The sequence below is a fragment of the Carcharodon carcharias genome, chromosome 19 (assembly GCF_017639515.1).
Source record: "Carcharodon carcharias isolate sCarCar2 chromosome 19, sCarCar2.pri, whole genome shotgun sequence".
NCBI lineage: Eukaryota > Metazoa > Chordata > Chondrichthyes > Lamniformes > Lamnidae > Carcharodon > Carcharodon carcharias.
In genome coordinates, this window is record NC_054485.1 from 59,389,499 (window position 1) to 59,533,677 (window position 144,179).

A 144,179-nucleotide genomic window follows, 5' to 3' on the forward strand; every position below is an offset into this window, starting at 1 on the left:
CTCTGCCAATTTTAAACTGCCCACCAGGCCACCATTGGACCTGGCGCCAACAGGCCTCCACCCATGCCCGGCCCTTCCCGACCATTGGGAAGATACGTTTCACGCTGGGCAGGCCTTAATTAGATAGCCAGTGTGAAATTGCGGTCATGGGCTGATCGCATTCCCAACTGTTCCAGTTTCCCAACCACATCCGGACCTGCTGACCGTGTGTACGACAAGGGAAATATTCAGGTCAGTGTGTGTGTGTGTTTCTACGAGTATGTGAGTATCTGTATGAGTGTGCGTATCTGTATGAGTGTGTGTATCTGTACGAGTGTGTGTGTTTCTGTATGAGTGTGTGTATGTGTGTATCTGTACAAGTGTATGTGTATCTGTATGAGTGTGTGTGTATCTGTATTAGTGTGTGTATGTGTGCATCTGAATGAGAGTGTGTGTGCCTGTATTAGCGTGTGTATGTATGTGACTGTACGATTGTGTGTGTATCTGTATGAGTGTGTGTATGTGTGTATCTGTACGAGTGTGTGTGTATCTGTACGAGTATGTGTGTATCTGTACGAGTGTGTGTGTATCTGTATGAGTGTGTGTATGTGTGTATCTGTACAAATGTGTGTGTATCTGTATTAGTGTGTGTATGTGTGCATCTGAACAAGAGCATGTGTGTCTGTATTAGTGTGTGTATGTATGTGACTGTACGATTGTGTGTGTATCTGTAAGAGTGTGTGTATGTGTGTATCTGTACGAGTGTGTGTGTATCTGTACGAGTGTGTGTGTATCTGTACGAGTGTTTGTGTATCTGTATGAATGTGTGTATGTGTGTATCTGTACAAATGTGTGTGTATCTGTATGAGTATGTGTGTATCTGTATTAGTGTGTGTATGTGTGCATCTGAACGAGAGTGTGTGTGTCTGTATTAGCGTGTGTATGTATGTGACTGTACGATTGTGTGTGTATCTGTATAAGTGTGTGTATGTGTGTATCTGTATGAGTGTGTGTGTATCTGTATTAATGTGTGTATGTGTGTATCTGTACAAGTGTGTATGTATTTGTATAAGTGTGAGTATTTGTGTATCTGTACAAATGTGTGTGTATCTGTATGAGTGTGTGTGTATCTGTATTAGTATGTGTATGTGTGCATCTGAACGAGAGTGTGTGTGTCTGTATTAGCGTGTGTATGTCTGTGACTGTACGATTGTGTGTGTATCTGTATAAGTGTGTGTATGTGTGTATCTGTACGAGTTTGTGTGTATCTGTATGAGTGTGTGTACGTGTGTATCTGTACGAGTGTGTGTGTATCTGTATGAGTGTGTGTATGTGTGTATCTGTACAAATGTGTGTGTATCTGTACAAATGTGTGTGTATCTGTATGAGTGTGTGTGCATGTGTGCATCTGAACGAGAGTGTGTGTGTCTGTATTAGCGTGTGTATGTATGTGACTGTACGATTGTGTGTGTATCTGTGAGACTGTGTGTATGTGTGTATCTATACCAGTGTGTGTGTATCTGTACGAGTATGTGTGCATCTGTACGATTGTGTGTGTATCTGTATGAGTGTGTGTATGTGTGTATCTATACCAGTGTGTGTGTATCTGTACGAGTATGTGTGCATCTGTACGATTGTGTGTGTATCTGTATGAGTGTGTGTATGTGTGTATCTGTACGAGTGTGTGTGTATCTGTACGAGTATGTGTGTATCTATACGAGTGTGTGTGTATCTGTATGAGTGTGTGTACGTGTGTATCTGTACGAGTGTGTGTGTATCTGTATTAGTGTGTGTATGTGTGCATCTGAACGAGAGTGTGTGTGTCTGTATTAGCGTGTGTATGTATGTGGCTGCACGATTGTATATGTATCTGTATGAGTGTGTGTACATGTGTATCTGTACGAGTGTGTGTGTGTATCTGTATAAGGATGGAGAAGATAAAGTGGCAGGTATTATATCTCCTGTACTTGCATGGAAAGGTACTGTGGAAAGGGGAGGGTATTTTTTTAGATTTATTCTTTTTACAGGATGTGGGCATCGCTGGCTAGGCCAGTATTTATTGCTCATCCCTAAATGCTCCTGAGAAGGTGGTGGTGAGCTGCCTTCTTGAACCGCTGCAGTCCATGTGGTGTAGGTACACCCACAGTGCTGTTAGGGCAGGAGTTCCAGGATTTTGACCCAGCGACAGTGAAGGAACAGTGATATATTTCCAAGTCAGGATGGGGAGTGACTTGCAGAGGAACTTCCAGGTTATGGTATTTCCATGTTTCTGCTGCCCTCATCCTTCTTGATGTTAGCAGTCATGTACTTGAAAGGTGTTCAAGGAGCCTTGGAGAATTGCTGCAGTGCATCTTGTAGATGGTACACACTGCTGCCACTGTGCGCTGGTGGTGGAGGGAGAACATGTTTGTGGATGTGGTGCCTATCAAGCGGCTGCTTTGTCCTGGATGGTGTCAAGCTTCTTGAGTGTTGTTGCAGCAGCACTCATCCAGGCAAGTGGAGAGTATTCCATCACACTCCCGACTTGTGCCTTTTTGATGATGGACAGGATTTGGGGTGTCAGGAGGTGAGTTACTCGCCATAGGATTCTTAGTCTCTAACCTGCTCTTGTAGCAACAGTATTTATATGGCTAGTCCAGTTCAGTTTCTGGTCAATGGTAACCCCCAGGATGTTGATAGTGGGGGATTCAGTGACGGTAATGCCATTGAATGTCAAGGGGCGATGGTTGGATTCTCCCTCGTTGGAGATGGTCTTTGCCTTATGTGGTGCGAATGCTACTTGCCACTTGTCAGCCCAAGCTTGGATTTGTACAAGTCTTGCTGCATTTGGACATGGACTGCTTCAGTATCTAAGGAGTTGTGAATGGTGCTGAACATTGTGCAATCATCAGCGAATATCCCCATTTCTGACCTTATGATGGAAGGAAGGTCATTGATAAAGCTGAAGATGGTTGGGTCAAGGACACTACCTTGAGGAACTCCTGCAGCGATGTCCTGGAGCTCACATGACTGACCTCCAACAACCACAACCATCTTCCTTTATGCTAGGTATGACCCCAACCAGCGGAGAATTTCCCCCATGATTCCCATTGACTCCAGTTTTTCTAGGGCTCCTTGATGCCACACTCGGTCAAATGCAGACTTGATGTCAAGGGCAGTCGCTCTCACCTCACCTTGGGAGTTCAGCTCTTTTGTCCACGTTTGATCCAAGGCTGCAATGAGGTCAGGAGCTGAGTAGCCTTGACGGAACCCAAAATGGGCGTCAGTGAGAAGGTTATTGCTAAGCGAGTGCCGCTTGATAGCATTGCTGATGACCCCTTCCATTACTTTACTGGTGATCGAGAGTAGACTGATGGGGCAGTAATTGGCTGGGTTGGAGTTGCCCTGCTTTTTGTGCACAGGACTAACCTGGGGCAATTTTTCATATTGCCAGATAGATGCCAATGTTGTAGCTGTACTGGAACAGCTTGGCTAGGAGTGCGGCAATTCTGGAGCACAAGTCTTCAGTACTATTGCTGGAATATTGTCAGGGTCCATAGCCTTTGCAGTATCCAGTGTCTTCTGCCATTTCTTGATATCATATGGAGTGAATCAAATTGCCTGAAGACTGGTATTTGTGATGCTGGGGACCTCCGGAGGACGCCAAGATGGATCATCCACTCGGCATTTCTGGCTGAAGATTGTTGCGAATGCTTCAGCCTTATCTTCTGCACTGATATGCTGGGCTCCCCCATCACTGAGGATGGGAATATTTGTGGAGCCTCTTCTTCCTCCAGTGAGTTGTTTAATTGTCCACCACCATTCATGACTGGATGTGGCAGGACTGTAGAGCTTAGATCTGAATCATTGGTTCTGGAATTGCTCAGTTCTGTCCATCACTTGCTGCACATATTGTTTGGCACACAAGTAGTCCTGTGTTATAGCTTCACCAGGTTGACACCTCATTGTAGGTGTGCCTGGTCCTGTTCCTGGCGTGCCCTTCTGCACTCTTCATTGAACCAGGGTTGATCCCCTGGCTTGGTGTTAATGGTAAAGTCGGAGATAAGCTGGGCCATGATGTTATAGATTTTGTTCAAGCACAATTCTTCCACTGCTGATGGTCGACAGTGCCTCATGGATGCCCAGTCTTGAACTGCTATATCTGTTTGAAACTTATCCCATTTAGCATGGTAGTAGTGCCACACAACACATTGGAGGGTATTATCAGGAAGATATAATCCTCATCATGTTATTGGAATTTATTGTAAAATAGTGGTATCTGTGTCTGTATGTGTCTGTGTGTGTGTGTGTGTGTGTGTGTGTGACACTTTAATTAGATTAAAGGTGGCTGGTCTGAAGGCTTTGATGTAAACATGGTAAACATGGGGGATGTTTAGGATATAAGGCGTAAAAGGATATTTGCATTTTTAAATAAACCAGACTAGATTGTTTTCAAAGGAGGAGTGAAATGTGTCACCTAGCCACATGAAGTTTAGAAACAGTGTGTTCATTTTTCCCAAAGATTACTGGTAAAACTTAGCACTATGAGAGGTTTTAATTATCAGAAAGGTGAGGGCCAAAGACATAGTTTAACAATGGGAATTTGTATTCAAAGGGGAAAATATGTATAAAGGAGCGAAAGTTGTGTGTAAGGGTAGGCATTTTTAAGAGCTAACAAGTGTGAAGAGCTTTTAAGATGCTGTTTGCAAAGAATTAAGAAAACTCACTTTGAATTCAACTTGTTCAGTGTATTGTGTGTCACCTTGCATGTGTCTTTTAAAATCTATGTCATTTACTGTTGCCTTAACGAAAGTGTAGCTGGAAGTTAGATTAAGTAGGGGATTTAGAAATTATCATAGTAGTAAGTTGATGATCTACGCATGTATTCAAAATCATTTCTCCTATTAATAAATATTTAATCCGGTTTTATAAAAACCTATAAGACTTGATGGTCTTATTACTACTGAATTCAGGGCACGCATCTCAAAATTCAGACAAATTGCAAAGCAAGCTATGGCCGTTGTTTCAAGTTTCCCTCTGGGATTTGAACAACTCGGCATTTACCATCAGCTTCACCTCCACAATGACTGTGCAGTGGTCACTCCTAACCATATTGTCATGGACAGATGCATCTGGGGAGGGAGGTTGGTTAGGATGAGGTCAAGTATGTTTTTCTCTCTTCTTGGTTCCCTCACCACCTGCCGTAGACCCAGCCTAGCAGTTTTGTCTTTTAGGACTCGGCCAGCTCAGTCAGTAGTGATGCTACTGATCCGCTTTTGGTGATGGACATTGAAGTCCCCCACCCAGAGTACATTCTGTGCCCTTCCAACCCTCGATGTTTCCTCTAAGTGGTGTTCAACATGGAGGAGCACGGATTCATCAGCTGAGGGAGGGCGTTACGCGGTAATCAGCAGGAGGTTTCCTTGTCTATGTTTGACCTGATGCCATGAGACTTCATGGGGTCCAGAATCAATGTTCAGGACTCCCAGGGCAACTCCCTCCCGGCTGTATAACAATGTGCCACCACCTCTGCTGGGTCTGTCCTGCTGGTGGGACAGGACATGCCCAGGGATGTTGATGGTGGCGTCAGGGACATTAACTATAAGGTATGATTCCGTGAGGTTGACTATGTCAGGTTGTTGCTTGACTAGTCTGTGAGACAGCTTTCCCAATTTTGGCACTAGCTGCCAGATGTTAGTAAGGAGGACTTTGCAGGGTCAAAAGGGCTGAGTTTGCAATTGTCATTTCTGGTGACTAGGTCGATGCTGGGTGGTCAGTATGGTTTCATTCTGGAATAATTGAAGAGGCAACAAAGAGTGGTGGAGGAAACAGTACCTTTGGAATGGAAAAGAAGAGTGGAAACGTGATTGCTGTTGACATCATCCTGGAGGTGGCAGAAATGGCAAAGAATGAGTTATTGAATCCAGAGGATGGTAAGGTGGAAGGTGAGGACAAGGAGAACTCTATCATGGCTCTGGGAGTTAGGTGGGGAAGGGGTGAGAGGAGAATTGCAGCGAATGGAATGAACTCGGTCCACAGTGGAGGGAAATCCTCAGTTGAGGAAAAGGGAAGACATATTGGATGCATTGGCAGGCAAGGTGGCGTTATCAAAAAAGATTTTTATTTATTAATTTGTGTTATTGGCAAAGGCAGCATTTGTTGCCCAACCCTAATTACCCTTGAACTGAGTGGCTTGCTCAGCCATTTCAGAGCGCAGTTAAGAATTTACCAGTGGGTTTGGAATCACATGTAGGCAGACCAGGTAAGGCTGGCAAATTTCCTTCCTTAAAGGACACTAGTGAACAACAACATTACAACAATTGATGATAGCTTCATAGTCACTGTTTCTGAAACTAGGTTTTTAATTCCTGATTTTGTTAATTGAATTTACATTCCTGTAGCTACCATGGTGGGATTTGAACCCATATCCCAAAGCATTAGCCTGGTGCTTCTGGATTACTAGTTTGATGACATTACCACTATGTGACCATCTCTCCCCCTCAAAATACACTGGAAACAAAGAAACTAGAAGAAAGGAATTGAGTCCTTAAAGGAAATGGGACAGGAGGAAGTATAATCAACTTGCATGTTTGGTTGTCCCTTTAATTACTGGAATTGTGATCACATTGTGCATGTCTGGACTATATCCAATGCCATTGATTGAATTTGAAACCCGGAACAAAAATGCTAATGAGGTGGCTGAGTTAAAAAACCGTTATTAGATGTGCTTAACATATATCTGATTTTGCCATGTGCTATTAGTAACCCACTCCCAGTAATAAAATCCAGCCCAAAGACTCTGTAGTCTTGATGATGAAAACTTTGCCTTTAAACTCAAATAAATCCATTCCCAAATGCTGCCATGGTCTGAAGGAAAAGTGAAGGGATTCACTCATCTGTTGGCTATTCACTGCACACATTAGGCAATTCATTATTTAACTCAACAATGGAGTGACTGATGCCTGGCCACCAGACTGACTGCTGGGCTCATCCTCGGCAATTCGCTCTTCCCAAGTGACCTTGATGGATTTTCTGATGAATGTCGAATTGAAGTGATTGTCATTAAAAATCAAGAAATCATTCATGACTGTGGCTGGTTTTCTCTGTTTGAAGAATTGGTGAAGTACTGGGTTTTTAGGAGTGTAATCCAGCCATCCATTCTGGCAATACTCTTTTGTTTTGATGCACTTGTCATCTAGCTGTTGTGCTTGTTTAATTTCTTGTAATCTCTTCTCAGTGGCTATTATATATTTGGTAATTAGTGAAGTATATGCTTCCACTTCCTCGGTAAAATTTAAATCTTCCAGTTTGACTCCTTCTAGTGATATACTTGATAATGTATCCACTGTTGTCTGGTACTTCCCTTGAACATTCTCAGTAACTGAATCATATTTCATGATTCTCAGTTTAAAACATTAAATTCTAGGTGGCATTTTTGCAATTTCCTTGAGGTTAAGAAGAATAACCAAAGGTTTGTGATCATTTTCCATTTTAAACCTTAATCCCATGACACAATCAGAGAACTTCTCACAGGCCCATGTGGCTGCTAATGCTTCTTTCTCAATGGTTACATACCTCTCCTCTGTGTCCGTGAGAGATCTTGAGGTATAATAAACTGGTCTTCTTTGTCTATCTTTTTGAACTTGAAACAGCACAGCACCCAAGTCTGTAGATTATGCATCCGTTGCTACAATTGTTGGCAACTCTGGATCAGAGCACGCTTGAGTTTTTGGTGATATTGAAAGATTTCTGATTCTGACAAAAAGTATTTTGCTGGTCCATGTTCCAGCACCACTGTTGACCTTATCTCAACAGCTGTCATAATGGTTCATTGATTTCTGCCAATTTTGGAAGGAACTTACCTAGATAATTGACCCCCAAGGAATCTTTGTAAATCTGTGATGATTTTAGGCTTTGGGGAACTCTCTAATGACCTTGGTTTTCTACGGTTCAGCTGTAATTCCCAAAGCTTGCACAACATGGCCTAAGGATTTTATCAGGCTTTGCAAATTCACATTTGTACTTTAATGTCAAACCTGCCTCTTATCGGACTTCAAGGACAGATCTCACTCGATGGTCATGTTCTTCCTTTAATAATCAGAATGTTGGCCATATGGCATATTATTCCTTCCATGCCTTCGTTCTTTGGAATATCTCAAGTGCAGAAGCAATTCCAAATGGTAAACTGTTAAAACAACAACGACCAAATGGGGTGATAAAAGTAGTTAACAATCTGGATTCTTTGTCCAGAGACGACTGCTAAAAGCTACTCTTAGCATCCAATTTTGTGAAGAAGGTGTTTTTTGCTAATTTGGTGAGACTTTCATCTACTGATGCCATCAGGTGGATCTTGTGCTCTACTGGCTTGTTTAATTGAGTAAAGTCCATGCAGATTCTAATTGAAGCATTAGGCTTTGGTACTGTGATCATTCCAGAACACCACTTTGTCAGTAAGTTTACTGGTGAGATGACCTCTTGTTGTAACATGTGTTCAATCTCACTCTTGACTTTGTCTAAGAATGGGAGAGGGATCTTCCTCACCATGAAGAGACACAAAGCTTAGCATCCACCCTTAGGGTTATGTGATATCCTAAGCCTGAAAATAGGGTGGAAATTCATTTCTGAATACAATACTGGACTGTTCATTGGCAATTTTACCTCAGCTGCAAGCATGCTTTTCTGCTCAGTAATGATGTCTCCTGGTTCTGTATCACATACAGGGGTTCCACAATTTCTTTATCCGTCTATCTTAATCCTGCCAAGCTTTGGCCTGTTACTTTTACTGTCGTCTCTCCTGGATCTTGCAACTGGATGGAGCATAACTATAATGTGACATTTTGAAGCCATTTTACTTCATCAGATAATATTGAAACACCTGCCTCAGTATCTAGCTGAATTCTGTGGGTGACTGTGAACTTCTAATTTAATGCTCCAGTAACTATTTTCTATTTTGTTAACTTCTCTTAAGGTTATTTGTTCTTTCTGTGACGTTTCCACTTATTAATTTGACTTAGTTTTGTTGTTATCTTGTTCTTCCTATGACCTATAGGAACTTTGTATCTGCAGACTATTGTAAAATGGCCTAATTTCCCTCAACTCCCCCTGTGGGCATTCTTCCTGCTGGTGCTGGGTTTTTCCGCCACACCAAGAACACCTCAAGATGGCGGTTGGTGCACTTTTTCCCGATTTCATGGGACTTTACTTTACTACCCTTTCTCTTTTTTGTCTGACATATTAGACCATAAGACATAGGAGCAGAAATTAGGCCATTCGGCCCATCGGGTCTGCTCCGCCATTCAATCATGGCTGATAAGTTTCTCAACCCCATTTTCCTGCCTTCTCCCCGTAACCTTTGATCCCCTTACCAATCAAGAACCTATCTATCTCGGTCTTAAATACACTCAATGACCTGGCCTCCACAGCCTTCTGTGGCAATGAATTCCATAGATTCACCACTCTCTGGTTAAAGAAGTTTCTCATCTCTGTTCTAAAAGGTCTTCCCTTCTCCCCCTCCCGGATGTGCCGCAGTGTCCGAAGCTCAGACTCCAGCTCATCAATTCTGAGCCAGAGTTCCTCCAGCAACCAACACTTGCTGCATATATGGTCACTGCAGCTCGCAATGGGATCTGCCAGCCCCCAATTCATACAGCTACAACTCTTATTAAATTTTGGTCACTCAATGATCAAATTTTTTTGAACCCTGAAATATGAATCGAATGCTTGGAGGACTTCCTCATCTGAGCTCAAAGCCTCATCAATGCACTGTCTTGACATAACATTGTTTGCTATGGCCCCTACTATGCAGGGTAAAGTACTGACCTGTTCCTTCTGTTCCTTCTTATGCAAACCTGAAGCTGTTACGTATCTGGAGAACCTCTTCCACCAATTGTCCCAGTGTTGAGCCTGTTGTGAGTTGTCCACGCTTCGGAATGGTTCTGGAGTGGCAACGTAGGCCCCATGCTTACCCTAAGCTCTGGATCTGTTGCTAGTTCAGTAGTTTGGCTGTTTGACTGTGTCCTATACTCACTGCTGTCTGGACTCTGGGTCTGTGTGTCTGCTTGAATCTCCAGCACCTATGATGCCCCATTCTCAGGTGAGTCTTCAATCTTTTGACAAATAACACATGGCTTGCATTTCACTTAAGTGCTAGGTTGATGACCATCTCCAACAAGAAAAAGACTAACCATCTCCCAAACCTGGGGCATCCACCGCTTAGAAAAACTGCAGGAACATGTGAACAACATGGAAATATATCACAATTCCTTCACTGTTGCTGGGTCCTCCCTAACAGTACAATGGACCTACCATGACAACACAGACTGCACCAGTTCAAGAAGGCAGCTCACTGCCACCACCTTCTTGAGGGCAATTAGTGATGGGCAATTATTGCTGGCCTTGCCTGAGACTCCCACATCCCATGACAGAATAAAAAGAGAATCTCCTTTGACCTTAACTGGCCCCACCATTGCCACATTCACTACCATTAATATCTTTCTTCACAAGCACAGTCCTACAATGGAACAGGCTGCCAAAAGAAATAGTCACAGCCCCATCATTGGAAATCTTCATGGCCCACCCTCTCAACTATTTCCATTTAAAAGTTTTCATTATCAGAACTACCATTTCAGAGGTGGCTCTGAAGGAGGGTCATATGGACTCGAAACGTTAACTCTGTTTCTCTCTCCACAGATGTTGTCAGACCTGCTGAGTTTTTCCAGCACTTTCTGTTTTTATTTCAAATTTCCAGCATCGATAGTATTTCACTTTTATCTCAGAGGTCATGCGAGGGTCAGGTAGCACTATCCATATAAATGTTGGCAGAATACATATATTAGTCTGTGATGCCGACACAACAGAAGCAGAAGCTGCAGAAACATCCTGCTGGGCTCACTGCTGACCAGAGGTTTATCTGAATCAGCCACAATAACACTGCGGCTATAAGAGCAAGTCAGAATTTGGGTACCCTGAGGCAGGTAATTCACCCCTTGACCCCTCAAAGTCTCTCCACTATACAATTAACAATTGTTGAAAATTCAAGAAGCTTGGCACCATCCAGGTCACAGCAGTTTGCTTGTGTGCCTATTGCCACAGGACTCAAAATCCACCGCCTCTATCAATGCTATACTCTGGCTGTTTTATGAATAATCTACAGAACACATTGAAGCAATTCACCAAGTTCACTCCAACAACACTTATCCAAATGTCTCATGCCCCCATTTATAGCATCCACTTCTGCAGCCTTCCCTGGTAACTTATTCCATAACATTACATAAATAATGTTCTACCTGACTTGCCCTCTGACTCAAGATATCTGGGTACTTGGATGATAATTGACAATGTCTGTGTGACAAGTTCAATGACCTTTGGACTAAAAAGATCAACTTTGGAGTTAATTTATGAAAGCGCAAGTTGCTAAGCTTGTCAAAGCCCAGTCTGTGCTAAATCGAATAAATAGGAAGCTTTGGTAAAACTTGCAAGGAATGTAGTCAATGCTTTTGCTTTTGTTCTGATTGGAACTCATTGGAACTTTTGTTCCGATTGGAACTCATTGCTAAAATTCAGTTAGGAATTTTAGCTGCCAGGTCTAGCGAGCAGCTGGTCCGCCCAGGAGGAAGGAGTCCTGCTCCTCAGCCCCACAAAGGAAAGTTCTGAATTTACTGGAATTGTCTGGGGTTCCACCCAGGGTCTTGCTGTCAGACAGCCATGCAGACACCCCTCTGACTTCCTTGTTAAAATGATGTCATAGTCCTGATGAAATAACTGGACACCAATTTCATAAATGTATGAGGCTTTCGCCTGGCTCAGGTCATTCTTGAAGCCAGTCCCACAAACATTCAAGTAAAACTCCTGCAAAATAAATTACAATGGACTGAACACTGAGTCTGGTTGGCTGAAAAGTGTCTCCTCACTATACACCTCTTCCGAACCATCTGACGCTGGCTCAGTTGCGCCAGTCAGTGTTTGACAACAAAGACCTCCGCAAGTCAACACAAGTCTACGTGTATAGAGCAGTTGTTGTCACCACACTCCTGTACTGCAGTTAGACCTGTGGGATTGTAGAGGTCCACTCTTCATATTGGAAAGAACCGAGAATTAAAGTGATTCACATACATTGAATTACTTTAAACTGCTACATAGCATCCAATAGATTCATACCAAGATTCACAAACTATAATGTGATTGCTGGTCAGTCAGCCTGGGTATTTTTTTGGATGGTATTGGTTGAGGGTGAAATGTTGGCTAGGACACTGGGAGAACTTGATGCTCTACAAATAATGCCATGGGGTCTTTAATATCTTCCAGGGCATACAACTGTTTAGAATGTATCTTCTTGATGGATCAGCCCTCTTCTCTAATGGAATATTAGGATTAGGCTGCATGCCCAAACTGCTGGAGGGTGGACCTTCAAACTGGACCTTCAGATCCAAAGGTAAAAAAATCTACCAGTTGATCCAGTGGTGTTCCATAATGGCATGCCTCAAACAGAACTTTTCCAGGACTAAGCCATCCTATCAATGACAGCTAACAATAGTTTTCTTTAGTTGACTCTTAGGGAGGAATTGTGTGGCAGTGATGGGGGGTCTCAGAGATCTGGTGAGACCCCTGCAACGTTTCTTTTTGAGAAGGCTGCATCTTGTGCCACTCAGGCCACTTAACAGGCCATTAGTGGGCCTTGCTCCAGGATCAAGAACCCTTGGGCGGAAGTCACACTCACGGAGAAATGCCAGCCCGGAAGGGGTGGCTGCTGCCGGTACAACACCCTCCTGAGGCCTCGGATCAAGGAAGAAACCAGACACAGCTGAGTGATGGTGGAGGGGAGGGGCAGTCAAGGAACGGGGTCCCCGAGGAGGGGCTATCCGCATCAAGGGCAGGAGCATGGCTCTCAGCTTCCCGGCTCCCTTTCCCAAAGCAGTGTCCTTCAATCAGACACTGAGTGCCTTTGAACAAGGAACCCCTGGGTGCCCACATGCAATCCCTCACGGGTTTTGAATGTCATGGTCTATGCATGATAAGTTCCCCGCCCAATGCTGGATTAAATGACTTAATTGGGGTGGAGGTGGGAAGGTGGTGGGGTCCCCACTGGTCACTCTCTGCCCGATTAAATACCCTCTGCCACTAAACTTGCCAGGCGGAGGGCACAAGATGCTGCCATTGCAACAAGGTTTCATTGACTATAAAGTGCTTTGGAGAACCCTGGGGTTGTGAAAAGCACTATATAAATACAAACTTTTTTCCGATTACACCTAATCTATAGCTCAAAGAAGCTCTTCATCAATAACAAAGAACAGAAGTTTTGTTCACCAATTTTGTGGCAGTCTGGAGGTATCCGCCACCTTCTGAAGAGTTAGTAAGCCTGACACAAGCAGAATCTGATCAATAGTTTATTCTCTATTATCTCTATGAGGTGTTAACACTGTTAGTGCAAACACCCTCTTTTAAATCAATAAACCATTACAGGAAATTATCAACCAGCTTGCGTAATCCTTTGAGTGCAGTGATTAACTCATCTTAATGATTATATGATGGATCAACCATTTGCCTTTGCATTGAATTCATGAGTAGGAAACTAAAATCTGGGGAAACAACCTGATGGTGAACTCATTCACACTAAAGAATAAAGTGTGCATTTCATACTGAAAACATGCTATGTTACTCAGAAACCTTATGAACCAGGAACATGATTACATTGTAGAAGTTTCATTATCCCAATAGTGCAATGCTGAGATGGAGAAAAGAAAATTATGGAAGGGGAGATGAATTTTTTCATTTCCAATGTTTGTGATTGGAGGTGAACATGTCCTGATAATCATTAATGATGTAATTAAGTCTGAACAAATGAACAGTCCATGCTGATAAACTACAGAAATTCCCCTAAGCTGGGTAAAAGATAGTGTATACATGTTAAAGTTAGAAACATAGAAACAAAGAAAATAGAAACAGGAGTAGGTCATTCAGTCCTTTGAGCCTGCTCCGCCATTCACTGTGATCATGACTGATCCTCTATCTCAACGCCAGGCTCCCGCTGTCTCCCCATACCTCTTGATGCCTTTAGGGCCTAGAAATTTATCTATTTCCTTCTTAAATATATTCAGTAACTTGGCCTCCACAGCCCTCTGTGGTAGAGAATTCCACAGGTTCACCACCCTCTGAATGAAGAGGTTTCTCCTCATCTCAACCCTAAATGGCCTACCCCATATCCTGAGACTGTGACCCCTTGTTCTACATCCCCCAGCCAGAGGAAACATCATCCCTGCATCCAGTCTGTCCACCCCTGTCAGAATTTTATATGTTACAATGGGATCTCCTCTCATCCTTCTAAACTCCAGTAAATACTGGCCTAGTTGGCCCAATCTGTCCTCATACGACAATCCTGCCATCCCAGGAAGCAGTCTGGTGAACCTTCACTGCATTCCCTCATTGGTAAGTATATCCTTTCTTAGGTAAGGAGACCAAAACTGCACACAATACTGCAGGTGTGGTCTCACCGAGGCCCTATACAGCTGCAGTAAGACAGCCTTGCTCCTGTACCCGAGGCCTCTCGCAATGAAGACCAACATTCCATTTGCCTTCTTAACTGCTTGCTGCATCTGCATGCTTGCTTTTACTGATTGGTGTACCGGATACCCAGGTCCCTTTGTACATAAACATTTCCCAGTCTACCACCATTTAAATAATACTCTGCCATTCTGTTTTTGTACCAAAGCGGATAACTTCACACAACCATATTATACTGCATTTGCCATGTATTTGCCCACCACGCAACCTGTCTAAATCGCCTTGAAGCCTTTTAACATCCTCCTCACCACTCATATTCCCACCAAGTTTCATGTCATCAGCAAACTTGAAAATATTACGTTTGGATCCCTCATCCAAATCATTGATATATTGTGAAGAGCAGGGGCCCAAGCACTGATCCCTACGGTACCCCACTAGTCACCACCTGCCACTCTGAAAAAGACCCATTTATTCCTACTCTCTGTTTCCTGCCCAATTCTCAATCATGCCAATATATTGCCCCCAATCCCATGTACTTTAATTTTGCACACTAATTTCTTGTGTAGGACTTTATCAAAAGCTTTCTGAAAATCAAAATGCACCACATTCACTTATTCTCCCTTATCTGTTCTCAAAAAACTCGTCGGTTTTCCCTTTCATAAATCCATGTTGAATTTGTCTAATCCTGTTGATATTTTCTAAGTGACCTGTTATCATATCCTTTATAATGGACTCCAGCATTTTCCCTACTACTGATGTTAGGTTAACCGGTCTGTAATTCCCTGTTTTCTCCCTCCATCCTTTTTTAAATAGTGGAGTTACATTTACCACTGTTACTGCCAAAAATAAAGGTCATCATATTTACAGGAAGATAGGGAGGACAGGATTGTGAGAGAAGCTAGTGTCACAGACTCATTGTGTTACAGACTCATTGTGACACAGAAAGAGGTCATTTGGCCCATCAACTCCATGCAAGCTCTCTGTAGAGCAATTTGGGTAGTCCCATTCCACCCACCCCTCTATCCCTGTAGGCCTGAAAGTTTACTTCCCTCAAAAGTCCATCCAATTTCCTTTTGAAATTGCTGATCATCTCTGCTTCAACCACTCTAACAGGCAGCGAGTTCCAGGTTATTACCACTTGCTGCATAAACAAGTTCTTCCTCACATTCCCCTCTGTATCTCTTGCCCACAACCTTAAATCTGTGTCCCTCTGGTCCTTGTACCATTAGCTAACAACAGCTTTAATTTGTCTACCTTATGTCATCTATATATGCTGAGGACCTTTGGCCTGAAAGCAGTACAGTAAGGAAAATTTGTAATTTCTTTTAAAATATCTGTGGAATCTGTAATTGTTTAAGAATGTTTGAAAAGGACTTTTAAGGGTTTGTATCAATAGTTAAGACATCAATTGTAATTTGCTTGGATAATAAGAAATATTGGCCTATGTGCACTGACAACTCTTGACTTGTAACAACACCAACAGGAAGTTCAGACAGAAGCCATGTGGACTGACACAAAGGAAAACTGCATGCAGGAGAGCTGGAGGGTGAAGGCGATCAGCACACAGATGCAGACACAAAGAGAGAGCAGCTGGAGACAGAAAGAGGAAGATAGAATTTTTGTGAGAAGACAGCAAAGCCCTATGAAAAGATTGTTTTTTTGTTGGGCAATAAGAAGAAAAATATAATTGCAGAAACCCTTAGGGAAATGATGTACAGGTGAGCTAAAAGGGATTGAATTCTAAGAAGCAGGGTGAATATTTCAGGCAAAGGAGCTGAGAGTTGATATCTGAGGCCGAAGTTGTGAACTGGGTGTTGTAGGTTGGTTCAAAAGGAAATCTGGAAAGCTATGCCACCAAGACTGACATGACTTGAGTGAGAGAGGGTTAGTAGGCATGTGTCCTGTCACTGCTAATCGTATCCAGGGACCTCAGATGGAATACGCCTGCTGGTGAATGGGACTTGAAGGCCGAAATGATTAAATTGGAAAGACTACGAGATTGCACGTGATGCCATATTTGTGAGGGGACTAATGTGTGTGCTTGTGTAAGATGTATTTTTGTTGTATCGACTATTTAAGTGAAATTTACATTTTCATTTTAAGTATCATTTTCCTGTTAATTCACATTTAATTTGCATTGGTTCTGATTCGTATTAGAGTGCAAGTTACAAAAAGTGAAATCTTGTTGGTAATTTCTTCACTACTTGAATATTCATCACAGTTAAAAAAGGCGCAAGGCTTGATCATATTCCTTTTGTCTGAATTACCCGGGAGCTTGCGGAGCCTATACTTCCCTGTTGCTTTCTCCATGGCAATGCCTTAACCAATCAGAGTCGACTTGCCAATCAATGACATGATTAGGATCTGGAATGCACTGTCTGAGAATGTAGGAGAGGCATGTTCAATTACAGTTTCAAGAGGGTATTGGATCGTTATCTGAAAAGGAACAATGTCAAGGGCTACAGGGAAAAGGCAAGGTTTTGGCACTAGGTGTATTTCTGCTTCAGAGAGCAAGTGTAAACATGACAGGACGAATGGCCTCCTTCTATGCTGTAATGATTCTATGATTATTTAGAGTGAAGTATTCAGTGCTGTTTCCTATGGGTTAGTATTAGGCCCACTGATCTTTTTGATATATATTAATGCCCAAGACCAAAGTGCAGTTTTCAAAATTTGCAGATAACACAAAGCTTGGGAATGCAGTAAACAGTGAGATGAAGAATAGCAGACTCTAGCAGGACATAACACTGGTGAAATGGTTAGATACATGGTAAGTTAAGTTTAATGAAGAGAAAAATGAATTGATGAATTTTGGAAAAAAATGAGAGCCAACATAAGTTAAATGGTACATTTTTAAAGGGTATGCAGGAAGAGAGAGAGATCTATGAGTTCACATGTATAAATCTTCCAAGTTGCCATGACAAGTTGATAAGGCTCTTTAAAAAATATACAGGATCCTTAATTTTATAAATAGAGACATAGAGCACAAATGCAAGAAAGTTATTCTAAACCTTTATAAATCACTAATTAGACCTCAGCACGCATATTGTGTCTAATTCTTGCCTCAACACTTTAAGAAGGATGGCAAGGCCTTGAAGATGATGCAGAGGAGATTTTCCAGGGATTAGGTACTTCATCTATGTGGAGAAACTGTGGTTGCTGTCCTCAGAATAGAGAAGGTTAAGAAGGGATTTAAAACTTGAGGGGTTTGCTAGAGTGAATAGCGGAAAACTGTTTTCACTAGTAAAAGAAACAATAACCAGAGCACACAGATTTTTGGCAAAAAATCCAAATGGGTGATGAGAATTTTTTTACAGTGACTTCCCAGAAGGGAAAAACAGTTCAAAATTTTCAAATCCCAGTAAAAATCAGTTATGCCGGGGTTCCATATTAAGGTATACAAGACCAGTTCAGAATAGTTTTACTGGTTCTCTATTTCTGAGTTTTACTGTTTTTTTTCCTAATTGTTATGATTGGGAATGCACTGCTTGAAAGGGTGGTCGAAGCTAATGGCTCAGTGGTTGGTACTTTTGCATCTGCTTCAGAAGATTGTGGGGTTAAGTCCCATTCCAAAAATGTGAGCACATTATTTATGCTGACAATTTGATACATTGCTGATGGAGTGCTTGTTAGAGGTGCTGGGTTTAAAGATGAGCTGTTACACTGAGACTTGTCTGCCTAGATGTAAAAGATCCCAAGTCACTATTTCAAACAAAAAGCACAGAAGTTATCCCTGGTGTCCTGATCAATATTAATCCTTTAATCGTTACAACAACAGATTATCTGGCCATCACACTGCTGCTTCTGGGAGCTTGTTGTGCTTAAATTGACTGTTGTACTTGCTACAACCGTGACTAAACTTCAAAATCAAGTGTTCTGAGACTGTGAAAGGTGCGATATGAATTGAAGACTTCCATTTTTCAAATGGGAATTGGATATATCCATGAGCAAGAATCTTTGCAGGGCGATAGGAAAAGAGCAGCGTAGTGAATCGGATTGGTTTTTCAACGATCGCGATGGCCCGAATGGCTTCCTTTGTACTGAGATTCTACCAAAACTTGGCTTGGATCAGACATCCCTTTAAGAACTATTTAAATATTAGACGCCAAAAATTCAAAGCGGCCCCTTTAAGAAGCGAGAGTGAGCGCTGAACTCTCGCGAGATGTGTCTCTCCCTCTCTCCTCCGAGGAGCGGCGCGGGAGCCATCTTGTTTCCAAGCGGAATTTCCTCGCGGGGGGAGGGAAGCAAGTGGAGAAGAAGCGGAGCCGGTCGGGTAGCAGGAGACGAGACTGGGCGGCGCTTCGCAAACTGTTGGGTGAGTGTAGGGGTCCGAGCGGCGGCTGGGGAGCGGCCTGGGGCGGGGAGCGAGAGCGACGGCGCTGCGCTCAGCCGCCATCTTTTCGCCTTGGTCTCCCGCCGCTCTCATTGGTGGACACGGGTCAGAGGTTTGATTGGTTTGAAGGTTTCGGCCGCTATTGGTTCGCGGGCCCGGGCCTGTGAGCGGCCGCCGGTCACCCCGGGTCCCAGGTCGGACTCCCCCTTTACCCCGAGGGAGGCTTCTCCTCACCCCGGCGGCCGCCACTCAGCCCGCCCTTTTCCTCCAGGCCGACTTGGCGCCTTCGTTGAGAAGCCACCGCGCTGCGTCTCAACCGAACTTGACAGCCACTTAGATTGACAGCAGCCTCGGCCAATTCCCAGCTGCAGATTGTCTAATTGCTAGGGGAAGGCCCATCTTTCATCCAATCAGTACGCCCTGGAGGTAGGGCTGGTGCTCCAAGCAAGTTAGGTTGATTGCAGTCTGCCTCAATGTAAAGCAGCAGAAATAGTGATGCTGCAAAGTTTGTTGAGGATTAGTGCATGGGACTTGCGGGGGCATAGAGATCCTGGCTTGTTGGATGTATTGTGGCAGGATCCTGACTTACTGGATCAGGGAGGACACCTTGGATGTACTGGGCCGGGGGTTACTCTGGCTTATTAAATTACACTGGGCTGGACAGTACTATGGCTCACTGTTGTCGGGGGTGGGGGCTGGAAGTACATTGGCTATACTGGGCCCGCAGAGGTTAGGGGCTCACTGGATGCACTTGGGCTTTGTCGCGTGGGGGGGGCTCATTGGGTGCTCTGGACCAGGGACACACTGGCTCACGCAACGCCTTGGTGCACTAGGCTGGGGCTTCCAGTTCATTGGGTGCACTGGACCAGAGGAGAGTGCAGTTCTGATTAATCTCTGCTCTAAATCATAGCACCCTCTTTATCGGCTTCTCATTGTCACACGTGGCTGCTTCACAGGAAATAGGAGCAGGAGTAGACCATATGGTCTGTTTCACAGAATGAGCCTACTCTGCCATTCAATACAATCATGGGCTTCAGCTGCACTTTCCTGCCCACTCCTCGTATTGCTTGATTCCCTGAGAAATCAAAAATCAATCAATCCCAGCCTTAAATGTATTCAACGATAGAACATCCATAATCCTCTGGGGTGGAGAATTCCAAAGATTCATAACCCTTTGAAATAATTTCTCCTTATGTCAAATCTAAATGATCAACCCCTTCTCCTGAGACTTACCCCCCCCATTTCAAATTCCCTGATCAGTGGAAATCTCTCAGCATTTACCCATTCAAGTCCCCTCAGATTCATATATGTTTCAATAAGATCACCTGTCATTCTTCCAAACTTCAGAGAACATAGGCCCAATTTACTCAGCCTTCCATCATAGGACAACCCCCTCATCCCAGGTACCAATTTAGTGAATCTTCGCTGTACCAACTGCAATGCAAGTTTATCCTTCCTTAAATCTGGAGACCAAAACTGCACACAGTATTTCAAATGTGGTCTCATCGAAGCCCTGTACAATTGTACTAAAACTTCTTTATTCCTGTACTCCAATCCCTTTGCAATAAAAGCCAACATGCAATTTGCCTTCCTAATTGCTTGCTGTACTTGCAGGCTAACTTTCTGCATCCTTTGTGTGGGTACACCCAAGTCTCTTTGAACAGTGACTTTTACAAGTTTCACACCTTTTAAAAATTCTGGTTTTCTCTTATGCAAGGTGAATAACTTCACACTTCCCCACATTGTACTCCTCCATCTGCCCTCTTGTTGTCCACTCCCTTAACCTGTCTATACCTCTTTGCAGCCTTTCTGTCTGCTTCCCACAGCTTACCTTTCAACCAGCCTGGGATCATCAACAATCTTACTCTGTGGTACATTACTTTGTGCGCTTCATCTAAGTCATTCATATAGATAATAAATAGCTGAGACCCAGCACTGATCCTTGTGGCACTCCACTATTCACTGCCTGCCCACTTGAAAAGCTCTGTTTATGTGTACTCTCTGCTTTCTGTCATTAACCAGTACTCTATCTATGCTAATATATTACCCCCAAATTCATGAGCCCTTGCCCAGTAACCTTTTGTGTAGCACCTTATTGAATGCCTTTTGGGAATCCAGGTATACTACATTTACTGGTTCCCCTTTATCTACCCATTAATTAAATCCTTAAAAAAACCCTAAAAGATTTGTCAAACAGGATTTCTGTTGTGTAAAACCGTGTTGACTTGTTCTAATCATACAATACTTTTCTAAGTGCATTGTTAAAACTTTCTTAATAATAGATTCCAGCATTTTCACGATGTTAGGCTAAAAGGCCTGTAATTCACTGTTTTCCCTCTCCCTCCTTCCTTGAAAAGCTGTGTTATATTTGTCAACTTCCAATCTGATGGGACTGTTCCTGAATCTATGGAATTTTGGAAAATCTTAGCGAGTGCATCCACCATCTCTGCAGCTATCTCTTTTAGAATCCTGGGTTGTAGGCCATCAGGTCCCAGGGACTTATCGGATTTTAGTCCCTTAAGTTTCTCCAATACTTTTTCTCTGCTGATATTGATCTCCTCACTTTTTAGCCACTAGGTTATCCTCTAGTATGCAACTTAAATCTTCTACTGAGAAGACACACACAAAATATTTGTTCAATGCCTCTGCCATTTCCTCATTCTCCATGATAATTTCTCCTGTCTCTGCTTCTAAGGGACCAACATTTACTTTAGCTACTCTCTTCCTTTTTATATATTTATAAAAGCTCTTACAATCTGTTTTTATATTTTAGGCTAGTTTACTCTCATTCTATTTTTCTCCCTTTTTATCAACTTTTTATCAACTATCCTGGTTTCTAAGACACTCCCAATCCTCAGAATTGATACTGTTCTTTGCAACATTATAAGCCTCTTTTTTTAATCTAGTACTATCCTTAACTTCCTGAGTGAGGCATGGATGGGTCTTTCTTGCTGAGTTTTTGTTTTACAATGGAATGTATTTTTGTTGGACATTTTGAATTGTTTCTTCAAATGTTTCCAACCGTTAATTTACCTCCATACCTTTTTGTCTATTTACCCAATCAACCTTAACCAATTTGCTCCTTATGTCTATGTAATTGGCCTTGTTTAAGTTTAAGATTGTTGTTTGCAATTGAGGGATGTCTCTTTCAAACTTAACATGGAATTCAATGGTGTTATGATCACTATTTCCCAGTGGATCTTTTACTATGACATTACTAATTAACCCTGCTTCATTACACAATACTAGATCTAAGATAGTTTTAACCCAAGTCGGTTCCACAACGTATTGTGCCAGAAAACATTCTACAAACTCATCTTCCAGATCACGCTTGCTAATTTGATTGACCCAGTCTATATGAAGATTAAAGTCCTCCGGTTATTACATTGCCTTTGTTATAAACACCAATGATTTTTTGTTTAGTGCTCTGCCCAATCGTATAACTACTGTTAGGAGCCTGTAAACCACTCTCGTCAGCATTTTCTGACTCTTACTATTCCTAATTGCCACCCTTTTGACTCTGCCTCATGATCTTCAGAGACCAGATCCTTTTGCACTAATGTCCTTATGTCATCCTTTACTATCAGGGCTGTCACACCACCTTTGCCTTTCTGTCTGTCCTTCCAAAATATTATGTACCCTGGAATATTTATTTCCCGATCATGATCACTTTGCAACTAGATCTCTGCAATGGCAGTTTAAACCACTAAGCTCTATTTGTGCCATCTTTCTTATTGCAGATGATTTTCTACTTTTATTCCCTGCAATAACCTTATTCACTGCACAATTAACGTTAAACTCTCTATCCCTTCCCGTCCCACTCTGCCTGTTTTACCCAGATCGCTACACTGTTCCAATGCCTCGACCTTTCCCTTTGGATTTCTAAATCTCCCTTCACTTGGACCTCCCCACTCCACCCAGTTAGTTTAAAGCCCTGACCACAGCCCTACCTACACTATTGGCTAGGACACTGGTCCCAGCCCGGTTTAAGTGGTGTTCATCTCAACAGAATAACTCCCTCTTCCCTGTGTACTGATGCCAGTGCTCTATGAATCAAAACCTCTCTTCCCACACCACTCTTTGAGCCATGCATTTAATTCTCTAATCTGTTTGACCCTATGCCAATTGGCACATGACAGAGATGATTACCTTTGAAGCTGTGTGTTTTAATTTGGACCCTAACTCCTCAAACTCTATCAGCAGAACATCATTCCTGGTTCTATCTATGTTGTTGGTTCCCATGTGTACCACGACAATTGGATCCTTGCCCTCTCACTCCAAGTTCCTCTCCAGCTGCCAGGAGATGTCCTTAACCCCGGCACCGGGCAGGCAACACAATCTTAGGAGCTCCTGGTCGCCGCTGCAGAGAACTGTATCTTCCCCCCTGACTATACTGTCTCTTGTCACTACCACATCCATCTTCACTCCCTCCACTTGAATGGTATCATCCATGGTCAGTCCTTGCACCATCTTGTTCATCCACCTTGCAGTCCTTATCCACACAGGTGACAAGTACCTGGTATCTGCTGGACGAAGTTAGGAGCTGAGGCTCCTCCATCACTGCTTGCTGCTTACGATATCTGCCTGACTTGTAGACACACCCTCCTGTCCCTGACATGGACCGACTCTAAAGTTCTGCCTAACCTTAAGGCTGTGACTGCCTCCTGAAACAAAGTGTCCAGGTAACTCTCCCCCTCCCAGATGCCCCACAATGTCCGCAACTCAGACTTCAGCTTAGCAACACGGAGCCAAAGTTGCCCAAGCTGCAGAAGTTATGCAGATATGGTTGTCCAGGATTGCAGTGCGTTCCACAGATTCCTACATGCTGCTATCGGGGCACACCACCAGCTCTGTCATATCTATCCAACCTTATTTATTTAATTAGTCAATTGATGAAAAATTTACAATGCAATAAAAAGTTACACTCTCCCAGCTTGGAGACAAAGGAAGACTCAGCAGCTACTGAAGATTGAAAAAAAGATAGCAACAGGAGCACCTCTTTCCCCCTCTGCATCGAATTTCCATGTTAACCAAATTCCCAACTTCATTCTCCATCTATGTCGCACTCAGGCGTTGTCTCCTCCCTGCCCATTCAGTTACTCCCAGTACTTTCAGTGCTGCAGACCAAGATTGGCTTGGGCATAGTCACAGCCACAGTTGATGGTAACCTGGCAAAGCATTTATTTTCCGTAGTGTCAATTTGGCTCAGTTGATAACACACAACCTCTGAAGAGTCATGGGTTCAAGCCCCTTTCCAGGACTTCCTATAATCTGGGTTGATACTCCCTTGCCATTTGTGGGACTTTGCAGTACACAAATTGACTGCCGTGTTTGCCTACAAAATAACCACACTCCAAAAGAAGATAATTTGCTATGAAAGGAGGCAACCGTGAATCAGTGGGTAGCACTTTTGCCTGAGCCAAAACGTTTTGTGATTAAGTCCCACTCCAGAGACTTGAGCACAAAGTCCAGGCTGATGCACCAGTGTGGTACTGAAGGAGTGCTGCACTATTGGAGTTGTCAACTTCTAGATGAGATATTAAACCAGCAATAATCTCTGTCTGTCCCCTCATTTGGACATGGGGAGTAGTATAGAGGAGTTCTCCCAAATGTCCTGACCAATGTATATCCTCAATCAATACCTAAAACAGATAATCTGCTCATTGCTGTTTGTGGAACTTGCTCTGTCCTCTTCATTATAATAGCAACAGCGCTTCAGAATTGGCTGTAAAATGTTTTAGGATGTGAAAGGCGCGATATTAAGCTTTTTAAGTGAAAGCTGTTATTTAGTAAGTGACATACCGCATACATAGAAATGAATCTTCCCTAGTGGTGGTAGTGAGATTTGGAGTAATGAGGCATGTACCAAGTTATAAGTTGGCTGATGCCTGCTGCAGTAATTCTGGTTTTACAAGGGATGTCCAACAGGTATGAGAGTTAAAAACAAAACACTGCGAATGCTCGAAATCTGAAATAAAAATAGAAAATGCTGGAAAAACTCAGCAGGCAAACTGAGTTTTTGCAGCATTTTCTGTAGGTATGAGAATTACCATGCTTACCAATTAGGTTTTTATAGAAGGTCAAGTTCACTTTTAATATTCTCTAAACCTTTACACTTGATGCAAAATGTTGAGCTTCAACTGTTGCTGCTACAAATATAGGGTCAATGTTACCCTGACTAACTGTTATGTTGCCCCTATTATAATTATGCAGCTAATTGATGAAACTGACAAATTTTTCCATTTAGTTTCTATGTGAATCATTTTTAGCCAAGAATCTACTGATCTGAAAAGGTTTGAATTGCAGAGTCTGGGAGCAATTTCTTGAACGTTTCCAGCATTGCATCAGTTTCCACACCAACCTTAACTGCTTATTTGCCCCATAGCAGACAGCTGGGATTAATAAGCCAGGGAGATGAACATTTGTTTGACAGAATTAGCTGTTGGCATTACTAAACATTGTTACTTATATTTAACATGATCAAACTTGGCTTCAATCCATCTCCGGATGTTTCCACTCCCCAACCTGCCATTGACTGACCCTGCTGCTTCTGTACCTTTGCTTGCCATCTAACATTGGTGTGCTGTGCCCTGTGGTTGTCCTGTCTGATTTTGGTGATGCTGTGCCCTGTGGTTGTCCTGTCTGATTTTGGTGATGCTGTGCCCTGTGGTTGCCCTGTCTGATCTTGGTGATGCTGTGCCCTGTGGTTATCCTGTCAGATTTTGACGATGCTGTGCCCTGTGGCTGTCCTGGCTGATCTTGGTGATGCTGTGCCGGTGGCTGTCCTGGCTGATCTTGGCGATGCTGTGCCGGTGGCTGTCCTGGCTGATCTTGGCGATGCTGTGCCGGTGGCTGTCCTGGCTGATCTTGGCGATGCTGTGCCGGTGGCTGTCCTGGCTGATCTTGGCGATGCTGTGCCGGTGGCTGTCCTGGCTGATCTTGGCGATGCTGTGCCGGTGGCTGTCCTGGCTGATCTTGGCGATGCTGTGCCGGTGGCTGTCCTGGCTGATCTTGGCGATGCTGTGTCCTCTCGTTGTCCTGGCTGATTTTGGCGTTACTGTGCCTGTGGCTGTCCTGTCTGATTTTGGCGTTGCTGTGCCCTCTCGTTGTCCTGTCTAATTTTGGTGATGCTGTGCCTGTGGCTGTCCTGTCTGATTTTGGCGATGCTGTGCCTGTGGCTGTCCTGTCTGATTTTGGCGATGCTGTGCCTGTGGCTGTCCTGTCTGATTTTGGTGATGCTGTGCCCTCTCGTTGTTCTGTCTGATTTTGGCGATGCTGTGCCCTCTCGTTGTCCTGTCTGATTTTGGCGTTACTGTGCCCTGTCCTTGTTCTGTCTGATTTTGGTGTTGCTGTGCCCTGTCCTTGTCCTGTCTAATTTTGGTGATGCTGTGCCTGTGGCTGTCCTGTCTGATCTTGGCGATGCTGTGCCCTCTCGTTGTCCTGTCTGATTTTGGCGATGCTGTGCCTGTGGCTGTCCTGTCTGATTTTGGCGATGCTGTGCCCTCTCGTTGTCCTGTCTGATTTTGGCGATGCTGTGCCCTCTCGTTGTCCTGTCTGATTTTGGCGATGCTGTGCCCTCTCGTTGTCCTGTCTGATTTTGGCGATGCTGTGCCCTCTCGTTGTCCTGTCTGATTTTGGCAATGCTGTGCCCTCTCGTTGTCCTGTCTGATTTTGGCAATGCTGTGCCCTCTCGTTGTCCTGTCTGATTTTGGTGATGCTGTGCCCTCTCGTTGTCCTGTCTGATTTTGGTGATGCTGTGCCCTCTCGTTGTCCTGTCTGATTTTGGTGATGCTGTGCCCTCTCGTTGTCCTGTCTGATTTTGGTGATGCTGTGCCCTCTCGTTGTCCTGTCTGATCTTGGTGATGCTGTGCCCTGTCGAGGTCTTGCCTGACTCTGGTGTTGCTCTGTCCTGTCTGAACCTGGTGGTGTTTTTTTTCAGCTTGCCCTCTCTGATCCCAGTGTTTTGCCTATGGTTGCCTTTTGCAACCCTGGTGCTTATCTGCTTAGTGGTTGACAGATTAAAAATTTGCCCAAGTATGGAATAGGTATGTCAGATGAAGAGAATAGGTCACTTTGGTCAAATTTTATTGGTAGATATAAATTAGTTGTGTACTTAATATTGAAATATTCCTGAGGACATCTTTCTCGTTTAAGCCAACTCTCAGTTACCTGTGGCAGTTGCGTTTAGTTTTGCAAAACTGGTCTCTTGAGCCAGAGTAAGTTGGCGCCTTATTAAATCTTTTTGAGGAATCTGTAAATATCAATGGGAAAGGATCCTTCAGAATGACGCCATCTGTTTCCGGTGATTGATGTTGCTGTTGACCAATCGGGTGCAGGGCGGTTTTGGAATGGAATGTTGGCAGGCCAGTGTTGACCAATGGGAAAGGCCGTGGGACGGGACAGCTTTGCTGAAGGGAAAAGCGGCGGAAAGTTTGCAAAAAAAAAGCCTCATCGCTGTTAAACGGGAGAGAAACAAAGCAAGGTTACACGGTGAGGGGACAGTGGAATCTAAACGTACCGCCATCAAATTCTGCCAAGGGGAAATGTGCAAATGCACTGGCAGATAAATGCAAGAATTACTGATTAGTTTTAATCAAAACGCTCAGACCTTTTATTTACACATTTCTACAATTACATTGTAGTTTTTTTTTATTCAGTATGTGTTTCTATTGAGCGGCTCCAGTGCCCAGGCCTCCCCTATCTCCTCTGACCCCTATTCTGTAGGGCAACCTAACCTGAAACCGGAAGTGTCAAATCGCCAGCAGATTGACGTGGTGGCTCTCCAATCAGGATGCAGCTTCATAGTGAAGGGTGAGGTCGCGGGCCAATGGAAGGCTGATGTGCCAGGGAGGCGGGTCTTGAGTGGTTAGCAGGTTGGGCTGAGTTTCAGCCTTCACTTGCCAGTGGGGGAAAAAAGGCTGCAGGTTTGTTGTAGTGAGTTTATCACTGAGACAGGGGTCAAGTGAAAGACAAAGAAAAATGGCGATTGCGTTCATTTACTGGCTTCAGAGCAGCAAGCTTTCTACTTTGCAATGTGTGCCGCCTGCATTGCACTGGAGCTGCCTTAGGGATTGTCTAAATTTGAGACGCTTTTGATTGTTGGCCTCCTTTTTTTGGAGCCTAGGAGTGTCTTCCATTCCTCCTTCTCCCTCCGGACCCGGAGAGGGAAGAGTATACCATGAAGCTGGATGTTAGGGTAAGTTTGAGATTTTTCTTTAATCAGAACGAGTTAATGGCTGCATCGATATTGTGGTAGGTTCGCAAGGTGGTGGATTTCCCTCAAAAATTAGTCGAATCAAAATTCTACTTGTATATGATTCTTGTTTTGCCCTTCAGCTTTCTGTTTCTTTACTAATCACATACAAGTAATCGAAGGAATATAAGCAACCTCGAATTTCTTAAGGGCCAGTGAGTATGCACTGGTTATTAAAGGAAAGGTCATGTAAATGTTTATTTTGATCTAGTTCTTAGGAAGGATTTTACTTTGGTCATATTTATCTACAGTTGAGAAAAACTATTAAATACCTTAGATGGGGTAGTGAATGTGTCCTAGTTTTGAATGCTCTTTCTTTCCATTCTCGCAAAAAATCTAGCTTGGATTTTTTTTTAAGTCTAATATGTCAGCAATATTTTGGTTTGTTAGACTTGCAGTGGTCTAGAGTGGTTGTGGAGAGTATGTTCAGACTAGACCAGCAGCTTCAACAGACTTTTCACAGTATTTCAAAACTAGATGACAGACTCATTCAAAGTTGTATATTTGTGAACCTGACTGTTTAGGAATCCTGCCACCATCTTCTGATAGTCTCTCTAGTAAATGTCTTGTAGTCTGTCATGACTTCTGATGGTATTCCCATTATTGACAATGACTATTTGATTACAGTTCCTGGGGCTTCAGTTTGTTATTAGAATATAGTTGTGGGAGTCTTCTTGAAGACAAACCATTTGAAATTTAGTAGTCTTTCCTCTGTTATATAGGCAACATGTCATATCCTTTAAAGGGAGAGAAACAGACAAGTGCCCTGTCCTTTTGTTTGGCTTGAGAATAGTGTGTGAAGGTCACTGGAATGTTGGCTTGAATAGCTCAGCCAGTCAGTGTCTCTCAAATGAAGTACTGAAACACCGAAGGAGAAATGGAAGAGGAAGTAAACAACACTTTTACTTTTGAATTTAACTAAAAGTCCATTGGGATTCTTATCTGTGTAGTGTTCGAATGGCAGTCAGCTTTGTTCCCGTTTTGAGGGGTGACGAAGTATGCTTGAAGTTGGCGTAGCTGGGCCTTGAACTGAAAATAAATGACCTTGAGATACAGTTGCTTGATAGCTGTTGAAAGGGTGTGATTAATCCATTGAATGGGAATGGGTGCAGGGTATGAAAACATTTTGTTAAATTTGTTAAATGCTTCATAACTTTGCCATGGGGTTGTATTTAATTGTCTTGTATATAATTGTCTTCCTGTGCTTTATGTAATTTGGATGAAAGGTTGCAATTTGAAAAAATAACAGGATTGATAACTTATTGCGATTCATAAGTTATTGTGATAAGTTATTGTAACATGCTGAATATGTTTTTAAAGAAATTGTGACCATTAAGGAATCATGTGATGCTGTGTACACACGTAAGGTGATTGTTGAGCCAACATAATTTGCCTGTGACAGATTTAATGCAAGAATGAGTTGAGAACGTAAAAGCTAATTTATTGGGATAATTATTTGAATCTAGTGCTTGAACATGGTTTTAAAATGTCCTCGTAGGTTGTTCATTCATTTACTTTAATAAGAAATTGATTATTCTCCAGTGTTACATAGTTATGAGACATTGTACCTCTTTCACCTGTCTGGTAAACGTCATATTATTTTGAAACAGGTGATATATAATTCACGTCAATGTGAATTAATTCCATGGGACATATTGTGATGAGTAACTCACTCCCACCTTGTAGAATGTATATTATACCCTTCAGAATGGTGTCCCTGAAGCCCACTCTTTGCCTATCAAATATGGAGGAAGCTTCATCTGTGTAGGGCATTTGCTGCTTCTAGATAATTTAGGGGAACCACTGACATCATAACATGCCCATTCTTAGGAATAAGAAATGACTTGTGAAGCCCAATAATTATCTGTTCCTGACAGGCTCCATCTGCCAACATTCTTTGACCATTTTTTAAAATCTGTTTTCTCTCAAGAAACATATTTAATTGTCTTAAGTACTTTTCTGTTGAGCCTTCAAATTATCCCAGAACACTCTGAGCCTCTGGGTGAAAGTGTTCTGCTGTCCTTAATTTTAACATGTCTACCAGTGTTTCTGTTATTGTATTGCTGTTGGTTCCACGCTGTGCCCTCATTCTTTTACAGTGCAACATATTGCCTGCACCTTTTATAACTGTGAAGAGTATCAGAAAATATATATATATATATATATATATATATATGAGCATGTAATTCTTCCACTGCCAGTATAAGTTTATTGCCAGTTGCAAAACAAAAGTAGGCTGTCATGTAAGTAGCAACCACAGATCTGAAGGAATGCTGTACTGTAATATGGTGATCACAGACAGCCATTTCATTTCAGGATATACTGGTGCTGTCCAAAACCCTCCCACAAGCACAGCTCTTTGTATTGCTGCCAGTCTTACATTGGTGATACTAGCTTGCCCAAATGGGGAAATTATGATAGTATCTTGGAATTGAAGGGATAGTTGCGGAGTCTTTTGAATAACCCAGTAAAGAAATGCTAACACCTATTATTCCTATTAGATGATTCACTGAATTCCTTCATCACACTACCTGCATTGCTGACCTTCCTGTTTTGAAGCTGTTAACATTCTGTAAGATGGGAAGAGTATCTCCCCAGTGGTCTTTGATTACCGCAAAAACAAATGAAACAGCAATTTGATTGTATATTGATTAAGGGTGGTTTATTCATTTACAGGGAAAGCATTATAATGCAACTGCTACTAAGGTTTCGATATTCACACACTGCTTAAATTTTGCCCTTATTGTCACATTTAACACCACAGTGTTCATGCTAAGAGGACAAGAAGGTAGTCTGCTTCCAAGCTTTTGTTTTTCCACATACTGACAACTTTAAAACACGGCCTGGGGTGATTTATCTTCTTAACTGTAGGTTAGCCTTATAATTCACTCTGTGGCAGGAGAGCAACTTGTCGGGGTGTGTTTACAGAATCTTTCCCACCCACCCATGACAAATAGTAACTCACAGTAATCTTCTCTCTAATTGTGCTCATATCTTGCATTGTTTTACTTTGATTTGTAAACACTGGAAAGAGAGAGATTCACTAGTACACTGTAACCTGTCTGGACATCAACTGTTCAGAAACACCAGTTATCCAGAAACTTTGAGCAGACCCAAGCAACCCTCTGCATCATTTTAGTAAAATGTAAAACAATTTTAATTCCTGATTTTTAATGTTTAATCGTTGTTTTATTCTTCAAGTAAATATTTACACCTAAAATGTTTTCTAGTTCAAACACTAGTGATTCGGCATTCTAACATTCTACAATGCAGAAAATTCCAAAATCCAGAAATGCTTTGATCCAAAGTATTTTGAACTGGAAAGCTTACAGTGTATTTGCAAGTGTTGATAGCAAAGCTCAATTCCTTGAGTAATCAGTGTTCTACATATATATTTGTGATGAGTTTCTGTTCTGCATCGAGTGGAAGTTGTGTGTCTTCCTGTTGGAGCAATTGAAATAGCCCTGTTCTCCCAAATGTCAAACGACTTTTTCTATCAGTTATTGCAAGCTAATTGGTGTTTTGGGGAGTAGACGAGAACCTTGCTGATTGCTCTCAACACTGAAGTGTTGATGGCTTTGCATGATCTTCCAGGGTCACAACGAAAACCAGTGTGCTGTACTTTCCAAAAGTGGGACAGTATTGTGTACATAGAAATATTGTATTATTAAATATTATGAATACATACACTTATTAAAATGATTGTGCCTGTTGATTTTTCTTTATAATATTTGCTATTGTTGACTATTTCTCAACTATTCCTGCAATACCAGCCACTCCACTCTTTGCTTAAATATAAGAGTGTTCATTCTAATTGTCAGTTGCACCAAATGCAAGGGGTAAGAACGGCAGCTATTGCTGATTGACCAGCCACACCCTGGAATGTTCTGAGAAAATGCTTAGTTTTGTCCAAGAAACCAAAACAAAACTATAACTGGTTGTAATTGTGGCTCAGAATCTGACATTGAAGTTACAATCATGGGGACTGGATATCACACCACTTTAGAACAGGTGTTAGGTTGACACAGTGGATAGCATCCTTGCATCTAAATCAGAAGGTTTTGGGTTCAAGCTCCACTTGCACACAAACTAGGCCAGCACTCCATTGTAGTATTGTCAGGAGTTTCATACTTTGGATGTAACGATGGATACTAAAAGATATTGCTGTGCCATCTGAAGAAGAGCAGCAAATTCTATAGCATCCTAGCCAACACTACTCCTCCAACTGGTTATTTATTTCATTGCTGTTTGTGAATCTTGCTGTGTACAAAATGGCAACTACATTTGTCTTCATAATAACATTGACTGTAACTTCAAATGAATTCATGATATGTAAAGGAATTTGGAACATTTGCGATAAAGGCGCTATATGAATGTGAGATTTCTTTGGACTGATAGGATGTTTGCTTTAAGTCCTAAAAGCAATGAGTTTCAAGCAGCCTGAGCCCAAGTTCAAGAGGTTTTGAGCCCACAGCACAATACCACTCATTAGTGCTAAATTAAACGACTTTGAGAAAGTATGGAAATAATTGTGGGAAATGACTATCACAGTGCATTGGGCCTAAAGTACACAAGGAAACTTTGTTCTGTACCTGTCTGTTTGACCTGGGAGTAAATTACTAGATGTTATGCAAGAAAACTTTACTGTCTGTACTTATAACCCATGCTGTACCTAACCTTAGCAATAAGGATGGGTTCAAAATATTGCATGGATCTGATGGAAACCTGTTAATTTATAACCCCATATTAAAAGTTATAGTTATTTTAAACAATGCAAGGCTGGAAAATTTGTGCTAGAGAAGGTTTTGTTGCAGCTCAAATGTCAAAGTATCTTGACAATCTACAAGTGTCAGTATATTTATCATTCCATTTCCAATCCAACCTTTTCTCTTTTACAGCTTTCTTGTGTTCGACCCCACAGTAGGCTGTTGTTGTCCCATTGATCAGCCTATCGTCTGAATCAAGGTATATTCTATTGCTTTTTAAAGGAAAGTTTTTCTCTTTAATGCGCTAGTAAAACATAAAATTAAATAAGCGTTTATAGTTGAGCACCATAAAACCTTTTGCCCAGCCCTGAAGTGCTATAACTATCCAAATAAAACAGCAGAGCAGAAACTCTGTGTTAGGCACAGAAAGTCACAAACTGTTCAGTACCATTTGTGACTCCTCAGATACTGAAGTAGTCCATGCCTACAGCAAGACCTGGACAACATTCAGGCTTGGGCTGATAAGTGGTAAGTAACATTCATATCTCACAGGTGCCAGACAATGAATATCTCCAACAAGAGAGAATCTAACCATCTCCCTTGAGATTCAATGGCATTAACATCGCTGAACCCCTCACTGTCAACATCCTGGGGGGTTCCCATTGACCAGAAACTTAACTTGACTACAAGAGCTGGCCAGAGGCTGGGTATTCTGCAGAGAGTAACTCACTTCCTGACTCAAAGTCTGTCCACCATTTACAAGGCACAAGCCAGAGGTTTAATGGAATATTCGCCACTTCCCTGGATAAGTGCAGTTCCAGTGACATTATAGAAGTTTGATACCATCCAGGTCAAAGCAGCTTGCTTGATAAGCAGCCAACCACCACCTTCAACATTCCCTCTGCCACCAATGCAGAATGACAGCAGTATACAAAATGCACACTGCAGTGACTTGCCAAAGCTCCTTTGACAACATCTTCCAAACCCGCCCCCTCTGCCATGTAGAAGAACAAGGGCAGAAGGTGCATGGAAACAACAGTACCTACAAGTTCCCCTCCAAGTCACACAGTATCCAGACTTGGAACTATATCACCGTTCCTTTCACTGTTGTTGGGTCAAAAACCTGGAACTCCCTCCTTAACAGAACAGTGGGTGTACCTATACTACACAAAGCACACACACACTCCGAATGGTCCATCCAGTCCATGTTGACATTTGAAGAGCAATTCAATCAGTCCCAATACCTTGCTGTTTCCCCATAGCCTTGCAAGTTTGTTTCCCTTAATTGCCCACCATATACCAGCCCCATTTGAACACTGGAAACTGAATTTTGTGTAACCACAGTCTGGTGGCTGTGGCTTGTGGTTTATTGAAGAGTTCAGGTCAGATGCCAGACTATGAAGAGATCACCACACGAAATGTAGCAAGGATAAGAGGAAAAAACTGTAACTGCCCTACTCTTTTATACATAACAATATAAAATGGTTGATTGTTAGGCTGATTAATTTCCTGGTTTTAGTTGGGGCCGCAGCAGCTTCTCTACAATTGGCTACAGTATTCTTAGGGTAGGTGAGGGAAATATCACTTGAGATTCTGCTGGTCATGTGTGTGGCACTCAGATGAGGCTTGGTTGCGCCATTATTGTCATTAGGCGGAAATGTATTTGCAAGACACATCTGTAGGATCAGATGGTTCTGTCTCCTTCTGTTTTCTCATCTCGCTGTGTCATTGAGCTTTTCAGCCTCAGGCACCTTGCTGTGAATCCAATTTATTAGTTTTTACTTGCAGACCTAATATTCTATGATGGCTGTGTGCACCATGTCCTGTTTTGTAGCAACCCTTCTAATGTTGCGTACACGGCAGAGCTGTTCACTGAAGGTAGAAACTCTTGCCACAGTAACTCTCCGCAATTGATTTTAAAATTTCACGTAGAAGCAAGTGGTACGTGTAGCACTTTATCCAACATGGTTACAAGGCTGCAACACAATCTCAGTGTTCAAGTGTCCTCAAACTGCTTTACATCTGAAACTCCTGTTTTTGTAACCTTCTGGGTGCACCAATACCATGCTCCCTCAATACACTGCATCCTTTCAATAGCATACTATTGAGTAGCGTCTCTTGGCTTAGGGCAATTCACTAGATGAACTGTCCTCATTAAAAGTGGTTGCTAAATTGTTTTTGTTTTAATCTTACCTGATCACAGTACCACTCAGCATTTGGGAGGTACATGATTCATCTCTGTACCTTCAGATGTCATGTTGATGTTCAGTACACTTCCAACCAAACTATTCACCTTGTTCTAACCTTCAGAACATGATGATCTAAATAGTGTCCAGTATTTGCATATTTTCCAACTGGAAAACACACTCCAGTGTAAGATTAGGAGAACCTAGCAAATCATTGTTTTAATCACTGCTTGCATTTTAAAGCAACCCTTGACAGTCAACATACAAATCCTGCTTAAGGTAAAAGAAATCTCTTGAAACCCATGATATATTGAATATAAACAATGTTCAGTCTCGCAGAATAAACTTCTTAATGTGATTATAATGCTATCAGAATGTGAGTGCATCTTCATATAATAACAATTAAGTTATTTTTGATATTTTGCATCATAAATTGGAATTTACCCCAAGCTTTCATTTCTTTACTACTTTAGACAAGATATGATTTCCCTTCCTCCCCTAAAATGCCGAATTGTAGTAAATCCTTTATCTTATGAACTCCAGACACCACACCCCACCCTCACCCCACAATTTCACCCAAGGAGATGTACCACGTGCAAGTCTAGACATTGATTGTGGCTGGACATAGGTGCAGGAGTTGGTCATACAGCCCCTCGTGCAAGCTCTGTCGTTCAATAAAATTATGGCTGAAGTTCTACGTAACTTTATTTTCTCACCGATCCCCATGTCCTTTGACTTCCTTAGTGCCCAAAAGACATGTCGATTTTGATCTTTAATATACTCACCTGAGGACCCAGAGCCCTTTTAGGGTAGAGAATTTCAAAGACTTTCAACACTGAGTGAAGACATTTTTCCTCATCTATGTATTAAATGGCCAATCCCTTTATCCTGAGGCTGTGACCTCAAATTCTAGACTCTCCTGCTGGGGAAATAGCCTCTCTTTATTTATTCTTTCAATCTCTCCAAGAATTTGCTTCATTTCAATGCAGTCACACCTCATTCATGTAAGCATTAGGGAATATTCTACTCAGTCTCTCCTCATTAGACAACTCCCTCATCCAAGAAATCAATTTTTAGTGAACCTTTGCTGCACTACCTATAACAGTGCTCCAGGAGTGGTCTTACCAAAGCCTTATATAATTGCAGCCAGACTTCCTTACTGCATCCCTCATTGCAATGAAAGCTAACATACCATTTGCCTTTCTATTGGTTGTTGTACCTGCATGTTGACTTCCTGTGATTTCATTAGCACAAGTTCATGTACAGGACAGCAACAATTTAAAATTAAATGCACTTTATTGTACTGAAGCATCCCAAGGAGATTAACAGAAGCATTATGGAACAAAATATGACACCATGTCACAAAAGGAGATTTTTGACAAAAGTAAAATACTGTAGATGCTGGAAGTCTGAAATAAAAACGTAAAATGCCAGGTATGCTCAAGGCAGTCAGCATCTGTGGAGAGAGAAACAGAGCTAACGTTTCAGGTCAGTGAACTTAGTTCTGTGTCAAAGGCAGAAGAATGAGGAGGGCCTTTGTCACTATCGCATAGGATGTCATTTGTGACTTTGGTCAGAGTCAGTTTGGTACTGCGGCTGGGGCTAAAATCTGATTGGAATGAATCAAACATGGAGTTCCAGGAAAGACGGGCATGAATTTATGAAGTGAGAGAATGTTCCAAGGACTTTCGAGAGGGAGGTTGGAAATGAGGCAGTGGTTTGCAAGAGGGTGGGGGGTGGGTTGTGTCAAGGACTGGTTGTTTTGAGGAGAGGAGCGATGATGGCAAATTTGAAGGCGAGAGGGCACAGAACCTGAGGGGAGAGACCCTTTACCAAGATGCTACTGGCCCCCTTTGCACCCTCAAAGAAAATTCCAGAAGATTTGTCAGACATAATTTTCATTTCATAAAACTATTGACTCTGCCTAATATTGTGATTTTGCAAGTGCCCTGTTACCACTTCCTTAATAATAGATTTAAATTTGACTAGCAAGGGTAACAAAGCATACCTGTGCACTTCTGGGCAGTGTTATAAATCTGGACAATACGAATTAATCTGTGGACTCTGATGTTACATGTGGCCATTTATGTTGTGCTTTCTGTAATATTGTCCACCATTCCAGATTTAAAGTTCAGAGTGTTTGTGCAAGGCAAATGAAATTATTCTAAAGTTCAATGGTGTTTGTTGACATGAATATACATTTAGTTTAACGTGAATAGTTTCAGGAAAAATAAAAGCTTGTTTCCACAAAAGTTGTTATTCTTGAAAATAATTAATTGTCCAGTACTCGAGGATTAGGTACGCTGAGTTTGTGATAGTTTGAGTTTAAAGTGCCAATAAATGAATAACTGGGGAAATTTTAAAATCTGAGAAGTGATGGGTTTCCACTTAATGTCAAAGTTCAAAAGTAATTTTGTTTAATAGTGCAATCTATTCCTGATTGGAATGAGTCAAGCATGGAGTTCCAGGAAAGATGGGCATAAAGGAAATCAGGCTGCCAGAAGGAAATCTCCTTCCCTAGAGGAGAATGGGGCCTATTGCCTCTTGCACATCCCCTTACTTGACACTTCAGCCCAAGTTTACCGTTCTGAATGACGTATTTCCACATTTGATGACATTGCCTCCACAGCTGATGTGTTTTCTGATGTTAAAAGGTGGATCTAAGCTCTACTTTATATTTGACTTGTGATATTCCACTGTTATCTCTTAGATTTTGGTGAAGTGTAATGAAAGCCTGAAAATCTCATAGCATATCCCCTTGAACTGTGACTTGGTTTGGGTTGGGGAAAAGATTTTGAGCTGAATAAAACTGAGGTTATACCTGTCACAGAGGGAATATGAGAAGAGGCTGGCAGCGAGCATAAAAGGGAATTAAAAGTCTTCTATAGACTGGAGGGATGACACCAATTAGAGGCCAAAAAGGAAATTATGCATGGAGGCAAAGGGCATGATGAAGGTACTAAATGAGTACTTTGTATCTGTTTGGATTTCATCCAAGGAAGAAGGTAATGCCAGAAAGAAGTTAAAGAGGAAGTAGCTAAGATTCTGGATGGGCATCAATTGATGGAGAAGATATTAGAAAAGCTGGCTGTACTTAAAAATTGACACATCACCAGGACCATATGGGGTGCATCTGAGAATGGAAGGGTGGAAATTACTGAGGTACTGGCCATAATTTTCCAATCCTACTTAGATAAAGGGGTGGTGACAGAGGACTGGAGAATTGCAATTTTCACACTTGTTCAAAAAGGGTGTTAGTATAAGCTTAGTAACTATATAGGCCAGTCAGTTTAACCTTGGTGGTGGGAAAGCTTTTAGAAATGATAATCTGGCTCTAAATTAATAGCCATTTGTGCAAGTGTGGAATAATTAAAGAAAGTCAGCACGGATTTGTTAAAGGCAAATCACGTTTAACTAACTTGAGTTTTTTGATGAATTAACAGGGTTGATGAAGGTGTTGAGGTTGACATAATATACATGAGCTTCCAAAAGGAATTTGATAAAATGCCATATAATCGGGGTGCTAGAAAAGTTGGAAGACCGTGGAATAAAAGGAACAGTGGCAGCATGGATGAGAAATTGGCTGAGTGACAGGAAATAGTAGTGGTCAACTATCATTTTTCACATGGGAGACAGGTGGTCAATAGGAGGACCACTGCTTTCCTTGATCTATTAATGACTTAGACTTGGATGTACAGGTCTCAGTTTCAACATTTACACTTGACACAGAAATTGGAAGTATTGTGCATTGTGAGGAGGATAAACTTTACAGTGACATAAGCTGGTGTAATGGGCAGACAAGTGATAGATGAAATTTAATGCAGTTAAGTGGGAAGTGATGCATTTTGATCAGAAGAATGAGAAGAGGCAATAAAATCTAAAGTGTACAATTCTAATGGGGTTGCAGGAGCAGAGGGACCTGGTGGTAAATGTGCACAAATCGTTGAAGATGGCAGGGCAGGTTGAGAAAGTAGTTAAATAGTTATATGGAATCCTGGGCTTTAAAATTAGAAGCAGAGAGTTCAAAAGCAAGGAAGTTACGATGAACCTTTTATAAAACATTGATTTGGCCTCAATCGGCACACCTCAGGAAGGATGTAAAGGATTGAGAGGATGTAGAAATGATTTGCAAGAATGTTTCCAGGGATGAGAAACTTCACTTATGAGGATACATTAGAGAAGTTGGGTTGTTTTTTTCTTGAAGAGAAGATTGAGGAGATTTGATAGAGGTATTCAAAATGTTGAGTCTAGACAGAGTAGATGGGGAGAAACTTCTAATTGACAGAAGGGCTGTGATCCAGAGGACAATGTTGCTTTTGTCAGTCACATCAAATCCATAGTGACATCAGGAGGAGCTTTTTATGCAATGTGTGGTTATGATCTGGAATACACTTGCTTGAGAGTGCGGTGGAGGCAGATTCAATTGTGGCTTTCAAAGGGAACTTAAAGTACCTGAAGAGGAAAAAATGCTGGGTGATGGGGAAAGAACAGGGGAGTGGGACTAGCAGAATTGCTTTGGCAGAAAGCTGGTACAAATGTGACTGGCTGGTTACAACACAGAAGCAGACCATACTTTGATCCTATGAGGGTGTTGTAGAGGCTACATGTTTCATATCAACAGCTATGTTTTGTGTCTGTTACTGACAGCACAGCTGTGGAGAAGGCTGCTGGTTTACAGTCACATGTTGGAGCTGAAAGAGGGAGAGGAAGAAATGCACGAACAAGGGGCTGCTCTCTCCCACTCCCTCTCCGCCCGTCCCTCCCTCCCTGACTGGGGAAATGTACTAAGTATGACAGTGAGACAGCCAGGCATCTGCTGAACAGTGCATGTGGACAGATTCAGGCTGAGTTCTGATCCTGCCTTATGATTCAGATGGTTATATTTTGTTCTCCAGGCTTTCACATGAAGCTTGGCCCCTTGAATGAGTTTTGGGAGGCCTGTTGGCACTTGTAGAACCATATCCAAGGAAGAATAAGGGCCTTCAGAAAAGAGAGAAAATTTCAAGAACTCTTCCTTAAAAAGGGTGAACAAATGACTGCATGATGGGTGTGTGGGTGCAGGAATGTATGTTTGATACAAAGGATTCTGTTTTTTTGACAACAGGGTTGCTTTAATATTTTGACTCCTAGATGCTCTGCTTAATGATCTATGCTTTTACAAAGGCAGATTGTGTACTCACTAGAAACTATCTGGACACTTCCTTTACTGAAACCTCAAATCTTGCTTTAAAGAATGTAGCAAAATTGATTGTAAAGAAAGTCTTCATGATATTAAACATAGGGACAGGTAATTTCCAGTGTGTCATGTAACCTGTACGTTGTGTAAAACATTTGTTTGATTTCTTGCAGGCCTAGGAATGTCTGCTACTGCAGATGGTTCATTTACTACAGCCTCTCAGGGAGGTGGTAGCAGCAGTGAAGCCCAACACTTGCTTCAGACATTCTGGCCACGAGTCATGGAAGAGATCCGCAACTTGACACCGGTAAGTTATCAACCACCTGTTCACTTTGCTTAATGCTCCCAATAAGTTGGGATATGGGATGAGGAATCTTTTTCAAGAAATAAGTTTCCATAAAATTGGTGTGAACTAACAGTACTTGACACTTAAATATCAAATTAACTTTTCCTTGCTAAATAGTCAGTATTGGACAGTGTGTAGTCAATGAGATGCAATTTATGAGCATGTCAAGTATTGTGGCATGCATTTGGGATTAGGAAAAATCTCTCAGACTCATCCTTGCTTTCCATTTTAGACTGGATGGTATCAAGCTTCTTGAGTGTTGTTAGCATTGCACTCATCTAGGCAAATGGAAAGTATTCCATCACATTCCTGACCTGTGTTTTGTAGATTGTGGACAGGTTTTGGGGAGTCAGGAGGTGAGCTGCAGAATTTCCACCCTCTGACCTGTTCTTGTAGTCATAGTATTTATATGGCTGTTTCTGTTTCAGTTCAGTTTCTGGCCAATGGCAATCCCCAGGAAGTTGATGGTGAGATTTTCAGCAATGGTAATACTGTTAGATTCTTTTTTTTATTGGAGATGGTCATTGCCTGGCACTTGTGAAGTACAAATGTTAATTGCCACTTATCAGCTCAAACCTGAATGTTGTCCATATCTTGCTGCACGCTGGCATAAACTGCTTCATTATCTGAGGAGTTGCAAATAGTACTGAACACTGCAATCATCAGTGAACATCCCCACTGGCTGAAGAGAAGGTCATTGATGAAGCAACTGAACATGAATGTGCCCAGGACATTGCCCTGAGGAACTCCTGCAGTGACAGCCTAGGACTGAGATGATTGACCTTCATTAGTCACATCCATCTTCCTTTGTGCTAGGTATGACTTCAAACAGTGGAGAGTTTTTTATTTCCCCCCCTAATTTCAACTGACTTCAATTTAAGGAGGCTTCTTGATGCCCTGCAACAATGCTGTCATGATGCCAGTGTTCGTCCCGTTCGCCTCACTTTTTGGAATTCAGCTCATTTTTTTATTCTTTCACATGATATGGGCATCACTGGCTAGACTATCATTTGTTCCCCATCCATAATTGCCCTTGAAAAGGTGTAGGTGAGCCAACTTCTTGAATTGCTATAGTCCAGATAGTGTAGGTACACCTGCAGTGCTGTTAGGAAGTCTGCTCCAGGATTTTGACCCTGCGACAGTGGGGGACAGCAATATTATTCCAAGTCAAAATAGTGTATGACTTGGAGGGGAACTTGCAAGTGGTGGTGTTCCCTTGCATCTGTTGCCTTTGTGCTTCTGGGTGGTAGAGGTCACGGATTTGGAAGTTGCTGTCAAAGGAGCCTTGGTGAGTTGCTGTTGTGAATCTTGTAGATTGTAGACACTGCTGCCACTCTCATTGGTGAAGGGAGTGAATGTTTAAGGTGGTCGATGGGGTGCCAATCAAGTGAGCTGCTTTGGGCTGGATGGTGTTGAGCTTGAGTGTTATTGGCGCTGCACTCATCCAGTCAAGTGGGGAGTATTCCATTGCACTCCTGACTTGTGCTTTGTAGATTGTGGACAGGCTTTGGGAAGTCGGGAGGTGAGTTACTCATCGCAGAATTCTCCAGCTTCTGACTTGCTCTTGTAGCCACAGTGTTTGTGCTGGTCCTGTTTAGTTTTTGGTCAATGATGACCCCACCCCGCCCCAAGGATGTTGATAACAGGGGATTCAGCGATGGTAGTGTTGTTGAATCTATCTCCCCTGGATGTTCATACATGTTGGAGATGGTCATTGCCTGGCACTTGTGTATTACAAATGTTACTTGCCATTTATCAGCCCGAGTCTGAATGTTGCCCAGGTCTCTTGCTGCATATGGACACACATTGCATCAGCATCTGTGGAGTTGCATATGGTAGTGAACATTGTGCAATCATCAACAAACATCCCCACTTCTGACCTTATGATGGAAGGAAGGTCACGGCCTAGGACACTACCGTGAGGAACTCCTGCATTGATGTCCTGGAACTGAGATGATTGATCTTCAGCAATCACAACCATCTTCCTTTGTGCTAGGTATAACTCCAACTAGTGGAGAATTTACCCCCTGATTCCCATTGATTCCAGTTATGCTAGGCTCGTTGATGCCACACTTGCTCAAATGCTGCCCTGATGTCAAGGGCATTTAAGAGTCAGCCACATTGTGCAATTCCAGATCCACAGCAATGGTAGATTTTCTCCCCCAAAGGAGATTAGTGAATGATTTGGGATTTTTACAACAGTCGACAATGGTTTCATGGTCATCGTTAGACTTTTAAATTCAGAATTTTTTTTATTGAAGTCAAATTTCACTGTCTGCTGTGGAATTTGAACATTACCCTGGGTCTCTGGATTATTAGTCCAGTGACAATACCACTACGCCACTGCCGCTCCTGGGTTGGGCCATGAAGCTACAGATTGTGGTGATATACAAATTATGCTGCTGCTGATGGCCCACACCACCTCATGGATGCCCAGTTTTGAATTACTAGATCTGTTCTAAATCTTTCATTTAGCATAATGGTAGTGCCACACAACACGATGAAAGGTATCCTCAGTGTGAAGACAGGACTTTGTCTCTACAGGGACTGTGCAGTGGTCACTCCTGTCAATACTGTCATGAACAGCTGCATCTGTGACAGGTATATTGGAGAGGACAAAGTCAAGTGTTTTTTTTTTTTCCCCCTCTTGTTGGTTTTTTCGCTACCTGCTGCAGGCCCAGTCCTTCAGGACTCAGCCAACTCTGTCAGTAGCCACTTTTGGTGATGGACATTGAAATCCCCAACCCAGAGTGTCTGTGCCCTTGCCACCTTCAGTGCTTTCTCCAATTGGTGTTCAACATGAAGGAGTACTAATTCATAAGCTGAGAAGGGAGGGGGTGGGTGGTAGGTGGAGATCAGAAGGAAGTTTCCTTGCCCATATAAAAACAAAAAAACTGCAGATGCTGGAAATCCAAAACAAAAACAGAATTACCTGGAAAAACTCGGCAAGTCTGGCAGCATCGGCGGAGAAGAAAAGAGTTGACGTTTCGAGTCCTCATGACCCTTCGACAGAACTGTTGAAGGGTCACGAGGACTCGAAACGTCAACTCTTTTCTTCTCCGCCGATGCTGCCAGACCTGCTGAGTTTTTCCAGGTAATTCTGTTTTTGTTTTCCTTGCCCATGTTTGACCTGATGCCATGAGACTATATAGTGCCCAGAGTTAATGTTGAGGAGTTCCAGACCAGGTACAGATGGCAGATTTCCTCTTCTAAAGGATATTCGCGAACCAGATGTTTTTTTTTTACGACAATCAACAGTAGTTCCATTGTTATCATTGCTGGGACTAGTTTTTAATTCCAGATTTATTAATTGAATTTAAATTCCACTAGCTGACGTGGTGGGATTTGAACCTGCATCCCCACCATTTGCCTGGGCTTCTGGACTACTAGCCCAGGGACATTACCATTATATCACTGCCTCTTCTTTTGTCCAGATTCGGGCCAAAGATATAAGAAGATCCAATTCATCACTAAGCCTGTACATTTCCACATCTGTAACATCGCTTGACTCTGCTGCATCTTGGCTCATTTGCTGCTGAAAGCCTCATCCGTGGCACTGCTCTCCCTAGAGTTGGCTTCCGACATGCTCATGGCTGGCTTCCCATCTTCTACCCTCCATAAACCAGTGCTCATCCAAATCTCTGCTACCTATATCCTCATTATTGTATTATTATCCACTCATAGACCTATATGGACTTTTAATTAAGCAATGCCTCTTTTTAAAATTTTCATCCATGTTTTCAAATTCCTCCATGGCCTCACCTCTGCTTCTCTCTGTAATCACCTCCAGCCCCACAATCCTTCCAGGATATCTGTGCACCTTCACATCTGGTCTCTTGTGCATTCCCGATTCTCAATGCTCCACCATTGGAGTTCAAGTTTTCAGCTGCCTAGGCCTTAAGTCCCTGGAATTCCTTCCCTAATTCTCTATACTTTTCTATTTCTTTCCTCCTTTAGAACTCCTCCTTAAGAACTACCTCTCACCTGCCATAATATTCTCCTTAACTGGCTTTGTCAAATTTTGTTAACGTTCCTATTAAGCACCTTGGGCCACATTTGCTACGTTGAGATGCAAAATAAATGCAAATTATTACTGATTTTACTGGGACAACAACTGTAGTCATTTCCTTCACCTTGGGATAAACTAAATCAGCCCTTTTTTTCACCTCAGGGCCCTTGGGTTAGGGTGCACCATTTCCCACAATGTGTTCATTTTCTCTGCTATATGAAGGGTAACGACAACTCTGCCATGCCCATGTCGTGATCTATAATTCTCTAAGTGCTGCTGCAACACTCTTGTTTTCTAACCAGCTTTTGACTCCTAAGCAACAAACACTTCAGCATTACTCCGAGTACATTCTTTCGCAATTCATTTTAGCTTGCCTAATACCTCTTTTAGCTGACGCTTGCTGCTTTTTATACATTTCCCTGAATGAAAGACTTTAACTCATTTAAAAAGCCTTAAATAAATTTAGTTTAAGTTCCAAAGAATCCCAATGTTGATTCCCTTCATTATAAAGTTAATCCATACATGCTGTGAGGTGTAATTTAAAATGAATATTCGAAAGGTTGATGCTTTGGGGAGTAGGACTGTGCTGGTTGTGGTTGGTGGGCTGGAAATGGGGCTGTAACACTGCTCTGTCAAATCTCTGATCCATACCCAGAGTAACACTTCATGGACTCAACCCAAAATGCGAAAAAAACCAGAATAGAGGACTAGTCATCTTAATTCAGGGGGACTTGTGTAACTGAGAATCTGTTTGGAATGGACTGATGGACTGTAGTTACTGCTCTTCGTGATTTGGAAACATCTAGAAAAGTCACAGGCTACTTACCGAGACTTGGCTTAAATGTGGTTGGGTAATTTCCCTGGAAGAGTTATATATCCTGGATGTTATAGCAATTTTTATAGTGTTTTAACTCTTTATCTCTGACCAAACAGAATGATTTCAAGGTGCAAGATCTTCCTTTGGCTCGTATCAAGAAGATTATGAAGCTTGATGAAGATGTAAAGGTACAGTGATAGCTTGTTAATAGGCTACCTGTCAGGTTTGTACGTGAGCACTTTGTTCACTCATGCACTCGTAACAGGAATTATTGGAAGTGGGAAGACTGTCTGATTTTTCTTTCTCCCCCACCCCTCCTCTCACGAGCCCAGGAATACTGCTAATTGTCTAATTTGAGCACTTGTGCTTTTATCACGGCTGAAATGAACTAATTCAGGTGATCAAACCTGGAACCTTTTTGGTCTGTACAGGTCAGCTGTCTTTCTGTCCAGATGAGGCAATGGAAAAGCCACTGATTGACTCTTGTGTGTTAGTTTTACAAAGAGTGATGCCTTTTCCTTTAGAATGAAAATGTTTAGCCACAGATTTTATCACTCTCAGTTCATTTTTTCTGCTTTCTTTCTTTCAACCCAATAGCTTAGCAACCAAACCAAAACATTCTGTGACTAGGATTTATCTGCTTACGGCTCAAAATGCTTAAACATTCATTAACAAAATCACACACTAGCGGACTGTTGATTCATTTCCATTAAATCTTTGTAAAAATGTTCCTTCAATTTATTTTAGTGTGTTTTTTAAAAATATGATCCTCTTGAGTTGAAAACTGTGGGGCTGAAGTTTCCTATAACAGCAGTAGCTACATAAAAAGTACCAAATCTGATGGGAAAGTGAACAAAGATTGGAAGATTTTGGTTTCTTAAATATAACTGGGAGTGTGTAATAGGCAGAACACCAATGCAGGTATGAAGATCTCTAAGTTCGGCTTTCTAACTTCTTAATCTGGGCTCTTTTTGATTCTGTTACAACCCTGCGATAACTTCCATTTTCCTCCTGGAATGTGCTGTTTACCAGCAACCCAGATTCCTGGCATTTCAGTGTGGGTGGACAGTCCACAAATATTGACACTCCTTGGGACCTTGGGTCTGGAAGACAGTATTGGAGAAACAGCTATTACTATAGGAAAATCCTTGATTTGTATATAGCAACAGAAATGTTGTAGTTCGGCTGGTACAAGAAGAAAATATTTCAGATGCTGGAAATCTGAAATAAAAACAGAAAATGCTGGAAACACTCAGTTTGGCAGTATCTGTGGAGAGAACAATTTGCACGTTTCGCTCTCCATAGCTGCTGCCAGACCCAAGTATTTCCAGAATTTTCTGTCTTTATTTATGTGGGGAAAAGACCTGATGCCATTGTGCATCCTTGAGCATCTGGAACCCTAGTTGGAAAACCTCTGCTGTGGCTGCATCATGCTGCGACTAATGGAGAATGCAGTGTTGGAAGTATCATTCAGTGATACACTGAGGCTCTGAAACACTCCCAACCTGGCTACTAAATCTAGGAATTTTCACTGCAAATTGGGAGCTAGGATTTTATGGACATGGTGAGTTATTACATACTTGGGAGGCATTTTTAAAGCGGTAACTTTTATCTTGGAATGCAAGCAAAATTTCAGGAAATTGTAATACAGTATCCTCTGCCCACTCCATCTTCATACAAACATTCAAAACTGATAGGCAAGAAAAGACCATTTGTTTATCAAGCCTTCCCCATATAGTTGTGCTCCCCGAGTCATTGTGATTAGATATCCTCTACCCACCAGCATATATGTAATCTCCTAGGAGAGGAAAAACTAAAAAAATCAATTCAAGGGGAGGGCAGGGGATGGGGTGGAGAAGTCGAGAAGATTCATTTTCTTTGGACAATAAAAAGCTAGTCCAGGAGACCAGATTGACCCCGACTTGTATTACAAGTGTCTTGCCTACCTCACTTACAATATGATCTCTGCCCCAGCCAGTAACAGGCCCAGCTCTCTTTTGAAGGGAGCACTTGACCCACGAACCATCAACTCATTCTATAGATCTATGATCTTTTAGTATTATACTGTCCATATATGGTTTTAACTCCTTGTGTGCAACACCACAGAATTTGGTTAACCATGGTATGAGTATTGTTTTCATCCCTTTTCACTTCTGCCAATCATTCCTCACAACTGGTTATCTGTACGATGAAGTCTTGTGGAATCGGTGCAAAGCTAATCCTAACCGTATGCCCATGACACTAACTTTCCTTAAATTATATGTATCCTTCAGAAGGAACACAATCTAATGCTTTAAACTTTAGGTCAAAATGTAGCGGGTCCAACAAGGGACGGCACAGTGCGACCTAATTCTGGGGAATGAAGCTGGACAGGTGGCTGAGGTGGTGATGGGGGAGCATTTTAGCGACCACAATCATGGTACAGTTTAAACTTGTTATGGACAAAGAAATCGACAAGTTGCAAAAAAATGTTTTGGATTGCGGGAGGGTGGATTTTAGTAAGATAAGGCAGGATCTGGCCAAGGTAGATTGGGAACAGCTACTTGTGGGGAAATCTACAGAGGAGCAGTGGAGCGTGTTCAAAAAGGAAATGGGGAGGGTACAGGCTCAACATGTTCCCTCTAGGTTGATAGGAAGGAGTAACAAGCCTAGAGAACCAAGGATGACCAGAGATATTCAGGATACGATGAGAAGGAAAAGAGAGGCTTTTAGCAGGTACAAGGGGAGTAAATCAGCAAAGGCATTAGTGGAGTACAGAAAATGCAGGGTGGAGCTTAAGAAAGCAATTAGGAGAGCAAAGAGGGAATATGAGAAAGCTCTGGCTGGTAAAAGTAAGGAAAATTCCAAGATATTCTATAAGTATAGCAATGGGAAGAGGATAACCAGGCCAGGGAAAGAGTTGGGACCAAGGGGGCAATCTATGGGTGGAGTCTGAGGACATCGGTGGAGTCTGAGGACATCGGTAGAGTGTTGAACGAATACTTCACACCTGTCTTCACCCAAGAGAATGAGGATGAAGGTATCGATCTCGGAAAGAGACTGCGAGGTTCTTAAGCAAATTGGTATAGGGAGTGACAAGGTATTGGAGGTAGGTGTTGGCAGGCTTAAAAGCGGACAAATCTCCAGCTCCGGATGATTTGTGTCCCAAACTGCTGAGGGAGGCAAGGGAGGAGATCGCAGGAGCTCTGACCCAAATTTTTAATTCCTCTCTGGCCACGGGGGAGGTGCCAGAAAACTGCAGAACAGCTAATGTGGTTCTGCTATTTAAGAAGGGTTGTAGAGAGAAGCCAGGGAACTATGGGCCAGTGGGTCCCACGTCAATGGTAGGGGAACTATTGGAGAAAATTCTGAAGGAGAGAATCTATCTCCACTTGGAGAGGAAATGTTTGATCAGGGATATTCACCGTGGCTTTGTCAGAGGGAGGTCATGCCTAACAAATTTGATTGAACTTTTTGAGCAGGTGACCAGGTGTGTAGATGAGGGTAGTGCAGTTGATGTAGTTTATATAGATTTCAGCAGAGTCTTTGACAAGGTCCCACATGGGAGACTTATAAAGAAGGCAAATGCACATGGGATACAGGGTAATTTGATAAGGTGGATTCAAAATTGGCTTAGTTGTACGAGACAGAGGGTGATGACAGAAGGCTGCTTTAGTGACTGGAAGCCAGTGTCCAGTGGCATACCACAGGGATCCATGCTGGGTCCCTTATTATTTGTCATTTATACAAACGATGTAGATGACAATGTGGGGAATAGGATTAGTAAGTTTGCGGATGACACAAAGATTGGCCGGGTGGTTAACAGTGAGGTTGAGTGTCTTGGGCTACAGGAAGATATAGATGGGATGGTCAAATGGGCGGATAAGTGGCAGATGGAATTTAACCCTGAAAAGTGAGAAGGAATAATTTGACAAGGAAGTATTTAATGAACAGCATGGCACTAGGAAGTTCTGAGGAACAAAGGGACCTTGGTGAGTGTGTCCGTAGACCTCTGAAGGCGGAGGGGCATGTTAGTGGAGTGGTGAAAAAGGCATATGGGATGCTTGCCTTTATCCATTGAGGCATAGATTACAAAAGTAGGGAGGTCATGTGGAATTCTATAGAACCTTGGTGAGGCCACAGCTGGAGTACTGTGTGCAGTTCTGGTCACCACATTATAGGAAGAATGTGATTGCACTGGAGGGGGTGCAGAGGAGATTCACCAGGATGTTACCTGGGATGAAACATTTAAGTTATGAAGAGAGGTTGGATAGACTTGGGTTGTATTCGTTGGAGCAGAGAAGACTGAGGGGAGACCAGATCGAGGTGTACAAGGGGTATGGATAGGGTGGATGGGGAGCAGCTGTTCCCCTTAATTGAAGGGTCAGTCACATGGGGACATAATTTCAAGGTGAGGGGCAGGAGGAGGTTTAGGGGTGATGTGAGGAAAAACGTTTTTACCCAGAGGGTGGTGACGGTCTGGAATGCGCTGCCTGGGAGGGTGGTGGAGGTGGTTTGCCTCACATCTTTTTAAAAAGTACCTGGATGAATACTTGGCACATCATAACATTCAACGCTATGGGCCAAGTGTTGGTAAATGGGATTCGGTAGGTATGTCAGGTGTTTCTCACGTATTGGTGCAGACTCGATGGGCTGAGTCTGCACTGTGTGATTTTGTGATACACCTCAGCTCACCCTGAATTCTACACTTGTAAACCTACCTTGAGTTGTTTTAAAAGAACTTTGCATTTATATAGTCCTTTAACGTAATAAAATCTCCCAAAGCATTTACGCTGGCCGTTCTTGTGGCCCTCCTCTGAACCCCTTTCAAAGCTTCTATATCTCCCTCCATTTGAGGAAACCAGAACTGGATGCAGTATTCTAAATGTGGTATAGCCAAGGTCTTTTACAAGAACAAAATGGTGTGCTTTGTTATATAGTGAGAAGTTCTGAAAATCCAACCCAGTACCCTAGCTGGTTGTGGCTCCTCAGCATTGTTCATGAGTCTTTAGAGAATTATAGACTATTATTGATTACAAAGCCAGGATCTTTTTCTCCCTCAAGAGCTTTTAGTTTGGTTCCTTGTAAGGTGTAAGTATACTTGTTGTTGGTCCTGCCCATGTACTTAACAATGGCGTTTTCTAACTTGAATACTATTTACACAGGTTTGCCCATTCTCCCTACATACCTAAATTTGTTTGCAGATATCTGTCGCTTGAAACACTTTTGATACACACTTTTGTATCACCTGTGAAGTTGGAGACCGTTTTCCCAAAACCAAATGCAGGCCATTTTACAGTGATCATAGAAAGTAGTGTCCCTAACACCAAACCCTATGAGACACCATGCAGGCTCAGAGGTTAGTAATTTTCTGTCTATGGGGCATAGCTAATTTTTATTACCTTATAGCAACTTTGCGTTAATTCCACAAGGTTTTATCTTACAGATTAACCTGTTGTCAGGATTGCATGGCAGAAAGGAAACAACATACAAACATACAAATTAGGAGCAGGAGTAAGAGTAGGAAAGAGGACAGAAGTATTATTTATACAGTATATTTATCAAATCCTGTGGCTATGTAGGCATCAGATGAATCAGGGTCAAATGCTAGGTGGGTAATCAGCCCAGGACATGCAGACATAATTCAGTTTTAAAGTAATAACATTCACTTTTTTCTTTATACTTCCATTATAAATATGTCCACACTTAAAATGGAAACTTCCTATGTAAACCTGTCACACTATAATTACACTCCCTGCCGCCAAGTGAAGTAACTGTAGCACCTCTGTTTGAGGGTAAAGGCATAATTACAGCAAAATGGGTTTTACTTCCATTTCTATTGTAAATATGAATATAGGAATTTTTAATGTAATATTGTTGATGGGGAACATACAAACTTATGAATTAGGAGCAGAGTAGGCCATTTGGCCCCTCGAGCCTGCTCCGCCATTCAATAAGATCATGGCTGATCTGATTTTTGGCTTCAATGCCACATTCCTGCCTACCCGCAATACCCTTTGACCCCCTTGTTAGTCACGAATCTATCTATCTTTGTCTTAAAAATATTCAACGACCCCGCATGTACCACTCCGTGAGAAACAGAGTTCTACAGGCTCACAACCATCTGAGAGAAAAAATTTCTCTTCGCCTGTCTTGGGAAATCCCTTATTTTAAACTGTGACCCCCTTATTTTGATCTCTCCCACAAGGGGAAATATTCTTTCAGCATCCACCTTGTCAAGTTCCCTCAAGATCTGGGGCAGAATCTTGCCCATGTCGGGCGGGGGCAGGTGGGAAGCAACCCCTGCCCATGGTCGGGTCGGACCGTGATCTCACGCCGGTGAGCTAGTTGGCCTGCTCAGCGTGAAACGCGAGCGGCAACATTGCCTCTGCAGGCAGGGGAGTGGGAGCGGAGCAAGCCCGAACTTCGCACATGCACGCAAGTGCACACTTGCAAGTCTCCCTGAGGCACAGAGCTGCCTCAGGGAGATGAACAGATTTCAAAGAAAATAATAAAGATTTTATAAATGTTATAAAACATGTCCCCTCATATGGCTGTCACATGAGCAGGGACATGTTATTTTTTAAAATTTTATTTTATTTTTATTTGCTTTTGGAAAGAAAAATTTCTTTTAACTTTCTAATCGCCTTTTAATTGTTGGCGGGCGTGCTGCGGACTCTGGCACGCGCCTACCAACCGAAATATCATGCAAGTGCGCGATGACATCTGGATGTTTGCCCAATGACATCACAAATCATTTTACACTCGGTCGGGTTGGGGATGCACCCAACCCCCGAGCTAAAAATTTTGCCCTTTCTGTTTCAATAAGATCACCTCTCGTTCTTCTAAACCCCAATGTATACAGGCTGAACCTGTCGATTCTTTCCTCATAAGATAATGCCCTCATCACAGGAAGCAATCAAGTGAATCTTCTTTAAACTGCTTCTAATGTAGTTTTTTCTTAAATAAGGACACCAAAATTGTACACAGTACTCTCAATGTGATCTCACCAGTGCCCTGTACAACTGTAGCAAAACATCTCTACTTTTATGTTTCATTCCTCTTGCAATAAATGCCAACATTCCATTTGCCTTCCTAATCACTTGCTATACTTGCATACTTTGTGATTTATGTACCAGGACTCCCAGGTTCCTCTGTTTCCCAGAGTTCTGCAACCTCTCTCCATTAGATAATATGCTGTTTTTCCATTCTTCCTGCCAAAGTGAACAAGTTCACATTTTCTGACATTATACTCCATCTGCCAAATTTTTGCCTGCTCACTTGACCTATGCATGTCCCTTTGTAGACTCCTTATGTCCCCTTCACAGCTTACTCTCCTTCCTATCTTTGTGTCATCAGCAAATTTAGCAACCAACTATTCGGCCCCTTCAGCCAAGTCATCGATATAGATTATAAATAGCTGAGGCCCCAGCACTGATCCCTGTGGCATTCCAATTGTTACATCTTGCAAACCTGAAAATAACCCATTTATTCTTACTCTACTTTTCCTGTTAGCTAACCAATCCTTTATCCATGCTAATATGTCACCTCCTACACCATCAGTTCTTATTTTGTATAGTAAACTTTGATGTGGCACCATATCAAATGCTTCTGGAAATCTAAGTACACCACATCCACAGGTGCCCCTTTATCCACGTTGCTTGTTACTTCCTCAAATAACCCCAATAAATCAGTCAAGCACTATTCCCCTTGCATCAAACCATGTTGACTCTGCCTGATTGCAATGATATTTTCTAAGTGCCCTGCTATAACCTCCTTTACTAATAGATTTCAGCACTTTCCCAATGACGATGTTAAGCTAACTAGCCTGTAGTTTCCTGTCTCCTTTCTTTCTTACATAGAGTTACACTTGCTATTTTCTAGTTTAATGGGACCTTTCCAGAATCTAGGGAATTTTGGAAAATTAAAACCCATTCATCCACTATTTCAACAGCCACTTCTTTTAAGACCCTAGGATGAAGTCCATCAGAACCCAGGGACTTGGCAGCTTTGACTTTTAATAATTTTCTCAGTACCCTTTCCCTGCTGATTGTAACTGTTTTAAGTTTCTCACTCCTATTCACCTCTTGATTCACAATTATTTCTGGGATGTTACTTGTATCCTCTACAGTGAAAACCAGTGCAAAGTATCTATTCAATTCATGAGCCGTTCCCTTATTTTCTGTTATTAATTCCCCAGACACTCACTCTCTAGATGACAAACGCTCACCTTAATTAGCCTTTTCCTTTTTAAATATCTGTAAAAACTCATACTATCTGTTTTATATTTCTAGCCAGCTTTCTCTCGTACTCTAATTTCTCCAACCATTTTATTCTTTGGGTCATTTTTTTGTTGGCTTTTTGCACTGTCTAATCTTCTGACCTGCCACTCATCTTCGTGGAATTATACGCTTTTTCTTTCAATTTGATACTATCTTTAACTTCCTTAGTTAGCCGCAGATGATGCATTGTTCCCCTAGAGCCTTTCTTTCTCACTGGCTTGTATAGTTTTCTGAGTATTATGAAATATCTCCTTAAATATCTGCCACTGCATCTCTACTGACCTAACCTTTAACCTAATTCTCCAGTTCACTTTAGCTAGCTCTGTCTTCAGACCCTTATAATTGCCTTTAAGTTTAAAAGACCAGTCTTGGACCCACTCTTCTCTCCGTTATGACTGAATTTTACATTCACTTTGTTATAATCAATGCTACCGAGGAGCACCTTTACCAAGAGGTTCTTAATCAAGCCTGTCTTGTTGCCCATTTCCAGAATTACTAGCGTAGCCTGCTGTTTGGTTGGCTGTAGAATGTGCTGCTCTGGGAAACTGTCTCCAAAACACATGATTACCTTCTCCCTGATTCGCCTAATCTACACACAAATTAAAATCATGCATTGCTGTACCTTTGTCACAAGCCCCCATTATTTCTTCCAATATACCCTGCCCTGGAGTGTGGTTACGGTTAGGGAGTTTATAAGTTACTCTCAAAAGTGACTCCCTACCTTTACTATTTCTCATCTCTACCCAAACTGATTCTACATCTTGACCTTTCATAACTAAGGTCATCCCTCTCTAATGTACAAGTGCCATCCTTAATTAACAGACCAACCCCTCCACCTTTTCCTAGATTTCTGTCCTTCCAGAATGTCATGTACCCTTGAATATTCAGGTGCCAGCTACTGTCATCTTGCAGCCATATCTTTGTAATGGGTATCAGGTCATACATATTTATTTCTATTTGAGCTCTCAATTCATCCATTTTGTTATGAATGCTTTGTGCATTTTGATAAAGAGCCTTTAGTTCTGTCGTTTTTACTATTTTGCAACCCCTAGCCTTTTCTGCTGGCTCACTTTTAAGTTTGTATGCTCTCTCCCTCCCTGCCACACTCTGATTATCTTTCCCCTTATTGTGACCTTGCTCTCTTGCCTTATCTTCTCTCTTGAATTTATTACACCTCATATTGTCCCTACTGCCCTAGTTATGCAACTCACTGGAACACTGGTCCCAGCATGGTTCAGGTGAAGACCGTCCCAATGATACAGCTCCCACTTTTCACAGTACTGGAGCAGGTGCCCCATGAATTTAAACCCATTTCTCCCACACTGATCTTTGAGCCACGTATTTAACTCTGATGTATTTACCTGACACCAATTTGCTTATGGCTCAGGTTCTGCTTTTTAGTTTAACCCCCTAGCTGCTCATACTGCCAAAGCAGAACCTCTTTCCTGTTCCTACCTATGTCATAGGTATCTCTGTGGCCCATGACCACTGGATCAACCCTCTCCTACTGCAAGTCCCTCTCCAGCCCAGATCAGATGTCCTTAATCCTGGCACCTGAAAGTTAACACAGCCTTCTGGACTTTCTTTCTTGGCGCAGAGAACTGTGAACAATACTGTGCCTGACTATACTGTCCCCTACATTCCTATTAACTCTCCCCGCTTGAATGGCTCCCTGAATCATGGTTAGTTCGCTTATCTACCCTGCAGTTGCAAGCACCTTGAACCTGTTGGACAGTTGTGAGAGCTGAGACTCCTCCACTTTTGCCTTCTCAATCCCCTTACTGCCTTATTTGTGGTCAAACCCTCCTGTGCCTGACCACTGACCAAATCAGAAGAACCTATCCTAGGAGGTGTGACTGCCTCCTGGAATAAAGTGTCAGGTAACTTTTTTCCCCCTCCATGATGCATCGCAGTGTCTGCAGATCGGCCTCCAGCTCTCTTACTTTGAGCTACAGATGCTTACTGCAGACATGCTTGCCTTGGATCACACCGGTGTTCAAAAGCATCCACATTCTGCAGTCATAACACATTACCTTCCCTGACATCTTTATCATTTGTATTATTATGTATAAAATCTTAAAATTATGAATAAATTGAGTTTTGAAAGATATGAAAAAATAATCACCAACCAATCACTTACCCATTTCCCTGTGAAATTACATACACCAATGAACCTCTGCCACCGCCCTTCTTACTGGAGATCTCCGCCTTGCACTGTTTGAAGCCTCTTGCTTTGGGGAGGGGGAGTGGGGGGGTGGTCTCACTCCCGTGCTTAATGAAGCCTCTTGCCTGGGGGAGGGGTCACCCTCTCGCACTGCTTGAAGTCTCCCACTGGGTGTCTCCCTCTCGCATTGTTTGAAGCCTCTTCTTACATAGGGTCTGTGTACAGATGTTGTGGAAGGATTGTTTTGAGTGCAGTTTTGGATTTTTGGTGAAGGTTTGTATATTAATACCTTGCTGTTTTGCTTAACATGTTTTTCTGCATGTAGCCTGATTATGCTTGTGGACATTTGATGTGTACCAATAGCTTATATTTACATCCTGTCTAAAATGGACACTGTCCATAATTAAAAAGGCCCCCATCCTTACTTAAAACTATCAGATCAAATTATATTTTCATTAACTATTACTTAATACCCTTTATATACCAACAATTGTTATACCCTGTAGTGTTGAACAAGGTAAGTGGTGTCTCACCTATTAAAACAACAACTAAAACCTGTTCAGCAAATAACTGAAGTTTGAATGTTTTCCCTGTAGTTGTGAATTCCTGATGGAAGGATAAACATCAAAGGAATTTTTGAAATCTTTAAATTACTCTCCTGCCTAATCTTGAAAAGTGATCATTTTATAAACTTTTAAGTATAAAACCCAGATTGCCAGTTGCTGTTTCAAATTGCAGCCGAGTAGCACAAAATTGGGGATGGTGTTTAAATTGCTTATAAGCTGCTAGAATATATGGGACTTTGTAGAGTGAGCAGTGCCTTGCAGCCCTGTATTAGTAAGGTACTATCAATGGAAGTGCTTTGATCAGCCTGTCCTCACTAACAGCAGATGACAGGAGCGCTGACTTTTAGGATGTAACCATCACATTCTCCTTTTATCTTTGTAGATGATCAGCGCAGAGGCACCAGTGCTGTTTGCGAAGGCAGCTCAAATTTTCATTACAGAGTTATCCTTGCGAGCGTGGATACACACTGAAGATAACAAACGCAGGACTCTGCAGGTATTCTGAACACCAGGCTTGCTAAAATAGGAAGTTGGACTGCAAAGGAGGAATTAAAGTGAGAATATGCTAATCCAGCAGCAAGAGAGGATCAGACTGTGCAAGGAGGCCTGCCTCAACTGATCTGCAGACTTCCACTTTAGACCAGGACTATTGCTATCAGCTGGGGAAAAGGAGAATTGTCTTAAGAGGGTTTCTTTCTTCAACATTCCTCTGTATTAGTCACACCCACGTGGGATGCTTATGCACTGGTTGTCCCACACTCCCAGTCAAAGCAGAATAATGTGAATGACACAAGTTTTGACGGAATACCTAAAAGGAGGATTTATTATCACAGCTGCTATTTTCACTAAAAGTTGCTTAATTAGAATTATGTTTTGATGCACTATTTGTTTTGAGCAATAACAGCATCAGTGCTGCTGTTTAACATGAACACCTATTTTGGTGTCAGATTATTCCTACACAAGTGGTTATTGCTGCTGACTGTGGAAGTAGTTAACAGCTGGTGTAGCCAAAATAACAGACTTTAATCTCATTGGTGTGGATCTTATTTTTGATATGAGAGGGTTTAATGCATTAACCTTTGTCTAGTTGAATCAAAAAGTCTTCCTAAGGTGTGGTTTTGAATCTGTCTGACACACTCATCTGGTCTATGAGGTTAGACCAGAGTTTTCTTCCAATAAATATCGCAGCTTGCAGCCTTGCTAAAATCTCAGCAAAAGTGGTACATCTCCACAAACAGAAGAGGAATGTATGAATGAGCCCCAGGCTGCTCTCAGCAGAGGGCAACAGGCTACATGCCTGATAGAATAGAATTTAAATATAGACACAAAGAAACATAACTTTTAAATTTCCCATTGTTTTTTCATTGCCTTTGATGTATGATTCCATAGGCAGTGGGGTAGTTGTTGAGTGGTGGTGACACAGTGGTACCTCTCTTAAGTAGTTGTCCATCAGGGTTGGCTTGGACTGAGTGTTTCCTGTGAATGAGAGGGGTGGGAAGGTAGTGATTGGACCAGAACTAAGCTAAACCCTGTTCTTAATCTGAAACCCATACCATTCATTTTGTTTTGGGAATTATTTGATAGGAAAGATTGGAAACTGTGACTAGTTCTTCTTTCCTCTACTCTCTCTCCATTTTCCCATTTGCCCAGAAATATTGCAATACATTGTCTCATCTCAGCTGCTGTGGCTGAGACTGATCAGTTCAGCACTAACTAGAATGTAGCCATGGGTACATAACAGATGCTCCAAATTCTGATGTTTTCAGTACATTTTCTCACTGCCTTGTTTGGGGGCCTTGGGATATACTAACAATTCCAATGTCGATGGACTCTTAAGCTTTTGGGAGCCAGCCGTGCATTAATAAAGAGCTAGTTTTATTTTTGAGGGATGAGGGTTAAATGCTGTTCAGTACAAGGGAAGGTTAAAGGCCAGTACTTGGACAGGTCTGTTTGGCTGCAGTCTGACATAAAAGATTTGAACTTTATCTTACTGCTAAGAGTTTAACTGACTCAGCAGTAAAATATTTTAATGCAATATAACTAACCAGGGTGCCAGTCCAGCTTCTAAATTCATAACAAAAGCTCTAAGGAACAGTAAGAGAGCATGAGGTGCAACAGCCACTCCCTTCCTTTTGATAGATCAATCCCACCTATGCACTTTCTCATATTCCTCAGACACTTTTCAAACTGCTCAGTGCTTGCCTAACCCAGATTCATTCCAGAAGCTAGAACTACATTTGTGCTTTGGGGTAAGAATGAAGTAGATTTTCTATCATTGAATTATGATGTTGTGGATGGAAACTCCCTTCATTTTCCCAAATGAACTGGTGCTTTCTGCAAAATTTAACCTCCTATCTCAGACACCTGTCACCTGTTTGTATTGCTGCTCTGTTACCATACCTGTTTCTGAAATACTTCTGATGTTTCCCTCCTGACAGAGGAATGACATTGCAATGGCCATCACTAAGTTCGATCAGTTTGATTTTCTGATTGACATTGTTCCTAGAGATGAGTTGAAACCTCCAAAACGACAGGTAAGGAGCAAAAAAATCTGTGCGTATTGCAGATCATCAGAAATCTAAATCTCTTTTTTTCACCCTGCCCCTTAAACCTGGTAATTTGGTGCTCCTATTTAAGAGGGCTTATGTTCATTGGCTAAGGATTAAGTAGTTGCATTGAATTATTTTCTTCAGCAAAATGAAACAGTGCCTTCTGGTGGCAGAATACATGAGCAAATATTTTTAAAATTTGTATTCTCTGTATTTTTTGGGTAGAAAAATAGAAAGTGGAAGTCTGAATTTCTTTTTGATAATTTCATTTTGTTTATTTTTTTTAATAAACTATTTATGTGACAGATTATTCAGAAGTGGGGAATTGAAAGTTCACTGCAATATGAATAATCTCTATCCACTGCCCATCTGTTAGGGCACTATCATTTAGGTGGTGATGTGGATTAATTTTTATGACCCAGATTTGGGGATATTTAACCTGAGGTGGTTGGAGTTCAGTTTCATATGATGCTATCTAGTCATCCATGGTTTCATTAAGATACTGTAAGAGGTCCTGTTCCAAACAAAGTCCATAATGTGTTTGCTTTTCTTACATTTTAGACAGGTTTTACTGTGCTTGTGTACTGTGCGGTTTGGGTGAAGGAAATCCACTTTCAAAAGAGCCTACAAATGAAAATCTTCAGCCATACACTAGACCCACATTGATCCATCACTCTGCATGGCAGACTGTCGATGGTTTTCACACCAGTTGCTGACTTTTTAGTATTTTTGCTTCAGTCTCCAGCTTTCAAGAGGTACAGCTTCAGAAGGAATGAGGCATATGGAGGAGGGCTTACTGCCTCCAATGAGATGCAATTTGCCAGAGGAATGCACAGTAGGACAGGAAAAGAGCTGGTTAGCTGTAGGATGTAGAGGAAAATATTGTTAGATTCTGATAAGATCAACCGTTTAGTCTTAAGTGTGTGCGGTCCATTTTTATTCCCCATCCATTCAGTTATGCTCTGGTGCAGCGGTCATGTAAACATCTTTAACTGAAAGCTTTACGTGATAAATACGGCTTTCAGTTGGATGTTTATGTTACCTTGTCACTAAAATTCTCTGAATATCCTTGTTTCAATTTACTAAACCAGAATGAATTTCTTGTTAGGTCACTTTCCTTAGAAACCTTGGCTCCGTTATAATCTGCCTGAAGTAAGCTACCTTCCCACAGAAGCCATTGGCATGGTTCTTTCTGAAGAATGATACGTAGACCTTGTGGTTTCCAGAATGATAGCTGGCTCTCAATGTGCTTGACTGGCTAGGGTGTTGGAATGAAGTGGTCTGTTATGGTGGAGAGTTTTAACTTTAATAAGCTTACATGAATGTTGCTGTTGCTTTGCACCTCTGCTTGTTCAGTCTTTGTGCCTGTACGTGTTTTCTCTTCAATCTCGAGTACATCCTCCTAGACTGACATTAGAGTAGTACAGGCATAATTAGTAACTAGGGCCAGTGGATTACTACTAGCTATCTGTTTGGTTAGTTAAAGGAGGGGTAGGCCTTTATCTATTGGGATATTACATAATACAGGAAAGTTGCTCTTTATAACCAGATAAGCTGCAGTTTATGTCTTAATGTTTTATTCTCCATATTCTAGGTTAGTATCGCTACTTGCAGCGATTGCTTAAATTCCTGGGCTTGCATCCCACTAGGAGATATAAAAATATCTTTTGAGGGGGAGTTAGGGGTCTTTTCCTAGGCAATTACCGTAACTATTTGGGCACAAAGGGGTGTTAGTGGAATTCTAGATGTGCTCTTGTTTGCCATGTTGCAAAAGAAACAGTTAGTGGGGCAGTAGGTTGGGATTCCTGTGTTTCTGATCATATCTAGTCTTTTGCATAGCAGTTGTGAAGTTATTGCAAATCTAGTTCTAGCGTGTGGATTGTTAAGTTTTTTTAGTTATAAGTGATCTCTTACCCATCTTGACGGTATTGATTGCTGGCAGTTTATACTGCTGTAAACATCCTTGACTGGAAGCTGTGTGGAGATGGATGGGCTTTCAGTCAGATGTTTGCAGCTGTTGACTGCTGCTTACTTCAATGAATCACTGCTCCTCTGACATTCCCTGTTTCAAGAGTCCTATAGTATTGAACTACGTCTTGTGGAAAAAGCTGATATTTGAAGTGTAGGTGTACGTGTGTGGTTTTCAAGGTGAGGGATAATACTGCTGGGGAATAGGATGGGGTTTCTCCTATTATCAAATGCCCCCATTTTAGCACAGCTTCAATAAAAGTTTGTCTTTTCCCATTCTCCTTTTTCTCTCGGAACTGATCACTTAGGAGTGAGTTGAGTAGAAATTTCTTCGCTCAAAGGCTGTGAACTTATGGCATTCTGCGCCACGTGAGTTTGTGGATGCACATTCATTGTGTATATTTAAGGCTGGGATTCACCGATTTGTGGCCTTGGAATCAAGGAGTATGGGGAGTGCACGAGGAAGTGGAGCTAAGGCAGATAATCAGCCATGATGGTATTGAATGGCGGAGTGCACAATGGTCTACTCCTGCTTCTATTTCTTTCTTCTCTCTTCCCCCATCCTTCCTTTGACCACTTAGCTAACTCACAGCTTTTGTTCATTACCCTGCAGATTCCACCAGTAAGACTGCCGATCACAGTAGATTTGAGTGAAGGTTTTATAAATCCACCTTCCTTTGCTATATCCTAGGGCCTGATTGATGAGATGGGAAGATTGTCTACATTCTGAACTTTGCTGACGACCACTTTTGCTGGCATGTAATAAACATGCATGAGGCCATGTTGCAGTAGTTTTGCCCCCAAAGTCAAGTCTTTCCCCAAATGAAGTGTCTGTACTCTGGTGTTTCCTGTAATGTTATGGTCAAGCTCAGGAGGCCATCATTTGGAAAGAACCAGTGTGTCATTCCACTGTGCCTTATGGGGGTTGCTTAGAGGTGTGGAATTCTCTGGCAATGAGTAGCACACTTCTCACCACATGAGAACCCAAAGTGAAGGAAACCGCAGAAGTAAATAAGGTGTTGTAATCAAGAATTAGCGGCAAAATGATGCCAATCTTGGCATCTGATTATTGCTTAAACTGTTTCGTTAACAAGTCCTTCAACTTGTTTGTGGTGCAAAACTGAATACGTTTTGTGCCAGTATACCTGCTTTATTTTGAAACAGTGTCATTAAACTGTAGGATGTTGCCAATGTCTTCTCAGGACTGAGACCAAAGTTGAAAAGCATAGGAGAAGTGGAGGAGTAATGATGGAATTGTGCATATGCTCTCTAACCCAGCGAGAGCAACAATTAGCGTAGCATCCTGTTCAGTAAAGTGACAGAAAGGGTCATCAACAGTGCTATCAAGTGGCACTTGCTGAGCAATAATCTGCTCACTGACATTCAGTTGGGGTCACTCAGCTCCTGACCTCATTACAACCTTGGTTCAAACATGGACAAAAGAGCTGAACTCGTGAGGTGAGTGTGACTGCCCTTGACATCGAGGCAGTGTTTGACCAAGTGTGGCATGAAGGAGCCCTGGCAAAACTGGAGTCGATGGAAATTGGAGAGAACCCTCCATTGGTTGGAGTTACACCAAGCACAAAGGAAGATAGTTCTGATTGTTGGAAGTCAATCATCTTAGATCCAGGACATCACTGACCTAGGCCCAACCATCTTCAGCTGCTTCATCAATGACCTTCCTTCCATCATAAGGTCAGAAGTGGGGATGTTCGCTGATGATTGCACATTATTCATCACCATTCGCGACTCCTCAGATACTGAAGCAGTCCATGTCTAAATGCAGCTAGACCTTGGAACTACCCAGGTTTGGACTGACAAGTGACAAATAACATTTGCGCCACACAGCTGCCCATCAATGAGTATCTCCAACAAGAGCAAATCTAACCATTGCCCCTTGACATTTAATGGCATTACTATCGCTGAATCCCTCACTATCCTCTTTGACCAGAAACTGGACTGGACTAGCCATATGAATATTGTGGCTACAAGAGCAGGTCAGAGGTTGGGAATCCTGGGGTGAGTAACTCACCTCCTGACTCCCCAAAGCCTGTTCACCATCTACAAGGCACAAGTCAGGAGTGTGATGGAATAGTCCCCACTTGCCTGCATGAGTGCAGCTCCAAGAGCACTCAAGGAGCTCGGCATCATCCAGGACAGAGCAGCCCGCTTGACAGGCACCACATTCACAAACATTCACTCCCTTCATCACCTACGCACAGTGGCAGCAGTGTGTACCCTCTACAAGATGCACAGCAGGAGCGTATCAAGGCTCCTTAGACAGCACCTTCCAAACCCACGAGCACTACCATTTAGAAGGACAAGGGCAGCAGACACCACCACCTACAAATTCCTCTCCAAGCCACACACCATCCTGACTTGGAAATATATCACCATTCCTTCACTGTTATTGAGCCAAAATCCTGGAACTCCCTTCCTAACAGCACTGTGGGTGTATCTACACCACATGGACTGCAGCGGTTCAAGAAGGCAGCTCACCACCACCACCTCAAGGACTATTAAGGATGGGCAATAAATGCTGACCTAGCCAGCGATGCCCACATCCCATGAATGAATTTTTTAAAAAATTAATTGGGTGTAAGAAATCAATTACCAAGCAAGTGGAACCAAGTAATTGGTATGAGTCTAAGCAGGTTGCTAAGAAGTGGAACAGAATAGTGTCAGTGGATGAATGTCAGATTAATGGAACATTAACAAGTGTACATCGAGAAATCAAACAAGTAGTTAAATGTTATCAAGTGTTTACACGTGTATAAAAATCTTTTGGCAGTCAGTAGCAGTTACGATTGCATCTTTACCAAGAGGTCTTGTTTGGGTCATTGATAGATCGCTGGTCAACATAATCAAAAATATGGTCATAACAACAACAACTTGCATTTATATAGTGCCCTTAATATAGTAAAAGGTCCCAAGGCACTTCACAAGAGCAGACCAAATTTGAGTCATTAAGACAGGTGACAGAAAGATTGATCAGAGGTAGGCTTTATATGTTACACACACTTTAGATTTTCTCTGGAACAAATGGCATACTTGGAAGTCTGTTCATCTGGCTTTCTTTAGCAGTTTGTGAGAAAATCCAAACTGATCGCCACTGACTGCCCAATACTGTTGTCCTGTCCTCCTCTTCCTCTGGTGAATATACCTTTGTTCTGCAACAGTGTCTAAGTTAGAATTTTTGAGTGGGAAGTTGCTGTAGCAAATTAGAGCTGCAGTTTACTATATCCCAAATGGTGCCTTAAATTGATTATCATAAAGTGAATGGGTCTTTGACTGAATTTTTGGCAATTGATTTATACCATATTGATTAGATTATAACCTTGTAGCTTTCTTTCAATATGTGGGCTTGTATTAATTTTCAAAGCCTGTCTCTAATCTTATTACTAGACCTCAGCACTCCAGGCACTCTTCCCTTTCCAGCGCTTGGCGCACACATCAGAGATGTTGTAGTTGTTTCACCCATTTTGAGAGCCTTGGCAATTTTGTGCTGAACTGTTAGAAAATGCTGACACTGCTCAGCAGGTAAGGTGGCATCTGTGGAAAGAGAAACCGAGTTAATGCTTCAAGTTGATGACCTTTCATCAGAGTAGACCTATTTTCTGATAAAGGGTCATCGACCTGATATATTAACTCTGTTTCTCTCTGCAGAGGTTACTTGAGTATTTCCAGGATTTTCTGTTTATATTTCATATTTCCAGCATTTACAGTATTTTTCTTTTTAAGTACCTGAACTCACTGCAATCTCAGATTTCATGGAACTATTTTTACCTTTAGTTGTAGCTAGGAGCAAGCTGAATCCCTCAGCAAGTTGAGACAATGAAGGGCTCCATGTGGTAATCTCCATTTTTGAGAAATCATGTGTATTGCCAGAAGATGGGCAATTTTGTTACAAGTATCAGTGGTCCAAGTGCTGAGTTTTACTCCAGAAATCAACTGCAATGTAATGCATTCGATCTCATTGTATATTACGGTTCATATTCTACTTCACATAATCTGACAGTGCAGAAAAGGCCCTTCAGTCCATCGAGTCTGCACCGACATGTGAGAAACACCTGACCTACCTACCTAATCCCATTTACCAGCACTTGGCCCATAGCCTTGAACGTTATGTCGTGCCAAGTGCTCATCCAGGTACTTGTTAAAGGATGTGAGGCAACCCACCTCCACCACCCTCCCAGGCAGCGCATTCCATACCGTCACCACGAGAAAGGTTTTTCCTCACATCCCCCCACTAAACCTCCTGCCCCTCACCTTGAACTTATGCCCCACTGTGACTGACCCTTCAACTAAGGGGAACAGCTGCTCCCTATCCACCCTGTCCATGCCACTCATAATCTTGTACACCTCAATCAGGTCTCCCTTCAGTCTTCTCTGCTCCAATGAAAACAACCCAAGTCTATCGAACCTCTCTTCATAACTTAAATGTTTCATCCCAGGCAACATCCTGGTGAATCTCCTCTGCACTCCCTCCAGTGCAGTCACATCCTTCCTATAATGTGGCGACCAGAACTGCACACAGTACTCCAGCTGTGGCCTCACCAACTCCAACATGATCTCCCTACTTTTGTAATCTATGCCTCGATTGATAAAGGCAAGTGTCCCATTTGCCTTTTTCACCACCCCACTAACATGCCCCTCCGCCTTCAGAGATCTATGGACACACGTGCCAAGGTCCCTTTTTTCCTCAGAACTTCCTAGTGTCATGCCGTGCATTAAATACTTCCTTGTCAAATTACTCCTTCCAAAGTGTATCACCTCACACTTTTCAGGGTTAAATTCCATCTGCCACTTATCTGCCCATTTGACCATCCCATCAATATCTTCCTGTAGCCCAAGACACTCAACCTCACTGTTAACCACCCGGCCAATCTTTGTGTCATCCGCAAACTTACTAATCCTATTCCCCACGTTGTCATCTACATCGTTTGTATAAATGACAAATAATAAGGGACCCAGCATGGATCCCTGTGGTATGCCACTGGGCACTGGCTTCCAGTCACTAAAGCATCCTTCTGTCATCACCCTCTGTCTCCTACAACTAAGCCAATTTTGAATCCCCCTTTTCAAATTACCCTGTATCCCATGTGCATTTGCCTTCTTTATAAGTCTCCCATGTGGGACCTTGTCAAAGACTTTGCTGAAATCCATATAAACTACATCAACTGCACTACCCTCATCTACACACCTGGTCACCTCCTCAAAAAATTCGATCAAATTTGTTAGGCATGACCTCCCTCTGACAAAGCCATGCTGACTATCCCTGATCAAACTTTTCCTCTCCAAGTGGAGATAGATTCTTTCCTTCAGTATTTTCTCCAATAGTTCCGCTAACACTGACGTGAGACTCCCTGGCTTCTCTCTACAACTCTTCTTAAAGAGTCGAACCACATTAGCTGTGGCACCTCCCCCGTGGCCAGAGAGGAATTAAAAATTTGGGTCAGAGCCCCTGCGATCTCCTCCCTTGCCTCCCTCAGTAGTCTGGGACACAAATCATCCGGATCTGGAGATTTGTCCACTTTTAAGCCTGCCAATACCATGTCACTCCCTATATCAATTTGCTCAAGAACCTCGCAGTCTCTCTCCCCGAGTTTGATATCTTCATCCTCATGCTCTTGGGTGAAGACGGATTTGAAGTATTCATTCAACACTCTAGCGATGTCATCTGGCTCCACCCATAGATTGCCCCCTTTATCCCTAATGGGCCCAGCTCTTTCCCTGGTTACCCTCTTCCCATTGCTATACTTATAGAATATCTTGGGATTTTCCCTACTTTTACCAGCCAGAGCTTTCTCATATCCCTTCTTTGCTCTCCTAATTGCTTTCTTAAGCTCCATCCTGCACTTTCTGTACTCCACATTTCCTCCCTTTGTACCTGCTAAAAGCCTCTCTTTTCCTTCTCATATCCTGAATCTCTCTGGTCCATGGTTTGCTGGGCTTGTTACTCCTTCCTATCACCCTAGAGGGAACATGTTGAGCCTGTACCCTCCCCATTTCCTTTTTGAATGCCCCCCCACTGTTCCTCTGTAGATTTCCCCACAAGCAGCTGTTCCCAATCTACCTTGGCCAGATCCTGACTTATTTTACTAAAATCCACTCTCCCCCAATCCAAAACATTTTTTTGCACCGTGTCTATTTCTTTGTCCATAACTAGTTTAAATTGTACCATGTTGTAGTTGCTATCACTAAAATGCTCCCCCACCACCACCTCAGCCACCTGTCTGGCTTCATTCCCCAGAATTAGGCCTGGCACTGTGCTGTCCCTTGTTGGACCCTCTACATATTGACCTAAAAAGTTCTCCACACGTTTCAAGAAATCCACTCCATCCAAGCCCTTAACACTATGTCTATCCCAATTAATGTTGGGAAAGTTGAAATCACCTAATATAATTACCCTTGCTATTATATTTACTGTTCTAGGAAAGGCTCATATTTGTGGAGCTGGAGTGTAGGATATGTTTTTGCTGAGGAAATTGAGTCTTTCTGTACAGAGCCCATTTGTTGCATGGCTCACAGTAATAACTGCCCTTCCAAGGCACAGGGACTCCATTACTAATTCAGGAATTAAAGTCTTGTTCCCAGTACACAAATCAATTCCCAAAATTTGTCATGGATGAAAATGTGCCAGTGGGTGTAAGGTCTAACCTCAAGTTTTGCCATTTTCAGTGTGATGACTTGAGATCACTGTTACAAATTAGCTTGGGATTAGAAGGAGCACCTGTATTGCCAACTGTGTGCATCTAGCATGACAGGATGCGTAGTGATGATTTAGAAAATGAAACCTGTAATAGTGCAACATGTTGCATAAACTACATGTGCAATTGCTGCAGACATAAGATATAACATGCTCTTGGGTTGTAGAGTCTCAGCAGGGGTGCCTGAACTTTATCTTGAGAGTGCTAGCAGTATGACCTTTGAGCCCCAGACAGGCTCGGGATTATTTGCACTCAGTGCAACCATGCTCTGCAAAAGTAAAATATTGTGGCTGATGGAAATCTGAATTAAAAACAAAAAATGCTGGTAATACTCATTAGGTCTGGCAGCACCTCTGGAGAGAAAACCCGAGTTGTTTGAGGATGATGACCTTTCAGATCATATCGTTCTTTTCATACAACAGATATTGATAATGAACCTGCTATTACTGTTTGCACGTCCTCCACACCCATCTTTTATTTCTTGTCCCATTATTATCGCCTTTTGCCTTCACCCTATAACACTTTTTCCCTTTTACTCTACTTTTCTTTTCCTCCTTTCTCTGCCTCTGTATTTGCTTAAAAACTATATATCTTTAACTTTATTCCAGTTCTGATGAAACATCAACTTGAAACGTTAACTATGCTCTCTCTACTGCTGAATATTTCCTGCATTTTCAGTTTTTATTTCTTATTCTGTAGTTTGTCGTTTGGGTTTCCGTTTTAGCGCTGTTGACTCATTAAGGTCAGATAATTCTTCAGTTAGAATACCCAGATCTGTTATGGCATCAGATACCTGCAATTATTAGGAGATGGGCCTTTAAACTTATATATAACCTGTAGGGTACGTTTTGACAATCCAGTGTTGTTATTTTATGTCTTTGCCATGGATAATTCTGTGACTTTCTTTTATTTGGAAGGGTCACCCAAAACTGTGCTTTAAAATCAGTGACAAAGCTTTGACTGGACTGTGGTTTTGAGCCTAACTCTCTCCTGCTAGCATGAAGGGAATAAATTCCCAGGTGGACCCGTCTGTAAACAATGCGACTGAGAGAGATGTAATCTCATGGAGTGGGTCCACTTAAGGTGCAGATTTGATTTATTTGGATGCAGTGTTAATTTCCATTCTATTGTTGGCAACTGTGACTGTGAATAAGACTGTAGTTCAGAGAATGCTTTAAGTAGTGTGGTGTGAGAGCGTTTTTTTTTCATACTTCTGTCTGAAGTTCCTGCACAAAAGCAAACTAACCCAAAATTCCAATTCTCATGTCAGTTCAGTGAGCAACAATTTGGGCTCCATGTGCTGTTGGCCTTCGCAACTACTGTCAGTTTGCCCGGCAACATCACCAAAACAGACTGTTGAACAACATCTCAGATCTGGCTTGTGCTAACTGAGCTGATCATCAGCTGGGGCAGAGGTGGGAACACCAGTTAAGGTGTAGTGACTGCTGCTAGACATGAATGCGAGGTGAGGAAAAGACCAGACTGAGCATTGTTGCCCTATTGTGCCAACTTGCTTACGGCTTCCTGACATCTGCTGACGAGCCTCAAGCGTAGATTATGGTAAATTATTGAACAACAACAACAACTTGCACCTTCAACAGAACAAAAATGTCAAAGTCAACCACGCCCTGCGAGGTTATTAGAAACATCAGAACACGGGGAGGCCGTTTAGCTTCTCCAGCCTATTCCGCCATTCAGTGAGATCATGGCTGATCTGTGAATGAAATCCATGTAACGGTCTTTGCCCAATATCTCTTAATATCTTTGGATAACATCTATCAATCCCAGATTTAAAATTAACAATTGATCTAGCATCAATTACCATTTGCAGAAGAGTTCAAAACTTCTACCCTCCTTTGCAGGTAGGATGCTTTCTACTTTGACTCCTGAAATGTATGGCTTGAACTTTTTAAACTATACTACCTAATTCTAGACTCCTGAACCAGCAGAACTAGTTTCTTATTATCGACTCCATCAGTTCCCCATAATATCTTAAAAACTTAGATCAAATTGCTCCTTAAGCTTCTAAATTCCAGGGAATACAAACCTAGTTTGTGTAATCCTTCCTTGTGTTTTAAAGCTTAGAATTCGGTTATCAGTCTAGTAAATCCACACGCCAAACTCTGCCCCCTCCAAGGCCAATAAATCTTTCCTAAGGTGTGGTGCCCAGAACTGCTCACAGTATCTCCAGGTGTGGTCTAACGACCAGAACTTTGTATAGTAAAGTACCCCCTTGTACTTCAGTCCTCTCAATATAAAGGTCAGCATTCCATTGCCATGTTTGACTATTTTTGTACCTGTTCATGCCATTTCAATGATCTGTGTACCTGGACCTCCCACCCCCAGTCTCTTTTTTTAGACTTTCACTGTTTCCAGCTTTTCACCATTTAGAAAGTACCCTGTTGTATCCTTTTTTTAATATCCAAAATGGATGACCTCATTTGCCTACGTTGAAATCCATTTCCAACAGTTTTGCTCATTCACTTCTTATAATGCCACCTTTCCTTGTCATCAAAAAATTTGGATAGTACATAGTTGATGCCCCACAGATTCTTGCGGGATACCACTAGTCACATCCTGCCAATTAGAGAACCTGCCCATTATCCTACTCTTGCTGTTTCTGTAACCAGGTCAGTAATTCATGCCTGCAATTCATGGACTTCAACTTTGGCTAACAGATTTTTTTGAGGATCTTTATCAAATACCTTCTGAAGGCCCATATAAATAACATCCACTGATTTAGTGACCTCTTCAAAAATATTCAATCAGGTTACTCGGGCATGACTTACCCTTCACAAATCCATGCTGGTGTTCTCAGATCAACTGAAGGTTTCAAGGTATTCATTGTCCTTATTAAAGCTTTAGCAATTTCCCAACAGTAGGTGTTCGTCTAGCTGCTCTGTAATTTAATTTAGGGGAGACAGTGGTATAGTGGTATTGTCACTGGACTGGTAATCCAGAGACCCGGGATGATGCTCTGGGGACTTGGGTTTGAATTCCACCACAGCAGATGGTGAAATTTGAATTCAATAAAAATCTAGAATTAAGTCTAATGATGACCATGAAACCACTGTCGATTGTTGTAAAAACCCATCTGGTTCACTAATGTCCTTTAGGGAAGGAAATCTGTTGTCCTTACCTGGTCTGGCCTACATGTGACTCCAGAGCCACAGCAATGTGATTGACTCTTAAATGTCCTCAAGAGCAATGGGATGGGCAATAAATGCTGGCCTAGCCAATATTGCCCACATCCCAAGAGCAAATAAATTTTTTTTTTAAAATCCCTGGTTTCCAGCTTTCGTCTTCTCGAATAGCAGAGTGACATGTGCGATTTTCCAATTGAAAGAAATGGCTCCTGAATCGTAAAGAACTTTGGGAAGTTATTGTTTGGGAATTTGCAATGTTCTCACCTACTTCTTTTAAACTCTGGGATGAAAACCATCTGCTGCAGCGAGCAGCCTTTAGGTGAAGTGGGGAGGAAAGGGTGGAGTGGGGAGGGGAGTTAATATTAAAGGAGATGGGGAGAAAGTGGGCGTCAGCCACTTTAGCTTTTAAAACCAGTCCTATCTGTGGAATTTGCAGTCTGTTTTTATGAATTACCAACAAAAGGTACAATTGCTGAAAGCTGAAATAAAAACAGAATATGGTGGAAATGCAGAACAGGTGGGATTAAGCAGATCAATGTTTCAGGTGAGAACCTTTGGCAGAGTTGCTCTGTCCTGGTATGGGTCACATGATGTTAGCCTATTCTTTTCATTCAACTGATGTGCATTAACTGTACTAATTTCCTTCTTGTTTTGTAACCCTTTCTCACTGTGGTGCTAGAAGATCTAATGTCAGTGCAAAGGAATCACAGTCCCAACACTGTGCTCTAGTGTGTGTAAACATCCTACACTCTCAGCTGTGGTCTGACTGAGCTGGGAGAGGGATGTTTGCTCATTCTGACACAGACTGAGCAGCAACAAGTCAGCAAGACACACAGAGGATTGTACCAAATGTGGTGGAAGTTGCATCAATCTTGCACCTACAGAAAGATTCTCGGGGCCATGGTTGCCATGTATTACAATTTGACCTGACCTTGTTCTCTCCACTTCCAACTGAATGCCCTTTTCATCAGGGAATGTTGGATAATGATCAGGAACCCTGGCAATTTTTTTTTTAAACTTTTCTTAAACCTCCACTCCCACCCCAAACCCAAAGGTATTGAAGCCAAATATAGAGACCAATTTCTACAAAGAATGAGATTTAACTGACCCCAGATATCTTCTGGTCTGTGTGATTCATGCCCAGGCTCTGTTTATTATTGAAGGGGAATACATTCCACTAAATCACCCAATAAACTTGTTGCAAGAGTTTGGTGAGTTTCTGTGATTGCTGAATGCTATGTTTTAAAACCCCAAGTGAGGGTTAAGAATAGGATGAAGACTGTGTGGCAATATGACATCCTGCAGTGAAAGGGGCTGTGCATTGTGTGTTCCTTCCACCATCCCCCATTCCGTGATATGGTTGGAATAAATTTTGTGCTGTCACAATTAGGGACAGGCACAAGCTGTCTGCAAACAAATTTAAACATGGTAACAGGAGGCTGAAGACAGCCAGGAAGTGTCCAGAAATTAAGATCAGTTCTGCTTTCTCTTAACTGGTTGTTGTCCTAGTGATTTTTGGAAGTGAAGTCTTTTTCATGTTACTTGGGGAGAATAGGGAGCTTCATGCACATAGCTACTACCAAAATGGTGCAGTCAATATGCTGAACTTTCAGTTTGGGAATAAGAAACAATTGGTTTAACTGCTAATTCTCTATTATGTTGGCTGTGGGAGCATGCTGTGTGAAGTGGATACTCATCAAGGTGAGAACAGTACTGATACAGATTAAATTTGCCGTATACCTGTTGTAAGTATTATGCTGTCTATCATCTGCAGCCTAAGCATTTGCTAATTTTGTGTGGCTGAGATTAGTGTATATTATCCCGCTATGGCATCATCTTAATTAACAGAGGAATAGCAAACCTCTCACTACCTCACCTAAGGCAGATGGACTTTGTGTTTTGCTTTCATACAACAGGAGGAAGTCCGTCAGACAGTTCCAAGCTCAGAACAGGTGCAGTACTACTTCACATTGGCCCAGCAGCCCACAACTGTGCAGGTACAGGGGCAGCAACAGGGTCAACAGGGCTCTGGGAGTGCAACCATTCAGCCAAGCCAGATCATCATTGGACAACCGCAACAGGGACAGGTAAGGAGTTCACCCACTCTAGGGAGCTGCAAAAAGTTTTATTAAAGAAAAATGTTCCCTTTGAATCAAACTGTCCTATAGGATCTGTGCCCCATGGTCTCCTTCAAAGCCTTAGCAATCATGTGTTCATGAACACTAAGTGCCAGTTCCTTGTCTGATTAAATATTTGCTGGGATTTGAGTAATTTCAATTCCCAGCTGTTTGGGACCAAAACCCTTGAACTCCATGATGTGATTGCAGTGAGAAAGGATGGCTCAAAACTCTTTGCAAAGTATTTTGGGTTTGGCTGCACCCAGACTGTTTGACCGCTGTAAACTCACATTATCAACATAATTCAGGATTTTAAAAAGAAGTGTTATGATCTGTGCTTTGCTAGACATTTAGGAATTCCAAACTGCAGCTTTCCCGATGGTTCACAGGGCAGCCATGCATATTGCTATGTTGTACGGTCTGAGGTCTGCAAGTGACCTTGGCGCCCCTTGCCTAGAGGAAGCAAATTCAGCCAGAATTCCATCTACTAGTTTTGCGGCCTCTGCTGCAAAGTGCATGAGCATTGAATTCAGGTGATGACGCAGCTGGACTTGGCTATTATTCCTCTACCTTTTGCTCTCTCCCACTCATCCCTGGTCATGTAGTTCAAAAGCCAGGCTGGAGCACAATGACCTGCCAATTGGATAGGGTCTCAGAGAGCTGGAGACATGTGGAATTCTCCCCACAACAGATTTGGAAAAGGGAGAACATTGGCCCATGAGAAATTCTAATTGAAATTGTGGTACATCGGGCAGCTGAGGCCAGCAATCATGGTTCTTCCAGCTCACTCTCAGGCAAGTCCAGTTGGCTGTGCTTTTGCTGATTGCTGATGAAACTTTCTTTGCCACTTTTGACTTCTTATTATGTAGTTGAGACTTTGCCATGTAATCCAGGAGCTTTGGTCAGAATTGGATTCATTTTATTTTACAGAATTCAGTTCATTTTATATTTTTATGTAAAGCTGAGATGTATATTTATTTTTGGACAATTTTTCACATTCCTAAGTCTGAACATATTGCCATGTCTGTGAAAATCTATAATAGCCCAGTATGGTCCCAAAATGATGAACCCAATGGCTTGTAGGCCATGGGAGAGGGGTTAATCAGTATGAGCACCCTGCTGTTTATTGAATAGAATATTGTGCTGTAGATTACTGGTCATATTTGCTAACTGATACAATTTTTATGTAATGAAATCTGAGCTGCAGAGGGGCCAATGGTTTGGCATGTTGCATTCACAGGTGGTGCAAGGAGCTACGGTCCAGCAGTTGCAGCAAGTCCAGGTTGCACAGTCTCAGACTACAGCATCATCCATTACGGTAATGTGACTCCCAGTGGAAAAGCAGCATGTGTACTTTTTTCTTTGAGCTTGCTCTGTTTATGTTCTCCCTGCCTTGATGTACAGCATGATGCTAATAACATGTAACCTAAGTTCTGGAATTCCCCTCCTAATCCCATGCCACCTTTCTTCACCCTTTAACGCACTCCTTAAAACCTACCCTTTAGACCAGGCTTACCTGTCCTAATGGCTCCTAATTTGGCACGATATTACATTTGGATTGATAATGCTCCTGTGAAACAACTTCAGATGTTTTACGATGTTAAAGGTGCTACATAAACACAAAGTGCTGTTGTAATAGCTTCATGGCAGTATGGTACATGATTTGTTCTGGGAAAGTGGGCTGTACTTACACAGGATGGTTTCTCTCAAACCAAAATGGTCTCTGTTCTCAAGATTTACTGTTCTGCTGTGAAGGATTAGCAGCCACCCAGCTGAAACCATACACTCCGCATTGTCACTGAAGTAAGGCATACATAAAATGTTTCTGTTATATCCACTTGAACTGTGAGAAAGACTGGCAGCAGACTTTTTATCCTTTTGTTCCTGGTGAATGCATTGTGAGATATATATCAGTGGGAGTACTATAGTATTAGTTACAGGATTGTTCATAGTGCTGGGGTCACCTGAGACCATGAATTGAGGTTAGCACAAGATGTGTATGGTACAGACTATTGTGTATCAGTACCAAATGTAAATGCACCTAAATTCAAAACTGCGCACACAGCAGTTTACCTGCAAAAATAAAGATTTATGATGCTCAGCATTTTCTGGTGGGCACAATACTATATTTAAGATAGTCTTGTTCAAATGCAGTTTAATTATTTTATAGCCTGTGGAATTTCCCACCCAGCAAATAATGGAGGTTAGCAGATAAATGGGAATCTCCCTGTAAATGATTTGACACAGTTAAACTTTTAATTGGTCTGCTTAGATTAAATTACCTGATCAAATTCCCAGCCTATGCAGAAAGAGCCCTGTTTTGTAATCGTAAAGGAAAACACTGGCACCCTACTCCTACTGATCTCCCTGGCTGCTGCTGGTATCATGACCCCAATCTGAGTATCACAGCCATTAGAATCATACACCACAGGAGGAGAATATTCGATCCATCGTGCCTGGGCTAGCCTTTTGAAAGAACTATCCAAATAATGCTACTTGCATGCACTCCCCATAAACATGCAATTTTTTTTCCTTTTCAGGTATTTATCCAATCTTGAAAATTACCATTGAAACTGTTTCAGGCAGCACATTCCAGATCACTATTCACTTCATAAAAAGATTTGTCCTCATCTCACCTCTGGCACTTTTGCCAATTACCTTAAATCTGTGCCTCTGATTACTGACCTTCCCATCACTGGATAGAGTTTCTCCCTTTGTACTCTATCAAAGCTCCTCAAAACTTTGAAAAGTAAATTCTACTGGAAACTATACATTTGGATAACTACCTACCTGGCTGCATCACAAAACCAGTTTCCATTAAAATCAGCTTTAAACCACCCAGTTGTGTTTTAACTGAATTATGGCAGGAATTCCAGGAACAATTTATAGGCAACAAGGTCCCATTTACAGTTTTCAACAAATGTGCAGGGTGTAACTGCTACAGAAAATGAACCTTTTCCTTTCTCTTTCCTTGCATTTCCCTTCTTTACCTTAAACTTAGAACTAGAACATTGAAAAATTGCCTGTCGTACAAGATGCCTCTGGCTTGTCTTCACAAGTATTGAGCAATTATAATTTGTGGCATATTCTTTCCAAATTTAGTTTGTGTTACCTGCAATGTTTCCTATCCTTTCTCGGGTGCTGAGAGACTTGTTGAGTATTTCGAGCGCTTCCTATCTTTATCCCAAATTTATTGGCAGTTACTAGTAGGTGTGGGATATACCAGCAGTTAATATGAAAGCAATGTGCTCCCAACAGGGTAGTGGAGTGAACTCAAATCTCAGACTCAGCTTTGCTTCTTCTGGGTTTTGTATGGGGGAAGAGGGGGACATGTTGGGACCTATTTTAGGACTGGGAATTTAAGACTCTGTCTGAAGCTTAAGGCTTTGTCTTTTGCAGAGGTAAAACAAAGTACTCTCCAGGCAGCCCTTTCTTTCTCAGTCAGGATCCTTTTAGGATTTAGAAGGAATGTGGAAGGAACAAGATTAGAAATGACCATTTTCACACTCTACCAGCACTTTATGCATCTATTATTGAGATCCAGATGGTGCTCCCACTCATTGCATTTTGGATACTGACTGTTGACTGGTCTTGTATTGCTGTGGCTGGGTTCTGTTTGCTCACAGTATTACAAGTACAATTGTCGGCCAGAATTTTCCAGCACCCCCGCTCCCTGGCAGCGGGTTCTCTTCCCCCCACCCCACCCCCCCCCCCCCCCCCCCCACCCCACCGGCTGCAGGGCTGGCGAGCCTTTGAAATCTCAGTTCAAATCGGCAGGACCAGAAGGTCCCGCCAGTGTGAGGGGCTGGAAAATTCCGGCTTTCAAATCTCTACTTTGAAAACCAATGATGCAGTGCAACCCATGCCACAAGTGAGCAGTGTGATGAAGATAACTTCTGATCATGTTTCCTTTTGTCTTAAAGCAAACCCTAATGCTTCTGGAGGGATTCTGTTCCATACTAAATACCTGCAGTTGGCTACTTTATTTTCACTCGATAAATCTCAGTCTCCTGATCCATCATCTTTAGTACATTTAAATCACATTCCAAGAAGCTGGTGGTGGGATGGCTGCTCAACAGGTAGCTCCACAATTGACAGGAGATTTAAAATTGCTGTTTGAAGGGAAGGCTGCTTCATCACTTGAAACGTGGTTTTAAAAATGCCACCATCAACTTGACGGGAAAGTGGAGGTGTCTCTTGTGCATAGTACAACGAATAAGCGTTTATATATATCTACTTGGGATAAGAGGAAGGATTTGATCCACTATTCCTGTATCTACTGCCTGGTTGTTGGTTCATAGAATCATAGATTGGAAGGCCATTCAGCATTGTGTCTATGCTGGCTCTCTGAAGGAGCAATTCACCTAGAGCCACTTGATGCCTTCTCCCTGTGGTCCTGCACATTTTTTTTTCTTTTCAAATAATCCAATTTCCCCCTTGAATACCTTGATTGAACCTGCCTTCACCACACTCTTGAAGTGCATTCCAGATTCTAACCACTCGCTGCATTAAAAAAATTTCTCCTTGTCGCCATTGCTTCTTTTGGCAATAACCTTTAAACATGTACCCTTTGGTTGTCGACCCTTGCGCCAAAGGGAAAGTTTTTTTCCCTATCTACTCTGTCCATAACAATTATGATTTTGAATACCTCTATCAAATCTCTCCTCAACCTTCTCCTGAAGGGAACAGTCCCACCTTCTTTAATCTATATACGTAACTGAAATTCTTCATCCCTAGAACCATTCTAATGAATCTTCTCTGCACTCCCTCCAGTGCCTTCACATTGTTCCTAAAGTGCGATGCTCTCAACTGAATGCAATACTCTAGTTGAGGCCAAACCAGTATTTTATACAAGTTTAACATAACTGTCTTGCTCTTGTACTTCATGCCCTGATTGATAAAACCCAGGAGGCCGTGTACTTTATTAACTGTGTTATAAACAGATGAGAAGGAACTCCCCTCTATTCAGCCTCTCCAGTTGGTCACAACAAAAGCTTAAGTTTTTTTTTCACGGCAATATGCCTTTTCCAAATCAGAATGTATTTACCTATTTATGCAGTGAGCAATGAGGAGCCAGTCAAACAAGGTTTTCTTGAGTTAAAGAAAGAGCAAGTTTATTAACCACTAAACCTGAAGGAAAAAAAAAATCACGACGTCTCACATATACGCAGGTACCAGAAATAAGGGAATTTAGAATCCAGTTTAAAAAAAAAAGTTTGCTGTATATTCTTATAAGTGTCCTTTGCTTGTCCTTGAGGCAAAGATTGTTAAACGTTACTGCTGATTTAGGTTAGCTGGTTTCTTGGATGCAGTCAGAAGTAGAAGATGTTTCAATTATTCGAGATCTCTGTTCACTGGAATGTTTCTGGCTTAAACAGGTGATGCACACTTTTTCCACAAGAGAGAGAGCCTGTTTCCTGTACTGAAAACTTTCCTGATGCTTAACTTGTGTCATTCTGCAGTGGCTGCAGGCCTGGCCAGTTATACTTCACCCATTGTGTATTTCTAAGGGGTTTTCAGTGGATCTGTCTGTGTCAGCCATTGTTTCAATATCCAGCACTTTGCATTTTAATGTCTTTCCACTTTCTTAGCTGTGATGAGTTTTGTTGGATCTTTGAATTATAGGAATTGTCCCTCTCTTCACACTCCCCTGAGTGTGTCCTGTTTGCTTTCTCACCTTCACTTTGGAAGGTGGTCTTGCATTTTAAGTAGTTTGTTCTGTCCCATTTCAAATTGCAAAATTCCAGTCAGTTGAAAGTTGAAAATTCTTATGTTCAAAAATAAAGGGGCATAGCCTCATGACAACTGCTCTCTCAACTTGACTTATCCTGCCACCTTCTGTGACTTTTTCACATATACCCTTTGATCCCTCTGCCCCTGCACCCCCTTCAGAATTGTTCCCTTTATTTTATATTGCCTCTCTGCATTCTTCATACCAAAATAAATCACTTCACATTTCTCTGAATTAAATTTCATCTGGTATTTGCTTGTCCATTCCACCAACCTGTCTATAACCTTTTGATGTTCTATACTATCCTCCTCACAGTTCATAATACTTCTAAATTTTGTCTGGTCTGAAAATACATCAATGTCTGGGTCATTTAATATTTATCAAAAAGAGCAAGGATCCTAACACTGATCCCTGGGGAACTCCACTATAAACCTTCCTCCAGTCCAAAAAATTTTCATTAACCACTCCTCTGTTTCTTGTCACTTAGTCAGTTTCCTATCCATGCTGCTACTGTCTCTTTTATTCCATGAGCTATAACTTTGGTCACAAGTCTATTGTGCAGTACTTTTCAAAATGCTTTTTAGAAGTCCATGTACCCACGCCAACAGCATTACCCTCATCAATCCTCTCTGTTACCTCATCAAAAAACTCCAAGTTAGTTAAACACAATTTGCCCTTAACAAATCCATGCTGAATTTCCTTGATTAACCTGCATTTGCCCAAGTGACTGTTAATTTTGGTTGATTTAGTGTCATTGACAACAACTGTGCCAAGACACCTGTGGATACAGTAAAACCTGAACTCAGCCAATAAAATATTCACTTCTCCCTTAAATTTCATTGTAAATAAAACAAAAAAGCTTGCCTGTACTTCCTTCTAGAAGCAACATGAGATTAAGGCTGTTGCTCACATGCTGTTTTGTTGCAGAGTGCCCCGGTGACGATGCAGGTTGGCGATGGGCAACAGGTGCAGATTGTTCCAGCACAGAACCAAACGCAGCAGACTCAATCCAACTCAGGACAGACCATGCAGGTCATGCAGCAAATCATCACCAACACTGGTGAGATACAGCAAATACCGGTATGTACAGCTCTTTGGGATCACTTTGTAAAATTATGAAATAAACTGATCTTGGTGACGGTTTGTTTCCCCCAAATATGAACTGCTGGCTGGAAGCCACCTGTACAGCCCTTGCCAATCAGGAGAATAGTGATGAGGTGTTCCCTATTTCCCAGTTTGAGTGGGTGAGAATACTGTTTAAATATATTGATTTGCATGCTCTCCCTGTACATGTTGCTACCAGACCTTGTATGTCTCCGCTGATTTCCTGAGGCTCTCGGTACTGAACTCCCAAATAGCTTGCAGGTCCATACAATGATGTAAAATCAATAAAAGCTGGAAACGCAGCTTCTGCATCTTAGCAGAGATAATTGAGACCCAACGGACTTTTGGCTGTGTAGCCTGGTGAGGAATAGGCAGGGATAACAATAGCACTATGTGAACAAACAATACTATTTGTGAATAACTGAAGAAATTGGAGTGATGGAATTTGGACGTTGACTATGAAATTAAAACAAATGAAAAAGACAATGTAGCTGAAGTCTAACATTGCAAGTTGCCTTGGACATAAAATGACATTTTTGTTCCTAAATTTTTGAATTTTATTGGGCCAGCCAAAGACAGTGACAGAGAGTGAATGGGCAGCTTAAAGTAGTAAAAACAAAGAACTGCGGATGCTGGAAATCCAAAACAAAAACAGAATTACCTGGAAAAACTCAGCAGGTCTGGCAGCATCGGCGGAGAAGAAAAGAGTTGATGTTCAACAAAAAACTTCATAAAAACCCATCCGGCTCACTAATGCCCTTTAGGGAAGGAAATTTGCTGTCCACACCTGGCCTGGCCTAATAAGCAACTCCAGACCCACAGCAACGTGGATGTCCCTTAATGTCCCTGAAACAGCCGAGCAAACCGCTGGATTGCACCAAACCGCTGCAAAGTCAAAAAGGAATAAAACCAGACGGATCGCCTGGCATCGACCTAGGCACCAGAAATGACAATGGTAAACCCAATCCTGTCTACACTGCAAAGCCCTTCTTACTATCATCTGGAGGCTGATGCCAAAATTGGGAGAGTAGCACCACAGATAACCAAGCATCAGCCTGACATAGTCATGCTCACAGAATCATATCTCTCAGATAGTGTCCCTGACACCACCATCATCACCATCCCTGGGTATGTCGTATCTCATCGGCAGCAGTGATGGCAGCACAATGACACGCGGTTGGGAGGGAATTTCCCTGGGATTCATTTGACACATCAGACTTCACGGGGTCTGGAGTCAATGGCATCAGGTCAAACATGGGCAAGGAAACTGCCTGCTGATTAGCAATGACCCACCTCCATCCCCACTCCCTTAGCTGATGAATCAGTACTACTCCATATTAACCACCAGTTGGAAGAAGCACTGAGGGTGGTAAGGGCCCAGAATGTACTCTGGGCAGGGGATTTCAATGCCCAAGACCAAGAGTGGCTTGGTACTACCACTACTGACTGAGCTGGCCAAGTCGTGAAGGACTTATCTGCCAAACTGGGCCTGCACTAAGAGGTGAGGAAACCAACGTGAGGGCTACTTAACGTCATCCTCCCCAATCTACTTGTCACAAATGAATTTGTTCATGTTGTATTGGTAGGAATTATGGCCACATTTTTTTGTGGAGACGTAGTCCCGTCTTCACATTGAGGATATCCACCATCGTGTTGTGTGGCACTACTTTTGTGCTAAATGAGGTATATTTAGAATAGACCTATCAACTCAAAACTGGCATCCATGAGGCGCTGTAAGCCATCAGCAGCAGCAGAATTGTATTCAACCACAATCCATAACCTCATGACCTGCATATCCCTCACTTTTAACATTACTGTCAAGCTGGGGAATCAATCTTGTTTATATGAAGAGTGCAAAGTAGCATGCCATGAGCAGCACCAGGCATACCTAAAATTGAGGTGTTAAACTGGTGAAACAACAACAGAGGACTACATGCTTACAAGAGTGGTGGAAGCAGCACGAGATACACAGTGTTATGATCCCAGCTGATGTTAATACTGAAAAAGTTAGACCCCAAAGTGAAACCTGGCTTGGTAGATCCTAACTTTTTATTTTAGAAACCATGTTCACATATTCACAAGAGTCTGCCAGTATACTGTTAAGCAAGAAAAAAATGAACTATATTACACTAGAGGTTGGAAAGATTTCAATACGGATATCAGAAAATTATTCAAACTCATACTAATCCTTTTACCCCAGCAACCCTTACAGACACGCAACCCCAGTGAAAATTTACCATTGCCTCAACACCAATGTTTTTTGCTTGGGTTAGCTTAGTTTCATATAGTTTTCTTCTGGTGGACTGCTGAGCATTCACTAGATGCTTTCTTCAGCTGGCATCTCTCCCTGAGCCTCCCAAAAACTACAATCTAAGCTCACTATTATTTCAACTTTAGAGCAGACACACAAGCTCCCTAAACTCAATTCCCCAGCAGGTTTGCAGGATCTCTTATTAGAGAGATTAGACCTTCTGACTCTACTCTCTGTATACACACACTAACTGACCGCCCTTCTGTGTTTCCCTGGACCCCTGTCACTTGGCAACAGCATAGTTTTTCTACATTTTTTAAACTTCACTAAACTACTAAGGCCTTGGTAACCCATCTCTTCACTTCAAGAGTTGTAAAACCTCATCAACAATGCATGTATGCAAGTAGGACCCCAGACTTCCTGGGTCCCAGCTCACAAAAACCTCTAACTGATACTAAAATACCAGGCTTCACCCAAGTACAAAATATAAATTAAAATTAAAGCTATACATTGTTCCTAACACCTCCCCACAGAAAAAAATGAAAATTTATCTTTGACAGGTATTTTCATTTTCTGTTGCAATTTGCTCATTTTTTTTACTTATACAGATTTTACTGTAGCAGTAACAATGTAATTACATCAAATACACAAGGACTTTTCCAGATAAATCATATTTTACACAAGTCCATTTTGATCATGACATTCTGGTTCCTCCATGTTTGCTCTTGATAAAGTATCTGCTATGATATTGTCTCTTCCCGCTACATGAATGATTTTCAAATTATGTGGTTGTTAAACTTCAACAAAATTGTCTCAGATTCTTGGTATGAAACTTTGCTAAAAATGTTAAAGGATTATTGTCTGTATAAAGAACAGTCTCAGCAGATATGTAGACTTCAAAATGTTGTCAAGCCAACACCAAGCTCAAAGTTTTTTTTTCCATTGAGTATTTCAGCAGGCAAGGGTTTAACTTTTTTGAGAAAAGTAACTGGCTGGCTGTTCGATCTCCATCTCATTGTCCTGTAATAAAACTGCAGCAACATCTAAGGCACTGACATCAACAGCCAGTTTAAATGGCTTTGCATAATTTGGTGCTGTTGAAACCAGTGCAATAGTCAGTACAGCTTTCAAGCTGTCAAAGACACTTGACACTCCTCTGCCCATTCAAATTTCTTGCCTTTCCTTTAAAAAGCTTGTCAGGGGAGCCACTACAGTGCTGAAATTTGGAACAAACTTCCGATAGAATCCACTTATGCCTATATACCGCAGAATCTCTTGTTTTGTCTTAGACACTGGAAAATCCAAGCTAGCCTTATTTTTGCCTTTCTAGGTGCTACTTGGCCTTGTCCCACAGTGTAGCCCAAATATGTCACTTTTGCTTTGGCAAATTCATTTTTTGCCAAGTTTATGACCAAATTGTTTCTTTGTAACCGTTCAAACAGTTCATTCAAGTGTTGTAAATGTTCCTCCCAGATTTGGCTGAATGCTACCAGATTATCAATATATTCAACACAGTTGCATAATCCTTCAACGACCTTGTTGGTTAATGTTTGAAAAGTTGCTGATGCTTTCTTCATTCCGAAAGACATAACTTTACATTGATAAAAGTCCATCCGGGGCCTCAAAAGCTGATATTTCTTTGGCCATATCTGTCAGTGAAATTTGCCAATATCCCTTTGGTAAATCAAGCTTTGTAACGAACATTGCTTGTCCAATCTTCTCGATACAGTCTTCTAATCATGGAATTGATATGAATCCACCTTGGTTACCGCATTGACTTTGTGATAATCTATATATAATTGCTGCGACTCATCTGGTCTTGGTACCAATACAATAGGTAAGCTTCAGTGTGGCTTGGTTCAATAATGTAATTTTTCCATCATGAACTTGTTTCTTCCCTCAGTTGGGCTAACTTATCTGGATTGAGCCTGTAAGGATGTTACTTTATGGGTAATACATCTCCCACATTAACATCATGTATGGCCAAAGACTTTTTCCCAGGTCTATTTGCATAAATTGAGTTTGTGATAGCTTTCGTAAGTCACCATGGCAGTTTTGAGCACTGCCGTATTTACCAATCTGATTACTGGAGGGTCAACTTCAGAATTTTCAACTCCTGATTCATTCTCGAACTGCTCTGATATTATTATTTCACTCCCTATTTCTTTTAATACTCTAAATGCACTCCTGTCCTGACTATCTTCCCTGTCATAATATCACTTTATCATATTAACGTGACACACTCGCTGATTTTTCTTCCTGTCTGGCATACTCACTATATAATTTACATCCTTGAGTTTCTTTTAGACTTGATATGGTCCAGTGAACCTCACTTTTAACGGTTCACTAGAGACAGGTAACAACACTAACACTTGTCTCCGGCAATAACATTTGGAGCTTTGGCATTTTTATCTGCTCTAGCTTTCATTGTTTGCTCAGCGATTTTCAAATGCTTCTTGGCCAACTCGCACGCTTCGGTTAATCTTTCCTGGAAATTTGACGCAAGTCAAAAGTATAGTCTCTGAGCCTTGGTTTATATTTTTTTCTTTAATTAGTTTAAGGGGTCTTTTCACCTCATGTCCATATATCAGTTCAAAAGGACTGAATCCTGTGGAATCATTAGGGGCATCTCTAATGGGAAACAGTAAAAAATGGAATTTCTTTATTTCAATCATTATTCAATGACATTCCTGACAATAGGCTTTAGTCATTTAAAGTTTAATGCTACCTTTTTAATGCTCCTTGAGATTGTGGATGATAAGTTGAAGATTTAAGTTTTCTTCCCAACCTATTCTTTATTTCTTTGAATATTTGTGACATACAATCGCATCAAGGCTCAAATTTTATCTTCTTAGATAATCCATATCTTGTAAAGATTTGAACTAACTTTTCACCTACCATTTTTGTTGTAATTTTCCGCAAAGGCACTGCCTCAGGAAATCTTGTTGAACCATCCATAATTGCTAAAACCAGAAGTGGGAATCAGTACCTTTTAAGTGGGCTGCTACATAATCTATTAAGACCCAGCTAAATGGTTCTTCAAAAGCTGGTATCAGAATCAAGGGAAAAGCAAACTACTGCGGATGCTGAAAATCTGAAGCAAAAACAAAATTTTGGTGAAACTCAGGCGTAACAGCATCTGTGGAGAGAGAGAAACAGAGTTAATGTTTCGAGTTCATAAGACCCTTCCGAGCTGAAGAGAAGTGGAAATGTGAAATCCCCTTTCTAACCCCCTTTCTATCCCATTTTCTATCCTTTTATTTTCCCCACCAATGCCCCCTCCCCCCTCACCCCATTTCCTACAGGGCCATCTATTACTTGTTCCATGTTGTTCTTTCACATGATGCTACCCTTGTTCTGCTATTATCACATTCTGCTTTCTTACCTTTATGCCACTGTCAGCACTTTTTTTTAGCACTAACCACTACCTTTAACACTCCCTTTGTCCTTTAGTTCATGACATCTTTGTCAATCACTCCTTTGTCTCCACCTATCCCTGGCCTTCTATCCAGCTCCACCTGCCCACCCCACTATAAACAGTATAGGCTGAATTTTTCCCCCATCTGGGATGATGTGCAGGGGCGGGTGGGAATGCGCGCGAACCCGATCGGCGCCCCGATCGGGTGCGCGCCGCCATTTTACATGGACGGGCCAATTAAGGCCCACCCAGCGTGACGCACACCTGAGAGCGCTGTGAACTCCCTGTGCGGGCGAGAGGGGGGATATTCCCTGAGCCGGGGCCTGCGTTCTTTTGCACGTGGGTGCAAAAGAGCACAGAAATGTGCCTCAGGGAGATTACTTTAATTTCTGAAAAATTTAATAAAGGAAAAAAAAATTTTAAGGACATGTCCCCCTCATGTGAAATTGTCACATGAGCTGGGACATATCCATTAAACTTTTTCAAAATTTTTTATTTAATTAATAAATCCTTCATCAAACCTCATCCTGCCTGTGGATGAGGATTCATGAAAAAATGCGAAGGCTGCCAGGGCTCTTCGCCTGCCGCCAACCTTAAGGTTGGACGGGCAGCCTTCTTAACCACTTTAATTACTTTTTTAATAGCTTAACACGCAGCTGCGTGCCCGCCGAACTGACAATCTAAATGATGTCGGGAGACATGCCCAACGTCACCGTGCATCATTTTACAAGTCGGCAAGTGGGCCCAGTCCCTGCTCACCGACCCAAAAATTCTGTCCTATAAATTTAATCATATTTCCACTTCTCTTCAGCTCTGAAGAAGGGTCATATAGACTCGAAATATTAACTCCGTTTCTCTCTCCACAGATACTGCCAGACCTGCTGAGTTTTTCCAGCATTTTCTGTTTTTGCATCGGAATTAAAGGAGCAGGTTTATGGGGTTTTCCCACTTCCTAACATGTATGATATGTCTGGCAGAATTCAGCCACATTTTTAATGAATCCTGGCCAATAAATATGTTTCTGTATTTTACTCTGTATTTTCCTAATACGTAAGTGACCTGCCACTGGAATTTCATGAGCCTCTTGTAAAATTTCATTCTGATACCCAGATGGAGCTACCACCTGATGAACTGCTCCCTATCCCTCATCAGCTGGTATTTGAGGTGGCCTCCACTTCCTCATCAGCACTTTGTCTTTTAAATAATAACACTCACATATTGGTTCTGATTTGGTCTCTTAGTAGGCTGTTTGATCCAGCTCTTTGAACTCAGGATCAGCCTGTTGCTAAACACATCAGCCTCATTCTCTTTACTTTTCTTCTTTTTATTTAATTTTTCGAAAATAGCGTCAGATAGCTGAATTTCTACATCTCCCTTTTTTGTATAATTTCTTCCTCTTCCTGTCTATTTTATGGGCCTGAGATCTAGTCACAACACAGGGAACAATCCAGGATGTTCCTGCTGTAGCATCTGCATCACTTTTAGGTTCTAATCTATCTCCTTTATTATTTTGATGTTTTTCTGTTTGTCCCCTAGAACCTTTTTCCATCCCCAGCTTTTCTATTCCTCTAGTTTCCTTTTGATTCCCATGTTACCATTTCCCCACATGTAACTGTCTGTAAGACACTAGGTATCAGCCAAAACTGTTGCTTCTCGGATCTTAAATACTTGATGCTCATCTAAATAAGTTCTAATGGTTACTGGAATACTATTTCGGAATTCTTCCATAATCATGGTTTCCCCCACGTTCTCAAAAGTTTTTTCTAACTTCAGTGATCAAAATCACTGATCCCATAGCATTTCTCTTCCTCTTTCAAATTCTGCAAATGTCTGATTAGGTTTCTTTCTTAAAGTCCTAAATTTTAATTGATAAGCCTCAGGGGCAAGCTCATAGTATTGAGTATTGTCCTTTTAACTGTTTCATAGTCTGCAGACTGTTCCACTGACAGACTAGTGTGTAGGTTCATAGCTGTACTTGACAGGACACTTTGTAACATTAAGATCCAAGCATCGTTTGGCCATTCAACTTCACAGCTATCTTTTCAAATGAAGTGAAATATTTTTCAACTCCACCCTCTGAAAATTTAGCATTAACCGAAGATTGTTGGTTAATTCAAATTTCACAGTGGAATCAGGATCACTCTCTGAACCAGTCTCTCCTCTTTCTTCCTTTAGACTTTGCTCTAGCCAAGGTATGTTATCTGATTTAATTCTCTTTGGAACTTGAGCTCAACCGTTCGCATTTTCACTTCTTTCAATTTTTCTTTTCCTTTCTCCTCTCTCCAATTTGAGCTTTTTCACTTCCATTTCTTTTGCTCTTCCTTTTTCTTTCTCCTTTCTTTCTAATTCGAGTTTTTTCATTTCTCTTTCTCTTTTTCCTCCAATTTAAGTTTTTTATCCCTTTTTCTTTTGCTATCTCAAACTGCTTCATTTGCAATTGAATTTTTGCTAACTCTAGCTGTGACACACCAATTTCAGGTGTTTCATAATTTAATTCCAAACACTGGGTAATTACTTTGATTATATCATCCTTACAAAATCCTGCTTTTATTTCTACCATCAATTTATCTGCCATAGTCAAGGATTTTAAATAATATACTGTTACATCTTCTACTCCCAGAAAAATCTTGGCAACAGTGAAAGCCATTTTTTTGAATTCAAACTAGTGCAATATACTTCACTGCAAATCCTGTTTCTATGCCCAGTACCTCCATGTACTCATTTCTTTAAGGATTCACAGATCCCACTGAAATTCAAGGATTTTGATCCTGCAAGAACCCTCACTTTGGTATGATCCCAGTTGATGCTAGTACTGGGCAAGTCATATCCCAGAATGAAACCTGCCCCTTGGTACATCCTAACTTTGTTTTAGAAACCCTGGAGGTCAGTTACTGAACACATTCACAAGAGTCTGCCAGCTGTTTATTACTGTTTATTAAACAAGATAAAATGAACTAAATTACACTATACAAACTGGTTGGAAAGATTTCAGTACAGATATAGAAAATGGTTCAAACACTTACTATTGCTTTTATCCCAGCAACCCTTAAAGACACAAAACCCCAGTGAAGATTTATCATTACCTCAATACCAAGTTTCTTGTTTGGGTTAGCTCAATTTCAAACAGGAGAGGTGATGGCGTAGTGGTATTGTCACTGAACTAGTAACCCAGAGACCCAGAGTAATGATCTGGGTTTGAACCCACCATGGTGGATGGTGGAATTTGAATTCAGTAAAAAATCTGAAATTAAAAGTCTAATAATGACCACAAAACCATTGTTGTTTGTTGTAAAAACTCACTCATGTCCTTTAGGGAAGGAATTTTTATTTTTATTCACGGGATGTGGGCTTTGCTGGTTGGGCCAGCACTTATTGCCCATCCCTAGTTGCCTTTGAGAAGATGGTGGTGAGCTGCCTTCTTGAACTGCTGCAGTCCATGTGGTGTAGGTATACCCACAGTGCTGTTAAGAAGAGAGTTCCAGGATTTTGACTCAGTGACAGTGAAGGAACGGCGATATATTTCCAAGTCAGGATGGTGAGTGGCTTGGGGGAGAACTTCCAGGTGGTGGTGTTCCCATCTACCTGCTGCCCTCGTCTTTTTAGATGGTAGTGCTCCTCCCCTGGTCTGGCATACATGTGACCCCAGATCTACAGCAATGTGTTGACCTCTTAACTGTCCTCTGAAATGGCTGCAAGCCACTCAGTTCATGGGCAAATAGGGATGGACAACAAATGCTGGCCTTGCCAGCAATACCCACATCCCGTCAAAGAATTAAAAAGAAGTTTTCTTCCGGCAGACTGCTGAGCATTCACTAGATGCTTTTCTTCAGCTGGTGTCTCTCCCTGAGACACCCAAAAAGGACGACAGTAAACTAACCAAATCGCAAGGATCTCCAACGAAACTGCCAGCGTCGGGATAGGGAAAGCCATCGCGAATTCAGCAGCAAGGGAATGACTGCAGTTAGGAATTGGAAGGAAAGGCGCCAATGGAGAACCAAGACAGTCGATTTAAAGTAACGCAATCGTGGAAAGGGGTCCCACTTCTACCTGACTTCTTTGACCACATAGAAGGGCCCGACCAAGCAGCACACTAGAAAAACTTGGCATTGTAGGTTCAACAGGTATAGGACCACTTCAGGGTTAGCTCAGAAGCCTGATAAAGAGCAGGTTAGCACATTTCTGTCATCTGCTTTGCTGCCAATGACATTCTCATATGACAGGATGTTAATGAAGATGCAGCAACCTGCAAAGGCCTTCGATTTGTATTTCAGTTTCCAGAGGATCATTATTATAGATTAGCAAGGATTAACAGGCGCAGTCCAGAATCAAGAGAAAGTATTGATTTTTTTTTTCGTTAATGACCTGTGTAGTTTGGCTGATAGTATGGGGCTCTGAAGAAGGAACTCATCTGAGACCATATTGTGACCTTAGCTGACTTTCTGCAATCCAGAAAAGAGCTAATATTATCTAAGGTAGTTCAATTCGCAAGACAGGCTGAGCTATGGAAGCAGAATCAAGTTTTAATCGGAGGTGATGTGGAGTCAGACCACTATCTCAGTATAATTTGTGATCAATAGATATACCACCACTAAAAAGCAGACCCAGACGAAGAGTGGGCAGTCACTGCCATTATCCAATGCTCCCATTGTTGCATGAAAACCCCATAAGTGCGAAAAATGTCCCGCCATAAATGCAGTGTCATTCCCGCAGGAGGCAGAGCCATTTTAAATTAGTATGCCGCAACAGAGCCTCCTACTCCCAAAATTTAAAGGCAGACCAATCAGATCAAGCAGGATGCAGGAAATAGAAGATACAGAGGAATACAAAGTTTCTTTCTTGGATGAAGTTGCAAAATTCAGGAGACCTTTTGGAGTTCACATGCCATAGTCAATGTTCACAAAACCAATTTTAAGTTGGACACGGGTGCAGGAGTGTTCATTCTTTCTGATACGGTGCAGTGGATGAAACCTGAGTTTATCCAACCATCCATGACTTGACCGCATGGTCCAGGAGGCACTCCACTGAAGGTGCCAAGGGTAGATGACTGCCACACTTTGTCATAAGGGAAGAAAAATTACAGAAATTCTGTTATCCCAAATCAGGAGTGCTTATTACTGAGCCATAGAACCTGCTCAGATTTGTAACTTCTTTACAAGGTGGAAGATCCAAACAGCCAGGACAAACAGGACAAAGTCGAGAGGGCATTTACAAAATTATTTACTGGTCTGAGGAAGCTCCAAACAGATTACCACATTACTTTACTTTAAAGGCAAATGCCAAGCTGGTGTGTTTCCTTACCCCAGGAAAGGTCCCCCAGCCGCTCTCATAAAAGGTGAGTCAAAAGATTGACTTCATGCTATACCAGGGCATGATATCACCAGTAACACAACTGATTTCATGATGCTCCAGCATGGCACCTGCACCCAAGCAGAACGGCTCACTTCGTATTTGTGTGGACCTCAGGCATTTGAACAAGGCTGTAAAGAGAGAGGTCTACCCCATGGCATCTGTCGACGAAAGCTTGGCAAAATGCATAAGGCTCAGTTTTCACTAACCGAGATGCCAATAGAGATTTCTGGCACCTTTTAGACAAGGAGTCAAAATTGTTAATCATTTATCACAACCTTCAGCTTGTACAAGTTTAACCGCCCACCAATCAAAATTGCCTCAGCGCCCAAGATCCTTCAACGTACCATGACTGGCGTTTTGGAAGGGCTGGATGGAGTTATCTGCCATTTAGATGATAATAATGGATCCATTATTTTGGAGCATGATGCCAAGGTGTGAACAGTGTTACAACATTCACTTAATCATAAATGAGAGTTCTCTAACCCCAGTATCGGCTTCTTGGACCATATTGTTCACGCATCTCACATCCAAGCAGATGGTCAGAAAATGGCAGCCATCAAGTATTTCCACCACCCCTTAACTTAAAGAACTTAATTGTTTTAGGAGCATGGTTAATCAGCTGGATAAGTTCCTGCCCAACCTTGCGCACATTAACAAACTGCTATGACAACTCCTGAAGCAGGACCAGGCCTGGTACTGGAAGGAACATCAGCAGAAGGCATTTGACACAATCAAGAGCATGCTCATGTCAACAGAAATACTGGCCCATTACAACCCAGACCTACCCACCGTAGTTGCGACTGATGCACCATCTATTGGCCTAGAATTATTTGAAATTCAGTGAGAAAGCTCTCTCAGACCAGTATATTGTGCCTCCAGGGCATTGACAGAAACAGCAGCAGAATGCTGTTATTGAAAGAGGCCTTAGTGATCACATGGGCTTGTGAAAAGTTTTCGCATTATGTCCTGGGGCTCAAATTCACCATCCAAACTGATCATAAGTCATTAGTCACCCAGCTTAACACCGAAGAGTTGGCAGAGATGCCACCCACAGTGAAAGGTTTCAATTAAAGCTCATGAGGTTTCACGCCACTACAGAATTCGTCCAGCTGATGTTTTGTCCCGCATTCCTGGGGAAGCCTACACAGAACGATGTGCACTTCACTGAGGATGTGGAGTCCTGTGTCTCCTTGTCTACTAAGTGCCTTCCAACGACCACCCAGAAACTAGAAGAATTTGAGCAGCCCAGAAAGCTGATGCTGAGTGCACAGATACGGGAGCATTGTACTCCTGGATGACCTGCATCTGTCCCTAGCAATTGTATTTTGAAGCAATACTTTGATCAGCATTGTCATCCTAGTCTCATGGATGACTTGTTAGTCTGCAATGCCAGGGTCCTCAGCTAGACACGCTTTCCAATGATTACACCAGAGACACCTGGGTATCACCAAGTGTGGGACTTCATTCAGTCTGGTGGCCAGGCATCTCCAAAGCTGTTGAGGATATGAGTTCCAATTGTACTACTTGTGCCATCCATAGACAATATGACAAGGAACTACTAATGTCCTCCTTCACATCCCGACCGTGGGAGTGTCTCGGGATGGATTGTTTTGTCTTCAAGGATAAAACCTTTCTTATCATCATTGATTATTACACTCAGTGGATCAATGTCAAATGGCTACATGGGCCCACCTTGGCATGCGGAAATATCCATGCTCAAGGAAATTTTTACCACACATAGCATCACGATTTGGTTTTCTCTGACAGCCCACAGTCCACCAATAACTGCTTCACAGAGACATATGGCTTAGTCCACATCATCAATTCGCCCAGGTACCCACAGGCAAATGATGAGGCTAAAAGAGAGGTCCGTACTCGCAAATTCTTGTTGAATCAAAATGATGATGTCCACCTGGCCTTACTGGGTTACCGGTCCACGCCACTGCAGAATGGTCTGGCTCCATCAGAGTCCACATTGAGTAGGAGCTTATGCACGTAGCTCCTAACTCTTCCACATACAATTCAACCATGTCACAAGGCAACAAAGATAGAAAAGGTGCGGGGAGAAAGAGGACCACTGGCAGGCACACTAGGCCCTGTCGTACAGCTGTCACCACAGTGCGCAGGATCTACCAACACTCTCTCACCAAGGAATTATGTTCAAGACCAGAGCTAGCCCAGCCAGATTTTGAATAGGTTGACTCATCCATGCTCCTACCTGGTGCACACTGACCACGGTGTCCTCTAGTGGAACAGATCTGCACTGGTGTCCCCACCATCAGACAGCCTGTACAGCATTAGACTGACTAACTGGACAACCAGCTAATTTATTGGATGGATCACAGGCCCCTACACAAGAGCCTTGTGCTCCTAACCCTCTCCCAACGGAAGCAAGAACACAATAGGCAAAATGGTCAAGCCACCGCATGGACTGCAGTGCTCAAGAAAGTAGCTCACCACCCTCCTCTCAAGGGCAATTAGGGATGGCCAGTGACACCCACATCCGGTGAAAGAATAAACTAAAAAAGACTTAAGGATCAAGGGGGGTGAGTTGGTCACCCATTTATGTTGAGATGGAGGAGTGAGGATAGAAGTTAGGTTTTGGGATAGATCTGGTTAAAGGCCCTATTGACAACTGCAATGAGGAATCACTGGCCAAGGAAAAGAAGGACTTCCAGAAGTTCTAGTATGGAAGATGGTCATCAAGGCAGATGAGTTGGAGTAACTAGGAGAATGGGATGGAGTCTTTCCAGGCAAATGGGTAGGAGGAAATGCACATAAGATGACTGTGGGGGACTGTCCAACAGTTCTGATTGGCTAACAGCTCCCTCTACAGCCGGGCTGGTCAACTTTGCTTTTTGTTATTTCCTCTATGCTCACTTGGTAAATGCTGTGCTCACTGTGAAAGTCCCAGGTTCATTCCCTGTTCTGTGTTGAGTTAGCTGATGTTACATCTGGAGCAATAGTAGACCTTTCAAAATTGACCTCGGCAACTGTAAAATCAGCTAGGAATTCTCAGTGCTGACTATCTTCCAGTAATCCCTTTTGGAATGTACCCTTGTGCAGCTGTCTGATGATACGGGATCAGGTTTTTTGATCCTCTCCAAGGGTCAAAATTCTGTTGATATTCTCTGTCCAAACCTGCATATATAAGGGCAAGGTAGCAGAGAGAGGCTGGTACCCATGAAATTGGATCCTTGCTTAAAAGACTAGCACTTTGAGAGGAAGCCTTTCAAACATCTCTGAACATGTGCACACATGTTACTATTACAAACGCAAGCAAGTCATTGTCTTCGGGAGAGTTGGGGAAGGAGAAGAGAACACAAGTGTACCTTCCCGTGGAGATGATAACAAGACTTAGATTTTAAAAGCGACGAGCTCGATAGTTTCTACTAATGTTTGATTGTACATTTTTTAGACCCCGTAACTACGATTTCTGAGTGTAACAAGAGAGGAATGTTTTCCACTTGGTTGGTTTTGGAAAATTTCTGCTTGCATTTGAAATTCACTGTGAACCCGAGGTCAAAGGCTCATGAGCAAGTAGTTCGAACTTTCTGCATTTAGTGAGGTGTAGAAAGGTACTGGAAAGTTTTTTTTGTATTTTAAGATGGCCTGTTTAATGAGGTTCTTTCCTTCCGTTGTGATCCTTAGGTGCAGTTGAATGCTGGACAGCTGCAGTATATTCGTCTGGCTCAGCCTGTATCTGGAACACAAGTGGTACAGGGGCAAATCCAGACCCTTGCCCCAGGAAATCCGCAGCAGGTAGGCTGGTATTTTAGTGCACTGAGTCACCCTGGGCTGGGAAATTGGACAATTGGTGTTAAATTACAATTAACCAGTAGTGTTTTGTTTCATTAAACTCATTGGGGTTGACTGAACAGAAATATTTCACAGAGGAGCACAATGAATGCAGTGAGGACTTCTGATCTTGGCAAGCCGATCATTAACCATGTATGCAGCAAAACTGTTCAGGAATTGATTTATAGGAATAAATCATTTGTGATTTAATGTGTCTCTGCACATTTCCTAGAGCAGATTCTTTGTCCAGCCTTGATTACTAGCTCTTTTGTGTATCATTTGAAGGAGTTTTGAAGGCTGAGGTTGGAGAGAGAATGTTATTTTTCACATCTGGAAGCAATAGAAGCTGGTGGCTCAAGTCAGGGATCAGCCTTGTAGCTTTGTTTTATTACAGGGAGTTTTATCTTTTGCCAGACTACTCAAAAAGGCCATTCGCCATCCTGTAGATTTCTGTGTGTTTCAGTCACTTTTGTTCTGGAATAATGTTGTATGATCACATACTAAAATGTTATGATTAAGGAGCAAAGCTATGACCACCATCTACAGAGCCTTAAGCATAGAAGTTCTGAGTGTAGTCAGTTTGCAGTGAGTGCCTGCTGTCCATGTTCGGTTCAGATGGGCACACCTGGCTGTCAGACATCTGCCCAATGTAAGCAATGCAGCAGCTGTGCTACTGTTAGCACAGGAACAGTTTTAAAAGGTTTTCTCTATCTATCAATGACAGAATAGAAACTTGGTTAACAGCAAGCAATTGTGACCCTTCATCCAGTAAACCTTCAACTTACAAGTGACTGCCAGGATGACTGCCTGTGCCTCTAATGACTAGCTGTGTGTTGCTAGGCATTTTTCCCACAGAGGGAAAATTAGATGGCAGAGTCTATCCTTATGCATGTAAATGTAGACTGCTGGGTAGGGAGTTAGGTCACTGCTCCACTACAGAATAATATGTGATCTGGGGAACATAAAAATAAATAAAAGTGGAAGCAGAAATATTGGCTCTACTCTTTTGTATTTGCACCCTGTTTTGGTAAGTGCTTCTCCCATGTATTCTAGGTAGGACAAGCAGAGGTTCAACAGGGACAACAACAACAGCAGCAGCAACAACAGTACAGCCAGTTTACTGACGGACAGGTATGCTGTTATCTTAGTGATCCTGCTTGAATTGCCTCTATTTTTCCACAGATTATCATAAATATTAGTAACTTGAGCAGAGTTTTCTGATTTATACGCAACATGAGCTGGGCACAGGAAACAACAACGGAAAACCCAGTACTGTCAACCTTGCAAAGTCCTCTTTACTAGCATCTAGGGGCTTGTGCCAAAGTTGGGAGAGTGGTCTCACAGGCTCGTCAAGCAACAGCCTGACATAGCCATCCTCACAAAATCATACCTTACAGATAAGGTCCCAGACACCACCATCACCATCCCTGGGTATGTCCTGTCCCACCGACAGGACAGACTCTCGAGGTGGCAGTACAGTGGTATACAGTCAGGAAGGAGTTCCCTGGGAGTTCCCAACATCGACCCTGGACTCCATGAGGCATCAGATCAAACATGGGCAAGGAAACCTCCTGCTGTTTACCACGTACCACCCCCCGAACCCCCGATCATCTGATGAATCGCTACTCCTCCATGTTGAACACCACTTAGAGGAAGCATTGAGGGTGGCAAGGGCACAGAATGTACTCTGGGTGGTGGGGCTTCAATGACCATCACCAAGAATGGTTTGGTAGCACCATTACTGAATGACCTAGTTGAGAACCAAAAAACATAACTACTAGACTGGATCTGTGCTAGGTGGTCAGGCAACCAGCAAGAAGGAGAAACCTAGTTGACCTCATCCTCGCCAATCTACCTGTCACAGGTTATATCTGTCCTTGACAGTATCAGTAGGAATGACCACCTCTCAGTAGGAGTGACCACCTCACAGCCCTTGTGGCGGCAAAATCCCGTCTTCACCTTGAGGATACCCTCCATCATGTTGTGTGGCACTACCAGCATGCTAAAACAGATCTAGCAACTCAAAACTGTGCCTCCAGGAAGTGTTGTGGGCCATCAGCAGCAGCAGAATTGTATATAACCACAATCTGCAACTTCATGGCCCAGCATATCCCAACTCTTCCATTACCATCAACCCTGGTTCAATGAAGAGTGTAGGAAAACTTGCCAGGAGCAGCCCCAGTTATACCTAAAAATGAGGTGTCAATCTGGTGAAGCTAAGGACTACATGCATGCCAAACAGTGGAAGCAGCATACAATAAACAGAGGTAAGCCATCCCACAACCAACGCATCAGATCTCAGCTATGCAGTCCTGCCACATCCAGTCTTGAATGGTGGTGACAGTCAAACAACTCCCTGGAGGAGGAGGCTCCACAAATATCCCCATCCACAACGATGGGGAGCCCAGCACATCAATGCAAAAGATAAGGCTGGAGCATTTGCAACAATATTCAGCTAGGAGTGCCGAGTGGATGATCCATCTCGGCCTCCTGAGGCCCCCAGCATCACAGATGCCAGTCTTCAACTAAGTTTAATTCACTCCGCATGGTATCAAGAAATGGCTGATACTGCAAAAGCTATGGGCCTTGACAGCATTCCAGCAATAGCACTGAAGATTTGTGCTCCAGAACTGGCTGCATCCTTAGCCAAGCTGTTCCAGTCAAGCTGCAACCCTGGCACCTACCTGGCAATGTGGAAAATCGCCCAGGTATGTCCTGTACACAAAAAGCAGGACAAATCCAACCCAGCCAATTACCGCCCCATCAGTCTGCTCTCCATCATCAGTAAAGCGATGGAAGATAGAAATAATCTGCTCACTGATGTTCAGTTTGGGTTCCACCAGGGTCACTCAGCTCCTGACCTCATTACAGCCTTGGTTCAAACATGAACAAAAGAGCTGAATTGAAGAGGTGAGGTGAGTGACTGCCCTTGACATCAAGGTAAGCGTGGCATCGAGGAGCCCTAGCAAAACTGAAGTCAGGGGGAAAACTCTCCACAGGTTGGAGTCATACCTGGCACAAAGGAAGATGGTTGTGGTTGTTCAAAGTCAACCATCTCAGCTCTAGGGCATTACTGCAGGAGTTCCTTGGGGTAGTGTCCTAGGCTCAACTGTCTTCAGCTGCTTCATCAATAACCTTCCCTCCTTCATAATGTCAGAAGTGGAGATGTTCACTGATGGTTGCAGAATGTTCAGCATCATTCGCAACGACTTAGCTACTGAAGCAGTCAGTTCCCATATGCGTTAAGACCTGGACAACATTCAGGCTGGAGCTGATAGTAGCAGGTAGTATTCATGCCAGGCAATTTCCATGTCCAAGAGAGAATCCAACCATCACCCCTTGACGTTCAATGGCATTACCATCACTGAATCCCCCACTATCAACAAGCTGGGATTACCATTGACCAGAAACTGAACTGGACAAACCATATAAGTTTGGTAGCTACAAGAGCAGGTCAGGGGCTAGGAATCCTGCAAAAGTAACTCACCTCCTGACTCCCCAAAGCCTGTCCACTATCTACAGGTCAGGAGTGTGATGGAATAATCTCCACTTGCCTGGGTGAGTGCAGCTCGAACAACATTCAAGAAGCTTGACACCATCCAGGACAAAGCAGCCCTCTTGACTGGCACTCCATCCACCACCTTCTTCTTCCACTCCCTCAACCACCGACGCACAGTGACAGCAGAGCGTATCATCTGCAAGATGCTTTGCAGCAACTCACCAAGGCTCCTTTGACAGCACCTTCCAAACCCGTGACCGCCATCACCTAGGAAGGCAAGGAAAGTAGACATATGGGAACATCACCACCTGCAAGTTCCCTTCCCAGGCACACATCATCCTAACTTGGAACTATATCACCGTTCCTTCACTGGGTCAAAATCCTGGAACTCCCTCCCTAACAGCACTGTGGGTATATCTACACCACAGGGATACAGTGGTTCAAGAAGATGGCTTACCACCACCACCTCAAGGGCAATTAGAAATGGGCAATAAAAATGCTGGCTTAACAATGGGCAATAAAAATGCTGGGTGGGGTGGGGGGGGTGGTAAAAGAGGAGGAGGCATTGCATTATTAGTTAAGGAATCGGTTACTGCAGTAAGGAGAGATTACATCTTGGAGGGGCCATCAAATGAAGCTTTGTGGGTAGAGCTTAGGAATAAAAAGGGGCAGCCACATTGTTAGGTGTTTATTATAGACCCCCAGATAGTCAGCAGAAAACTGAGGAGCAAATATGTGCACAATTTGAGGAGGTGTGTAAAAACAATAACAATAGGATAATTAATTATATTAGGTGATTTCAACTTTCCCAACGTTAATTTGGATAGACATAGTGTTAAGGGCTTGGATGGAGTGGATTTCTTGAAATGTGTACAGGAGAACTTTTTAGGTCAATATGTAGAGGGTCCAACAAGGGACAGCGCAATACTGGCCATAATTCTTGGGAATGAAGCCGGACAGGTGGCTGAGGTGTTGGTGGTGGGGAGCATTTTAGGATAGCGACCACAACATGGTACAATTTAAGCTTGTTATGAACAAAGAAATAGACAAGTTGCAAAAAAATGTTTTGAAGTGGGGGGAGAGTGGATTTTAGTAAAATAAGACAGGATCTGACCAAGGTAGACTGGGAACAGCTACTTGTGGGGAAATCAACAGAGGAGCAGTGGAGGGTGTTCAAAAAGGAAGTGGGGATGGGACAGGCTCAACATGTTCCCTCTAGGGTGATAGGAAGGAGTAACAAGCCCAGAGAACCATGGACCAGAGATATTCATAATACGATGAGAAGGAAAAGAGAGGCTTTTAGCAGGTACAAGGGGAGCAAATCAGCGGAGGCATTAGTGAAATACAGAAAGTGTAGGGTGGAGCTTAAGAAAGCAATTAGGAGAGCAAAGAGGGAATGTGGTAAAAGTAAGGAAAATCCCAAGATATTCTATAAGTATATCAATAGGAAGAGGATAAACAGGGAAAGAGTAGGGCCCGTAAGGGACCAATGGGGCAATCTATGGGTGGAGCCAGAGGACATCGCGAGAGTGTTGAACGAATACTTCGCATCCGTCTTCAGCCAAGAGAATGAGGATGAAGGTATCGAACTCGGGGAGAGAGACTGCAAGATTCTTAAGCAAATTGATATAGGGAGTGACAAGGTATTGGAGGTGTTGGCAGGCTTAAAAGTGGACAAATCTCCAGGTCTGGATGATTTGTGTCCCAGACTGCTGAGGGAGGCAAGGGAGGAGATCGCAGGGGCTCTGACCCAAATTTTTAATTCCTCTCTGGCCACGGGGGAGGTGCCAGAGGACTGCAGAACAGCTAATGTGGTTCCGCTATTTAAGAAGGGTTGTAGAGAGAAGCCAGTGAACTACAGGCCTGTGAGTCTCATGTCAGTGGTAGGGAAACTATGGGAGAAAATACTGAAGGAGAGAATCTATCTCCACTTGGAGAGAAAAGGTTTGATCAGGGATAGTCAGCATGGTTTTGTCAGAGGGAGGTCATGCCTAACAAATTTGATTGAATTTTTTGAGGAGGTGACCAGGTGTGTAGATGAGGGTAGTGCAGTTGATGTAGTTTATATGGATTTCAGCAAAGCCCCCCATGGGAGACTTATAAAGAAGGCAAATGCATTTGGGATACAGGGTAGGATGATAAGGTGGATTCAAAATTGGCTTAGTTGTAGGAGACAGAGGGTGATGATAGAAGGATGCTTTAGTGACTGGAAGCCAGTGTCCAGTGGCGTACCACAGGGATCTCTGCTCGGTCCCCCATTATTCGTCATTTATATGAACAATATAGTCATCTATGTGAGGGGGTAGGGTTAGTAAGTTTGCGGATGACACAAAGATTGGCCGGGTGGTTAACAGTGAGGTTGAGTGTCTTGGGCTACAGGAAGATTTAGACAGGATGGTCAAATGGGCAGATAAGTGGCAGGTGGAATTTAACCCTGAAAAGTGTGAGGTGATACACTTTGGAAGGAGTAATTTGACAAGGAAGTATTCAATGAACGGCATGACACTAGGAAGTTCTGAGGAACAAAGGAACTTTGGCGTATGTGTCCATAGTTCTCTGAAGGCAGAAAGGCATGTTAGTGGGGTGGTGAAAAAGGCATATGGGACACTTGCCTTTATCAATCGAGGTATAGATTACAAAAGTAGGGAGGTCATGTTGGAGTTGTATAGAACCTTAGTGAGCCCACAGGAGGAGTACTGTGTGCAGTTCTGGTTGCCACATTATAGGAAGGATGTGATTGCACTGGAGGGGGTGCAGAGGAGATTCAACAGGATGTTGCCTGGGGTGAAACATTTAAGTTGTGAAGAGAGGTTGGATAGACTTGGGTTGTTTTTGTTGGAGCAGAGAAGACTGAGGGGTGACCTGAACGAGGTGTACAAGATTGAGGAGTTTGGACAGGGTGGATAGGTAGCAGCTGTTCCCCTTAGTTGAAGGGTCAGTCAAGAAGAGACATAACCTCAAGGTGAGGGGCAGGAGGTTAGGGGGGATGGTGAGGAAAAACCTTTTTACCCAGAGGGTGGTGCCGGTCTGGAATGCACTGCCTGGGAGGGTGGTGGAGGCAGGTTGCTTCACATCCTTTAATAAGTACCTGGATGAGCACTTGGCATGTCATAACGTTCAAGGCTTTGGGCCAAGTGCTGGTAAATGGGATTAGGTAGGTAGGCCAGGTGTTTCTCAGGTGTCGGTGCAGACTAGATGGGCTGAAGTGCCTCCCCTGCACTGTGATTCTGTTAGGATCTTACAGTAATTATAGCGGTGGATCAATGAGGTTACCATCACATTGCCAATGGCAAGTCAGAGGATATAGTATTTATATACATGGGCTCACTGCCAACAACAGTTACCCCTCCTGCTCGTAAAGAATTTGAGTTCTGAGCCACTCCCTGCTCTTCAGTAGTGGGGTTGCTTTCATGAATACAGTTGAGGGTTTGTATTTTGGAAATGGACCTGTTAATGTAAAGAGTATAAGTTGTAGTGCATCTACAGAGAGTAGTTGAGGTAAAAAAGAACATTGTATCTTAAAAGGAAAATTGAGTAAATTTTTAAAACGGAGGAGCAAAAGTAGGGTTCATTTTAGATTTCTCTGGCAAAGAGCCAACATAGACATGATAGGCCAAAGGGACTCCTTGGTTCTAAGCATTCTACTTGTTTTTCTCTTTTGAAGTTGCATTTGGCATACATCATATAAGTAATGGTAGAGGCTGAAAAGGGATGCCAGAACTCAGTTGCAGTTGGCCATAATCTGGCGCAAGAGTATTTATATATATATGGGCTCACTGCCAACAACAGTTACCCCTCCTGCTCGCTAAAGAATTTGAGTTCTGAGCCACTCCCTGCTCTTCAGTAGTGGGGTTGCTTTCATGAATACAGTTGAGGGTTTGTATTTTGGAAATGGACCTGTTAATGTCTCAATAATGGGTATTCTACTGGCATTTGGAAACCACTCAAACAACCTATTTATTGTTTAAAAATTCACCACAATTCCCTTTCCAACCCGATATCCCACTTGCCAAAGCATCCGTTATGCTAAACATATAATGTCCGAGTTACCGTTAAACTAACCAAAAAGAAATCGTGTTGCGAGTTTATTTTAGAAAGGAGTGTAATATGTGAAGTGTGTGCCTTGGTTACGGCAATATTACGGTTATGATTGTGGGACCTAATTTTTGGTCAGACAGCATATGGCATATTTCAGTCGTTAAATAGGTTTTGAGTTGAGAATTTTACCCCCCGGTATCTTGTCCAAGTAATCATTATAATCTATGAGCCTCAGCTGCGATCAGCTGTTCTGTGTTGACCTGGGGATCTTCTGGTGTCTGTGTCTATCACTGTGGGGGCTGAAGTAACTTTTTTGTCGACCATTTTGTCAGAAAGCAACTCAGGCGGTAGTATCCATGGCATTGGGATGGAGAGTATTGCCTCTGCATTCCCTAGTTCTAGGTTATAGTTTGGGCATAATGTGCCTCTGCGATATATATATGAGCGCACTGAGAATTTGCTATGAAGCTGTGAAGATTAACCATTTTGGACTTGGGACCCATGTCTGCTCCAGAAAAGCTACGGGTTTTGAATTTGTTCTTTTTTTGGCCCACCTCCCCTTCATTCCTTGTTTTGCTTAAAACTGACCTCGGACATCTTTTGTAACCATGGGGTTAATAGTTCACCATCTGGTCTGCAGGACGTGGTTTTCCAAATCACTGACTTTAAATTGAGACACAACTCATTCTTTCTGGGGCCTCAAATTCTGGGATATCTTCCCTCGCTCTTATTATCTTCGGGTTTTTAAAAGACATGCTTGGTGTCACCTAATTACTCCTGCGTCATTTATCTTTTTTTTACTTTGTTGAATTTTAGCATTGCCAGCTGTAAAAGAAAAATGTACTCTTAATTATGCAGCGGCATTCATGACCGCAGGACATCCCAAAGCACTATATATTCCTCAGTCCTGTGCTGGAGTGTCAGCATTGATTGTGCTCAAATCTCTGTTGTGGATCTTAAACCCACAAACTTTTGAATTGGGTGAAAGTGCTACCTGTTGAGCCACAAAGGACACTTGGGACCTCAATGCCTCATCCTGATTTCTCAACTAACAAATAAGAGAAGTCAAGGATTCCTGCTCCTGTGTCACATTGCTTTGCTTGCCTTCAGTTTAGAAGCACAGTAACTTTCAGGCTACTGCCCAGGACCATACTCCGCAACTGCATACCTAGGGTTGGGTGGGGGTTGTATGTAAATAATTTACAAAACAACAGCTTTGCTTCCATGGAATTGCATTCCGAAGGGGTGAGAGCCAGTAGAAATTCATTAACTATTAACTACAAGTGTAATAAAGTAAAGCTGAAGGAGCTGCAGTAGTTCGAGAAAAAGGATAACTATTTTATCATCATTTAATTTTAAACACATATGTTTACCAAGCTACGAAGAATATTTTAAAAAGGAAACTCTAACATTAACTGAAGAACCAGAATATATTTTCATAATCTCTCTTGCCACCTCATCGCCCCTCCTTCCCTCGACCCTGCCCTCTCAGTAACATTTCGATGGAAAATAGCTTTTTTGTAGAAAAGAGTAATTGGAACAATTGAGTGGCTTATCATTTCTGAATGTTCTTTGTCAAGCACGAGCTCTTTGCTACCTTCCAACAAGAATGTTCTCCTCCAAATCTTTTTACAGCAGCCCATTCTGTGGCAATGTATTCTCCTAATTCTGCTCATACTATCACAACATGTGCAGTGAGTCTCCAAGCATTTTTCTTCTCCTAGGTCACTTGTGATGTACATTCTTACCACCTCTTCGATCACCAGATGCTCGGTGACATCATCTAAAAGCAAACAGCTGTTTCCACATCTACGCTGGCAATACTAACTATTTTCCAAGTTACTGCAGTCCCCCAATTAATGCCTGCATCGAAAGCTGGATCAGTCAGTTTCCCTGCTTTAATTCCTATCAACCTCTACTGCTAACAGGCGTTACCAGTAGATGTGATCCATGGCTTACAATGAGACAGCAGGTTCAACCCAGTTTCCCCAGTCTCTCACTTATCCTGTTTTTAAGACCATTCTGCTCCTCGGCATTAACTACTTCTGATCTACCAAGGGAGTGCTGCACTGTCTAAGCCTTGAGATGAGATGTTAAACCAACACCCCATCTGCCATCTCTGGTTGGCTTAAAATATTTCATAGCGCTAGGGCCAATATGTATCCTTCAGCCAGCACCTAAATCCAGATAATCTGGTCATTATCACATTGCTTTTGTGGGAGCCTGCTGTGCACATATTGGCTGCTGTGTTTCTTAATAACAACATTACAACACTTCTAAAGTGTGTAATGCAAAACTAGCTTTAAAGTGTTTTGGGATGTCCTAAGATTGTGATAGATGTTGTTTAAAATTAACTTTCTTTTTCCTTTGGTCAGTGAATCTTTAGTTCACGTTTTCACCCGGAGCTTCAACTCATCCAAATCACCACAGCTCACTTCCTCACACTTTGTCATGCTGTCATACTCTGCCAAGTTCCACTGTCCCCCTGTGCTTCAACATTCACACATTTGCCACCTTCAAATCTTTTTCACCCAATTTTAATAAGTTCCTGCCCTGTATCCCCTGTATCTTGTACATATTCTCAGCTCCTCTTACATGGAGTGTTACCAGTGGAAGGAGGAGAAGCCCAATCGGTCACTGCACCCCTTCCCATTTCCACCTGGCCATATCACCACTATCTCTGCTTTCAAAAAAATGGCTCAGCATTCTTCCCCAACTTGTCATACAGTCACCCTACCTCATTTTCCTAGCCTACCTGGTGGCCACAGTTTATTTTCCTCCCTGGTGTAAAGTGCTGATATTGAGATTTCAAGGGGTGGAAGGAGGCTCATATGGAACAGACCATTAAACATTGACTTGGACCAGCCAGGCCAGATAGCATACATTTAACTTATAGTACACAAAAAAGCTAAGTTTTGAGATCCTGCACCTTGACCACCTTAGAAATGCATGTTCTTGTTTATTGTGTAATGTTACAGTTCACTCAATGGGAGATTGTAATGTACATTTCTGTTATTTGCCTTGTTTTCTGCAGCAACTGTACCAGATTCAACAGGTCACGATGCCGGCTGGACAGGACATCACCCAGCCCATGTTCATCCAATCCACTAACCAGACTGCAGATGGACAGCCTACCCAGGTCACGGGGGAATAGTGCAAAGGGATTAGAGAGCTGAAATCAACTGCCACCGAAGCCATGTATAAATAGTACTGTCACTAAATAACTAGGATGGAAAATGACTTTTTTAAAGAAGTGTTTTTTTCCCTTGCATTGTGCTAAGCAAAAATAATTGTACATACATAAACTGCAATAAACTCCTTCCGAATAGAACTTTGTAAACTCATGCGTGAGGAGAGGTAGGAAGGAAAGTTCCTGCCTGTGCTGGTGATGCTGTACCATAACTGACCATATTGCTGTTTCTGTTCAATTGTACGGTGTTGTTGCTCACTAAAGTTAATCAGCTTTTTTAAAAACATGATGCAACAAATGCTAAAAATAGACCTGAGTTAAATGAAGGTAAACTAGCTGGTTGTGTTCCTTAGCTGGCGTTAAAAGCTGGTCTAAACCATAGTTTCCCAGTAACAGGTTTATAAACCAGCATCAACTCAGCAGGTCTGACAGCATCTGCGGAGAGGAATACAGTTAACATATCGAGTCTGTATGACTCTTCATCAGAACACTAGATTGTGTTCATCAGTGGGTTCTGATGAAGAATCATATGGACTCGAAATGTTAACTATGTTCCTCTCCGCAGATGCTGTTAGACCTGCTCAGTTTTCCCAGCTGTTTTTGTTTTTGTTTCAGATTTCCAGCATCCGCAGTATTTTGCTTTTATATTTGTAAACCAGCTTTCCTGGTCAATATTGAATCAAAAAATCGGTATATGTAAATTAGTCAAAATTCAAGAAGATCAATGAGATGTATTTACAGTGCAGCGTTGTCAGAGATTGTTATACACCAACAATTACTTCAATTTATATGGTGCCTTTAACATAACATGTTCCAGGCACTTCACAGGAGCATTATAAAACAAAATGTGACCAAAAACTTTGTCAAAGAGGAAGGTTCTAAGGAGTGTCTTAAAGGAGGAAAATGAATTAGAGGTAGCAAGCTGTAGAAAGAGTATTCCAGAGCTTGGGGTCTAAACAACTGAAGTGATGCTCAAGAGACCAGAATTACTTGAGTGCAGATACTTTGGAGAGTTGTGGGGCTGTGAGGTCAGAGATCAGGAGCAACGAGTCCATGGAGGGATTCAAAACAAAGATGAGAATTTTAAAATCAAGACCAACATTCAAAGCATTGTATAAATCTGGGGTCAGGGCCCAATCTCTAGAGAGAAGTAAGGTGGAACTCCATAGAATATTTCAGTGAAATGTTGAACAATGCTTGCAAACCGTGCGGTCTATCTGAACAACTGCAGTCTAGTGTTGCAGTTGAACAACTGAGATTAAATGTCCATCTAATTCCTTTGTGAGTTGTTTAAGAACTCTTTCTGACCTATTTTGAAATGCTGACAGTTTACTGGAGTTCGGGATGTTGGTGTTTAAAGTAATTGTTTCTTTACTATACATTGCTGATAATACTACTGATGAGCAAACTGCACAGGGTCATGAAGATAGACAGGTTTATTAGCCAGGTGCTGCAACTTACCTGACAAATGTCCCAAACCAGCTGGGAGGGACCCCGTTCATGTTTTGCCGGCTCCCAAATATGTAATGTTGTTCCAGACAGGATGTCAGGTGATTTCTCTACAATACTGGGAGTTGGAGGCCAGCACTGATGATCTGGCATGCTGCTAAGTGGCTCGTAAGAAATACAACGGTTATCCTGGTATCCTCCATTGCCCTGGTAAATATCACAAGATAAATTTGGTCGAGAGAGGCCCTTCCATCCATATAGCAATACCCCTATTGCAATATCCAATTGTTTCTTGAATATTTCCAGGGTTTTTGCCCCCACTATACATGGAATCCCATTCCATGTGTTGATTTTTACATGAAAAACATCCTAACATCAGCCCTGTAATTGTGCTTGACTAGTTTGTAGCAGTATCTCATTGACCTACTCATGAATTGTTTTCCAATTGTACCCTTTTCTATAGTATTTACGATCTTGTGACACTCTCATCCCCCTCCATCTTTCCTTATATCTGTGCCCTTTGACACTGGGATTGAGCCCTAATCATTTTCCCTGCACTGCTTCCAACACTTCAATGTCTCCCCTGTGTTCCGGTGGCCTAGAAGTGGATAAAGATGTGTTCTAATCTGAACATTATTGAGTACTGAACTTGATATGAACTCAAATGCTTCAGCTATATAGTTGGAACATTCAATCAGCCCATTATGTGCTACTCTGCATAGCATTGTATTCATTCTCAGGGCATGGGCAATGCTGATAGAGCTGGCATTTATTGCCCATCCCTAGTTGTTGAAGAAGTTGGTGGCGGGCTGCACTTTTAAACTGCTGCCGTCTGTGGAGTGAAATTGCTCCCCACAATGCTGGTGGTTAGGAAGTTCCAGCGTATCAACTTGAGTTTAGGCATAATTTAGTATTGAACCTAATAGAACCTCGTAGGCTTCTTCAAATCCCCAACCATTCTGACACCAATCATGGAATATATGTTACCCATTTTTTAATTATGTCAGTATTACTTAATCAGCTTCAGCACTATTCAAGCAATTTGCTTTACTAGTCTTTTATAATTTCCAAAATAGAATGTATCCTCCCATTGTTGCTAGTCTGAATAGGGTAACATCCTGTATAAGGCTTGACAGTACAGTCGAGTTTCTGTATTTTCAAAAGGGATGAACAAGACACATTATGAAAGTGTGCTGTCTGGAACACCACGAACCTGAGTCACTTTGATTTTCTGTAATATTAAATCTAGATCATTTTGTGTTAATTAATGTGCAGTAATTTGTTTCAATGACCCTGGCTGTAGGTTGGTCAGTCAGCCAAACCAGTAAGTGCTTGACTTTGAATCCACAGAAAAATTTGCTTTTTTAAAGATGGAAAGCTTTTAATAATCCTTCTGGAGTGTTAAAGGTTGTCTGTTTTTTGTTCATCCTGGCTAGATGGGGCCTGATCTCATCAACGTTTTTTAATCCTGCTATTTACATATAGAATAATGCAGCACAGGAGTCTATTCAGCTCATTGTGCCTGTGAATTCTCTTTGAAAGAGCTATACAATTAATCCCACTTTCCTTGTAGTTCTGCAAATGATTTTTAGTTCAAATACTTAACTAATTCTCTTTTGAATGTTATTGAATTTGCTTCCACCACCCTTTGAGGCAGTGGTTCCAGATCATCATAACTCAATGTGTAACAATATTTCTCCTGTTCCTTCTAGTTCTTTCGCCTATTGCCTTAAATCCATGTCCTCTGGTCACCAACTTTTCAATCACTGTAAACTGTTCCTCGGGCACAGAACTGAGTACAGGTTCTGAGCATTATCAACCCTTTAAGGGTGACCGATGTGGGATTAGCAATATTAACACAGGGACAGAACGGGGGGAAGGGGTTCTCAAGATGGGACATTGGAGTGCTTGGGTTAGGACTGAACACAACATTCCCCAGCAGCTGACACTCTGTGCTCAAAATGTCTGCACCTTCCCTGTTTTAAAAAAAAAATTATGCCTCCTTTATGTATATCAACTGGTTTTTGGAACTAACTGTACCTGATGGAATCTAGTTCCTTCTAACCTTAAACCCAATAGAATGTTTTTCTCAGCCTGTGAAGTGAAGGGCTGGAAGTAGAGTTAGGCTGAGATCACATTGATGTGGATTTAATACTCCATTCTGTGTTTCATGTTTTAAATAAGTAATTTGTCTCTGCACTGTCTATTAATTAGGAGAGAAACTAGTTTGCGTTCTCATTGCTGATTACACTTCCGAGCAGAGCCCATTGATCAGCAATGCATGTGAATATTGGGTGAGGCTGGGGTTGGATGTGGTTGTGATGAGTTCCCTCCTTGGTGAATAGGTTGCCACTGATACCTGTCTTAAGCCCATACAGAAGATTGGCCCCTTAGGTGAGGTACAGGAGGGCTGTTGGGGCCTTGGAGTTCTGTCCCAGCAAGATTCAATGTCTGGGGGTTGGATTGGAAATATTTTAAAATGGTATCCAGTCATTCTTGAACCTCATATTTTAAATATCCCCCAGAACTAGATTTCTGCTATTATGTTGCTGAAAGGGTATTTGCCTGTTGACAAACAAGAGTGTTTGTTTGTTGTTCAATATGCTTTCCATATCCAATACATTAATATGTTTTTTTTCCCATTCTTCCCCCCTGACTGGAAATCTAATTTTTACTATTGATGCTAAATCTGCTCACAGCTCAAGATCACATTGGCTATCCTGTAGTTGTCCATGTGGCAAAGCCCACCCCTGGCCTTAACTCTCTTCATCTATTTTTCCTCATCTCCTATAGTGTATAAAGCTATCAAAAACTGCCCCACTGCTCAACGGTGAAAAAATACTGCCAAGTAATGTACTTTCTGATTCAATTAAGAACTTAGCTGACACTTGAAGACAAGACAGTCCTTTGGTTCAGTTCTAATGTTTGTATTGAGTTAACTGATCTGGGCACATTCTACAGTGAAACTTGCCACATCTGGGCTAGAGAGATGGGGTAGTTAGCAAGTTTTGTGCTCCAGTATCCCCAGCACTGCTGGAAGATGCTTGTGGGTGAGAAGCGAGTCAACTGAGGTCTCCTATTCCCCTGACACCCTTCTCCAGGTTCGGAAGTCTATTGTCCCCCACTGTCTGGACTTGCAGTTGAAAATTAGCCACTTGCTAATTGTTGGTGAACTGCTCATCAGCAATGGCCTTCTTCAGCATGGGAACAAATTGACAAAATCCAAAGTGACTGTGAGACAGAGATAGGATCTTTAATCCAACTGGACAGTTTTGATGCATTTTTAGAAAAGCTGATTAATTCTATGTGACATTTGTGCTTCATTTCAGTTTTATAAAGCACAGTTTATTCTAAGGAATGTTTAACTTTTGTGTGTGCAATAAAAGAAAATGTTTAGTCAATGATTCCCATCCCCCTGTTCCATTTAACATCTCTCTCTGGCAATGATTCTCTTTAAATCTTAAGTTCTCTCTGATTTTAATTAAATATCCCCGCTCTGCAATAATTCTCATTAAACAACTATCTTTCTCCTTCTCTAGTGATAATTCTCAATGCATACCCATGTCCCTTTCTCTGGTGATGATTTTCATCAGACAACTACACCTCCCTCTCTGGAGAGAATTTTCATTAACTACCCATTCCTCCCTCTATGGCAATGACTCTTATTAAATAAAAACAGCAAAAAAAGACAGAGTTAACGTTTCAAGTCTATGACTCTTCTTCAAAGCAGAAGAGTCATACGGACTGGAAACGTTAACACTTTTCCTTTCCACAGATGCTTTAGACCTGCTGAGTTTTTCCAGCACTTGCTGTTTCTGTTTCAGATTTCCAGCATCTGCAGTATTTTGCTCTCATTCTTATTAAATACCTGCCTTTTGAATCATTTTGCTGAGATGACCCAATGTCTATACAAGAGCCACTCGTGAGCTTCCTTATCCGTCCTTTTTTTTTAAAAGAAAAAGAGTTTTGTGTTAAATAAGAGTTTCCAGGAAGGTGGTGACATTGTGACTCCTCATTCAGGGAGTTCGAATCACTCTTCTGACATGGTTGGATGCCTGGTCCAGGGTAATGAAAATATTCTAATTGTGTGTGTACATTGTGTTACAATTTCTCACTCTCTTTCCTCCCCACCCCTGCCCCCACTGTGTTGTGTGAAACACTGGGTGCATTTGTTGTTTAAAGCTGTCTTAATTTTCTGAAATCTGGAGTCTTTGGTATTAGCCCACTTTTACTTTATATATCTTTAGAAATAAAATCCTTTTGTTATAGCGCTAGTGTTGAGCTTTTTTTTTGGTGTGGGTTGGGCAAAGAAGCTTGCAATTCAGAAGACTATTTGGTTCATCATGTCTCCAAAGATCTTGTGCTACAACAAACCTAAACTAATTGTACGACCTGGCTTCAAATATTTAACCACTTTTTGCTGTTCCTGGAAACTTGTGAACCAATCAGCTGCTACATTTCCAAACTTACAACATTACAGGTGGAATTTTCCGAGCCCGCTGGTGGGCGGGCATCATCAGTGGAAAATATGATGTGACCTGTTTCATGATGGCATGAAGGCAGGTCACGATCATCCCCCTCAGCCCGCCAACAGCGGGCCACGTTTCCTGCCATCGGTTGGCAGGGAGCTCGTTGGATTACATCAGCACATCATTAAAAGGCCATCCCGCCAGGCTCTTGAAACCTGCCGCGTCGTCCATCCACGTCAGCGGGAAAGCACAACAACGTGTTTCATAACAGCACACAGGCATCGTGCACTTGGCGGCTTCATTTTGGGGGAACTAAGGTGAGTGAGCAGCAGCATTTGGCACAGCTCGCCCATTGTTTACAGGCCTTGGTGCCAGGGGAAGGGGGCAATTGATGCCTGGCCCCTGAGGCGACTGCTGTTGGGTCGGGTTAAGGGGGAGAGGGGAAGAGAAGGAAGTGCCTAGGGGAAAGTGCTGGCCAGCCTCAGAGGCAGCTGCTGAGGGGTGGGCTGACCGGGTGCAATTGCTGGCCAGCCTCGGAAGTGACCATTGTCGGTGGGGGTGGGGGGATCAAATGCAGCCCTGGCACTGCATCCAGTACACAGGCAATCGAGGTGGGGGGCAGGCTAAGCGAGGGAAGTGGTCACCTGTGTAAACTGACCATGTCTCTGCAACTGAGACAGATCAGGAGCAGCCACAGTGATATGACTGGGGTTGGCCTCCTAGCCTGCCTGCCCATGCAAGCAATGCAGAGGCACCAAAAGGCCACCAAGCACTCCATACTTTACCCCCACTGTTCTCCCCAACTCCCCCGGCACAAACTGCGAGTCCGCCACCACTTTACTGTGCCCCAGGGCAGTTGGACTGCACACGTACAATCTCCTCGCCAACACTGGCCATTTGCAGTCACTGCTGGAGGCACTCACAGCCCTTTGCAATCTCAGCATCCTGGTTTGGACCAGTGTCCCCCATGTCACAGGCTGACACGGCAGCCATACAGCACACTCATCTCTGGCCATCCGAGGGGTGACCAGCACTTTCCAGGAAGCATTAAGGGGTGGTTACACAGGGCCAGGAAAGGTGCTAAGTACAGCCATGATAACCACGTCTCTCATGATGCAGGACGACCACGTCAGGTTCATGGATCCTGGTGACCTAGCTGTATGCCTGATGGCCTACAGAGGCTGTAGAAGACTGAGACACCTGGCCGCGCAAAGGCAGGAGCAGCAACCTCATAAAGAAGGGGCAGCAGGGGCTCCTGCACACTGGCCAGGAGCAACAGTGAGCTGTGGCTGGTCGGCGCCAAGTGATACCCAGGGTCTATAGATGCCGCCTGTCATTCCTGCAAATGACTGAGAACCAGTGTCGTTGATGACTGCACAAGTCTAGGGACCTGGTGGCTCACATCTGCCACTTACTGCAGGACTTGGCACCAAGGGGTCATGGAGAGTATCCACTGCCAGTGGCTGTGAAATTTCTATGTCAGTGGCTCCTTTCAGAGCTCCACAGGTGACCTCTGTGGGATTTCACAATCCACCACTCACAAATGCATCCATGAGGTCTCGGATGCCATCTTCTCCAAGGCAACAACTTTGTGCATTTCTCCCGGGACCGGGACAGTCAGGATGTGAGGGGCATTGGATTCACCCAGTTCTCAGGATTCCCACAGGTGCAGAGTGCAATTGACTGCACTCGTGGCGCTCAGGTCTCCGTTGCTACACTCGGTGGACTTCATCAACCACAAGGGCTTTCACTCACTGAATGTGCAGCTGGTGTGCGACCACCAGAAATACATCCTGCAGGTGTGCACAGTTTCCAGGGAGTGTGCACAACGCCTACATCCTCAGTCGGTCACAGATCCCTGGAGTCTTCCAGGGTCCACAGAGGCTGCAGGGATGGCTCCTCGGGGATCCACAGAGGCTGTGGCTGATGACAGTATAATGAGGCTAATGCTGCAACTCGCAACTTGGTGGAGCAGACCATCGGGATGCTGAAGATGATCTAGTGCCTGGACCGGTCTGTTGGAGCCCTGCAATACAGTCCGCAGAGGGTGTCACAGATCATCATCGTCTGCTGTGTTCTTTATAACCTGGTGCTCCAACGGGGAGAGGAGCTGGCTGAGGAGGAGATGGAGGAACTGGAGGTCTCCTCTGATGAGGAGGAGGCCGATGGGGATGAGGGTGAGGAGATCCTTGGTGACGACGATGACAGAGATGAGGCCCTTGCACTGACTAAACAAGGCAGGCACGCTCAGGAGGCCCTCATAGCTGCCAGGTTTGTGGAGGATGATGATGACATGCAGTGAGGTGTCCCCAAAGATCCTCACATCGCAGTTGTGAAAGTTTGACTCCAGTCTGGCTTATCTCAGCACCAAAAGCCTCTGTGAGAGTGTTCCTGTCATGGAGATGCAGTAGGGGGTCTAGATGTCGCTTGATCACTGGAGGATGAAGACATGATGCAGTGAGGAAACTCCATAGATCTTCACATAGACTCTGAGAATGTCTGACTCCTGTCTGGCCGAGGGCAGCTCGCTTACACTCCATGATCAGGGCCATCTCAGAGATGCAGCCATGAAACTTTAGACGCATTTGATGCTGTGTCCACCTTTAGCACTAGTCCTCCAGGAGCTGGTGCACAGCATCACTAGTCACAGATGCTGGTGTGATGGGGGCCTGCCCCACCTTAAAGGTATTGAGAGCACACAGAGAGTATGAGAGAACTCTGTGGTGCCTGCCCACTACATTCTAGGAGCAATGACCAGCACCGCCAAGGTGCAGGCACCAGTAATGTTTCCAGGGAGTGTGAGGCTGGCCATCACTTTGGTCTGAAGGCTGCACAGAGCACAGGGAAGAGGCCCTGGACTGAGACACCTACCTTTATCTTGTGCAGAAAGGTTTCACATCCGAGTGACAAGAACATTGCTCATCAGAACAAGGAGCCACAGGCAGGGAGACATTCGTAGGAGTTTATTGACAATAGTGAACAGTATATACAAGTGATTAACACCTGTGCCCAGGCTTTGCAACTAATTCTCCTTAACATTCCTAACCCTGCTGCTACATCTTGGTGCTCCCCAGACATCCACAGAGGTGGAGGCAGCCTGCTGCCTGCGACGCCCTGTTGGTGATAACTTTGGCGTCCTCTGGAGGCCCGAGACCTGGAGGGCCCCGGCCTGCTTTTGGGGTCCTGCTGTGTGGCAGTGCCTCCCTCCTCAGCTTGTGGAACTGGAGCTGCTGAGGTCACAGGAAGAGGGGAGTCGGATGGGCCGGACACTCCCGGAGTCACCTGGGTGGATGGGCCTGGAGTGTGCATCTGCTGATCCTCCTCCCTCTGGGTGCCCGAGGGCCCCTGGCTGACTCTGCGAGAGGAAGGGGTAGTAGAGTGAGATTGAGCTGCCCTGCACCCCTCTCGCGTACACACTGTTGGGGACCAACTATGGCATCAGTGATGGAGTTGAGCCCCTACCGCAGTGCAGGAGTGACGTCCTGGACCAAGGTCTCCATGGCAGCTGCCATCCTGCCAGTGTTGACCTTGGTGCGTTGCAATGCCGGCGCTATCACCTCATCCTGAAGATGGACGGACTCCTCCTTCGTGCCTTGCAATCTGAGGAGTGCAGCAGACATCCCTTCCTGATGTTCCCAAGCTTGCCTTTGGAGCTGCAGCAACTCTGACATGACCAAGTCCAGAGGCTCCTCATCTGACTCAGACTCAGCAATGTTCTGGCCTCCAGCAGTCCTCCGAGTGCCGGGGAACTGGGAAGTCCCTGCCTCCACCTGCTCTGGATCAGACAGTGCGATGTGCTCATCAGATTGTGATCCTGGGGCTACTCTAAAGCTAGGTCCCACTGAGGTGTGTCTCTCTGCACTGGTGAGGGTGTGGGTGAGCGCTGTGATAGGACTTCAGGGAGGGTGCCTGCAGATTCCTCCTCAGAGGTTTCTTCGATGCTTGATTGGAGGCCCTGGGTCATGGACTCTGTCGGCTTTTTGGCAGATGTGTCTGTGAAAGCAAGGGGAGATAATTAATAACAAAAACAGAATTACCTGGAAAAACTCAGCAGGTCTGGCAGCATCGGCGGAGAAGAAAAGAGTTGACGTTTCGAGTCCTCATGACCCTTCGACAGTTCTGTCGAAGGGTCATGAGGACTCGAAACGTCAACTCTTTTCTTCTCCGCCGATGCTGCCAGACCTGCTGAGTTTTTCCAGGTAATTCTGTTTTTGTTTTGGATTTCCAGCATCCACAGTTTTTTTTGTTTTTATCTCTGGGAGATAATTAATGTTTGGCAGTGGCCTGTGAAACAGGACACATCACTCACAGAATGGTTGTCTGATGGATGTTGCACTGTTGGATCCTCACTTGGTAGAGCAACGCCGACCTCACCATCAGCACAGGACTGGTCCTGGTCATCGCCGGTCAGCTGGATGACTCTGTTTTTGAACTCTTGTCAGAATTTTGATTCCACTAATATCGTTCAGATCCGAACAAAGCGTTACCCTGTGTAACGCAACAGCTGGAGATCAAAGGAGACAACTGATTACAAATGTTACTTTATTATATTTACACAACTACAAGCAATAATCTCACGTCCTTCTGCCCATCGGGGGCCCTGCAGCGATGGCTAGTCGAGACATATCCTCATGTTCTTGCACCAGTCGCAAACCCAGTCCATAGGTGAATTCCGAATTCGACTGGTAGTCCCTGCCTTTATAGTATGGTCTAAGCGAAGGACTTGTTTGCTACATTCTTTCCCGAGTTAGTCATGGCCATCAGGTGTTTGCAAGCATTAGACAGATCATGCTATATTAACGCATGAGTATCATTCTAGGACCGTGGCAATCTGCAAGTTCCTACACCGGCATCCTCCACCTGTCTGCAACCTCTCTCTCCTGTTGTGGCCATTTGTCCTGCACTGATTGAGATGGGGAGAGTGTATCAGGACGCCTGCCAGGCCAGATGATAAGTATGCCTGGCCTGTGCGGGTGGTGAGTGGTCCCATGGACGGGATGAGGACAGTGATGGTGAGTGTGTGAGAGTGAATGGTGATGTCCACTGAACTGGCAGTGAGTGAGGGCCCTGTGGATGTGTGATGGGTTTGTGAGTGTGAGAGTTGGGAATGATGGAAAGAGTGACTTACCCTGGTGGAATGGAGGAGATCATTCATCCTTTTGCGGCGCTGGGTGGCTGTCCTCCCCTGCAGGGCATTTGCATTGACCACCGCGGCCACTGCCTCCCAAGCCGGGTTGGTGACTTTGCTGCCCATCCTGTGGCCAGAGTGGGGGTACAGCATGTCCCGGCGGCCTCCATGGCATCCAGCAGTCGCTCAAGGGACTGGTCGTTGAAGCGGGGGCTGCAGTCTTTTTTCCTTTGCTGACCACATCTCTCTGGCAGTGGTGGTGAGCTGGTGGTGATGAATGCTTTGCTGGCGGCTGCCTTTTAAAGATGGCAACAGCAGGGTGATGGTGAGCGGGTGAATGAGAGCCAGCCCACCATGGAAACAGCGTGTTTCACCGGAGTGAATAAATAATGAGGTGGGCTCGGGATGATACAGTGTGAAAACCCACTATTTTCATCGGCAGGTAGGACTCCATTTTACCCGCCTGCTACCGCACTTAGTGCAATTCTGGGAACATTCAGCCCTACATTTCAAAATTACTTCATTGGTCATGAAATGCTTTGGGAATCAGGACATTCTGAGATTGCAAAAGGCACTATAGAAATGTAGGTTCATCCTTTAAATACATTTGCCTTTGGTTTATAACCTGAACCTCAATCCAGTAGGGGGATCATGTGTCATCATGTGATGTACTCCAGTACCGACAAGGGTTCATTGATGAATCCCTGAGTGTTGTTACATTGACACAAATTTTGGGTTCAGCTGATTAGGAGTAAACCAGTTCAGAGGATTTCAAGCACTGCTTAAAGGTAAATTACCTTTAACTATTTACTTGCTGTTTGAGGCTTTGAGACTTTGTCAAGACTTTACGAACGCTCTATAACATTTATTCTCGAAACTCTGAGGACCTCGCCTAAAAAGAGCTACTTCACCATATTAGGAGTCACCAGGAGAAAGGGTGTGCTGGACAATGGCACCTTCGTTGGGATCCCCCATGGTCTGGATGAGGAATGGGAGTGCTGGGGCCTCAGCTATTTACAATCTATATTAACGACTTAGATGAAGAGACAGAGTAATGTATCTACATTTGCTGATGGTACCAGGCTAGATGGAAAGGTAAACTGTGGGGAGGACACTGAGAGTGTCAAGGGAGTGGGCAACAAGATGGCAGATAGAGCACAATAGAGGGAAGTGTGAAGTTATTCTTTTCTACTCCTCTAACCAAAGTGAATATTTTTCTTAAAGGTGAGAAATTTGTAAGTGTTGATTCTCAGAGATTTGGGTGTGCTTGTACAAAAAGTGCAGAAAGTTAGCATGCAGGTGCAATTAGGAAAGCTGATCAGCGTTTGGGAATCCTGCAGCGAGTAACTCCTGACTCCCCAAAGCCTGTCCACCATCTACAAGGCACAGGTCAGGAGTGTGATGGAATACTCCCCACTTGCCTGGATACTCAGGAAGCTTGACACCATCCAGGACAAAGCAGCCCGCTTGATTGGCACCCCATCCACCATCTTCAACATCCATTCCCTCCAGCACCAACGCACAGCAGCAGCAGTGTGTACCATCTACAAGATGTACTTCAGGAATTCACCATGGCTCCTTTGACTGCACCTTCCGAACCCACGACCACTATCATCTAGAAGGACAAGGTCAGCAGATACATGGGAACACCACCACCTGGAAGTTCCCCTCCAAGCCACGCACCATCCTGACTTGGAAATATATCGCCGTTCCTTCACTGTCGCTGGGTCAAAATCCTGGAATTCCCTTTCTAACAGCACTGTGTATGTACCTATACCACATGAACTGCAGCAGTTCAAGAAAGTGGCTCAGCACCACCTTCTCAAGGGCAATTAGGGATGTGCAATAAAAATGCTGGCCTAGCCAGTGAAGCCCACATCTCATGAAAAAATTTTAAAAAGGTAAATGGCACATTGGCTTTTATTACAAGGGGATTGGAGGACAAGGATAAAGAATTCTTGCTACAGTTGCACAGGGTTTTGGTGAGACCATACCTGGACTACTGTGTTTTGGTCTCCACATTTAAGGAAGGATATACTTGCATTAGAGGCGGTTCACTAGGTTGATCCCTGGGATGAGGGGGTTGTCCTCTGATGAGAGGCCAAGTAAATTGGGCCCATTTTCTCTGGAGTTTGAATGAGAGGTGACCTCAATGAAACATTACAAATTCTGAAGGGGTTTGATAGGGTGGACGCTGAGACATTGTTTCCGTTGATCGGAGAATCTAAAACATGAGGACACAGTCCGATCATTTAGGACTGAGATGAGGAGAAACTTCTTCACTCAGAGTTGTCAAACTTTGAATTCTCTACCTCAGAGGTTGTGAATGCTGCATTGTTGAATACATGTCAGGCTGGCATGGACAGATTTTTTGGTCTCTCAGGGAATTAAGGCATATGGGGAAGCGGGCAGGAAAATGGAGCTAAAGCCCATGATCAGCCATGATCGTATTGAATGGTGGAGCAGCTCGATGGCCCGTATGGTCCTGCTCCTATTTCTTGTGTTCCTATGGGAGGAGCAGGGAGGACAGACAGAGCAGCACCTCATCTCCTCATCTCAGTCCTAAATGATCGGACTGTGTCCTCATGTTTTAGATTCTCCGATCAGCAGAAACAATGTCTCAGCGTCCACCCTATCAAACCCCTTCAGAATTTGTAATGTTTCAATGAGATCGCCTCTCGTTCAAACTCCAGAGAAAATGGGCCCAATTTACTCAGCCTCTCATCAGAGGATGCTGCAGGATAGTGAGATGGACTCCTTCACCCCTCAGGTACAGGATATCTCTCTTCTGGATCTCCACCACCAAGGCCTCCAGTACCATGTCTGAGAGCCTGTGCATCCTCTCACCAGTCCCTGAGCCAAGGCACTCCACACCTTCAGTACAATGGGGTGAATTAAATCCATAAATATTGCTCCACAAAAATTGTGCCTCATCCGTATTTGAGTGCTAAACCTGCAACTATCTGCTTTTGCAGCTCCAGGCTTTTCAAATCACGGTAATTAACAGTCAGGAACCAAGTTGTTTCTTTATTTGAAACCCTTAAACAGGCATATCTTATTAGCACAACACTCTAACACTAACCCTTTCACTAGAATAACTGTCAAAGTCCTAACCTCACTTTTGCACAAAGATTCCTGGCCCTGCTCTAGGTTTAAAGGAATCAAATAAATGAACCTGCTGATTCTGACTTCTCAATCCCAAATCTCTGGACAGTGTTCCAGGATAGGAACCTGGCTGGTTCTTTGTAGTTTATTTTCCTAACCAAGGGATGGGTGACACCAAATACCACCTATCTGAGATCTGCCAGCTCGGCACAGAGAGCTGGGGCCTGCTGTTCTGTGCGATTCTGAAACTGAATTGGACTAGCCATATAAACACTGTAAACAAGAGCAGATCAGAGGCTAGAAATCCTGCGATGAGTAACTCACCTCCTGACTCCCCAAAGCCTGTCCACCATCTGCAAGGCACAAGTCAGGAGTTTGATGGAATACTCTCCACTTGCCTGGATGAGTGCACTCCCACAACACTCAAGAAGCTTGACACCATCCAGGACAAAGCAGCCCACTTGATTGGCACCACATCCACAAACATTCACTCCCTCCACCACTGACACATAGTGACAGCAGTGTGTACCATCTACAAGATGCAGTGACCTACAGCAACTCACCAAGGCTTCTTAGACAGTACCTTCCAAAACCACAACCACTACCATCTAGAAGGACAAGGGCAGAAGGTAGACAGGAACACCACCACTTGGAAGTTCCCCTCCAAGCCACACACATTCCTCACTTGGAAATATATCGCTGTTCCTTCACTGTCACTGGGTCAAAATCCCGGAACTCCCTCCCTAACAGCACTGTGGGTGTGCCTACACCACATGGACTGCAGCGGTTCAAGAAGGCAGCTCACCAGCACCTTCTCAAGGGCAATTAGGAATGGGCAATAAATGCTGGCCCAGCCAGCAAAGCCCACATCCCCTGAATGAATAAAGAATATCAGGCCCCATTGGTTCTCTGCCTACAAACCAACCAATTACAAAGCACAGAATCCCCAGTAGAACAATCCATCTCCTATCTCCTAATTTTATTTTTAAAATTGCATGTGTCAGGAGCCCAGCAGCTGATGGAGTAGAGTGCCAAGGTTTTAATATGAACTATTGTGCACATCACATGTCAAGAAGTGAGTCTGACTTTTTTCAGAAGTCTGCATGTGTTTTTAATGATAAAATCACAGCCCAGCAGGGACCTCACAGGGAAATGTTGCACAGCAAGGCATTTTAGGTGACAGATGTGCCTGGGTCAGTATATGAAAGTTAAATGAGTTTTATCCTTTGTAATTTTCAAGACACCCTTGACCTCTAGGATAATGCAGAGTGGGTAATATTTTACTTTCCTGGATTATTAAATGATTCAGAAGTTTTTTTTAGCCTTTTAATTGAAATAAGTGCTTTATTTGCAATAGTAAACTGACTAGCCAGTCACTCACTTAAAACCACTCCAGCATTAATATAATGCTTCCTTATTTCAGAAACTTGTCAAAGTGCTTCAGTGAGCCACTTTGAACAGTAATCAAATTTGGCAGCCATTTTATGCAAAGCAACATCCCACAAGCAAAAAAATGAGTGAAGAGAAAGACTTACATTTATATATCATCTTTCCCAAACACCCAAAGCAGCCAATAAAATATTTATTCAAGTGTAGTCACTGTTGTAGTCACTGTTGCCACACACATTAACCAAATCTCTGTTCTTTTTAGTGAGGCTGGTTGAAAGGTAAATGTTGATCAGGACATGGGGATAACTCCACTGCTCATCTACAAAGTAGTGTCATGGGATATTTTACATCCATATAAGAGAGACAGGGTATCAGTTCATTGGAGAAGTTAGGACTGTTCTCCTTGAAGAAGAGAAGGTTGAGAGGGGATTTGATAGAGGTTTTCAAAATCATGAGGGGTCTGGTCAGAGTAGATAGGGAGAAACTGTTCCCATTGGTGGAAGGATCGAGAATTTAAGGTCATTGGTAAAAGAAGCAATGGCAACTTGAGGAAAAACTTTTTCACTCAGCAGGTGATTAAGGTCTGGAATGCCCTGCCTGAGAGTGTGGTGGAGGCAGGGTCAATTGGGGCTTTCAAAAGAGAATTGGGTTATTATCTGAAAAGGAAAAATTTGCAGGTCTATGTGGAGAAGGTGGGGGAGTGGCATGATATGAATTGCTCCTTCAGAGAGACAGCACTGACACGATGGGCTGAATGGTCTTTTCCTGTCCTGTAACCGTTCCCAAAAACAGCAATGTGATAATGACCAGACAACCTGTTCTAATGTTGTTGATTCAGGGATAAATAGGACACCAGGGGTAACTCGCTTGCTCTTCTTTTGAAATAGTGCCATGGAATCTTTTACATTCATCTCAGACAGCAGCCAGGGCCTCAGCTTAATGTTTCACCCAAAAGACACTTTCAACAAATTGTCAGCCTAGATTTTTGTGCTCAAGTCTTAGAATGGTCTTGAACACACAATCTTCTGACTCAGAGGTGGGAAGGGCTACCAACTGAGCCATGGCTAACATTGAAGAAGGGGGAAGCCCAAGGTTAGGGATGAACCTACAAGTGCACAATGGAGCAGCTCAGCACCTGAACCCCTGAGTGATGGTTTCTGAAGTTCAGATGGAGAAACAGAAGGTGGTTGCAAGGGCAGTGGAGCCCATGTCAACGAATAGCACCAACTCACTGCATCAGCCTGACAGAGTTAGAGCCCAGGTGAGTTTTATTGTAACTGGATGTGCCAACACTTTACTGCCTGGTTGTGGCAGGCATTCTTGCAGATGATGGTCATTACCAAGTAAGATGTGCCAGGATCTGTGCAAACAGTCAGTGACACCGTTATGGGGCTGCAGGGCACATTTGCAGATGTCCTCTCATACTGTGCCATTGAGACTATGGCATACAGTGACTTTCGTTCATGGGATGTGGGCATAGCATTTATTGCCCATCCCTTGTTCAGAGAAGCATTTAAGAATCAACCACATTGCTGTGGGGTCTGATGACAAATTTCCTTCCCCAAAGGGCATTAGTGAACCAGATGGGTTTTTGCAACAATCAACAATGGTGGTTCTCAGATTTTAATTGAATTCAAATTTCACCATCAGAGTTTGCCATGCTGGGATTCGAACCTCTCTGGAATACCAGTCCAGAGGCAGTACCACTATGCCACCGCATCCCCAGGATTGCCATGCTTCTGAACTGGTCTCTAAACTGTGTTACACAGGCAGTCAGTTACCTCAATGATCCCAACGGTTCTGCTGTCTCTACCTGCACTCATTATCTGCCAAAGTGAATCATTCTGACATCTATCTAAACAGGGGGTGTACAGCAATCTGATAGAGGGAACAGAGCACAGGGTGTACAGGAGCCTGTTAGAGGGCACACAGCACAGCGTGTACAGGAGTCTGATAGAGATCACAGAGCACAGGATGTACAGAAGTCTGATAGGGGGCACAGAGCACAGGATGTACAGGAGTCTGATAGAGGGCACAGGGTTTACAGGAGTCTGATAGAGGGCACAGAGCAAAGGGTATACAGGAGTCTGATGGAGGAAATAGTGCAGAGGGTGAACAAGGGTCCCATAGAGGTCACAGAGCACAGGGTGTACAGGAGTCTGATAGATGGCAAGGAGCAATGGGTGTACAGGAGTTTTATGGAATCCACAGAGCACAGGATGTAGAGGAGTCTGATAGAGGGCACAGGGTGTACAGGAGTCTGATAGAGGGCACAGAGCACAGGGTACACAGGAATCTGATAGAGGGCACAAAGCACCGTGTGCATAGGAGTCAGATAGAGGGCACAGAGCTCAGAGTGTACAGAAATCTGATAGGTGGCAGAGAGCCCAGGGTGTGCAGGAATCTGAAAGTGGGTACAGAGCACAGGATGCAGAGCGTCTGATAGAGGGCACAGGGTGTAGAACAATCTCGGAGGGCACAGAACACATTGTCTACAGGAGTCTGATAGAGGGCACAGAGCATGGGTATACAGGAGTCTGAGACAGCGCACAGTGTGTTCAGGAGCCTGAGAGAGTGCACAGAGCACAGGATACACGTGAGTCCTATAGAGTGCACAGAGCACAGGGTTTACAGGAGAGTGATAGAGGGATCAGGGTGTACAGGGGTCTGATAGAGGGCACAGAGCACAGGGTGCAGAGAAGTTTGAGAGAGGGCACAGGGTATACAGGACTCTGATAGACTAAACAGAGCACAGGGTGCAAAGGAGTCTGATAGAGGGCATAGAGCACAGGGTGTATAGGAGTCTGATATAGGTCACAAGATATACAGGAGTCTGATAGAGCTCAGGGTGTACAGGAGTCAAGAAAGGGCACAGAGTACAGAGTGTACAGGAATCTGAGAGAGGATACAGGGTGTACAGGAGTCTGATAGAGGGCACAGAGCACAGGGTACACAGGAGTCTGATGTATGGCACAGAGCACAGAGTGTGCAGGAGTGTGACAGAAAGCACAGAGCACAGGGTACACAGGAGACTCATAGAGGGGGCAATGTGAACAGGAGTCTGATAGAGGGTGCACAGCACAGGGTGTACGGGAGTCTGATGGAGGGCCCAGGGTATACAGGAGTCTGCTCGAGTTCACAAACCACACGGTGTACTGGACACTGATAGAGGGCACAGAGCACAGGGTGTACAGGAGCCTGATAGAGGGCACAAGGCATGGTGTATACAGGAGTGTGAGAGAGGGCACCGAGCACACGGTGTGCAGGATTCTGATAGTGAGCTTAGGGTGTACAGTAGTATGATGGAGGGCACAGAGCACATTTGTACAGGAGTCTGATAGAGGGCACAGAGTACAGGCTGTACAGGATTCTGATAGAGGGCACAGAGTACAGGGTGTACAGGAGTCTGATAGAGGGCACAGAGCCCAGGGTGTACATGAGTCTGATAGAGGGCACAGAGCACATGGTGTACAGGAGTCTGATAGAGGGCACAGAGCACAGGGTACACAGGAGTCTGAGAGAGGGTACAGAGCACAGGGTGTACAAAAGTCTGATAGATGGCACAGAGCACAGGGTGCACAGGAGTCTGATAAAGGGCACAGAGCACAGTGTGTACAGGAATCTGAAAGAGGGCACAGAGCACAGTGTGTACAGGAATCTGATAGAGGGCACAGAGCACAGGGTACACTGGAGTCTGATATAGGGCACAGAGCACAGGGTGCACAGGAGTCTGATAAAGGGCACAGAGCACAGGGTGCACAGGAGTCTGATAAAGGGCACAGAGCACAGTGTGTACAGGAATCTGACAGAGGGCACAGAGCACAGGGTACACTGGAGTCTGATATAGGGCACAGAGCACAGGGTGTACAAAAGTCAGATAGATGGCACAGAGCACAGGGTGTACAGGAGTCTGATAGAGGACACAGAGCCCAGGGTGTACAGGAGTCTGATAGAGGGCACAGAGCAAAGTTGTGTACAGGAGTCTGAGGGAGGGCACAGATCACAGGGTGTACAGGAGTCTGAGAGGGCACTGGGCATACAGGACTCTGATAAAGGGCACAGAGCACAGGGTACACAAGAATCTGATAGAGGGCACAGAGCACAGAGTATACAGGAGTGTAACAGAGAGCACAGAACATAGGGTATACAGGAGACATATAGAGGGAACAGTGTGAATAGGAGTCTGGTCGAGTTCACAGACCACATGGTGTACAGGACTGTGATGGAGGGCACGGAGCACAGGGTGTACAGGAGTCTGATAGAGGGCATGGAGCACAGGGTACACAGGAGACTGATAGAGGGCACAGAACACAGGGTACACAGGAGTCTGATGGAGGGCACAGAGGACAGGGTGTACAGAAGTCTGATAGATGGCACAGAGCACAGTATGTACAGGAGTCTGAGAGAGGGTACAGGGTGTACAGGAGTCCGTTCAAGGGCACAGAGCACAGTGTGTACAGGAGTCGAGAAAGGCTACAGAGAACAGAGTGTAAGGGAATCTGGGAGAGTGCACAGGGTGTACAGGACTTTGATAGAGGGCACAGAGCATGGTATATACAGGAGTCTGATCGAGGGCACAGAGCACGGTGTATACAGGAGCCTGATAGAGGGCACGGCGCACAGGGAACACAGGGGTCTGATAGAGGGCACAGACTGCACAGGAGTGTAACAGAGAGCACAGAACACAGGGTACACAGGAGAGTCATAGAGTGGACAGTGTGAACAGGAGTCTGGTTGAGTTCACAGATCACATGTTGAACAGGACTCTGATAGAGGGCACAGAGCTCAGGATGTACAGGAGTCTGACAGAGGGCACAGAGCTCAGGATGTACAGGAGTCTGATAGAGGGCACACAGCGCAGGGTGTAAAGGAGTCGGATAGAGGGCACAGAGCTCAGCATGTACAGGAGTCTGATAAAGGGCACACAGCTCAGAATGTACTGGAGTCTGATAGAGGGCACAGAGCAAAGGCTATACAGGAGTCTGAGGGAGGGCACAGAGCAAAGTTGCGTACAGGAGTGTGATAGAGGGCACAGAGCAAAGGATATGCTGGAGTCTGAGGGAGGGAACAGAGCAAAGTTGTGTACAGCAGTCTGATAGAGGGCACAGAGCAAAGTTGCGTACAGGAGTGTGATAGAGGGCACAGAACAAAGGCTATACAGGAGTCTGAGGGAGGGCACAGAGCAAAGTTGTGTACAGGAGTCTGATAGAGGGCACAGAGCAAAGGCTATACAGGAGTCTGAGGGAGGGCACAGATCACAGGGTGTACAGGAGTCTGAGAGGACACAGGGTACACAGGAATCTGATAGAGGGCACAGAGCACAGAGTGTACATGAGTGTAACAGAGAGCACAGAACATAGGATACACAGGAGACTTATAGGGGGAACAGTGTGAACAGGAGTCTGGTCGAGTTTACATACCACATGATGTACAGGACTCTGATGGAGGGCACGGAGCACAGGGTGTACAGGAGTCTGATAGAGGGCATGGAGCACAGGGTGTACAGGAGTCTGAGAGAGGGTACAGGGTGTACAGGAGTCCGTTCAAGGGCACAGAGCACAGGGTGTACAGGAATCTGATAGAGGGCACAGAGCACAGGGTACACAGGAGTCTGATAGAGGGCACAGAGCACAGAGTGTACAGGAGCCTGAGAGAGGGTACAGGGTATACAGGAGTCCGTTCAAGGGCACAGAGCACAATGTGTACAGGAGTCGAGAAAGGCCACAGAGAACAGAGTGTACCGGAATCTGCGAGAGGGCACAGGGTATACAGGAGTTTGATAGAGGGCACAGAGCATGGTATATACAGGAGTCTGATGGATGGCACAGAGCACGGTGTGTACAGGAGCCTGATAGAGGGCACAGAGCACAGGGTACACAGGGGTCTGATAGAGGGCACAGACTGCACAGGAGTGTAACAGAGAGCACAGAACACAGGGTACACAGGAGACTTATAGAGGGAACAGTGTGAATAGGAGTCTGGTCGAGTTCACAGACCACATGGTGTACAGGACTCTGATGGAGGGCACGGAGCACAGTGTGTACAGGAGTCTGATAGAGGGCATGGAGCACAGGGTATACAGGAGACTGATAGAGGGTATGGAGAACAGGGAGTACAGGAATCTGATAGAGGGCACAGAGCACAGGGTACACAGTAGTCTGATGGAGGGCACAGAGGACAGGGTGTACAGAAGTCTGATAGATGGCACAGAGCACAGTATGTACGGGAGTCTGAGAGAGGGTACAGGGTGTACAGGAGTCCGTTCAAGGGCACAGAGCACAGTGTGTACAGGAGTCGAGAAAGGCCACAGAGAACAGAGTGTACGGGAATCTGGGAGAGTGCACAGGGTGTACAGGAGTTTGATAGAGGTCACAGAGCATGGTATATACAGGAGTCTGATCGAGGGCACAGAGCACGGTGTGTACGGGAGCCTGATAGAAGGCACGGCACACAGGGAACACAGGGATCTGATAGAGGGCACAGACTGCACAGGAGTGTAACAGAGAGCACAGAACACAGGGTACACAGGAGAGTCATAGAGGGGACAGTGTGAACAGGAGTCTGGTTGAGTTCACAGATCACATGTTGAACAGGACTCTGATAGAGGGCACAGAGCTCAGGATGTACAGGAGTCTGATAAAGGGCACAGAGCTAAGGTTGTACAGGACTCTGATAGAGGGCACAGAGCACAGGGTGTACAGGAGTCTGATAGAGGGCACAGACTGCACAGGAGTGTAACAGAGAGCACAGAACACAGGGTACACAGGAGAGTCATACAGGGGACAGTGTGAACAGGAGTCTGGTCGAGTTCACAGATCACATGTTGTACAGGACTCTGATAGAGGGCACAGAGCACAGGGTGTACAGGAGTCTGATAGAGGGCACAGAGCTCAGAATGTACAGGAGTCTGATAGAGGGCACAGAGATCAGGATGTACAGGAGTCTGAAAGAGGGCACAGAGCAAAGTGTGTCTAGGAGTCTGATAGAGGGCACAGAGCTCAGCATGTGCAGTGTCTGACAGAGGGCACAGAGCACAGTATGTGCAGTGTCTGATAGAGGGCACAGAGCTCAGAATGTACTGGAGTCTGATAGAGGGCACAGAGCTCAGGATTTACAGGAGTCTGATAGAGGGCACAGAGCTCAGGATGTACAGGAGTCTGATAGAGGGCACAGAGCACAGTGTGTACAGGAATCTGAAAGAGGGCACAGAGCACAGTGTGTACAGGAATCTGATAGAGGGCACAGAGCACAGGGTACACTGGAGTCTGATATAGGGCACAGAGCACAGGGTGCACAGGAGTCTGATAAAGGGCACAGAGCACAGGGTGCACAGGAGTCTGATAAAGGGCACAGAGCACAGGGTACACAGGAGTCTGAGAGAGGGTACAGAGCACAGGGTGTACAAAAGTCTGATAGATGGCACAGAGCACAGGGTGCACAGGAGTCTGATAAAGGGCACAGAGCACAGTGTGTACAGGAATCTGAAAGAGGGCACAGAGCACAGTGTGTACAGGAATCTGATAGAGGGCACAGAGCACAGGGTACACTGGAGTCTGATATAGGGCACAGAGCACAGGGTGCACAGGAGTCTGATAAAGGGCACAGAGCACAGGGTGCACAGGAGTCTGATAAAGGGCACAGAGCACAGTGTGTACAGGAATCTGACAGAGGGCACAGAGCACAGGGTACACTGGAGTCTGATATAGGGCACAGAGCACAGGGTGTACAAAAGTCTGATAGATGGCACAGAGCACAGGGTGTACAGGAGTCTGATAGAGGACACAGAGCCCAGGGTGTACAGGAGTCTGATAGAGGGCACAGAGCAAAGTTGTGTACAGGAGTCTGAGGGAGGGCACAGATCACAGGGTGTACAGGAGTCTGAGAGGGCACTGGGCATACAGGACTCTGATAAAGGGCACAGAGCACAGGGTACACAAGAATCTGATAGAGGGCACAGAGCACAGAGTATACAGGAGTGTAACAGAGAGCACAGAACATAGGGTATACAGGAGACATATAGAGGGAACAGTGTGAATAGGAGTCTGGTCGAGTTCACAGACCACATGGTGTACAGGACTCTGATGGAGGGCACGGAGCACAGGGTGTACAGGAGTCTGATAGAGGGCATGGAGCACAGGGTACACAGGAGACTGATAGAGGGCACAGAACACAGGGTACACTGGAGTCTGATATAGGGCACAGAGCACAGGGTGTACAAAAGTCTGATAGATGGCACAGAGCACAGTATGTACAGGAGTCTGAGAGAGGGTACAGGGTGTACAGGAGTCCGTTCAAGGGCACAGAGCACAGTGTGTACAGGAGTCGAGAAAGGCTACAGAGAACAGAGTGTAAGGGAATCTGGGAGAGTGCACAGGGTGTACAGGACTTTGATAGAGGGCACAGAGCATGGTATATACAGGAGTCTGATCGAGGGCACAGAGCACGGTGTATACAGGAGCCTGATAGAGGGCACGGCGCACAGGGAACACAGGGGTCTGATAGAGGGCACAGACTGCACAGGAGTGTAACAGAGAGCACAGAACACAGGGTACACAGGAGAGTCATAGAGTGGACAGTGTGAACAGGAGTCTGGTTGAGTTCACAGATCACATGTTGAACAGGACTCTGATAGAGGGCACAGAGCTCAGGATGTACAGGAGTCTGATAGAGGGCACAGAGCTCAGGATGTACAGGAGTCTGATAGAGGGCACACAGCGCAGGGTGTAAAGGAGTCGGATAGAGGGCACAGAGCTCAGCATGTACAGGAGTCTGATAAAGGGCACACAGCTCAGAATGTACTGGAGTCTGATAGAGGGCACAGAGCAAAGGCTATACAGGAGTCTGAGGGAGGGCACAGAGCAAAGTTGCATACAGGAGTGTGATAGAGGGCACAGAGCAAAGGATATGCTGGAGTCTGAGGGAGGGAACAGAGCAAAGTTGTGTACAGCAGTCTGATAGAGGGCACAGAGCAAAGTTGCGTACAGGAGTGTGATAGAGGGCACAGAACAAAGGCTATACAGGAGTCTGAGGGAGGGCACAGAGCAAAGTTGTGTACAGGAGTCTGATAGAGGGCACAGAGCAAAGGCTATACAGGAGTCTGAGGGAGGGCACAGATCACAGGGTGTACAGGAGTCTGAGAGGACACAGGGTACACAGGAATCTGATAGAGGGCACAGAGCACAGAGTGTACATGAGTGTAACAGAGAGCACAGAACATAGGATACACAGGAGACTTATAGGGGGAACAGTGTGAACAGGAGTCTGGTCGAGTTTACATACCACATGATGTACAGGACTCTGATGGAGGGCACGGTGCACAGGGTGTACAGGAGTCTGATAGAGGGCATGGAGCACAGGGTGTACAGGAGTCTGAGAGAGGGTACAGGGTGTACAGGAGTCCGTTCAAGGGCACAGAGCACAGGGTGTACAGGAATCTGATAGAGGGCACAGAGCACAGGGTACACAGGAGTCTGATAGAGGGCACAGAGCACAGAGTGTACAGGAGCCTGAGAGAGGGTACAGGGTATACAGGAGTCCGTTCAAGGGCACAGAGCACAATGTGTACAGGAGTCGAGAAAGGCCACAGAGAACAGAGTGTACCGGAATCTGCGAGAGGGCACAGGGTATACAGGAGTTTGATAGAGGGCACAGAGCATGGTATCTACAGGAGTCTGATGGATGGCACAGAGCACGGTGTGTACAGGAGCCTGATAGAGGGCACAGAGCACAGGGTACACAGGGGTCTGATAGAGGGCACAGACTGCACAGGAGTGTAACAGAGAGCACAGAACACAGGGTACACAGGAGACTTATAGAGGGAACAGTGTGAATAGGAGTCTGGTCGAGTTCACAGACCACATGGTGTACAGGACTCTGATGGAGGGCACGGAGCACAGTGTGTACAGGAGTCTGATAGAGGGCATGGAGCACAGGGTATACAGGAGACTGATAGAGGGTATGGAGAACAGGGAGTACAGGAATCTGATAGAGGGCACAGAGCACAGGGTACACAGTAGTCTGATGGAGGGCACAGAGGACAGGGTGTACAGAAGTCTGATAGATGGCACAGAGCACAGTATGTACGGGAGTCTGAGAGAGGGTACAGGGTGTACAGGAGTCCGTTCAAGGGCACAGAGCACAGTGTGTACAGGAGTCGAGAAAGGCCACAGAGAACAGAGTGTACGGGAATCTGGGAGAGTGCACAGGGTGTACAGGAGTTTGATAGAGGTCACAGAGCATGGTATATACAGGAGTCTGATCGAGGGCACAGAGCACGGTGTGTACGGGAGCCTGATAGAAGGCACGGCACACAGGGAACACAGGGATCTGATAGAGGGCACAGACTGCACAGGAGTGTAACAGAGAGCACAGAACACAGGGTACACAGGAGAGTCATAGAGGGGACAGTGTGAACAGGAGTCTGGTTGAGTTCACAGATCACATGTTGAACAGGACTCTGATAGAGGGCACAGAGCTCAGGATGTACAGGAGTCTGATAAAGGGCACAGAGCTAAGGTTGTACAGGACTCTGATAGAGGGCACAGAGCACAGGGTGTACAGGAGTCTGATAGAGGGCACAGACTGCACAGGAGTGTAACAGAGAGCACAGAACACAGGGTACACAGGAGCGTCATACAGGGGACAGTGTGAACAGGAGTCTGGTCGAGTTCACAGATCACATGTTGTACAGGACTCTGATAGAGGGCACAGAGCACAGGGTGTACAGGAGTCTGATAGAGGGCACAGAGCTCAGAATGTACAGGAGTCTGATAGAGGGCACAGAGATCAGGATGTACAGGAGTCTGAAAGAGGGCACAGAGCAAAGTGTGTCTAGGAGTCTGATAGAGGGCACAGAGCTCAGCATGTGCAGTGTCTGACAGAGGGCACAGAGCACAGTATGTGCAGTGTCTGATAGAGGGCACAGAGCTCAGAATGTACTGGAGTCTGATAGAGGGCACAGAGCTCAGGATTTACAGGAGTCTGATAGAGGGCACAGAGCTCAGGATGTACAGGAGTCTGATAGAGGGCACAGAGCTCAGGATGTACAGGAGTCTGATAGAGGGCACACAGCGCAGGGTGTAAAGGAGTCGGATAGAGGGCACAGAGCTCAGCATGTACAGGAGTCTGATAAAGGGCATACAGCTCAGAATGTACTGGAGTCTGATAGAGGGCACAGAGCAAAGGCTATACAGGAGTCTGAGGGAGGGCACAGAGCAAAGTTGCGTACAGGAGTGTGATAGAGGGCACAGAGCAAAGGATATGCTGGAGTCTGAGGGAGGGAACAGAGCAAAGTTGTGTACAGCAGTCTGATAGAGGGCACAGAGCAAAGTTGCGTACAGGAGTCTGAAAGAGGGCACATGGTTTACAAGAGTCTTATAGAGGGCACAGTGCACTGGGTGTACAGGAGTCTGATAGAGAGCACAGAGCACTGTGGGTACAGGAGTCTGATTGAGGGCAGAGAGCAAAATGTGTACAGGAGTTTGTTAGGGGGCACAGAATTAGGGGTATACAGGAGTCAGATAGAGAGCTCAGAGCACTCTGTGTACAGGAGTCTGATAAGTGGGCACAGAGTACATGGTGTACAGGAGTCTGATAGAGGTGACGGGCACAAGGGGTAAAGTAGCCTGATAGAGGGCACAGAAGACAGGGTGACCAGAGGTCTAATAAAGGGCACAGAGCACAGAGCGTACAGGTGTCTGATAGAGGGCACAGTGTGTCTAGTAGCCTGAAAGAGGGCACAGAGCATATGGTATACAGGAGTCTGAGAGAGGGCACAAGGCATACAGGAGTCTGATAGGGGCCACAGAGCACATGGTGTACAGGAGTCTGAGAGAGGGCACAAGGCGTACAGGACTCTGATAGAGGGCACATAGCACATGCAATACAGGAGTCTGAGAGAGGGCACAGTGTGTCCAGGAGCCTGATAGAGGACACGGAGCACGTGGTGTACAGGAGTCTGAGAGAGGGCACAAGGCGTTCAGGAGTCTGATAGAGGGCACAGAGCCCAGGGTGTACAGGAGTCTGATAGAGGGCACAGAGCAAAGTTGTGTACAGGAGTCTGATAGAGGGCACAGAGCAAAGGCTATACAGGAGTCTGAGGGAGGGCACAGAGCAAAGTTGTGTAGAGCAGTCTGATAGAGGGCACAGAGCAAAGTTGCATACAGGAGTGTGATAGAGGGCACAGAGCAAAGGATATACTGGAGTCTGAGGGAGGGCACAGAGCAAAGTTGCATACAGTAGTCTGATAGAGGGAACAGAGCAAAGGGTATACAGGAGTCTGAGGGAGGGCACAGAGCAAAGTTGTGTACAGGACTCTGATAGAGGGCACAGAGTCCAGGGTGTACAGGACTCTGATAGAGGACACAGAGCAAAGTTGTGTAAAGGAGTCTGATAGAGGGCACAGAGCAAAGGGTATACAGGAGTCTGAGGGAGGGCACAGATCACAGAGTGTACAGGAGTCTGAGAGGACACATGGTACACAGGAATCTGATAGAGGGCACAGAGCACAGAGTGTACATGAGTGTAACAGAGAGCACAGAACATAGGATACACAGGAGACTTATAGGGGGAACAGTGTGAACAGGAGTCTGGTCGAGTTTACAGACCACATGATGTACAGGACTCTGATGGAGGGCACGGAGCACAGGGTGTACAGGTGTCTGATAGAGGGCATGGAGCACAGGGTGTACAGGAGTCTGAGAGAGGGTACAGGGTGTACAGGAGTCCGTTCAAGGGCACAGAGCACAGGGTGTACAGGAATCTGATAGATGGCACAGAGCACAGGGTACACAGGAGTCTGATAGAGGGCACAGAGCACAGAGTGTACAGGAGCCTGAGAGAGGGTACAGGGTGTACAGGAGTCCGTTCAAGGGCACAGAGCACAATGTGTACAGGAGTCGAGAAAGGCCACAGAGAACAGAGTGTACAGGAATCTGCGAGAGGGCACAGGGTATACAGGAGTTTGATAGAGGGCACAGAGCATGGTATATACAGGAGTCTGATGGATGGCACAGAGCACGGTGTGTACAGGAGCCTGATAGAGGGCACGGAGCACAGGGTACACAGGGGTCTGATAGAGGGCACAGACTGCACAGGAGTGTAACAGAGAGCACAGAACACAGGGTACACAGGGGAGTCATAGAGGGGACAGTGTGAACAGAAGTCTGAAAGAGGGCACAGACCACATGTTGAACAGGTCTCTGATAGAGGGCACAGAGCACAAGGTGTACAGGAGTCTGATAGAGGGCACAGAGCTCAGGATTTACAGGAGTCTGATAGAGGGCACAGAGCTCAGGATGTACAGGAGTCTGATAGAGGGCACAGAGCTCAGGATGTACAGGAGTCTGATAGAGGGCACACAGCGCAGGGTGTAAAGGAGTCGGATAGAGGGCACAGAGCTCAGCATGTACAGGAGTCTGATAAAGGGCATACAGCTCAGAATGTACTGGAGTCTGATAGAGGGCACAGAGCAAAGGCTATACAGGAGTCTGAGGGAGGGCACAGAGCAAAGTTGCGTACAGGAGTGTGATAGAGGGCACAGAGCAAAGGATATGCTGGAGTCTGAGGGAGGGAACAGAGCAAAGTTGTGTACAGCAGTCTGATAGAGGGCACAGAGCAAAGTTGCGTACAGGAGTCTGAAAGAGGGCACATGGTTTACAAGAGTCTTATAGAGGGCACAGTGCACTGGGTGTACAGGAGTCTGATAGAGAGCACAGAGCACTGTGGGTACAGGAGTCTGATTGAGGGCAGAGAGCAAAATGTGTACAGGAGTTTGTTAGGGGGCACAGAATTAGGGGTATACAGGAGTCAGATAGAGAGCTCAGAGCACTCTGTGTACAGGAGTCTGATAAGTGGGCACAGAGTACATGGTGTACAGGAGTCTGATAGAGGTGACGGGCACAAGGGGTAAAGTAGCCTGATAGAGGGCACAGAAGACAGGGTGACCAGAGGTCTAATAAAGGGCACAGAGCACAGAGCGTACAGGTGTCTGATAGAGGGCACAGTGTGTCTAGTAGCCTGAAAGAGGGCACAGAGCATATGGTATACAGGAGTCTGAGAGAGGGCACAAGGCATACAGGAGTCTGATAGGGGCCACAGAGCACATGGTGTACAGGAGTCTGAGAGAGGGCACAAGGCGTACAGGACTCTGATAGAGGGCACATAGCACATGCAATACAGGAGTCTGAGAGAGGGCACAGTGTGTCCAGGAGCCTGATAGAGGACACGGAGCACGTGGTGTACAGGAGTCTGAGAGAGGGCACAAGGCGTTCAGGAGTCTGATAGAGGGCACAGAGCCCAGGGTGTACAGGAGTCTGATAGAGGGCACAGAGCAAAGTTGTGTACAGGAGTCTGATAGAGGGCACAGAGCAAAGGCTATACAGGAGTCTGAGGGAGGGCACAGAGCAAAGTTGTGTAGAGCAGTCTGATAGAGGGCACAGAGCAAAGTTGCATACAGGAGTGTGATAGAGGGCACAGAGCAAAGGATATACTGGAGTCTGAGGGAGGGCACAGAGCAAAGTTGCATACAGTAGTCTGATAGAGGGAACAGAGCAAAGGGTATACAGGAGTCTGAGGGAGGGCACAGAGCAAAGTTGTGTACAGGACTCTGATAGAGGGCACAGAGTCCAGGGTGTACAGGACTCTGATAGAGGACACAGAGCAAAGTTGTGTAAAGGAGTCTGATAGAGGGCACAGAGCAAAGGGTATACAGGAGTCTGAGGGAGGGCACAGATCACAGAGTGTACAGGAGTCTGAGAGGACACATGGTACACAGGAATCTGATAGAGGGCACAGAGCACAGAGTGTACATGAGTGTAACAGAGAGCACAGAACATAGGATACACAGGAGACTTATAGGGGGAACAGTGTGAACAGGAGTCTGGTCGAGTTTACAGACCACATGATGTACAGGACTCTGATGGAGGGCACGGAGCACAGGGTGTACAGGTGTCTGATAGAGGGCATGGAGCACAGGGTGTACAGGAGTCTGAGAGAGGGTACAGGGTGTACAGGAGTCCGTTCAAGGGCACAGAGCACAGGGTGTACAGGAATCTGATAGATGGCACAGAGCACAGGGTACACAGGAGTCTGATAGAGGGCACAGAGCACAGAGTGTACAGGAGCCTGAGAGAGGGTACAGGGTGTACAGGAGTCCGTTCAAGGGCACAGAGCACAATGTGTACAGGAGTCGAGAAAGGCCACAGAGAACAGAGTGTACAGGAATCTGCGAGAGGGCACAGGGTATACAGGAGTTTGATAGAGGGCACAGAGCATGGTATATACAGGAGTCTGATGGATGGCACAGAGCACGGTGTGTACAGGAGCCTGATAGAGGGCACGGAGCACAGGGTACACAGGGGTCTGATAGAGGGCACAGACTGCACAGGAGTGTAACAGAGAGCACAGAACACAGGGTACACAGGGGAGTCATAGAGGGGACAGTGTGAACAGAAGTCTGAAAGAGGGCACAGACCACATGTTGAACAGGTCTCTGATAGAGGGCACAGAGCACAAGGTGTACAGGAGTCTGATAGAGGGCACAGAGCTCAGGATTTACAGGAGTCTGATAGAGGGCACAGAGCTCAGGATGTACAGGAGTCTGATAGAGGGCACAGAGCTCAGGATGTACAGGAGTCTGATAGAGGGCACACAGCGCAGGGTGTAAAGGAGTCGGATAGAGGGCACAGAGCTCAGCATGTACAGGAGTCTGATAAAGGGCATACAGCTCAGAATGTACTGGAGTCTGATAGAGGGCACAGAGCAAAGGCTATACAGGAGTCTGAGGGAGGGCACAGAGCAAAGTTGCGTACAGGAGTGTGATAGAGGGCACAGAGCAAAGGATATGCTGGAGTCTGAGGGAGGGAACAGAGCAAAGTTGTGTACAGCAGTCTGATAGAGGGCACAGAGCAAAGTTGCGTACAGGAGTCTGAAAGAGGGCACATGGTTTACAAGAGTCTTATAGAGGGCACAGTGCACTGGGTGTACAGGAGTCTGATAGAGAGCACAGAGCACTGTGGGTACAGGAGTCTGATTGAGGGCAGAGAGCAAAATGTGTACAGGAGTTTGTTAGGGGGCACAGAATTAGGGGTATACAGGAGTCAGATAGAGAGCTCAGAGCACTCTGTGTACAGGAGTCTGATAAGTGGGCACAGAGTACATGGTGTACAGGAGTCTGATAGAGGTGACGGGCACAAGGGGTAAAGTAGCCTGATAGAGGGCACAGAAGACAGGGTGACCAGAGGTCTAATAAAGGGCACAGAGCACAGAGCGTACAGGTGTCTGATAGAGGGCACAGTGTGTCTAGGAGCCTGAAAGAGGGCACAGAGCATATGGTATACAGGAGTCTGAGAGAGGGCACAAGGCATACAGGAGTCTGATAGGGGCCACAGAGCACATGGTGTACAGGAGTCTGAGAGAGGGCACAAGGCGTACAGGACTCTGATAGAGGGCACATAGCACATGCAATACAGGAGTCTGAGAGAGGGCACAGTGTGTCCAGGAGCCTGATAGAGGACACGGAGCACGTGGTGTACAGGAGTCTGAGAGAGGGCACAAGGCGTTCAGGAGTCTGATAGAGGGCACAGAGCCCAGGGTGTACAGGAGTCTGATAGAGGGCACAGAGCAAAGTTGTGTAGAGCAGTCTGATAGAGGGCACAGAGCAAAGTTGCATACAGGAGTGTGATAGAGGGCACAGAGCAAAGGATATACTGGAGTCTGAGGGAGGGCACAGAGCAAAGTTGCATACAGTAGTCTGATAGAGGGAACAGAGCAAAGGGTATACAGGAGTCTGAGGGAGGGCACAGAGCAAAGTTGTGTACAGGACTCTGATAGAGGGCACAGAGTCCAGGGTGTACAGGACTCTGATAGAGGACACAGAGCAAAGTTGTGTAAAGGAGTCTGATAGAGGGCACAGAGCAAAGGGTATACAGGAGTCTGAGGGAGGGCACAGATCACAGAGTGTACAGGAGTCTGAGAGGACACATGGTACACAGGAATCTGATAGAGGGCACAGAGCACAGAGTGTACATGAGTGTAACAGAGAGCACAGAACATAGGATACACAGGAGACTTATAGGGGGAACAGTGTGAACAGGAGTCTGGTCGAGTTTACAGACCACATGATGTACAGGACTCTGATGGAGGGCACGGAGCACAGGGTGTACAGGTGTCTGATAGAGGGCATGGAGCACAGGGTGTACAGGAGTCTGAGAGAGGGTACAGGGTGTACAGGAGTCCGTTCAAGGGCACAGAGCACAGGGTGTACAGGAATCTGATAGATGGCACAGAGCACAGGGTACACAGGAGTCTGATAGAGGGCACAGAGCACAGAGTGTACAGGAGCCTGAGAGAGGGTACAGGGTGTACAGGAGTCCGTTCAAGGGCACAGAGCACAATGTGTACAGGAGTCGAGAAAGGCCACAGAGAACAGAGTGTACAGGAATCTGCGAGAGGGCACAGGGTATACAGGAGTTTGATAGAGGGCACAGAGCATGGTATATACAGGAGTCTGATGGATGGCACAGAGCACGGTGTGTACAGCAGCCTGATAGAGGGCACGGAGCACAGGGTACACAGGGGTCTGATAGAGGGCACAGACTGCACAGGAGTGTAACAGAGAGCACAGAACACAGGGTACACAGGGGAGTCATAGAGGGGACAGTGTGAACAGAAGTCTGGTTGAGTTCACAGATCACATGTTGAACAGGTCTCTGATAGAGGGCACAGAGCACAAGGTGTACAGGAGTCTGATAGAGGGCACAGAGCTCAGAATGTACAGGAGTCTGATAGAGGGCACAGAGATCAGGATGTACAGGAGTCTGAAAGAGGGCACAGAGCAAAGTGTGTCTAGGAGTCTGATAGAGGGCACAGAGCTCAGCATGTGCAGTGTCTGACAGAGGGCACAGAGCACAGTATGTGCAGTGTCTGATAGAGGGCACAGAGCTCAGAATGTACTGGAGTCTGATAGAGGGCACAGAGCTCAGGATTTACAGGAGTCTGATAGAGGGCACAGAGCTCAGGATGTACAGGAGTCTGATAGAGGGCACAGAGCTCAGGATGTACAGGAGTCTGATAGAGGGCACACAGCGCAGGGTGTAAAGGAGTCGGATAGAGGGCACAGAGGTCAGCATGTACAGGAGTCTGATAAAGGGCATACAGCTCAGAATGTACTGGAGTCTGATAGAGGGCACAGAGCAAAGGCTATACAGGACTCTGAGGGCGGGCACAGAGCAAAGTTGCGTACAGGAGTGTGATAGAGGGCACAGAGCAAAGGATATGCTGGAGTCTGAGGGAGGGAACAGAGCAAAGTTGTGTACAGCAGTCTGATAGAGGGCACAGAGCAAAGTTGCGTACAGGAGTCTGAAAGAGGGCACATGGTTTACAAGAGTCTTATAGAGGGCACAGTGCACTGGGTGTACAGGAGTCTGATAGAGAGCACAGAGCACTGTGGGTACAGGAGTCTGATTGAGGGCAGAGAGCAAAATGTGTACAGGAGTTTGTTAGGGGGCACAGAATTAGGGGTATACAGGAGTCAGATAGAGAGCTCAGAGCACTCTGTGTACAGGAGTCTGATAAGTGGGCACAGAGTACATGGTGTACAGGAGTCTGATAGAGGTGACGGGCACAAGGGGTAAAGTAGCCTGATAGAGGGCACAGAAGACAGGGTGACCAGAGGTCTAATAAAGGGCACAGAGCACAGAGCGTACAGGTGTCTGATAGAGGGCACAGTGTGTCTAGGAGCCTGAAAGAGGGCACAGAGCATATGGTATACAGGAGTCTGAGAGAGGGCACAAGGCATACAGGAGTCTGATAGGGGCCACAGAGCACATGGTGTACAGGAGTCTGAGAGAGGGCACAAGGCGTACAGGACTCTGATAGAGGGCACATAGCACATGCAATACAGGAGTCTGAGAGAGGGCACAGTGTGTCCAGGAGCCTGATAGAGGACACGGAGCACGTGGTGTACAGGAGTCTGAGAGAGGGCACAAGGCGTTCAGGAGTCTGATAGAGGGCACAGAGCCCAGGGTGTACAGGAGTCTGATAGAGGGCACAGAGCAAAGTTGTGTACAGGAGTCTGATAGAGGGCACAGAGCAAAGGCTATACAGGAGTCTGAGGGAGGGCACAGAGCAAAGTTGTGTAGAGCAGTCTGATAGAGGGCACAGAGCAAAGTTGCATACAGGAGTGTGATAGAGGGCACAGAGCAAAGGATATACTGGAGTCTGAGGGAGGGCACAGAGCAAAGTTGCATACAGTAGTCTGATAGAGGGAACAGAGCAAAGGGTATACAGGAGTCTGAGGGAGGGCACAGAGCAAAGTTGTGTACAGGACTCTGATAGAGGGCACAGAGTCCAGGGTGTACAGGACTCTGATAGAGGACACAGAGCAAAGTTGTGTAAAGGAGTCTGATAGAGGGCACAGAGCAAAGGGTATACAGGAGTCTGAGGGAGGGCACAGATCACAGAGTGTACAGGAGTCTGAGAGGACACATGGTACACAGGAATCTGATAGAGGGCACAGAGCACAGAGTGTACATGAGTGTAACAGAGAGCACAGAACATAGGATACACAGGAGACTTATAGGGGGAACAGTGTGAACAGGAGTCTGGTCGAGTTTACAGACCACATGATGTATAGGACTCTGATGGAGGGCACGGAGCACAGGGTGTACAGGTGTCTGATAGAGGGCATGGAGCACAGGGTGTACAGGAGTCTGAGAGAGGGTACAGGGTGTACAGGAGTCCGTTCAAGGGCACAGAGCACAGGGTGTACAGGAATCTGATAGATGGCACAGAGCACAGGGTACACAGGAGTCTGATAGAGGGCACAGAGCACAGAGTGTACAGGAGCCTGAGAGAGGGTACAGGGTGTACAGGAGTCCGTTCAAGGGCACAGAGCACAATGTGTACAGGAGTCGAGAAAGGCCACAGAGAACAGAGTGTACAGGAATCTGCGAGAGGGCACAGGGTATACAGGAGTTTGATAGAGGGCACAGAGCATGGTATATACAGGAGTCTGATGGATGGCACAGAGCACGGTGTGTACAGGAGCCTGATAGAGGGCACGGAGCACAGGGTACACAGGGGTCTGATAGAGGGCACAGACTGCACAGGAGTGTAACAGAGAGCACAGAACACAGGGTACACAGGGGAGTCATAGAGGGGACAGTGTGAACAGAAGTCTGGTTGAGTTCACAGACCACATGTTGAACAGGTCTCTGATAGAGGGCACAGAGCACAAGGTGTACAGGAGTCTGATAGAGGGCACAGAGCTCAGAATGTACAGGAGTCTGATAGAGGGCACAGAGATCAGGATGTACAGGAGTCTGAAAGAGGGCACAGAGCAAAGTGTGTCTAGGAGTCTGATAGAGGGCACAGAGCTCAGCATGTGCAGTGTCTGACAGAGGGCACAGAGCACAGTATGTGCAGTGTCTGATAGAGGGCACAGAGCTCAGAATGTACTGGAGTCTGATAGAGGGCACAGAGCTCAGGATTTACAGGAGTCTGATAGAGGGCACAGAGCTTAGGATGTACAGGAGTCTGATAGAGGGCACAGAGCTCAGGATGTACAGGAGTCTGATAGAGGGCACATAGCGCAGGGTGTAAAGGAGTCGGATAGAGGGCACAGAGGTCAGCATGTACAGGAGTCTGATAAATGGCACACAGCTCAGAATGTCCTGGAGTCTGATAGAGGGCACAGAGCAAAGGCTATACAGGACTCTGAGGGCGGGCACAGAGCAAAGTTGCGTACAGGAGTGTGATAGAGGGCACAGAGCAAAGGATATGCTGGAGTCTGAGGGAGGGAACAGAGCAAAGTTGTGTACAGCAGTCTGATAGAGGGCACAGAGCAAAGTTGCGTACAGGAGTCTGAAAGAGGGCACATGGTTTACAAGAGTCTTATAGAGGGCACAGTGCACTGGGTGTACAGGAGTCTGATAGAGAGCACAGAGCACTGTGGGTACAGGAGTCTGATTGAGGGCAGAGAGCAAAATGTGTACAGGAGTTTGTTAGGGGGCACAGAATTAGGGGTATACAGGAGTCAGATAGAGAGCACAGAGCACTGTGTACAGGAGTCTGATAAGTGGGCACAGAGTACATGGTGTACAGGAGTCTGACAGAGGTGACGGGCACAAGGGGTAAAGTAGCCTGATAGAGGGCACAGAAGACAGGGTGACCAGAGGTCGAATAAAGGGCACAGAGCACAGAGCGTACAGGTGTCTGATAGAGGGCATGGAGCACAGGGTATACAGGATTCTGATAGAGGGCATGGAGCACAGGAAGTACAGGAATCAGATAGAGGGCATAGAGCACAGGGTGTACAGGAATCTGATAGATGGCATAGAGCACAGGGTGTACAAAAGTCTGATAGATGACACAGAGCACAGGGTGCACAGGAGCCAGATAGTGGGCCCAGAGCACAGGATGTACAGGAGTCTGAGAGAGGGTACAGGGTGTACAGGAGTCCGTTCAAAGGCACAGAGCACAATGTGTACAGGAGTCGAGAAAGGCCACAGAGAACAGAGTGTACAGGAATCTGGGAGAGGGCACAGGGTGTACAGGAGTTTGATAGAGGGCACAGAGCAAGGTAGATACAGGAGTCTGATCGAGGGCACAGAGCACGGTGTATACAGGAGCCTGATAGAGGGCATGGAGCACAGGGTACACAGGGGTCTGATAGAGGGCACAGACTGCACAGGAGTGTAACAGAGAGCACAGAACACAGGGTACACAGGGGAGTCATAGAGGGGACAGTGTGAATAGGATTCTGGACGAGTTCACAGATCACATGTTGTACAGGACTCTGATAGAGGGCACAGAGCCCAGGGAGTACAGGAGTCTGATAGAGGGAACAGAGCACAGGGTGTACAGGAGTCTGATAGAGAGCACAGAGCCCAGGATGTACAGGAGTCTGATAGAGGACACAGAGCACAGGGTGTACAGGAGTCTGATAGAGGGCACAGAGCAAAGTTGTGTACAGAAGTCTGAGGGAGGGCACAGATCACAGGGTGTACAGGAGTCTGAGAGGGCACAGGGCATACAGAAGTCTGATAGAGGGCACAAAGCATAGGGTACACAGGAATCTGATAGAGGGCACAGAGCACAGAGTATACAGGAGTGTAACAGAGAGCACAGAACATAGGGTACACAGGAGACTTATAGAGGGAACAGTGTGAAAAGGAGTCTGGTCGAGTTCACAGAGCACATGGTGTACAGGACTCTGATGGAGGGCACGGAGCAAAGGGTGTACAGGAGTCTGAGAGGGCACAGGGCATACAGAAGTCTGGTAGAGGGCACAAAGCATAGGATACACAGGAATCTGATAGAGGGCACAGAGCACAGAGTGTACAGGAGTGTAACAGAGAGCACAGAACATAGGGTACATACGAGCCTTATAGAGGGAACAGTGTGAACAGGAGTCTGGTCGAGTTCACAGACCACATGGTGTACAGGACTCTGATGGAGGGCATGGAGCACAGGGTGTACAGGAGTCTGATAGGGTGCATGGAGCACAGGGTGTACAGGAATATGATAGAGGGCACAGAGCAAAGGGTACACAGGAGTCTGAGAGAGGGTACAGGGTGTACAGGAGTCCGTTCAAGGGCACAGAGCACAGGGTGTACAAAAGTCTGATAGATGGCACAGAGCACAGGGTGCACAGGAGTCTGATAAAGGGTAGAGAGCACAGTGTGTACAGGAATCTGATAGAGGGCACAGAGCACAGGGTACACTGGAGTCTGATATAGGGCACAGAGCACAGAGTGTACAAAAGTCTGATAGATGGCACAGAGCCCAGGGTGTACAGAAGTCTGATAGAGGGCACAGAGCAAAGTTGTGTACAGGAGTCTGATAGAGGACACAGAGCCCAGGGTGTGCAGGATTCTGATAGAGGGCACAGAGCGTAGGGTGCATAGCAGCCTAATAGAGGGCACGGAGCAAAGTTGTGTACTAGAGTCTGAGGGAGGGCACAGATCACAGGGTGTACAGGAGTCTGAGATGTCACTGGGCATACAGGAGTCTGATAGAGGGCACAGAGCACAGGGTACACAAGAATCTGAAAGAGGCCACAGAGCTCAGAGTGTAGAGGAGTGTAACAGAGAACACAGAACATAGGGTATACAGGAGACTTATAGAGGGAACAGTGTGAATAGGAGTCTGGACGAGTTCACAGATCACATGTTATACAGGACTCTGATAGAGGGCACAGAGCCCAGGGTGTACAGGAGTCTGATAGAGGGCACAGAGCAAAGTTGTGTACAGGAGTCTGATAGAGGGCACAGAGCACAGGGTGTACAGGAGTCTGATAGAGGGCACAGAGCCCAGGGTGTACAGGAGTCTGATAGAGGGCACAGAGCAAAGTTGTGTACAGGAGTCTGATAGAGGGCACAGAGCCCAGGGTATACAGGAGTCTGATAGAGATCACAGAGCACAGGGTGTACAGGAGCCTGATAGAGATCACAGAGCACAGGGTATACAGGAGACTGATAGAGGACACAGAGCACAGGGT

At 44.2% G+C, this 144,179-nt stretch overlaps 1 protein-coding gene across 7 annotated transcripts; it reads left to right on the forward strand.

Moving 5' to 3' along the window:
- Positions 1–18,635: 18,635 nt before the first annotated feature.
- Positions 18,636–110,854, forward strand: nfyc (nuclear transcription factor Y, gamma). 7 transcript variants are annotated; one of them, XM_041212666.1, is made up of 12 exons: positions 18,636–18,769; positions 32,939–33,005; positions 40,282–40,415; positions 45,397–45,468; positions 56,654–56,767; positions 58,710–58,805; positions 72,561–72,731; positions 74,002–74,079; positions 79,420–79,572; positions 94,266–94,376; positions 95,466–95,543; positions 104,984–110,854. In XM_041212666.1, exons 3-12 carry the CDS (start codon positions 40,290–40,292, stop codon positions 105,101–105,103), a joined length of 1,119 nt encoding a protein of 372 aa, XP_041068600.1. In that variant the 5' UTR covers positions 18,636–18,769; positions 32,939–33,005; positions 40,282–40,289; the 3' UTR covers positions 105,104–110,854. The 7 variants fall into 7 exon arrangements, with proteins under 7 accessions (XP_041068600.1, XP_041068601.1, XP_041068605.1 ...); XM_041212671.1 differs by lacking the exon at positions 18,636–18,769 and adding an exon at positions 19,154–19,213; XM_041212670.1 differs by lacking the exon at positions 18,636–18,769 and adding an exon at positions 27,204–27,277.
- The last annotated feature ends 33,325 nt before the right edge of the window (positions 110,855–144,179 follow it).

Excerpts from the sequence above, each read along its gene's own strand:
- nfyc (XM_041212666.1), top strand. The coding sequence starts at position 40,290 with ATGTCTGCTACTGCAGATGGTTCATTTACTACAGCCTCTCAGGGAGGT. Across the intron at positions 45,469-56,653 it reads AGCTTGATGAAGATGTAAAG|ATGATCAGCGCAGAGGCACC; the intron begins GTACAGTGATAG and ends TTATCTTTGTAG. Across the intron at positions 74,080-79,419 it reads CTACAGCATCATCCATTACG|AGTGCCCCGGTGACGATGCA; the intron begins GTAATGTGACTC and ends GTTTTGTTGCAG.